The sequence below is a fragment of the Phacochoerus africanus genome, chromosome 9, assembly GCF_016906955.1.
Source record: "Phacochoerus africanus isolate WHEZ1 chromosome 9, ROS_Pafr_v1, whole genome shotgun sequence".
Lineage (NCBI taxonomy): Eukaryota > Metazoa > Chordata > Mammalia > Artiodactyla > Suidae > Phacochoerus > Phacochoerus africanus.
The window spans coordinates 60384992-60491200 of record NC_062552.1 but is presented as its reverse complement, the minus strand read 5'-3'; the positions used below and the strand labels follow the sequence as shown (position 1 = coordinate 60491200).

General features: G+C 49.5%; 2 protein-coding genes and 1 long non-coding RNA gene across 12 annotated transcripts; 1 reads left to right on the top strand and 2 right to left on the bottom strand.

Annotated features, from left to right (window-relative positions):
- Positions 1–19765: 19765 nt before the first annotated feature.
- LOC125135339 (uncharacterized) lies at positions 19766–31166 on the bottom strand. Its single transcript, XR_007136945.1, has 2 exons — positions 30809–31166; positions 19766–20055 (listed from the first exon to the last, which is right to left on the bottom strand). It is a non-coding gene; the product is annotated as an uncharacterized LOC125135339 (long non-coding RNA).
- CCDC33 (coiled-coil domain containing 33) lies at positions 29680–61897 on the top strand. Of its 9 annotated transcripts, none has more exons than XM_047795364.1 (10): positions 29684–29876; positions 53004–53163; positions 53398–53486; positions 53676–53807; positions 53903–53993; positions 54993–55159; positions 55510–55605; positions 56181–56267; positions 60764–60877; positions 61698–61897. In XM_047795364.1, the coding sequence occupies exons 1-10, from the start codon at positions 29808–29810 to the stop codon at positions 61773–61775; spliced, it is 1083 nt and encodes a 360-aa protein (XP_047651320.1). In that variant the 5' UTR covers positions 29684–29807; the 3' UTR covers positions 61776–61897. The 9 variants fall into 9 exon arrangements, with proteins under 9 accessions (XP_047651321.1, XP_047651318.1, XP_047651320.1 ...); XM_047795359.1 differs by lacking the exon at positions 29684–29876 and adding an exon at positions 45830–46438; XM_047795362.1 differs by having other exon boundaries at positions 29682–29876; positions 60764–61897.
- A 1615-nt stretch (positions 61898–63512) lies between these two features.
- Positions 63513–78612, bottom strand: LOC125135335 (cholesterol side-chain cleavage enzyme, mitochondrial). Of its 2 annotated transcripts, none has more exons than XM_047795355.1 (9): positions 77399–78612; positions 72590–72745; positions 70748–70947; positions 69599–69802; positions 68663–68820; positions 65330–65496; positions 64978–65056; positions 64270–64467; positions 63513–63895 (listed from the first exon to the last, which is right to left on the bottom strand). In XM_047795355.1, exons 3-9 carry the CDS (start codon positions 70896–70898, stop codon positions 63764–63766), a joined length of 1089 nt encoding a protein of 362 aa, XP_047651311.1. In that variant the 5' UTR covers positions 70899–70947; positions 72590–72745; positions 77399–78612; the 3' UTR covers positions 63513–63763. The 2 variants fall into 2 exon arrangements, with proteins under 2 accessions (XP_047651311.1, XP_047651310.1); XM_047795354.1 differs by lacking the exon at positions 77399–78612 and adding an exon at positions 75947–76318.
- Between the last annotated feature and the right edge of the window lie 27597 nt (positions 78613–106209).

Here is a 106209-nt window from a genome sequence, read left to right as displayed (position 1 = left end):
CTGGATCAGTCCACTCCTGCTAGCTTCCCATGCCTGGAAAAATAGCCACCAGCTCTAGGGTAATACTTGGCCCTGTGACCTACCTGTAAAGAACACAGGGGGTTCCTTCAGGAAAGGTCTGCAGGGTTTTTCTGGGAAGGTACCAGCCCCAGAGTATCTCCCCAAAGTGCCTCTAGTGGGGACTTGAAAGCTCCCATTAGCACTCTCCACTGTGGAATGTGCCTCATTGCCCTCTAGAGATTCCTCTCATTCTTGGTGAGAGGGAGTTTGTTAGATACAACCTGACACCCACCCCAACCACCACCATCACCACCAAACCAGGTACAGGACGGAGAAGTTACTGAGAAGGGAGGACACAGAAGCAACAAAAGACCCCAAGAAAGGGGAAGCAGGGTTCTTGGGAAAAAATGTTCCATATTGGAGCTCAGCCCTCCGCGGCTTTTCTCAGGGTCTAGAGTCCATCAGTGGCCACTGCCAGCTCCTTGCCTCCTAACCCTTCGCTGGGGCGCATATGTTCTGAGGACCAAAAGGACCGTCAAGTGCCGCTGGTCAGGGCCCTAGGGGACCCAGGCAGGCAACAGGCAGGTGGGCAGGACACTCCTCCAGTTGCCCAGGGGCTGGGCACAGAGGTCCCAGTGATGAATTATTCACTGGAGCTGTGCTAAGTGCAGAATTAATCCCTTTCCTTCCAGCTGGCGGCCTCACTAAATTATCCCTCCAAGTCATGCGGGAAAATGCTGCCGAATTCATTTAGCTGCTGAGTGTTTTGATCTGGGCCTTGTGATTTTAGCTTCCTCTTCGCCCAGCCCCCTCCCCCTGGAGGCGGGTTAAAAAAAAAAAAAAAAAAAAAAAAACCTTTCAGTAATGGATTTCCGAGAAGAAAGGAAAAGAAAGGGGATCAAGATTGGGTGTGTACCAGGAAAATAGTACTGGAGGATGTTCAGATTCTACAGCCAAGAATTCATACACACAGTCACATTTGAATACCCACCAGTCACATGTGCACGGACATGCACACACACATACACACTTCTCTGCAAGACTGTACACATTTAATGCACATACACATGCTCCCACACACATGCAAACTGACACAAAGATGTTTTCACACTCGCATTGGCACACACAGAAGCGAAATCTTTTTGTGGTTAAACTGTTTCTTGGTATAACTATCCGAGAATTGGCCAATCACTGAGTCACTTTGATTCTAAAATCTTTAAGTCCAATTTGGGGGCCTGCATATTAAGAGCTAATATGTATAGACTTGGTGTAAGGTTCTTGCAGGCATGGCACCTGTTCATTCATTGTTTTATTCCATATATATTTGATGAGGACTAGAATTTTGGCTGCCCTTGTGGATTGCAGTGAGGAGAGGGAGGCAACCATGGAGCCCATAAACTTTGAATTTACCCTCCTCTGGCATGGACATGGCTCTCTGCTAGTATCTGAGCCCTTTTGGCATCCTCCTCCCTAAGACATGGTGGGAAAGCATTGATGAACAGATCAGATGACATTGCAGCTAAGTCTAAAAGGCGCATCCCTGGCTCCACTCCTCACAATCGCCTTCACTGTAATACCACCACTGTTCTCCATGCAGTTGCAAGTCTTGACTGAGCACCTGCTGTGAGGCAGATACTGTCCTATGGGTTAGGGATTTTACATTGAAAAAATAAAAAAAATTAAAAAAAAAAAGGCTCTGTCTTCATACAACTTGCATTCTTAAAGAGAAGGAAGGGTGGACCAGACAATGAGCAGATCAATTCATTAGTAGATAATCAGCTCATGATATGAGACCTGATAAGATGCAAACAGGGAGTTCCCTTGTGGCACAGTGGGTTAAGGAACCAGTGTTATCACTGCAGCAATTCAGGTCTGTGGCACAGATTTCATCCCTGGCCCAGGAACTTCTGCATGCCATGGGTGCAGTGGGAAAAAAAGGAACTCAAACGGGGTGACTTGATAGGGAGTGCTCAAACAGGCTCTTTGGATTCTATGCTCTATCTGAGTAAGGTCCCACCAAGCTGCTGTAACAAAGAGACTGTGTTCCTTCCATCTTACTGTTCTACCTAAGGTGTGGTCCACCAATTCGTGGCTGGAGGTGCCCAGCCTTTATCTCTGCTTTCCAGCCTGTGGGAAGGCAGCACCAGACCTGGGTCCGGAACCATCGATTCTTCCATTGTTTAAATCAACAGTCAAACATTGTTGCTCAAAGCTTCAAGAGCCACTGCCCAAAGCCTGGTGATCTTAGAGTCCTGTGGACACTCCACCAGCAGAAGGATTTGTGGTGATGGGCCTTTCAGGGCCCCTTGTCCACCTGGCTAAATAATTCCATCTTAGGGGCAACTCCTTGGGCATGGTCGCTGTGCTACAGAGAGGAAATACTTCAGGACAGATAAAAATGCATGTCCTTGGGGAAACAACAATTTAAAAAAACAAAAAATAAAATAAATAAAATATATGATAACTCAGTTAAAAAAAAAAAAAAAGCATGTCCTATTTGGGTACCTCCCACTTAAGGACACAGCTTTTGTCCTGAAAGCTTCCATGGCCTGGAGATTTGGGCAGAGGCCATCCTGGTTAATTGACATTTTTGGTGAAAACAGTTTCCCCACACCCATTGCTTCCGCATCACCCATTCTCAGACTTTTAGGAACAGGAATGTTGTGGAATTTCCAAATAGGCAGAGACTGCAGAGGTGTCTGGACAGCCCACCCTGGGCAGGAATCTCCTTGATGCTGTCCACCATGGGTGATTGTCGCAGCCTGTCTTCTTGCTCTGCCATGTCAGGGAGCTCGCTACCTCCAGAAGCAGCCTGTCCCAGGGCTCATTGGCTACGGTGCAGTTAATAGAAATGCTCACCCCACATTGAGCCACCCTTACCTCCAGGGCCTTCCCTCTGCCCCAGGGTCCTGGCTCTGCCCTCCCGAGCTGCAGTGCAAGCCCAGCAAGCTTCCTCCGAAGCCGTCCAGCATGCTGGCAGGCAGACTAGCCAACAAAACCTGTGGTCCCAGTGAATGGTAAGAGAGAGCCATCTCCTGGTTTGGGATCTTGTGATTGACTCTGGCTCTATTGGTTGCTTTTTCCCTCTGGTGGAACTTCTCTATGGATACCTGCTGCCCAGAGTGATCTGCCTTAAGCTGGAGTTGTGGATGTAGATGAGTACAAAAAACTAGAAACACACAAACACATCTGCATAGACACAAAAAACTTCCCTTTAGTGCCTGTTCTGTAGGGGCTCACTTGGCAGTCCATTAGACTCTGAGAACCTATGCACCTATGCTGCTCCAGTAAACCCTTGGTCTCCTCCATTCCCCCTCTGATCTTGGCCTCTTCTTTTTGAAGAGTGCAGTCAGGTCCCCCAGGAGCCTGTGCTTTTCCAGGCTAAGCACCCTGCCTCTTTTAATGAAGAGGTCCATGGCATCCTGAGTGCCCTCCAGCTTGCAGTCAGCTTCTTTGAAGTGAGACAACTGACCAGGTTTCCTAGGCTGACTATGTGGATTGGAGCCTGGCACGCACTCAGTAAGTGCTCATTGTGTCTGCTCCTGCCTCCTTGCCTGGAAATGTACCTCCCCATGAAGTGGGACAAATCCATGCTGTCATCTGGGTGTTTGGCAACAAGTCCCCTCTTGCGGCTGGGATTTGGGATCCAGAGTCTTGCCCAGGCAGGGTGCCAGGGTACCAGGTAGAACCAGCATCTCCCAGATGGGTAGTCACTCCTCAGCTCACAACCCTGAGAGATGCTGGAAGACTTGAAAACCACTGGTTCCTTGGATTTGGCACAGGAAGTGTGCATTTAAAGGCAAAGAGAAGGTGGCACTGCTACCCCCCACTGAGGGAAGGGGCATCTCCCACAGTCCGTCCCACCTGACCTTCCCTTTCCCTGTTCCCCTCACAAGGTGGTGTGGGAAGGTCTTTGATACCATGCAAAAGGCTGTCCTGGTGTTTTTATTCATACCACTTACAAAACTCTCTCTAGAGACCAGCTCAGAGTGGGGACCAGTGGCTCTTTAGCAAATGTGGAATGGAGGGCAGGGGACAGGCTGAGTTTTGATGAAATGTTACGGATTTTTGGAAAGTCAAACATGACAGCCCTGGGTTGGTCCTCAGAGAAGCCTTGGCACAAGCCAGCTTCTTATTTCCTCACTGAGCCCAGCTGTCCAGAAGGCCCAGTGTCCAGGGTAGCACAGCAGCCTTGCCAGCCAGTTCTATCCTCTGGGAGCTCCTGTTTCACCCCCAAGACTCCAGCTCTGAAAACACTACTGTAAGGACAATGGTGAATTCAGAGAAAAATACCCTTTCCCCTCTTTCAACCTCACATCCCTGCCTGTCTTCCCTGCCCTACCCACGGGTCCCCAACCCCACCCTAAACCCCCTACCCTCCCTGTCCTCCCACTCTCCCAGGCCACATGGCAGGAGACAGTGGAACAGGTACCCTTCACAGGTACCCTTTCCCTACCTGCTCAGACTCTAGGCCCAGTTCAGGGCTCTTCCCATACAACCAAAGGAAGCTAGGGACAGGTAAATGAGACGGGGAGCCTGTGCTTTTCCAGGGCCAGCCTGGTCCTTGGATCACAGATGTTCAGCATTGGGGCAAGGTTTGCCATCCCATCATTAGAGGTTCCTGCCTGCTTTTTATAATACCTGAACCCAGAGTTCCCATCATAGCACAGCAGAAATAAATCTGACCAGGAACCATGAGGTTGCAGGCTCAATCCCTGGCCCCACTCAGCGAGTTAGGGATCTGGCATTGCTGTGAGCTGTGGTGTAGGTCGCAGACATGGCTCGGATCTGGTGCAGCTGTGGCTGTGATATAGGCCGTCAGCTGTAGCTCCGATTCCACCCCTACCCTGGGAACCTCCATATGCCACAGGTGTGGCCCTGAAAAGCAAAAACAAACAAACAACAAAAAATCTGAACTCTTCTCAGTAGTGCCTCATACCTTGGATACAAATACTCCTCCCCACACTGTCTCTTGATTCTCATGCAACCGTCCCCGCATCCTTCCTACCTCAGGGAGGGAGTTTGACACTCCCTCCGACCACAGGGTTTTACAGACTCTACTTGCTCACTTCTCATGACAGGAAGCTCATTACCTCTCAAGAAGCCTTCTCCAGCCTCTCTCAGCTTCCTTGCAAACCTCTTCCTCCTGCCTCTCTCCATTTGTCTCCCTCAATCCTGCCTTTTCCTCCTTGAAACTGGCTTCAGAGAATTCAGCCCCCATGCCTGTGTCAGCCCTTGTGAATCGTTGTGTCATTTCCAGCCCGACCAACTCTCCTTCTTCTATTTGCTCTTTGTCACACTGGCTTCTGGTTCTCATCCCCTGGCTGTCTCATCTTGACGACATTCCTCTTAAAGTGTCCCCCCAAACTGTGGAGCTGAATCAGCTTTGGTGGGTAGAATAGGACCGTCACTCTCTTTCTGCAAACACATTTTCCCCTTTGGTGCAGCTAAAGTCTTATCATTTGGCAGTGTGCACTCAAAAGCCCATCCTTAGATCTGGGTTTGATTTTTTTTTTTTTTTTTTTGTCTTTCTGTCTTTTCTAGGGCTGCGCCCGTGGCATGTGGAGATTCCCAGGCTAGGAGTCGAATCGGAGCTGTAGCCTCCAGCCTGTGCCAGAGCCATAGCAACGCCAGATCCGAGCCGCATCTGCGACCTACACCCCAGCTCACAGCAATGTCAGATCCTTAACCCACTGAGTGAGGTCAGGGATTGAACCCGCAACCTCATGGTTCCTAGTCGGATTTGTTAACCACTGAGCCGTGACGGGAACTCCTAGTTTTGAATTCTTGATCTTCCACTTGAATTCATACAAAGGGGTTGTGATCCCTACCAGCCGGGAATGTTGTGAAAATTGAATGAGGGACAGTGTGGAAGTGCCCAGCACAGGGTCTTACAGACGGACATGCAGTAAAGGGAGTGCTTGCTATTGTTCACCTAAGTTGCTGACAAACATGCTGAACTCATCAGGGATGAGGACAGGACTCCTGGGGGAAGGGAACGACAGAGTCGTGCTAATCCATCACTCGGCGCCTGCCCCTCATGACAGCTGCTCCACCAGATTCACATCCATAAGGACATCAGGAGACCTTGTCAAGTGCTGAAGATAAACGTCACCAGCACCACATTTGGTCTCACAGCAATTTTTCAGGGAATTGAAGAAATGGAGAAGAGACAGATAATCATCTCTCCAGAGGCCGGAACCCTGAGCTGGGGCCTGTGGAGGAGAGAGAAAAAGACCTGCTTCTTGACTTGTGAGCTCTTAGGTCAGTGTAGAAAGGGTCAACCCAGAGTCATACTGCAGGCTCATTCCAAAAGTCTCACCAACCATCCTGTGTTGCCTTGAGAATGTGAACCTGTAACTCCCAGCCACAGATGGAGTGAATTGAGTCAGGATGTGGGTATGACTAAAAAACTGGACATTCAGGCCTTCTCCTGGCCTGCTCTGCTTTCCATATGAGCACAATGCATAGCTGTTGGATTGAAGAAGAGGGAAGAGAAAGTGAAACAGGACAGAGGCTTCCAGACCAAACCTCAGAAAGTGGGTGCTGCTCTTGGCGTTTTACCCAACTCAAAGCCAGACTACCATGGCCTAGACCTCCTTTCAGCCAAACTGAAAATGACCTGGTCTAGCCAAGGTCATTCAGGCATGAATTCATCAATCATTTATTAGATCGCTAACCTGTGCCAAGCAGGAAAGCACCCCAAAAGATCATCACTATCCATCTTGCTAAGAGTTCTAGTTGAGGTAAGTGCATCGAGCATACAGAGGTCAGGGGAAGGGCCGTAGAGAAGCATGGTTTGTGCTCTGCCTCAAAGAGTAGCTTAGAAATGGGCAAGGCAGGAGTGCTTCTGACAGAGGGAACCACAAGTGCAAAGCCACAGAGGCCTGGCATCTCTGGAGTGCATGGAATGTGCGGAGGCTATCTTGGACAGTGAGACAGGAGGGTTAGATGGGGCCTAGATTGTAGAGGATGCCAGGATGCAGGGTTTAGACTTTGTTGTAAAAGGAAGCTAAGGAAGATCTTTGAGCAGCAGTAGGATATGATCTGACCTATGCCTTGGGTCTCTCTAGATATGCCAATGGGAAAGACTTCATGCAGAAAGACCAGGTTTCAAGCTAACAAGAGTGAGCTAACAGGCTATTCCCTGAGCCAGAAACAGAGCTCCACTTAATACTAAAAACCCTGCCAGAATTTTAAAAAATCTTTGTCACTGGCTCCCCTCCTCTGACCCACAACTTGCTTTTAGATTAACCCCCTGACACCATTTTCTGGAGAATGAATCACGGCCCCTGTGAGGATTAACACTTGGGCCTGTCTTGGCTGGCAGACAGACTCAGAGCTTCAAACCCCACCACAGCTGCAAGACCACATGGTTTGTCATAAATGAGGCTTAGGATATGCAGGGGAGGCAGCAAGCCCTCTTGAAGGGAGTTGTCTGAGCCTCGCCTTCAGCTGAAGAGATAAGAACCTACAACTGCAGCCACAGGAAATGACAAAGCAGCAACTGATGGGGGATCCACTGCACTGGGCTCATTACAGTGCTTGCCAGCGGGCGAGACACCCTTATCAGGGAGAAAATTGCATCAGGCCTCCTGAATTACTAGCGATTGGAAGCAGATTTCTTGGGACGCACTTTGTTAGATACCTAATGAGCAGGATACAGGCGGGCAGAGCCCAAAGCCAGCAGGGCGGGGGACAAATGTCTTTGTTAAACAGAATTTGTCAGTTTCCGCTCCGGGCTCCCTGGGGAGGGTTCAGGGCCAGCTAATTGAATTAAGAGCCTCTGCGCTCCAGCAAGAAGGCTCAGGGCGGGGTGAGAGGCGGGCAGGATGCAAGGCGGGCACTTTCAGCACCGGGGACAGCAGCTGCAACCTGGCTAGTCTGTAATTGCCAGAGCAGACTGGAACTGTTGCATTTTGCATGATCAGGGATCTAGGGGATGCAGTGGGTGGGAAGGAGGCAGACAATGTTAGGGAAGGAGGGGGAAACAGGTGACCCAAGAGGCCTTGAGCCTGTTATGCTATTGGCCTGGTCTGACTCAACAGACCCTCCTCTGCAGGCAACAGTGAGGGCTGAGAATGGTGAAGAAGGAGTGTCTTTTCCCCACCATACACTCATGCGGTGTGGGGCAGCTGCAGCCCCACAAGGAGTGGTAGGCTGGGTGCCGAGTCCGAGCCAGTGCATGGCTGTGCATCACTTTGAGTTTTTAAAGTAGGTCTCCAATTACAGCCTTAATGAAGCAAGACATGCTGCAGCCACAGAGACACAGAGTGAGGGGCCACTTGTCAGCCCCAAGCTGCCTCCACAGGCCAGGCCAAGCCTGGCAAATAGATAATCAAACAAACAGACTTGTGGCATGCGTCAGTAGTCTCTACCCCCAACCCCTGGAGGAAAGCTGGGGGAGGGGGTGGGGAGGCGGAAGGCAAGGTGAGATCAGCCCTGAATAGGGAGCTCTATCTTCTCCCGACCCTGATTTTAGCATTGCTCCAACCCCCATCCTCCACCCCACCCACCACCACCTGCAGCCTGGCTCCTCCTTGTAGTATCAACAAGCCTCCTCCTATAAGAGCAAGGAGGGAAAGGCACAATCCCATCCCCAAAGTGTGGACAGACTGAAGCTGAGTTTGGACAGGTAATGATGACCCTAAAGGAAGGGAACTATTTGGGAGAATTTAAGCACTGTATGAAGCACTGTGGCCCTCTTGGGGCTCCTCACATCACACGACTAGAACAACTACCTCTGACCTTCTTTGCCAGGCCTGCATTATGTGGAAGTGTAAAGATTTTCCTATAAAAGTCACCCACCCACTTTGGATCCTGGCAAAGCTGATTGGGGCAGGGATTGGAAATGTGGGCAAGAGACATGTGGGATGGGGGTAGGGGCTACCAGCACGAAGCAACTGTGGAAGCATATGTAGGCCAGCGTCAGCCATGAAGAGGGCAGAGCAGAGCAGAACCACTGAGACTGGCAGGGGCTGCAGGAAGGGTAGCCGGGGGGTCAGGTGGGCTGAATAGACTGAAGTTCATAATACTCTACCTGTCCTTCCCTTCTTGGAAGAGCCCTCCTGCCCACAAGAGACCAGTGGGGTAGAAGCACTGGTCTGGACTGAGGGGTCTGTTTCATTTTTACTTATCTTTGTGATAGAATTAAGTGGGTTATACATAATAATTTCAGAAGCCACACAAAAACAGTACCTGGTGGGTATCCCGCTCTGATCAGGGGCCCCATAAGTGTCAGCTCTGGGTCCCTGAGTTGACCAAGCTGCTGCTGGGACCACACAGGGTGAATGCCAGGGAGATAGGCTGTGGGGGAAGGGACTCTCAGCAAAGTGTCCCTGCTTTCAGAACTGATGGGGGCTCCTCTGGAGACCTCTCCCTTGATTTCATTACGTCCGCTTCCTCCCTTAACTGGATTATATGGCAGTCTATGAAATCCAGGGTATAAAGATTGGCTTTCTGCCTGGAAATGAGGAGAAATGTCATTACAGGTCCTGAATCAGCATCTCACCCCAGCCCCAGGGGCCAGCCGGTCAATGGGGAATTGGTCTTTCCTCTAGCTATCCTTCCCTTCCTTCCCTCCTGCATCCAGCCACACACCCGTCCATCCAATATACATTCTGCAGTTTTCCTGCTCCAGCCAATCTGGTGTTCAGCTGTTCTGAATAGGAGACAGATGCAGTGCTTTTCCCTATGTAGGGAAAACCCCAAACAACCCCAAACCCCAGACAACCAGAAAACCCCAAACCATCTGATTCTGATGCTACACAGAGGGTGTGTTCAGTGGGGAGCCTCCAAATGAATGAAAATTACTGAGAGAAGTGGGTGAGAGAGACAGCCAGGCCTAATACCCAGGGACAAAACAGCCCCAGAAGTCTAAGTTATGAAGTGCATTCCATACCAAAGTCAGCCTCAGGGTCATCCAGGGCTTCAGTCAACAAGTACACTCATTTTTGGGGGAGTTCCCTTCATGGCGCAGTGGTTAACAAATGCGACTAGGAACCATGAGGTTGCAGATTCTATCCCTGCCCTTGCTCAGTGGGTTAATGATCCGGCGTTGCCATGAGCTGTGGTGTAGGTCGCAGATGTGGCTCGGATCCTGCCTTGCTGTGGCTCTGGTGTAGGCTGGCAGCTACAGCTCCGATTTGACCCCTAGCCTGGGAACCTCCATATGCCATGAGAGTGGCCCAAGAAATGGCAAAAAGACAAAAAAAAAAAAGTACAGTCATTTTTTGGAAATGGATTTTCTGGTAGAATAAGTACTACGAACACAGTAAAATGGGAAAACACGAATAGAGTATGTTGGAGGAAGGGTTAGTGTCGATGGGTGGGCCTCTATCTCAAAGGCAGGGCCTCTCTGAGAAGATCACATCTGGGCTGAGCCCTGAATGATGAGAAGGGGATAGCATGTAAAGACCTGTGAGGCTGTCTGGGAAGAGAGAACAGCAGATGCAAAGGCCCTGAGGCAGGACAGAGCTTGGCTTGTTGAAAGAAAGGCAAGGACAGTGTGATTAGAGCCCAGGGAGCAAGGGGCAGGTGGTAGGAATGGACAGAGCCAGGAGGGCAGGGCCTCCTTGAACCACAAGGAGGAATGGCTTGGGAAGTGTAAAAGGCACACTTGTGGTAGAGAGGCTTAGAGCAATTTTTCTGCACCTTCTCTTCCCAGAGGCCAAATACCTTCTTGACACCAAACAACAACATGGTTCTGCCCATCCTGGACCCCAAGATCTTAGACGAGAAGCTGGATACCATCCATGAATCCTGGTCCAAGGCCACAGTGAGCTCCACGATTGGTCTCAGAACATCCACCTCTGAGGAAGCAGAGGAAGAGCCTCAGGTGACTAAGATGTTCCGGAAAATGGTGAGTGTCTCCCCGCAGAGCGAGGAGAGTCAGAGTGGGGATGGGATCCAAGGAAAGGGCTTGCCTGCCACCTGTGGGCTACTCACTTCTCAGGTGGTGAGTGGACCTCCCCTTTGGGACCTCCATATGTGAGTCACCCTAAACTGGTGGAAGATGTAGATTCCTCACTTTACAGTTTCTTTACCTTTTGAATGGAATTTCCAAATGATTTCTTTCAAAACAAACCCCTGCAACATTTGTAAAACTGGGTCCCTCTGACTCAAATAGTCATCAACTCAGAATTTCCTTGAGAGCTCATCCTCTGAGTAAGAGGAAGCCCCTAAGAGGTTAGTTTTAATTTCTGAAAGAGGAAATTGGGACAAAGTAAAGAGGACACCGCCTTTGGTCTGTGCCCTTGATCATGGGAGTTGGTATGTCTTCCTGTCCCCAACTGACCAGTTGCTGGGAAAGGGGGGCAGGCAAAAGCGGCCAAGGTGATGCCTTAATCTGATGAGGGCTCAGTGCTGAGTCCTAGCCCCTTGATGCAGAAAGGTCCAGGGCAGGCCACCAGTAAGACAGTCCAGTCAAAGGCCCCAATTGAGGTCATGCCCCAGTTACCATAGGTAAATTCATGTGTAGCTTCCTCCCTTCTTCCACAGCGGAGCCCATGGGGAACACTGCTCTGGAAGATCCTGAGAAAAGGCCCGAGCCAGGGTCACTGGCCCATAGGGAATCCCTTGGGCCTCCTCCTCCCAGGACCTGCCCCCTTCCACTGACAGCCTCCACATCTTCCCCTGGCACTTTGCATCTTCCTGGAACATGTCCCACTGGATGAATAGGAAGGGTGCTGCCTGCTGGGTGTGGAGCACCCAGGATGCTCCCATGTGGCGTGCTCCTGCTCACCCCAAGCAGAGCTGTCCTTGGCAGGTGCCAAAACACTCACAGCTATCTTTCACCCCCCTCTCACCCATCCTCCTCTCACTCCCCCTCTGGAAAGCAGCTCAGGCCTGACCTGTCAGCTCAGCCTTCAGTTGGGTTGAAAATAAAGATTCAGATGTGACTTTGGAGACTTCGGGCAGCATAAATAAGCCAATGCCTGCTGCCCCCACAGCCTGGCCTCTGACATCCCTCTTGTGCCTCTGAGCAGAAATAATGCAAGGGAGAAAGAAGAGGAAAAGGCCAGAGAAGAAAGGAAGAGGGAAGGTGCTATGGAGGGGAAAAGCAGACAGGAAGGACCAAGACAGGCAAAGGCATCCCCCCCTACCCAACGCCCCGTCCCCCTGTTGAACCCACTAAGCCTCCATCTTCACCCAGGGAGGCCCCTCCTCACTGCCAGATGCAGACCTCACACTGCTTCTGGAAGCAGGATGAGATTCTTATCTTAGGTGCTGGACCCAGTGGGACCAAGGAGGGAGCGCTATGGGCCCCACTCCTGGTACCATGCATGGCAGGCCGTCCCTGGTTTGGAGTCTGGTGAACATTTCTGCTGGGCAAGGGATCCAAGTCTGAGTTTAGATCTATAGGTCTTGGGGTCTGGATTATTTGAGAGAAATTAGAGATGACTTAATATTGTGAATTTTTTGGGGGAGGTAAATGTAGGAAGTGTTGGAATGGAATGCATCGGAGTCTTCATTATGCTTATAAATTGCAACAGTGGTGATAATGTTCATGATGATAATGGGGGAAAGAAGGAGAACAAAAGCAGAGCTAAGAAGGAAAGGGCCTTTACCTATAGGATGGATTCACTACTTGGGCAATTCCAACACTGTATGTTTTTAATATCCTTTAATATTTAAAGGATAATAACTTGGGTAGTGAGTCAGCTAGTCTCAATCTTAAGGTTTAACCATGGAGATGAGAATAGACCGCGCTTGAGATGTCAAAGTTAGCCGTAAGGAGGAATTGTTTTTGAGCAAGAGGTTAAGTAAACATCGTTCGTGACAGAGGGCAGGAGGAGAAACAAGAGGGCCAAGGGCACTACGTCAGGATTTGGGGATGCTCTGAGTAAGAACAAGGGGGCTCAGGGCTGCCCTATACCATGTCAGAGACAGTGTGAGTGGGTCCACATGGAGACCTAATTCATGCCTGCCCTGTCTGGATATTACCCAGCACTTCCAGTGGTGGGATGGTCCCTCTACTCCCCGCCTTGCTGGGTACCTGGCAAGGCCACAAGCACTGGCTCTCTCTCTGGCTTGCTGATGAGTTAAGTACACTCAGCCACACCTTCCAGGCCTTGAACCAAGCACACTGGCTTCCTCATCTCTGGGCTTCAGGGCCCAGGCCAGGCCTCACCCAACACATGTAGGTAAATGCCTTGGGGGCCATGTGATTGAACCCCTGGCTGGACAAGGGCATCAGAAAGAACCATAGACTAATCCAGTCCATTCTCCTAATTTTACAAAGGATGGCAATGAGGAGGCCCAGCAGTGCGAGGACCTGCCCAGGGCTTCCTAACTCCACTACCCCATGGTGCCTTGCATACAGCTGAGTGATGGCAGCAGAGGCCCACATGCCCAGCCTGGACGCTGCGGCTAACCTGACACCACTGAGTCACTCAGACACTCACACGGTATTCGGGGCAGCAGGACAGTATTCCTATCTCGTCAATCCTGTCAGTCAGGGCACTATTCCTATCCTGTCCCAGGCCAGCCTGTCACTTCCTTGTTCTTGACTTTTGACTCCATTCAACTTACCCTCCTTTCCTTGCCTCCTTCAGTCCTGCACAACATCATTCCTCCACCCTGCTCTCTGCACAGATTTATCATGCTGGTTATTCCCGCCTCTGACACTTTCCTTGGTTGGGTCCTAGAGACTCAGCTCCAGCTCCAGTCCCCTAGGCAGAGCCCAGAATGACCAGGGTAGAACCCAGACAAACACTCATGCAGCCAGTACTGCCCAGTCACAAGCACTAGAATGTGGGTGGGTAGCAACAGTGTACAGGTAGCATGTAGCATGTAGCAATGGGTCACTGTTCCATAGCAACCAAACAAAATTACATAGCAATGGGTGAGCTCATGCAACCAAGAGACAGTGACAAGCTATATATAGGACATAGTCAGGGAGCAGTGGCATGTAGTTGCATAGCAGTAGATCCAAAACCGTGCACAGCACTTCGGTACAGGAAGGTGCAGTCATGGAACAATGAGCACAGAACATGGCGTGTACAGTATAGAAAGAATCACAGAACAGTGAAAGATGCCTGACTGGCACTGAGACACATCCAGGCAGCAATGGCACTGTCCCAAGGTGTGTGACTCCTGGACATGCAGTCAGGGAGTGGCCACCAGCAACAGAGCCTGGGGGTACAGCAGTTTACCCCAGTGACATGGCAGTAGTTGTGCAGTGAGCAAATGATTAGCTGTCTCTCAGCTCTCAGCCATTGTATCCAGGCTGTGAGCCTCTCAGCATCCCCTGATTCCAGAAGTGCATTAGTCTGTGTCTGGTCTTATAGCACACTCCCGAGAGCCCAAGAAACAATTCTACTGCTGATTTCCTCCAGAGCTTAATAGGAAATTGACTATTTTCTGGAGAACCTTGGGAACAAAGAAGAGAGTAGAAAGGATATAGGGTCTGCACCCTCTCTGCAGGGAGGATGCCAAAGACACACTCTGCTGCCCTGGGGCCTGCTGGTCCCATCCCACAGCCCCCTCTATGGGATGCCCCCCACTATATGCCCTTGGATCTGCCTTCATGCCTGGGTTGCAATTCAATCCATTCTTCCTTGTTTCATCCAGGACACATGATTTTGACACAGACTTTCAAGTGCCATTTTGTCGAAGTGGTGCAAAGCTCCAGTCCTGAGTGGACCCACCTCACTAGGGTCAGGGTCTTGTGGTTGTGACCTTGAGACAGGTGTAAGGCCTGGGCAGAGCTAGAGGAAGCCTTCACTTCCCTTCTGAGCAGCCTGGGGAATCTTTTTTTTTTTTTTTTTGGAAGAGGTAGGCTATTAAGTGAGGATAGAGAGTGAGGTATTAAGAGTCATCCCAAACATGACAATTCTCCAAGCACTAAACAACTTGCCCTAAACCCACCTCACTGTTTACCCCCTACATGCCCTAAACCCACCTTATGCTGAGCCAGGCAATATCTTCTGACACTGGGTGAGAGCTGGTGACATGAGGAGCTCTGTGTAGCCTCCAGACAGGCCTGGCTCCATTCACAGGGGCTCATAAAACCCCTGCCACTGACTAGATTGTCACTTGCCAGCAGCTACATCAGCAGTTCCTCCAACCAGCCAGGAAAAAAGAACTCCCTACCCCTGCCAGGTGCCCAGAGCTATGCCCAACTGTGCAGGGGCCCAAAGCGGGTGGGGTGGAAAGAGCCAAGGCCCTGAGCTCTGAGAGTTCCCCGGCAGGCAAGAGCGACAGTAGATGCACAGTAGCCAGTAAATATTTGCCCTTTTCTCTCCCATCAACCCCCTTCCCTCCCTCCCTCCAGTTTCCCTCCCTCCCTCCTTTCCTCCACTGCTCAGAGGAGATTTGTGGCAGACCAAGAGCCCTCATACCAGCAGATGAATAATTGACAAGGGTTGTTTAAAGATTCAGTGGAGTTTTTCCAACCTCACCACACTGGAATAACTCATTTCCTTCATTCTGTTTGAAAGTCTCACCCCCTCCCTTCATCTCTCCCCTTCCTGGTCCCCACATGCTCTCCCTGCTCCCTGCATTACACTTTTGTTTCTCTTCCATCTTGAGTCTGCTGAACCCAGAGTGCTCCTGCAATCCCCCAGTTTCTTTGTGTCCCCTTCCCCAGGTTCCCGCATCCCATTTAACCTGGTAGGTTGACTCCAGATCCTTTGGACACCACTTCCCCCAAGAAAATGGGCCCTATTTCAAAGGTAAGGAGAGGCAGGAAGGCCAGAGAAGCTGTGGCTCCCGCTCAGATCACAGGAGTCCCTCCCAGCCCAGGGACTGCTTCCCCACCAGCCAGGGGGAGAGGTGGCTCTGCCACACCTTCCCAGGGTGGCTCAGAGCGCTTTATGTATCTGAGCCTTGATCTTTCCATCTGTAATGGAGAGCTGCTAACCTTGACTTTCCTGCATCTCAGGGTCAGATGAGGCAGGGGCCTTCAGAAAGGGCTGGCAGTGTAGCAGAGACACCTGTGAGCCTGATCCTGCAAGTACCTGGTATGGCCCTATGGTGATCAACCATCCCTGTTTTCCCAGGACTTAGAACTTGTACTAAACCCGAGACAGTTCCAGGCAAATCAGGATGGGGTCATGGCATGGGCCCTCCCATGCCCAGCCCTGCTCCTTTCAAGGTGGCTACAACCTCAGCCCCCTCAGCACCCCACAGCCATAGGGCACACACCCTCTGCCCATCAATGCGGCTCCACCCTGCCCCTGCACTCACAGTGCTCTCACCACCTTCTTGAAGTGACCTTGAACTCCCTTCCCTTCTCTGGACTCCAGTACCTTCCTGTGTCAGCAGAAGAGGTTGGAGCAGATGTTCCAAAGGCCCTTGGGACTCCTGGGCTGTGACTGGAGCCTTGGTCCTGCCCCCAGGCTCTGGCCCAGGATGAAATCTGCAGCCTGGAGAGGCTGAGAGGCTCAGGCCTAACCTTGGATCCCTGGGCACCACCTGGTGGCAGGCAATGGGTCCTGAGCAGGAGGCAGCTGCCGGCAGTGGGTCATCTGAGTATGGACACTATTCACGTCAGTGGCAACTAGTAGCAGGAGCATCAGCCCAGGGTAATGGCCTCACCAAGCCCAGGAGCCTGGGGTTGGTCCCTCCGCCACCCCGTAAGCCAGATGACACCGAACCCAACCTGGGAGGCAGATTGCCCAGAACCTGAGAGTCTGAGCCCTACTCAAATCTTTGTACCACAAGAGGCAGGGAAACTACAAGAGAAACAGAGCACGACAGAGATTAAAGAAGGCACAGCCCTCTAGTGCCCACCTCAACAGCCTCCAGTCAGATGCCCTTGACTCAGTTCTCCCTACAGGCCACTAAGTGCATTCTAAAACATCACTGTCACCCCATCCCTCCTGCTCCAACACCTCAGTCTCCATCATCCCCAGTTCCGCTGCCCAGTGCTTGTGGCTCCATTTGCCAGGTCAGTGTTCTGTCCCTGCCACTCTGCAAGACCCCTGTTCTGGCCCCCTGACCTTAAGGCCCACCTAGAGACCTATGTTCACCACACACAAGCCCTAGATCCCGCTCCCCCTCCCGGCCCCTCCCAGGCCCAGCTCCTGCAGCTCCAGACCTCCTCACTCCTCCCCTGCACTCCTGAAGCCCAGGAGTAGTGAGCCCTGCATGCTGGCACTTGGGGGTTTCTAAAAATAAATCTTGTGAGGTGCACCAGCTCCCCCCTCCTCCTCTCCCAAGTCTGTCCTCCTCCTCCTCCTCCTCCAGTTCCTACAGAGAAAAAGAGAGAGTGCATCTCAAGCATTTGAGGAAGGGAGGGGGAGGGAGATGGAAAGGAAGAAATAAGGATCCCATCCTGCCCGCGTCTCTGTTATCTTCCCCTGCAGACCCCTCCTCCCCCTCCTCACCTCACTGTAGCAGATTTGAGCTTGTCTCCGCCACTCAGGAGCTGTGCGGCCGTGGATAAATCACTCCACTTCTCTGTGCCTGTCTCCTCATTGTGAATTGGAGGAGACACCCCCCCCCCCACCGACGCCCGCTTCTGTGGGCTGCAGGGAGGATTAACAAGAGAGTGGATGACAGTGCATTGGCAACTGTAAAGGACTGTCCACTTTGCAGGAGGCTTATTAATAGTCACTGATGGGGGTTTTCAAAATGGAGAATAAAATGGGGAAAGCACACAGACTCCAGGCCTCCCCACTCTGACCCCTTCTCCAGAAGGGCTGTTCCCAGACCCCTGACCCACTTCTCCTCCCTCCTTCCCCCCACCCTGGAATCTCCCTGGTGGGCCATTCTCCTCCTCCATCCATCACCTGGGACTAAAGAGATTAATAAACGAGACTCATAACTCAGCTACTGGGATGCAGCAGATATTTATAGCTCCGTTTCAATTTGCAGAGAGATTAAGTGTTTGTCGATTTATTGTCTTGGTGTGTGTGTAAGCAGCTGAGCAAGGCCCCCTGCAGGTCAGCTCCCCTCCCCCATGCCCCATACTCTCTCACTTTCGGGCTCACTACCCCCCCCCCCCCACATCATCCTGCATCCCTGCCGGGTCCTGGAGCTGGTGGGGAGCCCAGTGCTGACCAGCCCACAGAAAGCCACTAGCCATTGGAGTGGGCTTGTTTTTCTGACCACCTTGACCAGAGGGGCAAGTGGCCTTGGTCCCAGGAAAGGTTCCCAGGGCCCATGGAACAGCGTATTAGAATGGGAGAGGGACCCCACCCTTAGATGATTTAAGGGGCCCTTTCTGGGCCTCCAGCCTTATCTTTCCCCACAGAGCAAAGGGTTCAAGGGATAAGGCATATGTGCTTCAGAGCCCCAGCACCACGATCTAGACCAATCTTTGGGTAACCAAGACCCTAGGACTCCCTGCCCACAAAGTCTATCCTCCCAGGGGTTAAATACTTTCAGGGACAGCTGTTTAGGGGGGAGGGTGGGTACCTGCAGGGCGCCTCCATGTTTGCCCTTGTCCTGGGCCTCACAGGTAGCAGGGGCATATCCAGAGATGGGGAGGCAAACTTCCATGCAAGTGGCCCCCAGCCTAACTGGGGAGGAGCCTGCAGAGGCCAAGGGACAGGAGACAGCCTGGGGAAGTGGGTGAGAAAGGGGTGCCACCCCAGGGGCTGAGGGGTAGGAAGGGGAAGAAACTCTGCCCCAAGTCTGATCACTGCTTGAGGAGCCAAGAAGGGGGCCCGTGAACACAAGGAAAAAAAATATTAAGTGCTTCCCCACCCCCACCCCCTGAGCTGCTCCCCTTCCTTGTTGACTTGGCAGTCACGCAGTGCACCCATTTGTTCATTCATTCATTCAACTAGTTTTTTGAGCATTTACTATGTGCCACGCCCTGTTACCTCCCCCTGCAGACTCATCTCCTCATTCGTGCAGCTGTGGCAGCTTTGAGCCCGATCTCTACCACTCAGGAGCTGTGTGACCTTGGATAAGTCGCTCCACCTCTCTGGGCCTCCTCATCTGTTAAGAGGGGGAAATACTCTCCCCTTACCCAATTCTTGAAGCTTTTGAGAAGATTGACAAGAAGATAGTGAAGGGCCGTCCACTTTGCAGGAGGCTTATTAATAGTCGCTGCATTCATGGAGCCCTTGAAGATGGAGGGAGAAGGGGGGAAGCACAGCGCACCCAGGGCTTCCCTTCTGAACCCTCTCCAGAAGCTTGTCCCTAGGCTAAGTGGCAGAAACGTGAAAATAACTCCCTATACAGGTCCCTGTCCTCAGGAATCCTCCATTCAGCCAAAGAGACACATCAGAAATCAGTGAAGGAGGGTATGGCCAAGACTGGGGTGCAGTCTGCTCAGGGGATTGAAGGAGCACAGAGGGGAGTTTGCCTAACCTACCCCAACCCTTTGCGTAGAATGCCAGGCAGGGCGCACAGAGGGCACTGTTGTCGTAGGTTGACCGTGATTTGCTGGTACAGAAGTGTAGGTGGGTGAACTTGTTCCTGCAAGAAGAATCTGTTAGGTGGAGATTACCTGTGTGTGTGTGTGCCTACATGCGTGTATCTCCATATCTCCCAGGTGGGATCCTGACCTGGGATCTCACCGAGAGATACTGTGGGGCCCTCAGGCTAGTCCCTTCCCTCTCTGGACCTCAGTTTCCTTGTCTGTAAAGTGGGGAGAATACCTCCCTCCAGTGAGGGATGAGGAAGTCTTAGTAGGGTGAGGAGGGAACTGATGGGTGGGTAGGGCAATGGATTGGCCCAATCAAGACCTAGCCCCAAGTACTGAAAGACTGGGCTCAGAGGAGATATGCATGAGAGGGCCACTGGGGCAGAGTCCTCACCCCCACCCCCAGGAGGAAAGAAAATTAGCAGCCGAGAGAGCACTGGATAGGAAGGGTATCCAGAGACCTAAGGTCCAGTTTCTATTCTGCCGTGACTTGGGGGGGCCACCCTGGCTGACCTCCTTCCCTCTCAGGGTCTCAGCCTCCCCCTGTGTGGAGTGTGTGTCAGGAGGTGGGTATTGATGATTTCTCTTTCATCCCGGCAGACAAGGCAGGTGGAGGAAGGACGGCCTCCTGACTCTGCTCCTTAGTGAGATGGCTCTTGCTGCCTGGTATCACTGTCCATCTCGGCGCCTTGATTAAATGGTGGGTGGGCAGGGCAGGAGTGCAGCTCTCTCTGTAAATAAAGCCAAGATGATGAGGCCATCAATTGCTGAAGGCTCAAATCATTGACTGGTGAGGGTGGGAGGGGACTACAGAACCAGGGGAAGCTGGGAAAAGGGGCCCATCCCTTCTGCAAATTGCCACCTTAGCCCTCCTTTTAATAATATGAATTATATCCATCAGTCGTTATTGAGCTCTTACTCTGCTCCCAGAAACTTGTCATAATCTTGTTTCATCCTTGCACCAATCTGATGAAGGATATACAGTTATCATCCCCATATTACAGTTGGGGAAACTGCTGGGAGATCAGCAACCCTCCCAGGGCCACAGAGCAAGACTGAGAGGGAGCATTCATCAATCCAGTGCCCGTCTGGGGTCTCAGCCCAATGCCTGCTCTTGCAGCTGCCTTGGCCAAGCCTCATGATGCAGAAGAAGTCAAGAGCCTGATGAGTTTGACTCATCATCATCCCAGCCCATCTGGGTGGGAGGGCTGCCTTGGTATCTATTAAACCCCAAAGCAGAGCTCTGTGGTGGCAGGTCCCCTTCCCAACCCCACCCCAAACCTGTGAGAATGCATGCGGAGGGCTACATACCATGTTTCCTATACCCCAAATAACAGAAAGTTACAAATCAGGCTGTAGCCCACAAACGAGTAAATATGTCCTATTCTTCTACTCCAACAAGTATATCTTAGAAACCACCCCAGAGAATTCTCAGATTCCACCTTGGACCCTGGGGACATGGGGAGAGCAGCTCCCAGCCCCCTGCCCCTAGCGCCCCCATCTCTCACAGGAGATGTCCCCTTTCCTTCTTATCCAGCTCAGTGTCACTTCTACACCCGAATGACCCAGTGACTGTGTGAGGCCTTTTACCTGCCTGAGGGTGCACCCTCCCCTTTAGGGGGACAAGCCTGGAAGCAGGAAGAAGGAATTTGGGGTCCCCAGCACTGAAGTGTAGTCTGGAGTGGTACTCAGGCTCTGGATGGGCATATGCCCTTGGCCCCACTAACTCCTCTCACCCCTTGAGGAGGGTATGGCCCTAGGAGGGCCAGAGCGGGACTCTTATAGTACATAGGATCCTGGGCAAGGGCCCTTCTAGTCCAGGGCTAAGGGCACAACTGTCCCTCCCCCAGCTCACTGACTCTATTAGGGTGGACTCCTGAGCTCAGATTAAATGCTTTTCTGTACAATCCAATTTCCTCCTGACCTGGACTGGAAAAGCCCAGCTCATGCCCGTACACACACACACACACACACACACACACACACACACACTACATTCAGTGTTAAATATCCAATCAGGTCCAAAGATAATAGAGAAGGGCCAGTTCACTCCCAGTTTAATCAGATAAAATACCCATTCATCGCTCCTCCAGCGGCAGACTCCCCTCCTCAGCGCCTCCAGGACTGAGTAGGTGGGAGGGGTGGGGCAGGAGGGGCTACAGGGCTGAGACGCCAGTGGGGAACTGTAGGCCAGGAGGAGCGAGTTGAGTTTGTGGGCTGTGCCTTTAAATCTTCAAGGTGGGGGGGTGGGGGGGGGGACAGCATTGCCCACAGGGGACTAATTATCCTTCAGCCTTTAGCCGGCTCTTACTCAAATAGACAAAAGGGGGCTCAGCAGCCCTGATGGGGCTCAGCTTCTGCAGCAGAATTTTTTTCCTCTCAGATATGCAAATCCAGCTCCATGTGGTGGGCCCTGGGGATGGCTGGATAGTGGTTCAGGGATTTAGAAGGGACAGAAAGGGCAAGGGCCTGGCAGCTGGACCGCCCTCAGAGGACTGGTTTTAGAGGCATCTCAGCTCCCTCCTCTGGCGGGGTGGGGAGCCCCTCTGAGCCCTGCTTCAGCATCAGGGGGAGTCTTGTGGAGGCCAAGGTGAAGGCCCCTCCCTCTTGCCTTCTCCTTTAAGTGATGGGGGCTCCCATGGAATGCCAGAGGGGCTCCCTCAGGAAGCTGGCTCAGGGTCTAGGAGCCAATAGTCCAAATGGAACTCTCCTGCCCACTTGACCCTCTTTGCCCTAGGACACAGCTACCAGGTATGTTGTCCCTGCTCTAAACACTTCTAAAGCTCCCTCACCTGAAGCACGAGCCCTTCAGCCTCATGACTCCTGTGACCGCTAAAGCCTGTGCTCCAACCCAGAATATTCTACCCACACCCAACCCTAATATACTGGCTCACAGCTCCAGGCCTTTGCTCTGCTCTCTCAGCCACATATCGCCTTCCTGATCCACACTCTGAGGGGCCTGGCACACAGTAGGTGCTCCATAAATGGGTCCACAAGTACATAAAATGCCCCTTCCTAAGAAGCCACCTGGTCCACGGGAGAAGACAGGCCCGGATCAGAGACAGGAAATTTGTTTTCTGACTCCGAACCCAGCCAGCACCTATAGGAGCCTCAGTCTTTTCAACTGTGAAATAGGAATAATGGTAACACTTATCCCACAGGCTGGCTGCAAAAATCTCCTCATGGCACCTGGAAAGGGTTCTGTGAGATGCGAAGTACCTCTGGTTCCTTAACATTCGCAGCAGGAGGTGAAGAGAACAGTATGGGAGAGTTTAGGGCTTTGGGGGGAGTCCAGATTTCCTTTCTCTCAGCTCCTCCAAGACCTTCATGTCAGACAACCATCGGCCTCTCTGTTAGGGAATCCATTCCTCCCGTGTGTATAGTCTTTTCCTTACCGGTCCCAGACTTTGCCAAGACCTCTATCAGTATGCGATCTTACTGCCTTCTCAGCAGGAGGGGCTTGGGGCCTGGGCATTAAAAGTGGGAGGGGATTGGAGTTCCTGCTGTGGCTCCAACCAGAATCCATGAGGATGCGGGTTCGGTCCCTGGGTTAAAGATCCAATGTTGCTGCAAGCTGCAGTGTAGGTTGCAGATGTGGCTCGGATCCCGTGTTGCTGTGGCTGTGGCGTAGGCCAGCAGATGAGCTCTGATTTGGAGCACCCAGGAACTTCCATATGCACTGGGTGTGACCTTAAAAAAAAAATCGTGGGAGAGGCTGGATTTGTCTTGTGGGGCAGCAGGTTAAGGATCCCATGTTGTCAGTGCAGCAGCCTGGGTCAATCTCTGGCCCAGGAATTTTCACCTGCTGCTGGTGTAGGGAAAAAAAGAAAAAAAAGTGGGAGGGGAGCTGGTAGGACTAGAGGTGTGTTTGGGGAAGGTCTGACTAATCAGGGTTTGCATTCTGAGCCTAAACCCTGGGCCTGAGGTGAACAGAGGCACTGGCACCCTCCAAGAGACTGGGTAGAGAGTGAGCCCTCAGGCAATGGGAGCACCCCCAAGAAACCCCTCCCCTCACTGCTGCTGCATCTCTGAGGGCCAGGGCCCAGGGGTATTCCCAGGAGGAGGAAGGGCAAGTCATGAGAAAAAAGCTGCTAAGCCAGCTGAGAAGGGGCCCTGATGGGACCAACTGCCTTGTGGCTCAAGCTTCCAAAGGTAAAATGTAATGCAGGTTTCCAAAGCATTGCCCAGGAGTTGGAAAGCAGAATGCTTTGTGAAGCTATGGAGTAAATCTGGAGCCTGGAAGAAATGATCAGTTTGTAGCATTTCAGGGCTGGGCTGGAGGCAGGAAGGGTGAACCAGCCAGAAAGGATCCAGCTGCTGAGGATGGGGGCAGAAGATATAACGGCCTCTTAAAAAGGATCCAGATGGGGCCAGAGAGACAGAGATGAGGTCAGTGAGCTCCCAGAGATGGGGACATACACCTGCCCATCCCCAAGTACCCTGAGGCATTACCCAGCCATGCCAGCCTCCTCCAGAAAGCCCTGGGAGTCTGCACCTTCCAGCTCATCAGACCTGGCCATTTGGAGCAGAGGACCCCTCCCAGTGCTGGCTTTCTAGGGGCTAAGGTGAGCCCCACCTCCAGCTCCTCTGTCACCCCAGTCCCTCCCCTAGGCACTGTCCCTCTCTCAGTTCCAGATCCTTTCAGCCTCCCTGAATCCCCCAAGAGGCCCAGATGTCCAGCCTGGGCCTCCTTCCCCCACACCAGAGACCTGATAGGTGGCCCCAGGATCTCTGCCCACCACAGCCCTACTCTAGAGCTTTTTCCCCCAGGCCTGGTGAGGGGACATTGAATGGGAAGCAGTGGGCCCCTACTTTCACAGAAATGATAAGATGGGGGAGGGTGAAAACGAGAGTCTAGAATTCAGGCCTAAAGAGCATGCTTATCTATAGAGATGATGCTCTACTAATTATCTCAATTCCCTTCAGCCAAAGATGGCCAAGAAGGTAGGTCGGGGCATCAGAAAGTGGTGTTGGAAAAGGACATAAAGGACTCAGGGTCCTTCCTGTTAGGTGATTCAGGGGAGAATTCAAGGACATAAGGCTTTGCTCTGGTTAGATGCTCTCAGGAGGGGGGATAATTCTATGAGTGAGGATTTTAGTGATTCTTATGCAGAAGGCAGGGGAACAATGAGGCTGCAACTGTCCTTGGTAAAGAATCAGTTGGCACTCACATTAGCCAGAAAAGGCTGCTGTCTTGTCATCTTTGTGGTTTGGACAATGTTCATGTTTCATCTGTGTTCAGACATGATTACACAGTGGCCTTTTTTCTTTCTTTCTTTCTTTTTTTTTTATTGTTGTTGTTTTGTCTTTCTGGTCAGAGAGTAGCCGTGTCTGACGCTGTGATATTATGTTCAATATTATGTTCGATAAGACAACACCATGGTCTAGTTTTGTGCACCAGACCAGCTCTTGGCACATCAGGGGCTGCTTCTTCCAGTGCCAGGCACTGCGTTTGACACTGGACACTAATTCTTCTTCACTATAGCCCTCTCCCCCTTGCACAGATGATGAAACTGAGGATCAGAGAAGCCAAGTGCTTGGCAAAACCAAGAGTAACTGGCAAAACCAAAACGTGAATGCTGAGCTCCCTGGCACCAAAATCTCTTGTACCTCCCTGCCCTTGGCCTTGAGGCTGAGCCTCCACTCAGGGCCCAGGATCCTAAATTGTGTCCCCTCAGGCATGTCAGCTGGCATCTCTTACTGCAGGGGCTCAGCCCGCCTGTCATGGGCCAGCCACAGTGTCAGCAGCAGCCACAGTGTCAGCAGCAGCCACAGTGTCAGCAGCCGCTCTGGCTCAGGCTAGTCCCCAGTGCCTAAAGGTGTGAGGGGTAATGAGGGCCCGTAATTAAGGTTTCTGGAGACATGGCCGGGAGATTTATAGACAGGCTTTGTCAATAACTGCTCGCAACTGCAGATCCAGCGAGACATCGATAAGTGCTCGTTACAGCTTCTCCCACCTCCCTGCCCTGGCCCCCCTCCACCCCCTCCCGGGCCTGTCAGCCAGCCTGTTCGCAGCGCCTGTGTACACAGGCTTCGCTCAATTAATTTGCACTTGTTGGCACCATCTGTTCTTTTCATGTGTTCTTATCAGGAGTGTGTGGGTCCTGCCTCCTCCTCAGATGTGCTCCAGAGCAGGGACATGGCATCCTCCTCAAACTGGCTCTGCGGATGGGGGCACTGTCCCCTCCCTTGGTCTAGGACTTAGCTAAAGGTGGAGCTAAGTCTTCCCCTTCCTTCATCTGCCCCCCATCCGGCCACCTCTAGTCCCTCACCCCGGCGAGCCATGGCTGATCTGAGGCGCTTGCAGACCACTTCTGAGGCTGAACCCACCAGGCAGGGCCTTGGCCCTCCAATCCAAATCAAGCTCCCCCCGCCCCAGAAGGCCGGCTACCCTGGGGGCCTGAGAGGCAGGTCTCCAGACCTTGTCCCAGCTCTAGTTCCCACGGCCTGAGATTTTCAGGTCCCTCCTCCAAGAACAGAGACATCCTTGGGCCATAGGGTAGCAGGGGGCTGAGAAGCCACGGTCAAGTATGTTTCCCATGAGCAGCATGGGTCAAGAGTGGGACAGAACCTAGACTTGCACAGCCTCAGGGAGAAGTGGGCCATGGCCTGGTGGCTCCAGGATGCCAGGGCAGGTGGCCCACCCAGAGGACTGAGAAAGGGCAGCATCCTAAGTTTGTCCACCCATGGCCAGCACCCCATCCCCAGGTTCTTACCAGCCAACATCTCAATCCTACTCCTCTTAGAGCCACCCTTTCCTCTGAAAGGTCTTGACCCCTTCCAACACTGAGGGACAGTGCTTCCTGCCCTCTACACAGATTTCAGAGATGGCCTGGCTTTCCTGGCCCTGAAAGGTGACAAAATGCTCAGCTGCCTCTGGCAGGAAGGTGCTATGGGAGGCCAGGCAATTTCTTGCCCTCTCTGGGCTTTGGTGCCCTCTACAGCTCTTTGGGTATGTTTACCAGGTAACCAGGCCTTAGCCTGGGAAATTCACAGTCAAGCGTGGTGCCAGTGTCTAGATCTAGTCCAGCCCAGCCCCTTGACTAGAACAGGCTCCACACTAAGGCCTTGGCCTGCCATTCAAGGCCCCATGACTGGGCCCTGCAGTCACACAGCCTCATCTCCCACTGCCCTCCTCACCACACATCCTGACTCTCTGCACCTCATCCACTGGGCCTCCCACCTTCACACCTTTGCACCTGCTGTTCCCTCTGCCAGGAACCTACCCCTTCCTTACTCCTGTACCACCTGACACACTTGGTGGCCCTGAAGGCCAGCTGGGGACAGGAGAGCCAGCTGCATAGTCCGGGCAGGTGGTTAAGAGAGTAGACTCTGGAACCAGCTCTCCTTCTGGGACAAGTTTCCTGACCTTGTCCTGCTTCACTCTCCTCCTCTGTAGAATGGGTATAATGGCAACTGCCTCACTGGGTTACTGGAGGGATGAAGTTACATTGATCTATTCAAAGTATTTAGAACAGGGCTGGCCCATAGTGAGGGTTTCTAGTCCAGTTCAGGCTCTAGAAACTCACAAAAGGAAGCTGGCATCTTTTCTAGCCAAATGGGGTGGAAAAGGCTTTTGTCACGAGGTGGATCAAGAAAGGATCTGCAGAGACAGGGTGAAGGCGCCTCCATCCTTTTGGTGGAGGAACTGCAAGGCACAGAGGCAGGACAGAACAGAGCCTCTGTTCTTCCCTTCAGCGGTTCTGAGGTTTCAGGAAGCAAATGCATGTAGGGGTCACTGGCGGAAGGGGAGCTGCTCTATGAGGCTACGGAGCGTGGGGCCAGGTCACATGGGACCTTGACCACTGAGCTGGATGAATAACCCCACCCCAGAGCCACCAGTCTTCTCTGTTCTCCCCTCTACCTGCTCCCTACCTCAGCCTGGTGCCTACCCTGCTTTCCTGGGCCCCACAGAGGAAGGACATCTCCCAGCCCCGCAAAGAACCCTAGTCTTTACACAGCAACTTTCTGCTATGCCTCACCACGCTTCAGGGTGGGGGCTCCTTAGCACTGATTTTTTGAGACCAGGCAAGTCCCACTGGGCTTCAAGGGGTAGGTTCAAGCCTTTGGGTACAGCTTCCCCTCCCTCCCAGCATCCCACACGTGCTCTGTGTCCAGTGACAGAGCCCCCGAGGGCTCCACTCAGTTTCCCTCCTGCCTCCCACCAGAGCAGGGCTGGAAGACAGCCATGTCGGGAGCCTGGCTGAGCACAGCAATGCCTCTGCATGGTACATTATTGATGGGGCTTCTAATTGTGCGTTTCCCAAAGTCTACAGGCTTTTGATGAAAAATTCATGGCACGCCTGAGGATGGGAGCAGATTCAATCGATTGGCAGTGCAGCGGGCCTGGGAGCCTTGGGCCCCTCTCAGCGAGGGGGCAGCTGAAGGCTGGGCTGGGAGGGGGTATAAGTCTGGCTTTGTCTTTATCCCAGGCTTCTGCCCCTGGGTCTTGGGACAGAGGATGTACCCACAACAGCCCATATACCCTATGGGGAGGCAGAAAGGCAGGATCAGGAAGGTCTAGGCCCACATCTGGGGTGCCAACTGGGTGGGTGATGCCACCGGAGAGGTTGGCCATCCCCATCACAAGCCTTGTTTCCATTTCCCTAGAAGAGTGTTGGAACCTCCAGGGCCTCCGTGAGTCCCACAGAGGAGGGACTAATATTTCCCGAGCCAATCACATGCCAGGCACTATGCTTGGAGCTTTTCCCCATAACCGCAGTACATCCCCAAAGGCTCCAGGAGATGGTGCAGTCACATTTTCCATCTCACAGAGGATGAAACTGAGGCTCAGAGTGGGACTCGAACACAGCACTGAGCAAACTTGAAACCCACTGTCTTTCTATGGCTCCCAGTCCCAGCCAACTCCCCTGCCCCATCCCTATTAAACAGAGGAAGAAACCCCATTAAAAAACAGTGAACTCTCTATGGTCTTAAAGTAAATTAAATAAAAAATGAGGCCTGCAGAGGAAGAGAGTAAGATCCCCCTTACACCACTGACAGAGGCCAGAGACCCCCAACCATGTAGAGTCCTATGCTAGCACCCAGCAGCCAAGGGTCGGGGTGCCTGCTTTTGAAAAAGGTCAAGCTAAAAAATAAAAATAAAAATAAATAAAAATAAAGGAGTTCCTGTCGTGGCACAGCAGAAACGAATCTGACTAGGAACCATGAGGTTGTGGGTTTGATCCCTGGCCTCGCTCATTGGGTTAAGGATCTGGCGTTGCCATGAGCTGTGGTGTAGGCCACAGATGTGGCTCAAATCTGGCATTGCTATGGCTGTGGTGGAGGCCGGTGGGTACAGCTCCAATTGGACCCCTAGCCTGGGAACCTCCATATGCCACAGGTGGGGCCCTAAAAAGACAAAACAAAAAACAAAAACAAAAAAAAAACGCCTGTCTGTCTTGGACTTTCCAGGCAGGGATGATTCTTATGCCACCATTGAAACCCCAGAAACCCCCTGTCTTGGACTTTCCAGGCAGGGATGATTCTTGTGCCACCATTGAAACCCCAGAAACCCCCAACATTCTTCTATCTATTCGTTAAACAGATCAACAAATATTTATGGAGTCCCAACTTTGTTCAGGAATTTTGCTAGGTACAGATGAGGGGAGTAGCTATTAGGAAAGGCTTTGGGACCAAACTTGCCTGGGACAGGCTGGACCCAACTCAGCTGGGGAAAAGCCAGACAGACCCCTCCATGCCCTAGGTGGGTGTTTCTGCAACCCAGGCCAAGGGCAGTTAGAGCAGATGGCTCTGCCTTAGTGACCAAGGCCGTTTCTAAGTGGTGAGTTGCCTTGTTTGGGTTTGTTTTCCATTCGCTTCCCAGTGAGTTCCTTTTAAAAACATCCACCCATGTTGTCTCAACTGAACTAACAGGAAAGGAATTTGTCCAGACTATCAGGAAAGCAGAGATGGGCAAGCCCAGGGGGCAGGCGTGGGGCCCTAGGCCTCTGTGTGCAGCTGCAGGAGAAGAGTGAGTCTAGCCTGGGTTGCTGTGGAGGGATTGCTGAGGGTGCAAGGGCTGCAGAGAGGGGAAGCCAAGGGCCAGAAACAGGAGAAGGCTGAGGGGAAGAAGGAGGGGGAGATTGAGGGTATGGGGTAACCAAGGGGCAGAGACCACGGAGATGGAGAGGGGAAGCTAAGGGGAGACTGAGGTTTAGATACAGGGCAGGGCAGGGGGAGGCTGAGACTGGGGTTGAGGAGGCAGAAGGCCAGAGCCATTCAGGACCTTGCCCCTTTCCTGGCCTCCTGGCCCCCTAGCCCTTCCAGGCCCTGCCATCTCCTTGCAGTTCTCTGGCCAAGGAATGAGCTAGCATGATTCTAGTCACCCCACCCAGATGCCCCCACCCTGAAACAATGGGGAAGTGGCCCCTTGGGCCTGCCTGCTTCCAGCTCAGGGCTGGGCTTGGTCACTAGGCAGGCACTTGTTGTAGCAACAGTCCCTGAGGACCCATCCTAGGGAACAGGACTGCTAGCAGGAAAGATGGAGGAGGCAGAGTCCCCATCTGCCCTGGCCCCCAAGGCTGCCCCAGGCCTCCTTGACAGCTGCTCTGTAAGTCTGCCCCAACACCCACCAGTTCTGGGAGCGTGGGTTGGTTCACCTAACAGCCAGGTGTGTTGGGATGTGTTGCCTGGCAACCAGTAAAAGGGTTCCCAGAGCAAGGTAGAGGGAAGATTAGAAGATCAGGCCTGCAGGTGTTGAGCCCTAGATGCCCGTGTTCACAGGAACCTTGGGCAGGGCTCCCAGTCCAGGCCACCTGAGCCCACACCCACGAACCCAGAGAAGGAAGAGAAAAGGACTTCCAGAAAAACTCAATAAAGTGATCATTGTTTCCTGCTAAGTGGGGCCCTGGCGCTGGCCTCTTGGAGGTCCAGGCCTACATCCTAGAAAGTAACCAGGCCTGGCTAGCCTAGAGTGGTCAGACCAAGAAGTCTTATTTGTAGGGCAGCGCTCACTAGGGCTCTGAGGGAGACCAGTGAGGCAGATAGGGGCATCCAAGAGGAAATGAATCAGCCTCAGGCAGGGGGCCTGTGTTGTCTGGGTTAGTGATAACTTTCTCATTCAGACCCTAGTCACCAAAGCATTTTTCTTTCTTTGTGGCAAGAACTCAGAGCACACTCAGCAGGCATCATCACCCCAGCCTGCATGAGGAGGCCTAGAGTAGGCAAGCAACTTGTCTAAGGTCATATAGCAGAGATGGGCAGAGGCTGGATTAAAATGTAAGATTCTAGACCCCAGCCAGGGCTCTTCTAGTACCCGCATGGGGCACTCAGAGACGGCAAAACTCTAACTAGGGAGAATGCTAGCAGAAGGGGACCTCTGGGAAGGGGTTCTTTATGAGAGAGTGAGCAGGGTTCTGAGGCCAGGGTTGGGGTCTGTACCTTCATCAACCCCCTGAGTGCCTGGCTCTGTACTTCCCTAGGCTGAGGGCAAGGACCCATCCCAAGCTGAGTCCAGAAGAGGCAGGACTCTGAGCCACAAACCTGAGAAGGAGTGATTGATGGCTGGGTAGAGGTAGCCCAGGGGATCTTCCTGGAGGTGGAGGGCCCAGAGTGGAGCCCTGAAGGTTGGCCGGGTTCTGGGAGGCCTGGGAAGGGAAATGGGAAAGGAAAAACAGAGCCTCTCTAGGAAGCCCCTCCCCCAAGCCAGCCCCACCCCCAGCCCCATTGTCCAGACCCTGCTCAATTAGCTGTCCTGGCTCCTGCAGGGGCCAATTAGGCAGGGGCTGGGGTCAGCAGCCAAGGCCTCGCCACCCCTCCGAGCTTCAGTGTGCTAAACACAAAAGCTTTCTAGGCGCCATCTCTGCAGCAGCAGGAAGGAAAAGAAAGAACAGAAGAAAGGGAAAAAAAACCACTCCTTTTGTTTCTTTGCTGTAACCTTGGGTTGAACAAAGAAGCAACTGCCTCCAGCTCAGGGAACATGTTTTAAACAGTAATTTGCACGATTTGCTTGCGGTTGGGAGGCTCAGCTGACATCAGAGATATCGACTAAACAAAAAATTGCACAACGTGAGAGCTGTGAGTTTCAGTTTTATTTGGGGACTTAACTGAGGACTATGGCCCAGGAGACCACTCTCAGATAGCTCTAAGGAACTGCTCTGAAGAGGTAAGGAGGGAGGCCAGTATGTCTGTGATTTTGGAGAAGGGGTACGTGCAGTCACGCACACATCTCGGTAGAAGGATACTGCCAGTCACAAAGAACAAACATCTTAGTTCATGATTTTAGTGCTTTTCTAAGTATGGGAAGATACGAGAATCTGGATTCGTGTAATTTTTTCCTGAAAACATCTAACTATCTGAGGGCCTGTTCTGTCAGTTTTCCCAGAGCACAGAGGGCCTCATTCCTAATTTTCACCCTGAATTCCTTTTAGGGTATACTCTAGGTAGACCTGGATGGGGGCAACATTTTTTGTTTTACGCTTCCCCCGTTTTGGTCATAAATTTGACCAAGGTTTGGGGGGTATTTCATGACCAGTTTGTTCCATGGCACTAGGAATGTGCATTCCTAGGTCACTCATTCCAGTGATTTCAGGGAGAGATCACTCAAGTGCTGTTACCTAGACTAGGCCCTGTTAACAGTAGACCAAAGTCTCTGGACCGTGTGTCTGACTAGTTACGGTCCAGGAAAAGATTATCTCTTGTTGCTTCTTCCTATATCTAGAATTACGCTATTATAATCACTGATCTTATCTAGCACTACATATTTGGTCAATTGTTTCAAGTTGCCTAGTCATCATTTTTATTGGGGACTCAGTCACACGTTGTATAATACAAGCAACAGTAATTTTGTAAAATAGGCAGAATATAAGTAATATAGCTAGTAGCAGTAATAGGGTCATAAATAAGAATTTTAGCCAAGAACTTCCATTAGGTGCCATCCAGTATATTCCTGATCATCTGACCCAATCTGTTCTGTACCAATCGTTATCTTTAAGGTAAATGATATATTGACATTGTTCATAAGCAACCAGTCCTATTTTCTAGTGTTATTAGGCTGATTACCCTTAGTATGATTTAACTATTTCCAACCTAAGGGAGGGGATGTCCCTTAAACAACAGAAATAGCCTGGCATAAACCATATCAATCCATCCCATAACTGAGGGAGGCTCGGTCCTAATGATTAGGAAGTTGTATTCTTTGACTGCAATTGAGGTAATTTCTCTGATTGAGCTTGTAGAAATTTAAAGAAAATTCATGTTTATGGTCATGGTCAGAGCCAGTATGACTGATTGGCCAAGTGAGTCCCATCTAATGATATCAGGTGGCTCAGGAGTTCCCCAGTGGTTCAGTGGGTTAAGGATCTGGAAGTCACCGCTGTGGCACAGGTTCAATTCCTGGTCCAGGAATTTCAACATGCTGCAGGCACATCTGGAAGAAAAAAAAAAAATAGTGGCCCAAACAGAACTTCAACTTCTTTCTTTTAGAATAAATTCCCTAAGGGCTATCCAATTGGAGCCTTAGAGAGGAGAAATCCACCAAGAAGTAGTGGATGTAGATAATTAACTAAAAACTTGACAACTGCATTAATTTTTAAACTCTGCATAGGATTGTGCTCATAATAGGAAAAAACATTTAATTCATAGGCAAAAGTTCAAAAAATCAAGAATATGTTATAATCACACGAGTGAGGTCCAGTACCTTGGAAAAGCTGTTTACTTCTGATATCTTCTTCTTGCCTGGTTCAGGTGTCATTCTCCTCTGAGCATTTTTTAAGGGGAATTTGAGGTCAGCAGTCCTCTCTATTGATCAGTCCAGTACAGGGGTGCTTTATAAGTGGGAAATATGAATCTAAGAGGCAATTCCCTTCATTATTGCTGCACATGAACTAGTTAAGAGTATCTGATAAGGGGCCTTCCTTCCATTTATTTTTTTCTTTTTTTTAGGGCCGCACCTGCAGCATATGGAGGTTCCCAGGCTAGGGGTTGAATCGGAGCTACAGCTGCAGGCCTAGGCCACAGCCACAGCTACGCCAGATTCGAGCCACGTCTGCAACCTATGCCATAGCTCACAGCAACACCGGATACTTAACCCACCGATGGAGGCCAGAGATAGAAGCCGCAAACTCGTGGGATACTGGTCCGGTTCTTAACCCACTGAGCCACAATGGGAACAACTGGGACCTTCCTTTTAGATTGAAGAGAGAGCTTTAAATGATGTCTTTTCTAATATCCATAATCTCCTGGTTGCAAGTCATAGGGCACCTAATCTTCATCCAAAGATAGATTTGCTGATAAGCTTCAGAAACAAACTATATTGTCCTTTTAATAATTCAATTAAACTTTACAGTAATGTAATAATAGTAACAAGGAGCCATTTAGGAAGTGAGTCTTAGGTAGTAAATCCAGACAGTTAACAATAGTAGAACACAACATCCATCAAAACAGAATCTTTTTCTCTCTAAAATTACCCTCATTTCTACCAAATGTAGCCCCAAATTAAGACTAATTTTTTGCAAAACAGGTCTGATTTTAGTAAACTTGGCCTGATTATTTACATAAATGTAATTGATCATTTTTTTTTTTTTTGGTCACACCCATGGCATATGGATGTTCCTGGGGCAGAGACTGAATCCTAGCTGCAGCGTGACCTACACCACAGCTGTGGCAATGCTGGATAATTAACCTACTGTGCCGGGTTGGGGACTCAACCTGCGCTGCTGCAGAGAAAATGCCGGATCCTTAACCTGCTATGCCTCAGCGGGAACTCCCATACAGTCTCTTTTAAATGGTCTATGCTGGAATTTTGCATAATGAATCTCAGACTGAATTTCTAAGAGGCCTTCTGGGGCCAGAAAATCCACAACCAAGGACTTGTTATCGGATTCTGCCTGTGATATCTACAGATTTGGGTGGGTTCCTCTTAAGGTTTCCAAAATATCTTGGGACTCCTGCACCTGCCAGGAGGTAGCCTTCCTTATTCACCTGGTAAGGTTGCTGGGAACCTAAAAGGTGCCAATTCCTGGAGAGGTCAAGTAGAGAGAAAAGATGAATGTTTCAATTCTGCTTATAAATGTATAATTCACCAAATTGCTGTAAGTCATAATTAGCACAAGGGGAAAGGCTTCCTTATGTCTGGAAAACAAAGATTGAACAGCCCTACGTAACTAATTCTTATTGGTCTTTTGTTAATAGTTTATGAAGCCATCAGGTTTTTCCATTAGAATTCTTTAATTTTCACCCAGTTCAGTGATATAATTTGAAAGTTAGCAGAACCTTGTACTTACTAAAAAATCCTTTCTGTGACTTTTTTTTATTATAGTTGATTTATAATGTTCTGTTAATTTCTGCTGTATAGCAAAGTGACCCAGTCATACATGTACACACATTTTCTCACATTATTCTCCATCATGTTCCATCACAAGTGATTGGATAGAGTTCCCTGTGCTATTCAGCAGGATCTCATTGCTTATCGATTCCAAATGCAATAGTTTGCATCTACTAACCCCAAACTCCCAGTCCCTCCCACTCCCTCCCCCTCCCCCTTGGTGACTACAAGTCTGTTCTCCAAGTCCATGAGTTTGTTTCTTTTCTGTAGATAGGTTCATGTATGCTATACATTAGATTCCACATATAAGTGATATCATACGGTATTTGCTATGACTTTTCTTAAAGATGAAGCTTTTTGTTTGTTTGCTAAAGCATCAGAGAACAACAATAACTGTCTATAAATGACAAAAGACTTTAAAAACCGTGGTTAAAGATCTGGTTACAATGCAATTGACAAAGCAACTTGGTTACTGCTGTGACATACAACATTTTTTTTTTTTCCCCACTGTACAGCAAGGGGGTCAGGTTATCCTTACATGTATACATTACAGTTACATTTTTCCCCCAGTCTTTCTTCTGTTGCAACATGAGTATCTAGACATAGTTCTCAATGCTATTCAGCGGGATCTCCTTGTAAATCTATTCTAAGTTGTGTCTGATAAGCCCAAGCTCCCGATCCCTCCCACTCCCTCCCCCTCCCATCAGGCAGCCACAAGTCTCTTCTCCAAGTCCATGATTTTCTTTTCTAAGGAGATGTTCATTTGTGCTGGATATTAGATTCCAGTTATAAGTGATATCATATGGTATTTGTCTTTGTCTTTCTGGCTCATTTCACTCAGTATGAGATTCTCTAGTTCCATCCATGTTGCTGCACATGGCATTATGTCATTCTTTTTTATGGCTGAGTAGTATTCCATTGTGTATATATACCACATCTTCCGAATCCAATCCTCTGTCGATGGACATTTGTGTTGTTTCCATGTCCTGGCTATTGTGAATAGTGCTGCAATGAACATGCGGGTGCACGTGTCTCTTTTCAGTAGAGTTTTGTCCGGATAGATGCCCAAGAGTGGGATTGCGGGGTCATATGGAAGTTCTATGTATAGATTTCTAAGGTATCTCCAAACTGTTCTCCATAGTGGCTGTACCAGTTTACATTCCCACCAACAGTGCAGGAGGGTTCCCTTTTCTCCACAGCCCCTCCAGCACTTGTTATTTGTGGATTTATTAATGATGGCCATTCTGACTGGTGTGAGGTGATATCTCATGGTAGTTTTGATTTGCATTTCTCTTATAACCAGCGATGTTGAGCATTTTTTCATGTGTTTGTTGGCCATCTGGACATATAACATTTTAAGATGGTAACTCAGATTATTACTGATTATAGTATACCAAGACATACCAGATTTGTAGGAATTCCATATAACTTCTAGAATATCAGTATTAATAACATTTATCCATACAATGTAATCTAAGGTTTATCATAACTCATTTGACAGTGCTTCCCATATAATTTAATACACCAAATATACCTAATTAGCGTAGTATCTTTCTTTGGCAAGGAGAGAAAACAAATCTCTTGAGATGTTTCAAGTTAAGCAGAGGTCAAAAGAACTTCGTTTAGAACTTGATTTGGGGGAAGCTTGTCAAAAATATCAAAAAGGTTCTATAAAATATTTGGTCAAACAGGGTCATAGGTCACAATAAAAGATTCCAAAGGCAAAAAAGATTATAACATTATTTAAAAGGTAAAAAACTTTACAATATGTTTGCAAAAGTGGATCAATATTCTAAGAAAACTGTCTTTTTAATAAAGAGAAAACCAAATTTAGGTTTTATACCGTCTTTATTTATTTTTTGTCTTTTTGTGTGTGCGTGTGTGTGTCTTTTCTAGGGCCACACCCTCGGCATATGGAGGTTCCCAGGCTAGGGGTCAAATCGGAGCTGTAGCTTCCAGCCTACGCCAGAGCCGCAGCAACTCGGGATCCAAGCCGTGTCTGTGACCTACACCACAGCTCACGGCAACGCCGGATCCTTAACCCACTAAGCAAGGCCAGGGATCAAACCCGCAACTTCATGGTTCCTTGTTGGTTTCGTTTCCGCTGAGCCACAATGGGGACTCAGAGCAGTTTCTTAGAGCTATCTGAGAGGAGGTCTCTTGGGCTATGGTCCCTGGTAAGTCCCAGATAAAACTGAAATTCATAGCTCTCATGTTGTACTTCTCGTTTTTTCTTCAGTGAACAATTTTGGCAACCACAAAGGGATCCAGAGCAGACTTATCCCCTTCATCTGAACTCTACAATGGTCTGGAGCCTTGGTACCACCAAGGGTTCCTAGTGCTCCTCTGCCTTCTGTTTGAGTTCAGATGAATTTGGCTAACTCTCTCTCGGCCTTGGTCTCCTGAATATTGGTTGATGATCTTGAGGGGTTTTTTGTTTGTTTTTTGACTTTTTGCCTTTTTTAGGGCCACTCCTATAGCATATGGAGTTTACCAGGCTAGGAGTCTAATCAGAGCTGTAGCCGCCGGCCTATGCCACAGCCACAGCAATGCGGGATCCGAGCCACATCTGCAACCTACACCACAGCTCACAGCAACACCAGATCCTTGGCCCACTGAGCAAGGACAGGGATCAAACCCGCAACCTCACGGTTCCTAGTCGGATTTGTTAACCACTGTGCCACGATGGGAACTCCAAGATCTTGGGTTTTATTTGGTGGTATATAACAGGTACCTGGCCCTCTCGGTGAAAGATGCTAGAGGTGCCCACTTGAAAGGCACTGGGATTTTCACAGTTGAAAGACACTGTATGGTCTGGACTGAGTGATTAGCTAGGAGGTTGCCCTAACATCTTTGCTCAGTTGGGCTACCTGAACAGAATTTGTCAGGATAAAAGTAAAGATATCACATGAAAGCTCTCTGCTCTGAGGAAGGGACACAGCTCCTTCTGGACAAGTTACAGCTTTCTCTGGCAACAGAGAAATTTGCAGGAGTGGTGGAGGCAGAGTCCTCATACTGTGCAGTGGTCCCAGGGAGACACCCACCCTTTATTTAAAGCTGATTTGTCTGGAGATGCATGAGATAAGGATTGGCCACCGAATGCTCCAAGCATCCAAGCCGTTTTAACACTGCCAGAGGGAGAAACGGAGACACACACAAAAAGAGCTGAAAAGACGCTCGGGGACCCAGAGAACATCTGCTCAGTAGCCAGTTTCATAGCAAATTTTATATCCTGACAAATTTTGAACTTTAAAATGGCAAACAAAGTTTCTCAAACAAAGAAACGAGGGACATCAGGAAGTCAGTCTCCAGCTAACATTCCAACCATATTCAGGCACAATACATACAGAACATATATTTGCAAGTATTTACTCAGTTGGGGCCTGAAGGAAATCTCACCCTGAAAATGGCCAAGATAGGGCTTTTTGACTTTTCAAGACTTGTTTTGAATGCTCAGCTCGATAAAACATCTTTTCAGAATTCTGATCAACAAGTCCTTCTAGGAGGAACTTGCATTTCTCTCCCTGTCCCTTGGAGATGTAAATATTCTACCTGGCTCTTGGGAGCTCTTTACTAGACCATCTCTAATTCCTGAGCCTGAGAAAAAAAAAAAAAAAGAGAGAAAAGAGCCCTTTCTAAACTCCAGAGGAATAAACTTATTCTACTACTACTTATAAACTAGTGAGTTTTATATTGCAATACATGATTCATGACTAAGTTTTAAATGAAGCTATGAGATCTCTGGTTGTATCTCTGTAGGTCTGTTAGAGATATGTCTCTACCTTCAGAGGGTATTACCAAAATGAATTTATAAATGATCTCTATTTAAGTGGCTTAAAGAATACTGTTTGTATACATGATCAGAAATATAAAAGAAACTTAACCCAGATGAATTTCAGGTTCATGTGACCAGTATTAACTTAATAGTAGGTACTAAAGTTAAAGTTTGCTGGTGTAATTAATACAGACATGTCTTAAGAGTCCTCAGCATTAGGTATAATCCTTTCATTATACCTAGGTTTACTAAACATCAAATAATATCTTATTATTTCTGTCACAAAACTTGTCAGCAAGAAAAATAACTTGATATGAGATTTTTATAAGTAAGTTAAATGTAAATGAGATAAGAGGTTTTAGATGAACCCTTTAGGAATAACTGTGTCTTAGGAACGTCTACCTAAAAATAGTTTCTTCAGATGTTTGGTAACTTGAAACTTATCAAGTTTTGCTAAGTCAAATGATGAAAGTTTATTAAATGTCTAGGTCACCCCCCCCAACATAAGATACTGAAACATTAATTACTAAACACAGGCTTCCTTTTACAGAGAACTAAAGATATTTAGAACTATTAATAACTGTTTGGTGCCACACTCAGACATTTCCTATAAGAAGGCATTTTTTTTTTAGAAATTATAAATAGCATGTGTAAGTCTGCCAATCTACAGAATGCCAAAGACAGTTCCTAATTGCTTACTTCTTAGTTTTTACTAAAAATTAAAGTTTTGAAAAGTTAAGAATTCTAATTAAAATATGTAATTCAAACTATTAAAAATTAATAACAAATCTTTGTATGCAACATTTAAGGGAAGAGAAAGTAACTGTATCCTAAAGAAAGGTTAAAAAGAGAGGGAGAGGAGTTCCTGTCGTGCCTCAGTGGTCGACGAATCCGACTAGGAACGATGAGGTTTCAGGTTCGATCCCTGGCCTCGCCCAGTGGGTTAAGGATCCAGCGTTGCCATGAGCTGTGGTGTAGGTCACAGATGCGGCTTGGATCCCACGTTGCTGTGGCTGTGGTATAGACCTGAAGCAACAGCTCCGATTAGACCCCTAGATTGGGAACCTCCATATGCCGCGGGAGCAGCCCCAGAAAAAGGCAAAAAGACAAAAAAAGAGAGAGAGAGAGAGGGAGAGAGAAAATGGGGAAAAAAACAGAACAAAAATCTGAAGGTAGGGAGTTCCCATCGTGGCTCAGTGGTTAACAAATCTGACTAGGAACCATGAGGTTGTGGGTTCAATCCCTGGCCTCACTCAGTGGGTTAAGGATCTGGCGTTGCCATGAGCTGTGGTGTGGGTCGCAGACAGGGCTTGGATCCCGAGTTGCTGTGGCTGTGGTATAGGCTGGCAGCTGTAGCTCCAGTTCAACCCCTAGCCTGGGAAACTCCATATGCCGCGGGTGCAGCCCTAAAAAGCAAAAAAAAAAGAATAGGAAAGAAAAGAAACTGTTCTGAAAGGGAGGCTCAGTATATATGTGATTTTGGAGACACATACATGCAACCAAGCATATATCTTGGTAGAAGGTTACTGTTAGTCGTGAGGAAAAGATAACTTAGTTAATGGTTTTAGTGCTTTTCTAAATATAGGAAGTGCAAGAATCTGGATTCACATGATTTTTTTCCTAAAAATATCTATCTGAGGGCCTGTTCTGCCAGTTTTCCCAGAGCACAGAGGACCTCCTTCCTAATCTTTGTCCTGAATTCCTTTCACGTTGTACTGTAGGTAGAACTGGATGGGGAGCAACATTCTTTGTCGTATAGAGTGGAAGCAGGAGCAGGGCTCTGGGGTGAGCAGGGCTCTGGTTCTAACATCTTCTGTGGCTTCAGACTGCCTTCAGTTCAGAAGCAGAGCTCCTGGGCTTGGCCTCCAGACTGGTGGCAGGTGGAGACATGATCCTCCAGGGTTACACTTCCTCTAGGCCCCCACCCCCAGGGACAAGGACCCACCACAGAGACCCTCTGCTGCCTGGAGTGTAGACCACCACCAGGCCATGCTCTCAGGAGGACCCACCCTGGACCTCACGTCCCCACCCCCAATAGGGCTCACAGATCTTCCTGACCCACCCTCTGGTGGTGATGAAGTTCAAGAGGCAGTGGAGGAAAAGAAGAGACTTGTTCTCGTGATCGCAGGGCTCTGCTGTTGTCACACTGTCCCAGGTGATGAAAGGGAGCTCAGAGGAGTTGGCAGTGGCCAAAGGCAGAGAGGCCTGGGTCTAGAGGCGTAGGCCTGGGTGTACCTGTGAACAAGGGGCTACTTAGCCAGGGCGAGCCCTGACTCCTGGGAAAGTACTGCTCTCTTTCAGCAGCTCTTAGGGCACAACCTCTATCCTCTCCCATGTCTCCCTGAGACAGCCCCCCCACAACTGAGCTCTTGCTCAGAGTTCTGATCTCAGGAAAGGCAGAAGCCAGCACCAGTTTGTTCCAGCTGAATGGTTTCACTTTCTGTTAAAGAAGTGTGTTAATTCTCCTTAAAGGTATTGGATAACTTAGGTTAGCCAAGAGTCCTGAGGGAACCTGCAGGACTTCCATCCATCAAATGATGGCAAGTTTGAGGTCCTTGGCCACCTGAGTGGGTCCTTGCCTTACTTCTCCGACTCAGGATGGCACCCAGAGGCTGCGGAGAAGAGGGGAGTTCCTCCCATATATTAGGGCCTCCCAGTAGCCAGAGGGAGAATGTTTAGGTGGTCCTTGTTGGAATAAGGAATGCCAGGCTGGAGTGGGGGTAGGAGGTCAGGGATGGCTTCTCTACAGAAGTAGTAAGACTTCAAAGATAGATAGGAGCCCAGGAAGCCTGGCCTATGAGCAGAGTGGCCAGGGCTATTTTCTGAAAGGTGGTCTGGTTGTGCTGGGACAGACCACCTTAAAAATTCAGAGTTGAAAGTTTTTATGTGGGCACGTGGAATCACTGAAGGGCTCCAGAGGCCAAGGAACATGTTCCAGTTGTTTTTTGCTGCATTATAAGCCACCCTAAAACTTTGTGACTTAAAGCAATAATTTCTTTTATTATTCTGCCCCAGTTTTGAGGGTCAGGAGTGAGGCTGAGGCACAGCAGGGAGGGCTGGTCTCAATCCATGATGTGTGGGTCCAGCTGTGATGACTTATGGGGCAGGGGACCAGAGCAGCTGGGGATTGGTGGACACTGATTTCTCCCACTTACTTTGGGCTTCCTCACAGCAGGGCCATCAGGGATACAGGGCCCTTTCCCTGGGGGAACATCGAGTATTCCAGGTGGGAGGGTGGAAGCTGCAAATCTTCTGGTGACCCGACCTGAGAAGTCCCAGAACTTGTGATGCTGCATTCTGCCCAGTCTGTAAGACTGGTCCAGTTACAAGGGGAGGGAAATCAGACCCCATCTCTCAATAAGAGGAGGAGCACAGCATTTTCAGCCATCTTTTATCTACCAGATAGGTGGGCTGTGTACTGAAGCAGCATCAAGAAAGCCCAAGCATGAGGGAGTCAGAGAACCAGGAGGCCTGCCTGAAGGAGGTTACAGAGATCAGACCAGTTATCCAGGAGCCGTGAGAGGGGGCCTGCTTCACCATTGTGCCTTTCCGAGCAGAGGAAATCCCAGCGGAGAGGGTGGATACACTACATCACTGTAGTTTCTCAGGGGAACAGGCAGGTCATAAAGGAGTAGAAATTACCCCTTTTTGCCCGCATAGGGGCTCAGGGACACCAGGAAACAGGCCTGGCCATGCCCAGGGGAGGCAGGAATCTTTCTGTCTCTGGCTCAGAAAAGCAGCTCCTAAGGGCCCTAAGAGCACCTCACCTGTTGGAAGGGGATGCAGTGGGCCTGGGTGGGGTGTGCACACCTAGGCAGACCCCTTGCCTAGGAGACTAGCCCCAGCCCTTGGTGAAAGGAGAAAGTCAAAGGCAGAGTGGTACCTCACCCTGTCCCCCTGGAGCTCCATTCCCTACCCCAGGCTTGTCTCCTGGGCCTTGTAGTACCTCTGTCAATAATCCCCTGTGAAATTGCAGCTCTGCCTGAGTACAACCTTGAACAAACCACCCAGCTCTTCCCACTCTGGGCATCAGCTTCCTCCTCAGAAATGCAGACTCAATGCTCGCATTAGAAAAAAATTATATAAAGGGCCTGGCCAGTGACAGGCATTCAACAAAGGGGAGTTGCCATGATCCCTACCTGGGCTCTGTGTCCAGAGTGTGTCTTCCAGGATGGATAAGTCTTGCAAAGATTTAGGCTTTGGGAGTGTGTGTGTGTGTGTGTGTGTGTGTGTTACACTAAACTGCATCCAAGCCCCTCTTAACTGTTCCTTCTGCACAAGGGTCAGCCTCAGATGTCTTCTGCTGTGCAGGTTGTACTTCAGTGCGGGTCCCTTTAGTGATTTGAGAAGACTCTCATCTCAAGCCTCTTCCTTCCCTATTCAACCCCATCATTTTCCTTGGGACTGGTTCAGGACAGAAGTTCCAATTGAGGATCAGGGTTTGCTGTGTGACCTCGGGCTAATGACTGTACCCCTCTGGCCTCCATGTGTGGTTCTTAGCAGAGGGCACCCAGCAGTATCTCTGAGGTAAGAGTTCAGGGGCAGGAGGTATGAGAAGCGCAGGCTCGACTACGTGGAGGAGGAACAAGTGTGTCGATCAGCAAGACAGCGTCCCTAGCCAACCTCCCCAAGAGTTGTGGGGCCCACTCAGGCCAGCTGTATTCCCACTACCGGCTGAAACCAGAGGATCTGTGGGAGCCGGGTGTCCTCTGCTGGCTGTAGAGGCAAATTACATGGCAGGTAGCCTGGGCCTGCCAGCCACGGATCCTTGGGCTTGGGGACTCAGAGGTTGGGTGGTTGTCCAGGTAAAGGCAAAGTGGGGAAGCATGGATTTCCAGCCCAGTATACCCTGCACACTGGCCGGGCCTCATTGCACACCCTCTTCACCCACTCCACTCCCTGCAGAGCCCCACACTCACACTGCCTCTGATCCAGACACGAGTCTACACCTGCCCCTGCCTCAGGATCATCCTTTCCCTTGGAGGAATGTGAAGCACCTGCCCTACTACCCTCTCACACCCCACCCTGCTCCAGCCCGTGCCCCCTCTCTCTGCTGTCTCCTCATCCTCCAGAAAACCCTCTCTCTCTCCATCCCCATGCCTCTTGTTGACTCTGTGTCCTCAGCTACCTCTGTCCCTCTCAGCCTCCCTGTCCGCCTCCATCCTCCCCCTCCTGCACATTCTCCTCCTACAATTCAGAGCACCAGCCGAGGTCACCAGGAGCCACCCCCTTTGGCTCTCTCTGCAGATTGGGACACTATTGAGCCTTCTGCTTTTTTTCAAAAACATTTTAAACTGGGAAAACTACTCCTATGGAGAAAATGGCACTGAACATAAAAACAAAACACAACCAAGTTATTATAAAGCAAACATCCAAGAAGGCACCACCCAGGCCAGGAAATAGAGCATCACCAGCACCCAGAAGGCCCTGGTAGCCCTCTTCTTCTAGATGTGACCACTGTACCAGCTTATGCCTCGCTTTGCTTCTTTATTCTGTCGTCACCTCCACACGCCTCCCTAATCACTATGGCCTAATAGCCCTTGTTTTTAACTTTCCGTAAAGGGCAGCAGGCCATGTGTGTTTTATTTTGTGTTTGGTTCCTTTGCTCAGCTGTTTGTATGAGATTCATCTGTATGGTTGCTTGGTGCTGTGGGTTCTTTTTTGTTACTGGGTAACATTCTCCTGTGTGGGTTTCACCTTCCCCCATCTCTTATCTGTCCAATAATCCCTCACTGACTCACCAGCTCTTTATGCTTTTAACAAGGTGATTTTTATTTTGTATCTAGGTTTTTAGGTTATCTGCAGGGGAGGTTGGTCTATATTACTGGAAGTGCCGTTACCCAAAGTGGAAGGCCATCGCCCCTCCTTTCTAAGGCTCTGTGGCCTCGCCCTTGCCACCCCTTTCCTCCCACCCCTCTGGCAATTCCCCCTGAATTTAAGGGCTCCTTTCCCACTACTACCCCTTTCCTTTGTCCTTGAATCCCCTCCCCACTCCACACCCCACCCTGACTCTGGAAAATCTCCTCTCCTCCAGGGCTTCCATCACACCTCATGGGCTGCTCCCCAACCCCTCCAGTTCCAGCTGAGATTCTATCCAAACTGACCACCATCAATCGCCTGTGACCAGACTTTGAAAAAACTTATGGTTTCCAAAGGAGACAGTTTGGGGGGTGGGAGGATGCACTGGGGTTGTGGGGTGGAAATCCTATAAAATTGGATTGTGATGATCATTGTACAACCATAAATGTAATAAATTCATTGAGTAACAAAAAATGAAATTAAATTTAAAAAATAATAAATAAATAAATAAATGGCCTGTGACCACCTTCACCTGGAGGCCACACGGGCATCTCGAACCCGGCACGCCCCGCTCCCCTAAGTCAGCTCCTCATAGGCATTTGCGACTCCTCCCTCCTCATCTCCATTGTATCCACCTGGCTCTGGTCCCATCACGTTCACTTGGCTCACTGTGCTTGGCCTTCAGTCACCCAATTCATAATCCATACTCAGCAGCTAGAGAGGTCTTGTCATAGGCACCCCTGCCCTGCAACTTAGATGGCCTTTAGAACCAAGTCTAAGCTCCTGAGACTGGCCTTCATGGCCGTCTTGCATCTGCTCTGCCACCCCTCCAGCCATACCCCTGCTTCCCCTTGCGACACCTTGCTCTCGCCTGCTTTTCTCCTCATCACACACTTGCCCCCCTGCCTTTGCCGCAGCACCTCCTCTGCCTGGGGTGCCCTCTCTGCATACCCAGGTATCACCTACTCACTGCCAAGAGTCAGCTCAGATGATCACTTCCTCCAGGAAGCCTTCCTGGTCCCCCAGGCCAGGTTAAACTGCACCTTCTCTGAGTTGCCCTCTGTCCCAGGCACTTCCTGCCCTCTCCTCAGTGTAGTGAGGAGCCCGCTGAAGGCAGGGACAGTCTGGGCTCCGTGGCCTCAGCCTGGCGCAGACATGGCACTCAGCAAGTGTTTGTGGATTGGGTATTTACTGAGCTCCTCCCAGTCTAGGCTTTGTAGCTGAGTTTCGGTGACCTTGGGCACACTGCTTGCTGTCTTCTAGCTCGGCTTCTCTATCTGAACGATGACGGTATAAGGGCTCTTCTGGTCAACATAGTTGGTAGTAGCCACAGGTATATTTGAACATCTGCACCTGGTTAATGTGCCTCTGATTCCATCATAAGAACTTATTTGGGAGCAGAGAGGCAAGCATTGCCCTCTTCAGGCTTTTATGAAAGATAAGCACCATGTCTCCCCCTTAATTAAAGGTAAGGGGGGCAAGATATATGCTGGGCCTCAGTTTCTGCAAAATGGGATCAGTAAGATAATCTTACCTTCTGGACTTGGTCCCCAGGGCTACTGTATGAATAATTTTTTAAAAAGCACCCAAAAGGTAGTACAAAGATAGGAGGTAGCATCTCCAGGCATCCTATATGCCAGGGCTGGGCTAGCCCTTCTCACACTCCTTGACTGCACAGCCACCCCTCGAGATAGGGTTATTTTCCCATTCCACAGATGAGGACACTGAGGCCCAGAGCATAGTTACTACCCTTCCAGAGCCAGTGAGGAGTTATTAGTGCAGCAAAAGCTGCCAGCACCCAGTAGCAGGGGAGTGATTTGAACCCAAAGCCATCTGATGCTTCTCACCTCCACTGGCTCTGGGAGCTGGGGTCCTGGTGGGGTGTCAGTGGGTTGAGGGGGTTACAGTGGGCACTCAGGGTAAGGCATGGGATGGGAGTCCAGTGTCCCTAGAGGAAGTGCTAGCCCAGGGAGGAGAGCGGGAAGGGGCTGACATCCCACTCACAGCTCACATCAGAACAGGGAGCGGGGGAGGGGAAGCACCACAGCAGGGATCTGGGTCATGGTGTCCTGTGTGTTCTCAAGGCTGGGCTGTGACGCAGAGCATGGCCCTGAGCGAGGAGCCCAGCCCAGGCTGTGGGGAGAGGTCAGGGCTGCAATCTACTGCTCAGCTGTGGCAGTGGGTGGAGCTGAGGAGGAAGGGTAGGCCCGCCAGGCTGCCTCTTCTCTGGGTCCCCTGGACAGAGGGTGCCAGCCAGGGTAGAGACCAAGGGAAGGTAAGCCAGGTTCCTCTCCATCCCTCCTGGGGAGATTTCGCTCTCAGAGAACAGCCAGCCTGGGGGTGGTGTAGGGGCCTCTGGAAAGTCTATAAGCTAATCTCCAATCTGGGGGGAGTCCCCAAGAACCCATCGACCATCTGGCTGAAGCAAGGCACCCCACTTCATCAGGAGCCATGCTCTGTCTCCTCCATTTATTTTGTCCATGCTCTGGATTCTTCTTCATTTGTCAAGAAGGGGTGTTAAGAACAGAACTTTGCTCACCCTCAGGACTGCAGAGTGATGAACAAGAGGGTATTAGAAAGGGTGAGCCCCTGGATGAGAAGAGTTGCTGATTAGACAGACCCATAGGATAGGCCAGGGCCAGCAGCCCCTTCCCCAGAATTCCCTCCATGCATTCACACTCAGGAGCACACACTATCAGTCCTCCTGCAATTGCAAATTACTGAGTGGACTCTAAAAGGGCAAAAGTTAGGTAGTGAGAGGTGTTCTTTGCAGATGGCTCAGGGTGAGGGAGATGTGAAGGGGGAAATAAGATTGTGCTGGAGGGGAAGGGTGGGGCCGAGGTACACGAGGGAGGGGATGCAAGAGCCCTTGAATACCAAGCCTCAAACTTTGCATCTGAGTTAATGGGGAGCTTGGGGGAAGCTGGTGCAAACCTCGGGAACACATTCTGAATCACAGTCCTGAAGATCTCAGCCCTCCACCTGCACACAGACTAAGATGTCCGGGACCCCAGCATCCAGTAGAGCTCTTGCCTGCCCAGGGCCTCTCTCTCCCCACCCCTACCTCAGGAAGGCCTCACTGAAGGAGAAGCTGGTAAACCAGCAATGGGATCAGTCCAGCTGTTTTCTTACTGTGCCAGACGGGCATGGGTGGGGACAGTGAGATGAAGCTACATGCCCATCTCTCCCATCACAGGGAGCCCCTGATGGCTCCTTGAGGGGCAGGCAGGGAATGCCCTTCTTCCATCTCCACCCAGGGCAGCCTTGGCCTCAGGGACAAAGGGGACCATGGGACCTTGGGACATCAGATGGACATTGGGGCCTGTGCAGACCACCTTCCTCATCAGTGCCTCTCAATATCTGTAGACAGATTCAGCTCAAAGTTAACCCAGGATCTCATTCTTCTTCCCTCTGGGTGAAGCCCCAGCCTCCCTCAGTCCAGTGAGTGCAAAGAGCACAGATTTTAGCACAGAGTCTGGATTCACAGGTTAGCCTCACATTTGCAGGTGATGTGACCTGAACCAATCTGAGTCTCATAGGCTGTTCTGAGGCATCATGTAGGCCCTCAACAAGGATCGGCGTGTGTGCCTGCTTGTTCTCAAGGGCCCTGCTGGGGAGGTGGAGTGGACCTGGCCAGCCCTCCAGGACAGGACTGGATAAGGCCTCCCAGGGTAGAGAGGCTTCAGTCAGTCCCAGAAGCACGGCCTCCCCAGAGCCTCCAAAGCTCAGGGCTGGGACGGAACCCACTATTGCTGAGGGCTGGGAGGGTCCCCAAAGGACTGCAATGTGGAGGCTTCCTATACTTGACCCAAACTTGAGCCAAGATTTCATTTACTTCTGAATTCAATAAATGTTTTTAACTTTTTAATGTGACGTGCAGCACCCATTCAGACAAATGCACAAATTATAAAGATTTCATGTGATGAACCATTACAAGGTGAACACACACATGGAACTCCCACAGGCCCTGCAGGTCAAGAGGTACGGCACTGCCGGCACTCCCCAAACTCCCTCACGCCTCCGGTCACCCACCTCCCCCAGGGGACCTGATACCCTGATTGCTAACTCTCTTAAGTGTGCCTGTAGAGTAGGTATTTTGTGTCTGCCTTCTTTTGCTCGCAATTAGTTGGAGAGATTCCTCCATGTGGTTTCACGTGGCCATCATTCACGCGTTGTATTGCATGACTGTCCCACCCCTCTGCACTTGTGTTATTGTGCTGGCCACTGGAGTTGTTTCCAGTTTGGAATGCTAATAATGCTGCTAGATGTGTTCTGACACCAGCTTCTTGATGCATTTGCACATGGGTCTTAGCTGGGGCTATACTCAGGAGTACAATTGCTAGATCATTAAGCTATGCCTGTGTCCCACTTGAATAGGTTCCCGTATCCAAGCAGTTCTCCAAAAGGATGATGATATTTTGTGTTCCCCTGGTGGTGACTAAGTGTTCTACTTGTTCTACATCGTCACCAACATTTGATGTGGTCAGGATTGTTTTGTTTTTGTTTTAGTCATTGTGGTGGGTGTATAGCAGTACCTCGTTGTGGTTTTAAATGATTAATGTGGGTGTCCACCAATTCAGATGTTTATTGGCTTATTTTGCTGAGGGCCATTTCAAATCTCTTGTCCATTATGCTGTTGCGTAGTTTGTTTTTCTCTTACTGATTTGTAGGAGTTGTTTTTATATCTGAATATGAATCCATCATTGGTGTGTTTGTTGCAAATATCTTCTCCCACTTTTCCTGCCCATCTCACCCCCTTGATGATGCCTTTTCATGTGTAAAATTTCTTCATTTAAGTGTACCCAACTTATCAATCCTTTCCATTCTGGTTTGTGCTTTTGTGTCATGTCCTGTTTTGAAAAACCTTTCCCTACCCTGAGTTCTTATCTTCTAGAAGCTTTATGGTTTTACCTTTAACATTTAGTTCTACAATCCATTTGGAATTTATTTTTACTTACGGCATGTGCTAGGGGTCAGATTTCCCCGTTCTCCACATAGGTATTAAACTGATGCAACACCATTTATTAAAATTACAATCCTTTCCCTGCCACCCTGTATTCCCATCCTTGTCATATTTTAAGGGTCCATATCTGTGTGGGTCTGTTTCAGTGCTCTCTCTTATTTTTCTTTGGCCTGCTTGTCAACCTTTGCCCTGATATCACACTGTCTTAATTACGGTAGCTTTATCATAAGTCTTGATAGCTGATAAAGCATCTCTTCCCACCTTTTCCTTTTCAAAAATTTGGCTAGGAGTTCTCATTGTGGCACAGCAGAAAGCAATCCGACTAGGAACCATGAGGTTGAGGGTTCGATCCCTGGCCTCACTCAGTGGGCTAAAGATCTGGTATTGCAGTGAGCTGTGGTGTAGGTCACATAGGTGGCTAGGATCCTGCATTGCTCTGGCTGTGGTGTAGGCCGGCAGCTGTAGCTCCGATCAGACCCTTAGCCTGGGAACCTCCATATGCTGCGGGTGCGGCCCTAGAAAGACAAAAAGACAAAAAAAAAATTTGGGCTATACTTGCTTTTTCTGTTTCTCATAGAATCAGCTCATGTATTTCTACACATATACACAGCGCTTTATGATTTTAATTGGAAATGTGTTGAATCTATATATTCAATTTAGGGGAGAACTAACTCTGAATGTTGCATCTTTCAATCCATGAACATAGTGTTGTCCTCAGTATATTTAGGTTTAAATCATTTTTAGTTAGATGAATAATATATGGATACATTCTTAGTAAAAATGCAAAAGATAGAGATGATCCAAGTGTTCTTTTCTCTTCCCAAGCTGAGCAGTAGCCACTGTTACTATACATCCATATGAATGCACACATGCACACACATGCCAGTAATGGAGGGGTCATATTAATTTGCCACCTTTTAACCTTTAACAGTAGGGTGTGACAGAGTTCCCTGGTGGCTCAATGGACTAAGGATCCAGTGTTGTCACTGCTGTGGCTTGGGTTACTGCCGTGGCACAGGTTTTATCCCTGGCCCAGGAATTTCCACATGCTGCAGGTGTGGCCCAAAACAACAACAGAGTGGACATCTTGAAATCTAGCTCATTCTTTGTAACTACCGCCTGTGTCCAGAGACTGAGCATGCCCTGGAATAAGACCACAGACTGCACATCATGGAGCATCCTTGAATATGTTTTCTTGGATGAGTGTGCTCCTTTAAAAGATAACCCTGGAGTTCCCATTGTGGCTCAATGGTTAACAAATCCGACTAGGAACCATGAGGTTGCGGGTTCGATCCCTGGCCTTGCTCAGTGGGTTAAGGATCTGGCGTTGCCGTGAGCTGTGGTGTAGGTTGCAGACGCGGCTCAGATCCCGTGTTGCTGTGGCTGTGGTGTAGGCCGGTGGGTACAGCTCCAATTCGACCCCTAGCCTGGGAATCTCCATATGCTGCAGGAGTGGCCCAAGAAGTAGCAAAAAGACAAATTAAAAAAAAAAAAAAAAAAGATAACCCTAAAGCAAAGAGGCTCATTTGACTGTAATTCTTCAAAGCAGACCTAATAAGAGCCTGACCTAGGCTAAGGAGGGAAAGGAGAGATGAATTTTCTTTTCTAAAATATCATGTTCTTCCTCTTGACAGTCTACTGGGCCTCCCAAACCCCTGTTCATCTTGGGGCTTCTATAAATTGAAGATGCAGAGCACAGCAGAGGAGTGAGCAGGGGAAGCCAAGGTGAGGGTAGCAAGGAGGAAGAAGAGATCTGACCTGTTGATTAGAGCAGCCACTAGAACAGAAATGGAGTAGGATGAGAACAGCTGCCTCCCAGTCACGCCTGCCCTGGGCAGCGCCCTGCACCACACACACTGACTCTGAGCTTCCAGTAGCTCCATGCTCCTCCTGTAAGGTGAATCTGAGGCTCAGAAAGGTGAAGGGGCCTGTCCAGGTTCACTCAGTGAGTCAGTGGCCAAGCCCTGTGTGTGTTCAGTCTCTGGGCTGAGGGTCCTAGTTAATGAAGCTGTCTGAGGGCACCAGATGGACAGATCTGGGGGATCCAAGACTGGAAACTTGACTGAGGCAGGTGCTAGGGAAATGCGCCCAGCACTGGCACTGTTTACAGGGAGTCCAGCCAGAAGGCTAGACAGCAGCAGGTGACAAGTGGTGTCTGATGAGCCCCTGCTGTGTGGAAACCCCTCCCCAGGAAGCCAGTGGCCCACCATGCAGCAGGTTGGAGGCAGTGGCTGGGAGCCAGGCCACACCCCCAGTCAGCGTGGGGCACAGGTGGTAGTTGGGGACAGAACTCTGTTTTCTGAGGACTTGGGAGCCCCTTCCTGGCTGAACCTAGGAGCCCCCCACCCCCACAGGCAAGGCCTCCACAGCCTCAGGAAGGCCACAAGCCTTCAGCACTTAGCAAACTTCCACTGGCCCTTCTTCCCTCCTCCCACTCCTCCCCCAACCTAGCTGTCACCTCTTCCCCTTCTATGGACATTTCTGGCTTCACATGGTGGGTCCCTCTTTTATATTTTGTTGTACTGTTGATACTGAAGAAACTCCTTTTATGAGTTCCCGTCGTGGCACAGTGGTTAATGCATCCAACTAGGAACCATGAGGTTGTGGGTTCGATCCCTGGCCTTGCTCAGTGGGTTAAGGATCCGACATTGCCGTGAGCTGTGGTGTAGATCGCAGATGTGGCTCAGATCTCACTTTGCTGTGGCTCTGGCGTAGACCAGTGGCTACACCTCTTGATTAGACCCCTAGCCTGGGAACCTCCGTATGCCATAGGTGTAGCCCTGGAAAAGACAAAAAGACAAAAACAAACGAACCAAAAAAACCCTCCTTTTACAAAGAAAGAAAGAAAGAAACTCCCTTTATAAATAATAGTAGGGGATTTCTAATTCTAAAAAAATGCATGTAAATATAGCTTATTCTCTTGTGCATAAACAAGGGCAGACATGATTTTTTTTCCCAAATTGAGATCATACTGATAATTCTTTTAAGTAACCTGCTTTCATCACTTCTCAACATAGTGTGAAGTTCCCACATATGAGGCACCATGCAGGATTGTACAGCACTTAAAAATGTATACTCAAGCGCCAGCAGCCCTGGATTTCAGACCCTGACTCTGCCACTCATTAGTTTTGTGGCTAAGCAAAAGCTACTTACCTCTCTAGACCTTGGCTTCCTTGTCAGTAAAAGGTGGATGGTAACATCACCCACCCTCATAGGCCCTCCAGGGGCCTAACCTGGAACATAGCAAATGCTCAGTGAACACCAGATATTACTATTATTGATACTCTTAATGTAATGACAGAGCCCAGCATCCTGGCCTCACCCTAGATCCTAGTTTGACCCCAAGTACTTATCTGGGCCTCCTAGGTTTACCCTGTGTCCCTTCACGACCCTGGGCTGGTTGGGAGGCTAGTGCCTAGGATCAGCTCCCAAATGGCATTCAGTAGGATTTTTGAGAGATTCTTCCCTGGGTTCCTCAGTGACATGAAGAAGAAAGATTAGAGAAGGGAGAAAGGAGAAGATGGAGAAATGGAGAAGCCAGGCCCTAGAAACCTAGTCCCAGAGACTTTCCAGTCTCTGTCATTCATGCATTTCCTCACCTGGTATCTGAGCCCTGGATCCCCATCTAGTTGGCATCCTGGGAAAAGTCGTAGCCCCCAGGAGAGTACATTTGCTTGGCTACTCTCACGTGGCCAGGAGGGGCGAAGACCCAGTCATGACCATCCCTTCAAGGAATTGCTAAGACTTGAGGGCATGGCTTGGGGTTCTCTCTGTTCTTTGGCCTCAGGAGTGACCTACTGACTTCCAAATGGGTGTAGATGTTGGGTGGGGGCTCCAGTGAGACTAGAGGCTCAGCCCTGAGCTCTGGGGTCCACAGGAGATGAACAACTACCGGAGGGCCATGAAGAAGATGGCAGAGGACATCCTGCTACTGCAGAAACAGATCAGCATCCTAGAGGCAGAGAACCACATGCTGAGGAGCCAGCTGACCCAGGAGGAAGAAGAAGAGGACAATACCAACAAGGCCCAGAACTTGGGTGAGGGCATGTAGGCCACCAGGGGAACAGGGTGGTGGAAGCCTTTCCTACGTGTGCACACGGCTAGACACAGGCTTGTAGGAGCCTGGCTAGATCCTCTCCAGGATGGGAAACTGAGAGTCCAGTCCTGTCTCAAGCCCCACAGCTGAGAGACAGCTGCTCCCCACCCTCTAACTATGCCGATTTGAGCTGGGAGGTGCCTCCTCCCTGAGCCAGTGCCTCTACCACCACCAGCATCCATGAAGAAGAAACTGCTGCTAAGTGAGCTGGACAAGAAGAAGCTGAGGGACAAGGTGCAGCATTTGCAGAATGAGCTGATTCGAGTGAGCTGGGGCTTGTGGGGAAGGGAGCTTGGGGGGAGTGTCTGGAGAAATGTCTGGGAGTAAAAGGGACAGGGACATAGAGGGCAGGGGACCAGCTCAGTGGAGGACTGAGCAGAGGGGCCAGGGGTAGACCATCAGGGCCAAGGGCACCCCTGCTTTCCCTCCTTCCCCCACCTCCCCTACCATCAGAAGAATGATCGAGAAAAGGAGCTGCTCCTCCTGCACCAGGCTCAGCAGCCACAGTCAGCACTGCTGAAGCAATACCAGGACAAGCTGCAGAAGATGAAGGCTCTGGAGGAGACCGTGAGGCATCAGGAGAAGGCAGGTGCCAGAAGGGTCAGGCTGCCCAGGCCCAGCCACAGATGGGAAGATGAGAAGCCCCCAGGCCAGCCCAGTCCCTGTGCTCTGCCCTCCAGGTGATCAAGAAGATGGAGCAGGTGCTGGAGGACAGGCTGCGGGATAGGAATGAGCCGCTGCAGAAGAGACTGCAGGGAAAACCCAACATGGGTAAGTCTGCTCTCAGGCCTTTGTCCCGTCCCTGGAGGCCCTGCTTTCCTGGAGCCTTTCAGTTTCAGGAGCATCTTCAAATGGCAGCAAAGGGTGCTAGTTTCCCCCTCAGTCAGGCACTGAGCACTTCCAGAGGTCCCCCGAGCTCCCTTCTCCTACCAGGGAGCCCCTCAGAACACATAGGGACACAGTCAGTATATGAGCCACTCTCAGAAGAGTCTCCGACCTTCCAGGAGAGGCCAGGAGACGCAAGTGAGCAGAGATGGGCTACACGCAAAAAGGGGCTGTCTGGGTCGGCAGTTTGCAATTTCTTACCCTTCAAATTATTTGCTCATCCCTGCATATCTTGAAAGAATCTGCTTCTATAAAACAAACAAAAAATATTTTGGTTACATCAATGACTTGTTTTCTCCACTGATATTAACCAAAGCCACCTGGAACTACCAATCATCGGTGGCTCGGATGAGCAGGAGAGAAACAGATCACTCCCTATCAGGCCAGCCCAAGCAGAGGATTTCCTGAAGCCCATCAGTGCCACCTCACCAGGGACCCCTGTGAGCCCCTGTGTCAGCCTTCACTATATGAGGGTGTTGGTGGGGGCCACTTTTTAAGGTCTTTAGAAAACAATGAAAGCTGGGCCACCTTTCAGGAATCCTGAGGTTGGGGTGAGCGATAAGAAAGCAATGGAGGGAGGGGAAACAGCCAGGCACAGTCCCAGAGAGTGATGTTGCTGGGCACCAGCGAAGGGACAAAAGATAGAGGCGAAGAGCTGAAACAGACCCAGGACAAATGTTGGGGGAGTGATGAAGGAGACTCTTCAGGTCAGATTCTAAAGAGCCCAGAACAATGGCCCAAGGAGGGTGGACCTTATCCCACTGGAGCCATTGAAGGCTTGGGAGCAGAGGGAGGACAGGATGAAGTAAAATCCTGAGGCAGATCGGGCCAGGGGCATGGAGGCAGAAAAGCCCTTCTCATGAACATCTGTGGCCACATTCACAGCCTTCCCCATGCTCTCAGCCTCTGGCCTTCCCCCGGCTCCTACGGGAGAGACCCTGCCTGTTGACCTTTACTCAGTGCTGCTGGCAGAAAACTCGAGGCTGCGGGCTGAACTGGACAAGAACCGCCACCAGTCGGCCCCCATCATTCTGCAGCAGCAGGCCCTGCCGGTAAGAGACATCAGCACAGGCTCGGAGCAGAATTCAAGTTGATGCCCAGAACTAGGAGCTAGGTTTCCCAGGGTCTCCAGTGTGACTGGAGTCTCCTGGGGTGTCTCCAGCTCGCAGGCCTTGTTTCTTTTTCCCTGGGGAACACATGTGAATCTGAACACTCTTACCCTCACCTAGCCTCCTGGGAGAGAAAGCAAGCCCCTAACTGGCCCTTGACCCTTGATTTCTGGCCCCTTTGCCACCTGGCTGGCCTGCAGTTGGGCTTCACATAGGCCTCTCAGAACTCCATTCTGGAGTGAAATTTTCCTGGGATTGGTACAGCCTTGGAGAGCCCTTTTCCCCCATCCCAGGTGGACCCTGGGGAGTTAGGAGCAAGAGGAGACCTGGCAGAGAGGCTGCAAGAGACAGATGGCCCAGGCCACTCCAAGGGCACCCTGCCCGCACAGGTAGGTGTCCCTGGCCCCTCTCTACTTCTGAGGCTGTGATAGGTGGCCCTGCTTTATGAAAACCCCCAAACAGGACATTTGGAATTACAGGAGAGGGGTGGGATTGGCACAGGAGAGTTTTTCTCTTCATCTCAGGACTCACAGAAGGTGAGTTCTATTTGAAAACACACCCGATGCGTGGACATCTGAGTGAAGTGGGGAGGACTAGGAAACCCTTGCTTTGCAAACAGATCCTTCATGGTACAAAAAGACACCCCCCCACACACCCCGTTCAAGATTCCTTTCTGTGCACTAACCTAATGCTACCTAATGCATTTGATGTTTGAAAATTGATGTGCAAAACTTTCATACACTCAAAATCTGTGGGGAGAATGGCTGTGAAAAAGGCACAAACCATACCAGGTCTGAAACTCCAGGAAGGGGGGTTGGCCCTGAGTCTGAGGCTCTGCTCTGAATGTGGAGCTGAATTTGCATCAGACCTGGCTGATTTCTCCCGCAGTGTCACCTGGTCTCCTGAGCTCACACAGCTGTAGCCCCAAGTTGGGACCATGGGTGAGTTTTTGCTTTTCTCACAGGATCTCCTTGCCAACAATTCAGACAAGTTTAACCTCCTGGCCAAGCTGGAGCGAGCTCAGAGCCGGATTCTTTCCCTGGAAAGCCAGGTATGTGAGGTTCAGGGGTCACACAGGCCAGAGAGCCTCACCACTCAGCCTGAGTAATCAGGCTCTGTGTTTGAGGAGGATCAGGGCTCCCTGTGTGACCAGGATCAGGGCTCGGCATGTAACCAGTGTCAGGGCTCCGAGTGTGAGGAGGGTCGGGGAATCGTATATCACTAGGTAAGGGCTCCAAGTATGAGAATGGTTCTGGCTCAGTGTGTGACAAGGTTTGGGGCTCAGTCTGTGGGGAGAGTCCCAGCTCAGTGTCTGAGGAGGCTCAGGGCTCTGTGTATAACAAAGACCAGGGCTTCCTTTTTGAGGGTTGGGGCCAAGTGTGAGGATGGATGGAGCTCTGTATGTGAAGAGGGTTGGGACTCAATGAGTTGGGAGGGTTGGGGCTCAGTTTGTGACCCCGTTCAGGGCTCCATAGGTGAGGAGGGTCTGGACTCTGTGTGTAAGGATGGTTCAGGCTCAGTGTGTGAAGAGTGTTGGCCTCAATGTTTGACTGGGGTTGTGGTTCAGTGTGTGTCTGGTATCAGAGCTCCGTCTGTGACCAGAGTCAGGGCTCCTGTAATCAGGAAGATGAGGAGCTTCCAAGCACTGTTTTTACAGCTTAGGGCTCCAGATGTGAAGAGGATCAGGGGCTCTGGGAGTGACTGGTCTGGGGACTCTTCATGGGAGGGGGCTCTGGGTTCAGTGTGAGGAAACAGGGCTCTGAGTTTGAGGAGGGTCAGGAACCTCGTGTAAGGATGGGTTCAGAACCAGTATGAGAAGAGAGATGGGGGCTCTGTAGTGACCAGGATCAGGCTCCCTGTGTCAGGAGGGTTTGGGTTCAAGCAGCTCCCAGGATCAGGGCTCCATGTGTGAGGAGGCTTGGGGTCTCCATGTGTGGGGATAATTCAGGCTCACTGTGTAAAGAGAGTTGGGGCTCAGTGAGTGAGGAGGTTCCAGGCTTCATTTTTACAGGATCAGGGCTCCATTGGTAATAGAGAGACAGGGCTCATGTAATCAGAAAGGTCACGGCTCCAGCAGGGAGGAGCATCATCGGGGCTAGGGTTTTATAGGGTTGAGGCTCTGGGTGTGAGGAGGACCCAGATCCTTGGGTGTGACCTGCTCAAGACTCAATGCGTCAGGAGGATCAAGTCCCCTTGTTTAAGGAAAGTGGGTTCCATATGTGTTCAGGGTCCAGACTTCACTGTGACCAGAGCGGAGCTCATATGTCAGGAAGGTCCAGACTCCATGTGGGAGGAGGGTCAGCCTCCATTATTACAGCGTCGGGGCTCCACCAGCCACCAGGGTCATGGCTAGGTGTTTGTGGAAGGGTTGGGTCTCCCTCTGAGAGAAAAGCCGGGCCTCAGAGTGTGAGAAGGGTCAGGGCTTCCTACTTAAGGAGCATCAGAGTCCTCGCTGATGGTTTGAACTCAGTTTTAAAGAGAGACAGGGTTAGGCCTCAGTCTCTGTCCACATTGGGGCTCTCCACGTGTGAGGAGGTCCGGGGTCTCTCTCATTGTGTGAGGGTAATTCAGGCTCAGCTTGTGGATGGTGTTGGGGCTCAGTGTGTGAGGAGATTCCAGGCTCCATGTTTTACAGGGTCAGGGCCCCGACTGTGTACAGTCCATGGTCAGGGCTCCTGTCGTCAGGAAGTTCCAGGCTCCGAGGGGGCGGAGCCTCGGGGCTCGGGTGTTTATAAGGTCGGGGCTTCAGCTGTGAAGTGGTTGGGCTCTGGGAGTGATCAGTTCGGGACTCAGCCTTTTGAGGCTGACAGAGACTCCTTTTTCAGGAGGGTGGGGCTCAGCCTGTGTTCAGGGTCCAGACTTCACTGTGACCAGGGTGTGGCTCTTGTGTCAGGGAGGTCCGGGCTCCCTGTGTGAGGAGGGTCAGGCTCCGTTTTTTCAGGGTGAAAAACTGTGCGAAGAGGGTGACGGCTCTGTGTTTGAGGCTGGTCGGGCTCCCTCTGTGAGGAGAGCAGGGACTTAGTGTGTGAGGAGGGTCGGGGCTTCCTGCTTGAGGAGCGTTGGGATCCTCACATGAAGCCCCGTGTGCGGACCAGAGTCGGGATTCCCCAAGTCGAAGGCGTGTGTGAGGAGAGTCGGGGCTCCCGTGTTACACAGTGGGTGTGGCTGTTTCAGGAAAGTCCAGGCTCCCTGTGTGAGGAAAGTCAGGCTCCGTTTTTAGAGGATCAGGGCTCCACAAGTCTCCAGGGTCATGGCTTAGTGTTTGTATTGGGGTTGGGTCCTCCTCTGTGAGGAAAGCTGGGACTCAGTGTGTCGGAAGCATCAGGGCTTCCTGCTTGAGGAGTGTTGGGATCCTGGCATCAGGATGGTTCAGGGTCATTACTAAAGAGGTCAAGGCTCCGTTTGTGACCAGAATTGGCATTTCTTGTTGGGGATCTATGTTTGAGGAGCATTGGGCTCTACTTTTACAGAGTGGTGTTCTGTGTGACCAAAGTGGGGACTCCTAGTGTGAGGAGCTTCGGGGCTCTGTTTGTGAGGAGGGTCTGGATTTTGTGTGTGAGGATGATTTGAGCTCAGTATTGCAGAGGTTTAAGGCTCATTTGTGGACAAGGGTTAGGGCTCAGTCTCTGTCCACTTCAGGGCCCAGTGGGTGAGGAGGAGGTTCCAAGCTCCATTTTTATAGTGTCAGGGTTCTGTCTATGTTCATGCTCCTAAAGCTCCGTTTGTGGACCAGGGTCAGAATTCCCATGTCGGGGTATGTGAGGAGAGACGGGGCTTCCATGTTACCAATTGGGATTCCATATGACCAGGGTCAGGGCTCCCAGAGTGAGGAGGAAGTTCGGGGCTCTGTTTGTGGGGAGACTCTGGACTTTGTGCCTGAGCGTGGTTGGAGCTTAGTATTGAAGAGAGTTGAGGTTTTGTTTGCAGATGGGGGTCAGGATTCCCTGTGTCAGAAGGATTGGGGCTCTGAGTTGTGAGGAGAATCCAGTCTCCCCTATTACAGAGTGGGGTTCTGTATCCAGGCTCAGAGCTCCCAGTGTGAGGAGATACGGAGCTCTGTTTGTGAGGAGGGCCCAGTATTGCAAGGGTTTGGTGCTCTGTTTGTGGAACAGGATTGGGGCTCAGTCTGTGTCCAACTTCGAGGTACAATGTGTGAGGTGGTTCTGGGCTCCATTTTTACAGGGTCAGGGTTCCATCTGGGTCCAGGGTCAGGGCTTCTGTAATTAAGAGGGTCGAGGCTCCACTGGTAAAGAGCATCAGGGCTTGGTTTTTACAAGGTTGGGGCTCCAGGTATGAGGAGGATTGAGGCTCTGGTTGTGATCGGGTTGGAACTCACTTTGTGAGTAGGATCCAGACTCCTTATTTAAGGAGGGTGGGGTTCAGCCTGTGTTCAAGGTCCAGACTTCATTGTGACCAGGGGTGGTTTATGTGTCAGGAAGGTCCAGGCTCCCTGTTTGAGGAGGGTCAGGCTCCATTTTTACAGGGTCGGGGCTCCACATGTTACCAGGGTGATATCTCATTGTTTGAGGTGGGTTGGGTCTCCCTTTGTGAGGAAAGCTGGGGGTCAGTGTGTGAGGGGGGTCAGGACTTCCTGTTTTAGAAGCAGCTAGATCCTGGCATGAGGATGGTTCAAGCTCAGTATTAAAGAGTGTCCATGCCCCATTTTTGGACCAGGGTTGGTGCTCAGTGTATAAAGAGGCTCGGTGCACCGTGTGTGACCAGGGTCGTTTTCCCTGTATGAGAGGTGTCTAGGCCCCATGTGTTAGGAGTGACTAGGGTCTGCCTCCGATAATGTTGGGGGCTTCATATGTGACCAGTGTCTGGGATTTGTGTGTAAAAAGGGTTGAGTTCTCTGTGTGAGGCAGGATGGGGTTCTGTGTCTGAGGAGGGTCTGGGCTTTTTCTGACTGGGTCTGGGCTCTCTGGTAGTATATTCGGGGCTCCAAGCATGAGGAGCGTTGGGCCTGTCTTTCAGGGTTGGGTCCTTGGATGTGAAGAGTGTCAGGGTTCTCTTTGTGATGAAGGTCTGGACTCTAGGGCTCAGTATATAAAGAAGGTGTTACCAGAGTTGGGGCTTCCTTTTGAGGAATATCAAGGCTGTGGGTGTTTTTTGATCAGGACTCTATGTGTGACCAGGGTCATGGTTCATTGTGTAAAGCAGTTCAGGGCACCATATGTGATTAGATTCAGGCTACATGTATGATCTGGGTAGTGTTCCCTGTGTGAGGAGGATCAGGATCAAGACTCAGTTTGTGAGGAGAGGTGGGGTCTGCATCTGAGGAGGATGGGAGTTCCCTGTATGAGGAGGGTCTTCTGGGCTAATTGTGACTAATACTGGGTCTCAGTATGTTAGTGGACTCAGAGATGTTGCATCAGTCTTAGTCTGTCACTTGGTCACTCTCCACCCACTCCTGTCACCCTTGAGGTCTCTTGGAAGGTAAAAGCATACATTGCCCAGAGTTTTGCTTTTTGTCCACAGAGCAGGCTAGGTTCTGGCTATCCCTGCTCTCAGGGGTGAGACCTGATCTCTCTCTCTTTGGGTCTGTAGTTAGAGGACTCAGCTCGACGCTGGGGACGAGAAAAGCAGGACTTGGCCACACGGCTGCAAGAGCAAGAATATGGCCTGAGGCACCCTTCCAACACCATCATCACGGACCTACCTGTGAGTGATCCCTCTGGAGGAGCTCCTTGGTGTTCGGGTGGTGCCGCTGGCAGTCACCCCACCCCCAAGTCACTGGGCCTTGAGAAAAACTGTGCAGGGGGTCTAGCTCTCTGGCTGGTAGTTAGAAGACCTGGACTCAACTTCTGCTTGGTTACCAGCTGAAGCCCTTGCCCCATCTCAATCCTTCATCTGTCTAAAGGAGTAGAGAACCAAGGTGTCAAGCCCACCTCCTCCCCTTTGGATGGTGATGAGAATCAAAGACGAGATGGCTGTGGTTGACAGATTGCCCACAAGGGCATTTCCTGAATGCTCTCACACTGGCTGTACTTTAGGATTTGCTCGGGGGCAGAGTAGCTGTGGTCCTCACCCCACTCCACTGTGCCTAAGAGTCTCCCATGAACGCAACCTTGGGCTACTGCAATGCTGCCAGGGATGGGAGCATGTTGCCAGAAACACTGCCAGCTTCCCAAGAACAAATAGGCTTGTTCACTACTGCCCCTCAAGCTCAGCCCTGGGCACCCAGTCCCCCAAAGCAAAACCCCTGATTGCTCCCACTCTTGAACCATCAGCACTCTGCTCATTTTCAGGCTCCTAGAAAGGCCTGGAAAGGATGGGAGAACTGAGGGGAACACAGGGCTACCTCTGCAAACTCACCCACTGAGCCCTGAAGACTCTGGGCTGTGACCTGGGTTTGGAAATCTTTGAGAAGTCACAACCCACTGGGCTTTGGAACCTCTGAAACATGGCTTTCCAGGCAAGATGCATTTTAATGGGTCTTCCCACTGGGAATACTCACTTCACTTTGCTTTGCCCACTGCAGAACCCTTCCGCCCTCTCCAAGGACAAAAGGCGACCCTCCAAGCTGGACCCCTTGATTCCCAGCTCAACAAGCTTTTGAAATCCCAGCATACTGACTGAGGACTAGCAGACTTGAGTCCTGGAGCAGGCCTTTCAGTGTGTGCTGAGGAGCCTCAGCCCTGCCCCCTAAAAATGACTTTATTAAATGCTGTCGGTCAGTGATCATTCACCTCTTTCCTGGAGCAGAGCAGCCTGGGGGGCCCAAGCTTCCTCATTCCAGATCCTACTCTGGACCTAGGTCTTCTGCTGAAGCCCTATAGCCTCCTGCCCCTCCCAGGAGCTGTCACCTTTGGAGAGCCAAAGGCTATAGTGGACCCAGGACTGGGGGAGAAGAGGCCTTCCAAAGCAGGAGCCAGGGAGACAAGTCCCATCTAGACCTCTGGAAGAACTGAGACCACCAGAGGCCAGCTGTGTTAGGAGATATGAGGGAGGCTGGGACTTGCTACCTGCCCCTAAACATCTATCATATATGAAATCCCTTCTTTCAAGTTTGGTTTATCTGTTCTTTGGGAAGGGAAAGACTTGAAGCCTGCCTGTGACAATCACTTATATGTTAGTACAGAACACCCGCATTCACCAGAGCTAGGTTGAGCTGGCAGTGCTATGTCTAAATGTGTCCAGGGACAGAAAAGCAGATGGGGCCAGAGGAAGAAGCCCTCCACTGAGAGTTAGGAGGCTTCTAGCTGCAGGCATGCTGTGTGACCTTGGATGACTCAAGCAACCTTTCTAGGCTTCAGTTTGCCTCATTTATCCCCAAAGATCTTAACTTCTGTAACAGTAAGGCCCTTTCTAGATCTTAACATTTCTGAGTCAAAGATGACTCACGCCCAGAGTAGGAAGGAGAGAGAAAAACAAGGAAGAAGATTGTGATGAGGAAAGGCAGAAAGGCTCCAAGAGTGGATTCAAAACCTGCGGATCTTGGTAGAAGAGGCCAAGCTGGCAGGACTGCTGTTTCAAACAGGACTAGCCCCCCCTGTCTGCCTGCAGGACTCAGACCTGGGTAGCCAATGGCCAGGAAGGATCAGGCACCTGGTCAAGTCAGGAGTCATGGAACTCAGAGAGAGTTAAGGGGGCTGAAATTGGGACCGTTGTCAGGCAGTCCAAATAATGCACCAAAGACTCTGCCCTAGTCCCCCTGCTTCACAGGCAGAGCTTGGACACGTGGGCGTGTCCCACCAAAATAGGAGGTTAAGCCCTGGGGAAGCCCAGAGAAGGGTCAGATGGCGTAGAAGAAGCATTCTAGCCTCTCATCCCCAGAGTAAGCCACCTCATGCCAGCCGCTCATCCTCAGCTCCTTTACCACATTGTCCTGGGACGTGCTCAAGACTCTGACTGGTCCTTGGCAGGAAATCTTCATGACCCCACTGGGAATACCCACCCAAGGGCTCAGCCAAGCAAAACCCAGCAAGTGCCTCACCCCTGATAGGTGGTCCTTCCATGGAAGCCAAGACTAGCCCATACCTCTCAGGCTGCCCTGTTTTCTCAACAGAGCTCTGCCAAGTTCTTTGTCCCTCTGCCTGCTGCTTCAGTAGCTCCTAGTGCAGTGCCAATAGCTCCCCACCTGCTCTGCCTCCCACCCTCAGCCCCAACAACAGGGAGGTTGACCCTGATGGCTCCTGGGTTGCTGTAGGTATGTGGGTCCCAGCAGAAATGGCTTTACATGTAGCTGCCTCAGGCTCCCCGTTCATGCTCAGATCTATTTGCTGACCTAGGTCAGGGAGCATCTCCACAAGAGTGATAGATATCTTAAGGGTTAGACGGAAATGAAAACACTTCACATAGTTCAGCTATTTATTGCCTTCATGGGAGTGGGTGAAGAAGTGGGGTGAAAGAAGGGGTGCCTCAGCTGAACTGGAGCAGCTGATTACTGAGCACCAACTTTATCTGATCAGAGCTGGCCAGAAAGGAGCAGGGGTAGGGACCGAGCACTGGTGGTACAGACACTTCCATGGGTCCCACCCCATCAGGCCATCCTCCCACACCCCTGCTAGCCTGGTTGGTAGGAAAGGGGTTGCCCACCCTCTTCGATCATGCCTGGGGTGGATCCTGATTGAAGGGCCGGAAAACAAGGAAGATGGGCTTGTCCGGCATCAGGATGAGGTTGAATATGGTGTCCACATCACTGAAGTGCTGCAATTCAACCTTGAAGTTCTCCAGAATCTGAAAAGGATGAGTGGTGGGCTTAGGGGAGAGGCAGGGAGGTCCTATCTCCCCCAGACCAGGCTCATTCACCTGGAAGCAGTGCCTGTTGAATGTGATTTGAGATGCTCCAAGGGGTCTACCTCCAGCTCCTACTGAACCCTGAGCAGAGCCTGAAAATGCCACTAGTGCTTTGTCCCCTTGGTTCAGACTTTCACTTAGGTGTCTACAAAACCTTATCCCACCCCACCCTCATCCCATCACCACTGCAGGGGACAGATGGCCAGGGAGCACCAATGGGCAGTGAGTGGATCTGCCTAAAGAGGAAGCAGCAGGGAATTGTTGGGGAGGGGAAACCAAGTAATGGGAGACAGATGTCCCTGGGATAGACTTACATGGATGAGGAAGAGAGTCATCTCGAGCTCAGCGATCCGCCGGCCCACACACTGCCGCACACCCCAGCCAAAGCCCAAGTTCCGGAAGTGGATGAGGTCCCTTTCTTTACCCAACCACCGGGTTGGGTCAAACTGGCCTGGATTTGAGAAGAAGGCGGGGTCTCGGCCCATGGCGTAGATGGCCACTTGTACCAATGTCTGCAGACAGAATGAACGGAGATCTGAGTAGGCCTCACCTCTTACAGACCAGAGCATTAGCCAGCATCCCCACCCCCCCAGTCCCCAGCCTGGCTCCCCAGCTGTGCAGCAAGGGACACTGCCCACTGTGTGATCTTGAACAAGGCCCCACACCTCCCTGAGCCTCACCCATGATATGGGCATGATCTGAAGACACACGGTCAGGGATGGCCCAAGGGATTGCCCTACCTCTTTTCTCAGCCCCAGAGGGCCCCCAGAGACCCAGGAAGCCCATGAGATCTCCCTCCTAACCCTGGGCTCCATCAGCATTCCAGAGACCATTGCCCACTGTGCCCACCACCTCCGCCCTTCGTTCAGACTTGGACTGCTGCTGCCAAAGGCCCCATCAGCCAGCTCCGGGAAGACAAACAGGACAGAAGCCCCCATCACCACCATCTATACACAACTACCATCTTCCTCTGGCCTCCTCTGTCTGATGGACAGAGCCTGCAGCCTTCCTGCTGCACCTACCTTGGCAGGAATCATGTAATCTCTAAGAACCAAGTCATTCACGAGGTATCTCTGCAGGGTCACGGAGATGGGATGGAGTCTGCCAGGGGAAGACATTCAGAAGCTGATGACCCAAGGCCTGAACAAAGCCCCCACACCCAGCATGGCATCTCAGCCCCAGCTACAGCACCCTAGGGGGACTTGGAGGCAGGACCCTTCTGCCATTCCCAGTTGTCTCCTCCAGACCTCTCACTTCCTGCTACCAGTCTCCCCCACCAGCCCATTCTTGTAGCCCTGTGCCCGGGCACCACCCTGACCCTTTGCAGGGATTTGAGGGGGTGGGGTGGGACAGGCACAGGTGGGGTGGGCTTGCCTCAGTGTCTCCTTAATGCTAGCTTTGAGGAGTGGGACCAATTGCAGCATCTTGCTTGTGTCTCCTTGGGCCTGGCGCCGGGCATTGAGGACCTCCTCCCGCAGCATCTCCTGCACATTCAGGCTACGTGCCATCTCATACAAGTGCCATTGCAGAGTCATGGATGTCTGGCAAGGAGTGTGGGGGTGCAGAAAACCAAGAGGGCCGGTCACTCCTGGGTCCATAGACCCATGCTAGATTTTCATGCTCAAAACCTCTCCCCGCCCTTGTTCCAGTATCCAGTAACCAGCATCCACAAAAGGCACAACACAATTCAGAAGGCAAATGTCCAAGAAGCCTTTCTTGCAGTCCAGGCAGGAATGTTTGAGGCAGCACTTGTCCCTGCCCTCTTCCCTCATGTCACCATAGCCCACCCAGCTCCCCCCAGCCAGTAGAGGGTCATCCACACAGCTAATGCCTTCTTCTAGAGGTCCTATGAGGCCAAGTCCTACTTGTGTAATGGTTGTACACCTGAATGACTTCCATTCCTCTTGAAATGCCTGTGAAATGACCAGCCCTCTCCTCAGTAGAACTCCCCACTAAACTTGGCATTTGCCTATAGCAGCATAGCATAAAGTGAGTTCAGAAATGCTGAAAGTGGAGTTCCCTTTGTGGCTCAGCGGTTAATGAATCCACCTAGGAACCATGAGGTTGCACGTTCGATCCATGGCCTTACTCAGTGGGTTAAGGATCTGGTGTTGCCACGAGCTGTGGTGTAGGTCGCAGATGTAGCTCAGATCTGGCAGTGTCTACAGCTCCGATTCGACCCGAGCCTGGGAAACTCCATATGCTGCAGGTGCTGCCCTAGAAAAAAGACAAAAAAAAAAAAAAATGCTGAAACTGTAGCAACCAGATCTGTTTTCTCTCAGTGTTGTAATTAGCACATGGTATTTACTGAGATTAACCAGCTAATCTTAATATTAGCTTAAGGTAGTGGCTATTAGCTTGCACTGAAAGTAAGAGGGACCCTTATAAAGCCTCACAGTCCAGATTCCTCAGTGGTGGGACCCCGGGCAGGAGCAGCCCTCCCTCCTAGGGTAAGGACACAAGTTGTTGGCACATTGTCTTATCAAGGATCATGTTTTGGTCCAAGAGATTTAGACATGCTCCTTCTTCTTCCCAGCAGAAGCAATTGTGAAAAAATGTTATCCAGTCACTTCCCAGCTTGAAATCCTTGCCTGGCTCCTGGGAGTCCCCAGATCAAGTCCAGAGGCTCTGGTCAGTCCCATGGGCCCCCTCAACACCAGCCGGTTACTCCCAGCTGACCACCAACTCTCTTCAGCATGCTCCTCATGCTCTAGTCACACTGAGCTACACACAGCTCCTAAAGCCAGAAATCTTCCTCATGCTGTTCCTTTTTCCTTCATTTCCCTTCTGCAACCCAGGAAGCAAGTGTGTACCCCTTCCTCAAGGCTCAGATCAAATGCATGTGTTTGTCTCACTGCCTCCAAGGCCTGACACAGAGCAGGTACTCAGGAGATACCTATTACAGTAGTCAACTAAGTCACTAACTGGGTGACCTTGACTACGTTCCTTAACCTCTCTGTGCCCCAGATTCCTCATCTGAAAAAGAGAGCTAACAGTTGATACCTCATAGTGCTATTTGTGAATACTAAATGAGTTAACATATGTGGAAAGCTTAGGACCCTGCCTGCCATATAGTACATGCTTAATAAATGTTATCTAAGAGTAACAGCTGCTTGGTGCAGGTGAGTGTTTTTTGGAGATCTCTCCCACAGGGCTGACAATGAACTTTTTTAAAAATATGCCCAAAGTCTCCACCTGCAGCCCAGGGACAGAAACTCCTCCATTAGGGCACAATGTAAATAGGATATCTAGGAAATCAAGTTATTCACCCAGGGGCTTTGACACATGCTTCTCCCCATTCCTAAAATGCTAGTCCTTCTCTCTCCTTATAGCAGCAAGAGGAAAGGCAAGTTGATTTTAGCTCTGTGGAGTGCCGTCCCTGTGCTGCAAGGCCATGTTAGGCTCCCCACTCTTCTTGGCATCCTCAATACCTGGTATATGCCTAGTCACCCTGTCCTATAACATAGTGTAATAGTGGCCATGCTGCCTCCTTGTCATGGGCTGAATTGTGCCACCAAATTCTTATGTTGAAGTCCTAACCCCCAGTACCTCACAATGTGACCATATTTGGGGATAGGGCCTTTTAAAAGGTAATTAAGGTAAAATGAGGTCATATGGTTGGGCCCTAATGAACTAGGACCAGTGTCTGTATAAGAAGAGAAGGAAGATGGAAAGAAGAGGAAGACATAGGAAGAAGTCAGCCATCAACAATCGAAGCAGAGAGGCCTCCAAAGAAAACAACCCTCCTGTTACTTTGATCCAAAACTATGAGATGATACATATCTGTGGTTTAAGCCACCCACACTGTGGTACTTTGTCATGGCATCCCTAGCAAACTAACAGACTCTTCCTTTCTGAGCCCGTTTGGAAAATTTGGGGTCTGTTATATCCATCTTTCTAGTCTCAGTGCCTGAATCATAGCTAATAATCAAGAAACACTCAAGAATTAACCCTCACCATCACATTAGCATGAAAAAGTTTAAGGCTTTAGAAAAAAAGATGGCACACTGGACAGAGAAGTCTTAACATTCAAGAACACAAGTTTCTGGGGTATTGTTCTGCCTGTGGAAAGGGTCTCAGGAAGACACTAAAGATGCTGCCTTCAGGCATCAGGGGCGTGGGGTGGGGGAGTAGGGGGGGCACTGAGGTCTGGAAGGGGGAGGATAGAAGGCAACAAAAAAGACTTGGAGGTGCACTCCATCGTGGCTCAGTTGACTTAAGAACCCTGCTAGATGTGACTCAGATCCCACATTGCTGTAGCTGTGGTGTAGGCTGGCAGCTGCAGCTCCGATTCGACCCCTAGCCTGGGAACTTCCATATGCCCAGGGTGCAGCCCTAAAAAGGAAAAAAATAAAAAGGAGAAAGACACTTAGAGGGTGGAGCCCAGGGCAAATTCTACTGGCTCCCAGCTTTTCTGAGGATCCGCCTTCCTTCCTGACTCTGCGGGAGCTGTGTCACCCACCTGTGCCTAGTCACTCCCTCCTCACAGGCAAAGGAAAAATGATGGATCAACCTCAAGGCAAGCTCCATATGGATGGCTGACTTGGTTGGCCTCACTCTCCTAGGAGAGTAGCATCTAGAAAACGGAGTCAGGAGAGGGAGATTGACACCCACAGGGACAGAGTTTCAGACAACAAGGCAGGCTGGTGGGAAAGGGCACAGAAAGGGGCAGGATGTGCCCCTATGGCCACTGCACTGTGTCCTTACCGTGTCTACACCCCCTGCCAGCATCTCGGTAACATTGGCCTTAACATCTTCTGAGAGCAGCTTGTCATTTCCCAGGAGGCGGTAGAGGATGCCTGGGTAATTGTTAAATTCTCTTTTCCGTCTCAGGTCCCAGTAGAAGTTCTGGGTGTATTTTTCAGCTGTGGGACAGGAAGAAAGAAAACAGAGCGAGACTGTCTTCAGAGGGGAGGGAAGGAGCACTGGTGGGAGCTGGTACAAGGGCTTGGGGATTCTGAGCCCTGCTCGTTCTAGGCTGCCGTTTTTCTGAGCAGCAGTCTGCTAAATCCTTCATATCTGTTTTTTATTGACCACAGCTCTTTGGGATAAGTGCTATCATCCCCATTTTACACATAAGGGATCAGAAGCCCATCTAAGGTGATGACTTGCCCAAGGTAACGTAGGTGGGGGATGGGGGCAGCAAGGGTGGGATTTGACTCTGGGCCTGGTGTCATCATCACACCCCAGTCAGCCTTCTCCACCCTACTTTACCAATCTCTCTCACCCAAGTCCTGCTCTGTCACCAAGCACAGAAACACTAGTCCTTGACCCATGTTGGGAATCATGGGCTTCTTGGAAGAATATGATGGGCATCTTTAATTTCCTTTCTCCAGAAAAATCTAATCATCCTCAATAGCTAGCATGCAGCCTACCATTTTCAGGGGTTCCAGGGCCTTCCCGATGCCCATCCCTTCCCACCAGAGGGTGGGTTTTCTACATGGCAAGTCAGTGCTCATTGACATAACTTGGGACAAAGAGGCAGGCCAAGGTCTGGGGCCTCCAGCTGGCTTTGTCTCTCCCTCTCTCTCTCTCCCCACTCCTCATCATCCCCACCAACCCAAGCCTGCCTGGACTTCCCATCTCTGAGGTAGGCAAGGCTCTCCTGGCCCCAACATTTGGCTGCCAGGGTATGGCCCTTACCTTTATTGAAAATAATGTCCCATGCAGCTACATGGTCCCTCCAGGTCTTGGTCCTGAACAGACGGAACAGGTCAGGGGGGAGATTGAGCATGGGGACACTAGTGTGGAACATCTGGTAGACGGCATCAATGAACTTCTGGGCCTCAGGGTCCACTATCTCCTCCAGCATCCCCAGGCGCTCTCCAAATATGACATTGGTGATGGCTGCAGGGGAGGCAAGGTTGAGGAACTTCTTCCAACCTGACCATCTGAGAGTCTCAGCTCCCAGGAAACCATCCCCCTTAGCGCATAGGAACCCCTGCACCCAACCTCAGCCTCTTTCAGTAAAGTTAAAATTCCAGCCAAAGGGCTGAAAATGCAGGGCTAAGGAAAACTCCCTTTCTGGCAGCCAGTCGGGTCCTTCAGAGGGTCACATGGCAGGTCCTAAAAAGGGTTCACTTGAATGGGAAGCAGATCTTTTAGCAGAGCTGGGGAAGGGTTTAGCCAAGATGAAACTGCTCTGTCCTCCTTCCACCAGCACCTCCAGCAGCCTCTCAGCTTTCCTCTTAGGGAAAGAGATCTCCCATCTATAACTGACCAAGTAGGTCATCTGAAATAGGTCAGATGGGTGCCTAGGAGACACCAATCCCCAGTAATTGGCCATCCAGGGTCCACGCTGGCTGGACATAAGAAGTCAGAACAATCCCAAGGTTTTCCTACCTCTTGGGTCAGGAATTTAGATGCTGACTTCATGCCAAACTCGGGGTACCCAAATCTGCAGTGACTATATGATATCCATCAAGCCACAGGGCCTTTGCATGTACTATTCTCTCTGCCTATACTGTCTGTCCTCCTTACTTCTTTGGGATAACTCCTGTACATCCTCCAATACCCAGTTTAGATTAACCACCCAACCTTCCCCTCCCCTTCCAGACCTCAAGGGTATCTGTCCCAGGAGAGAGAGATGTAAAGAATGAAAGGCCGAGCCAAGCTCTGGCTTTTGGAGGAAAGTGGCAATAGGGACCTACATTTTGGAGACCCTTGCCCTCTTAGCATGAATCAGATGAGAGCATGCAGCTCCCCCTGGACAAGGGTTTGTGCTGGGGTTTGAGATGGGGTGCTGGGTTCTCCCACCCCCAGGATGGTAACCAGGTAGGTGAAGCCCCTTACACTCAAAGGCGAAGCGAAACAGGTCTTCCCTGATGTCCCCTGAGAACTTTCCAGAACCCTGCTGCTTGATGCGCCTGTGCAGGACGCCGACGAAGTCCTGAGACACTGTGTCCAGTAGGGGGATGAAGTTCTTTATGGCCTCTGGAGCCATTACCTCCGTGTTCAGGACCAACCGGTCTTTCTTCCAGGCTCCTGACTTCCTAAGAAAACATGGGCCCTCGGGCCCTCATGGTCACAACCCCCAGGCCTGGCAAACACAGAGGGGGCTGACCCGGCTCTCCCAGGAGGTTGAGCCACAGCTCAAGGTCCAGCACTCGCATCCATGTTGACCCTTGCCTTCACCTCCTCTCAGCTTCTGCCTGGCCTGGGCTGGGGCTGGGGTGGGGTGGGGGGGAGTGGGAGCGGTGAGGGTGGGGGGAGGGGGAGGGTGGAGGTGACAGGAAAAAGGAGCTGAAGGAGAACAAAACCCCGACCCCCTCCACTCCCTCTGCTACTGCTGCTTCAAGCCAGGAACTCTTATTTCTAGAGCCTTTAAGTAACTTTCAAGCCCTCTAGTCTTTGCCTCTGCTATAGGCCTGCCCTCCCCAGTGCTTCCCCTTCCTCCTGGCCAGTCTCACCTCCTACCATTCAAGGGCCCCTTCATATCACCTTTTCTAACCCCTGCACAAATGCAATTGACCAACCCCTCCTCCTCTGCACCCCTAACATGCCCCATTACATTAGTGAGGAATCTTAGGGGCTCAGAATGAGATTAATGCCCATTCGTAGTCTCACCTTATGGCCCATTCTTGAAAATAGATCTGTGCAAAGCCCTCTTTGTCATTTTGGGGCTTTGTTTATTTTCAAGGATGTTATTATAAACTCACCACCCGACATGAAAACTAGGGTAATTTTATGGTGACTTACGGGTGCCTACCTGGTCCTCCCACGTCCTGCCTCCCCAGCTAAGGAGCCACCAACCTGACTCCCTTGTTTGTTTTTGTATATAATTTTATCTGATCGGTATATATTTCTAAAACATACTTTTAAAATAAAAGTATAGTTTTCAACTTCTTACAAAAGTCCCATGATTTGCTTCTTTTCCCCTCAGCTTTGTATTTCTATCGTCTGTGTTGTTGTGAGTCACTGAGTCTGTTCTTTTTGACTGGAGTCTGCCACTGTTCACTCATTCCCACTCCTGTTGGGTGTTTCCTGGTTTTTGCTATTATGAACAACAGGGTTGCAAACATTCTAGTACACGTCCCCCTCAGGGGCCAGGGATACTCTTAGGAGTATATCCCTGAGAGCAGAACGGTTGCATTATACGTATGAGGATATTCAACTACAGGAAGTAATGTCTCACCATTTTCCAAAGTGATGCCTCACTTTTCAGCCTCACTGGAGCTATGAGCATTCTTGTTTTTCCATATCCTCACCATCACCTGCTCTGGTCACATTTTAAATTTTTGATGTGCAATTTGGTGGGAAACGCCATCTGTTACATTTAAATACACTGATTTATTTGTGTTTCTCACTGCTCCTTTAGATTATAAGGGACTCGCAGTGACTGGGCCCTGTCCTGCTTATCACCCAGAGCCTAGCCCAAGGACACTCAGTAAAATGGGACTTAGTGAATGAACCAATAAATGAGAACTTTTCAAGGTTAATTACTCATTAAGATCTTCTGCCTGACCATGTCCCCGAAGGTTGGCAGGGCATTTCATCATGCCCATAATTTGTTTTAGGGAGGCAGGAAGATGACAGGGATTTGTCTAGAGGCTGTAGCCCCTCACCCCAGCCTGTGCCCTCGCTGCAGCTGCCCCTCATCTCCCTCCAGCCCCAGTGAGGTGGCCCAGGACTCACTTCAGCAGGACCCCAACAGGCTTCTGGTAATGCTGGTGATAGGCAACCCAGGGCGGGATGTTGTATCGTTCTGGGTTGGGTCCCTCGAACTTAAAGAGAAGGGCCACATCTTCAGGGTCGATGATATAAACGGATTCCAAGTTGCCGAGCTTCTCCCTGAGGTGGCAAAGAAGGGACACTGCAATGTAAGGATTTGAGAAGAGCCAAGCAGAACCTGGGCCATCAGGACACGGGATTCTGCTTGTCTGTAACCCCCTATGGCTGACTGCACAGAGAAGACAGGCCCAGGAATGGATCCTGCCCCACAGCCTCCTGACTGTGTGACCTGAGTCTCTTATCCCCTCTGAGTCTCAGTTTCCTCTTATAAAATGAGGATAAATACAGTGCCTGTCTCACAGGATTGCTGAGGGATAAGTTGATATGAAACCTATGGGTGTGACTCCTGTTAGACATTCTGTAAGTGACAGCCTTGTGCTCATCTTATCATCACAGTGGCTCCTGCCTACCTCAGCAGGTCCCCAGCATGTCCTCAGGCCATCCCCACCTTCATTGGACCATCCAGTCCTCCATGCTCATTCTTCCTGTGTGTCCACATTCTCAGCACCCTCCACACTCTCACATGCAGAGCTCAGAAACAGGCACCTTGGAGTGACCCTGTACTGGAGTGACTCCATGTTGCTTGCTGGGCAGGCCATACACCAAGCCAGGCAATCCCTTCTAGGCACTAGGACTGAAACTCTGGGAGGGCCTGTCCTGCCTCCAAGAATCAGATGCCCAACAAATTACCTTGTCACTATCAAAACTGTGGTAAAACATCAGGTTCCAGGTATAAATATACCTCATAAGCACTTTGCAGATAGTATTAAAATACAACTGTTGTGAAACAGAAAATTCTACTTTTGACTCACATCTGCCTTTTGCATAAGAAAGTTAATTTAAGATACACTTTAGGGTAACAATTCCATAAAAACAAGAAAGTACAAGGCAATACTCCCTCCCTCTCTTTCTCTCCCTGCCCTCCCCTCTCTTCCTCCCTCTACCTCCAGAGAGAAGAGGGAGGGGAAGAGGGCAGGTGAGGAAGGAGTAGGGGGAGAGAACTCTTTGAACCACTGACCCTTAAAACCTGGGCCTACCTTCCCCATGTTTTCTTGGCTGGCTGTGGCCCCCAGAAAATCCCCTCTGTTTTTCCAGCTGCCACACATCCTTAAACCACTGGCTCCATAATATAAATAAATAAATAAATAAACAAACAAACAAACTAAGCAAAGTCCTTGAACTGCTATTATCAATGCCACCTCTGGGAATCTAGCCCAAGGCAGCAATCTGACATTGGACAAAGATGCCTGATGGATGAGAATGTTCATAGCAAAAAAAAAAAAAAAAAAAAGGATAAGGATGTCTAACAGCGAAAAAAACAAAACAAAACAACACCAAGAAAAAAAAAAAAACTAGAGTTGGCTAAATAGCTCACTAAAGAATTAGCTAAAAAAAATATGCATTATCCATACTATGGGCTACTATACTTCCTTTTTTTTTAAGAGTATAGTGATTAGCAATGTATGCCGCCATTTAAAATTATATTAAAGAGGAGTTCCCTCGTGGCACAGCAAGTTAAGGATCTGACATTGTCACTGCAGTGCCGTGGATCACTGCTATGGAGTGGGTTTGATCCCTTGCCCAGGAAATTTGCCATGCCCTGGGCACAGCCAAAAACAAAAAGAAAAACAAAGCAACAATAAATAAAATGCTAACTTTTAATAAATAAATAAATAAAAATAAAATTACATTAAAGAGAGAAAAGAGAAAAAGTCGTCAATACATTGTTATAGGACAGCAACAAACAGCATATAAATATATTCACATTCTGAATGGTACACAAATATCAAAACTGAAATTTTATCTGATTTCAATTTTTCTAAATTATTCTATAAAGAACAGGAATAATCTTGTATTAAGGGAAAAAAAATCTACTAAACTTGTATTTTAAATTCCTCATGTTTATTTAGGAGTTTATCATTTCAAGGCTATAGTTAGAACAGTGACCCACTGAACTGGAAGTCAGATGATCAAGGTTCCAGACCTGGTTTTGCCCTGATGAAGTGTGTGACCTTGGCAATACCCTTTTCCTCTCGGGGCCTCAGTTTTCCCATCTATACGCTGGGATAACAACACCAACTTTTGCAAGGCTCAGATGAAAATGACTCAGAAAACAGAGAGGGGCTTTATAAAATAAGCAGCTCCTACTAGGAATAGGAGCAGAGGAGGAGAAAGAAGGAGGAAACAGGGAGTAACATGGGATCTCAGAGAAGTAAGCTTGAGGATAGCGACAATGACAGGCCTAGCAGAGAAAGAGAGACAAGGAAGAGAGGTTCAGGAGCAAACTTGGGGGCCGGGAGATGGGGTGTGGGGGAGGGGTGCTCCCTGCCTCCAACTAGCTGTTTAAAAAACAGGCATTTAAGACTTCCAAAGGGATTGTGGGAGAGGGAGGAAGTGACCCAGACCAGTGAGCAGCTGGTCCACTACCCACAAAAGCCTCTCCCTCCACGCCACCTATCTAGCCAGCTGACATGTCCTGTGATGCCCTTTCCCCATCTTGACCCTTTTACTTAACATTAAATGTACTGTCTTTCCCAGTGTCCCTTCCCTGCCCTCAACCACCACCCTCACCACCTCCCATCCCCCTCGCCTATGCTCTCAGAAAAGAACCCAGGGGTGGCTTGAAGCCCACCCACCTTAGAAACTGCTAAACCCAAACCAATGAGGCCTCTCACCAGGGGCAACCCCCACACCCCACCCCTACCCTAGGATAAGAAATTGGGGTGCTCAAAGGCCAAAAGACCCAAGGCCCTTTCTCCCGGCAGGAAGCCAGGCAGATGCCTGGGAAGTAGGGGCTCCAGCCAGGCTAGTGGAAGGGACAAAATCAACTGCTCCAGAGCTGCACAGGGCCAAGGGGTGAGACCAGCACCAGAGGAGGACAGGGATCTAGCTGAGTGATTAGGGCAAGAATCCTAACCTCTCTGAACTTCGTTCATCTCTAATAATTGGGGTGATAAACTTACCCTGCGAAGTGTCCTGCAGATCGTGGCTGCAGGGAGGCAGTTGCCAGGGCTTATTCTCTTAGCCTTCCCACCCCCCTGAAGTCTCAGAGGGTGTAGGGCCCAGGGAGGGTTGAGGGCTCAGGGCTGAGAATGGAACCCACTCTCTGGGAAGCCTCATCCCTGCTCCTGCCACCCCCAAGCAGGACAAAATAAAGCCAGAGGTGAACGAGAGCCTGGAGTGGGAGAGCAGACCAGAGAGGGAAAGAGGAGCAGAGCACAGTGCCCTGGCTCGCCAGCCCCCACCTTCTGCAGGGCTTACCTGTAAATGGGACCATACTTCTGGAAGTTCTGGACGTGGTGATAGTGGATTTTCTGTGTGCCCTTCTCCTTCCAGAAACGGTACAGGTTAATCCAGCCATTGTCACCAGGAGAGGGGATCTCACTGAAGGGGCGAGGGGTTTTAGTGGAGATGCATGCTCCCTCTCCAGTGCCCACCCTGGGATGCCCTGGGCACTCCCGAGGGGCACTCAGGAAGGGCTGGCAGCCTTTGACCAGGACTGAGCGGAGGGCAAGCCCCCTGGCCAGCATGCTGCCCCTACCACTGCTACTCTCCCTGCTCCCACTGCAGCAGGGCCTGATGAGTTGAGTCTGGCCTCGGGCGCCTGGGGCCCAGCTTATAACCACCAGCTCAAGGTTAAGCGAGAAGCTGACTAAGCGATCAGACTCACTCCTCCTCCTCCTGCATGCAGGCTCTGACCCATACAGCCCCTCCCAGACTCAGGATACTGTAAAGAAAAGAATGTTGCCCACCATTCCAGTTCTACAGAGATCAAGCCAATTGCCACTGCAGTTGCCCACTGGAGGGGAACCCATCAGTGCACCCGAGGGGACTTTAGGATGGAGAAAAACAGGAAGCATTTGGATTATACTGACCCCAGGATATTAAGATGCATATCTAAGGAAAAAGTTCAATGACCCCAGATTCTTGAGTCTTTCCACACATAGAAAGGCACTAAGGTCATTATCTTGACATGTCTATTGTTTGTTATTAGCAGTTGTCTTTTTATGTTTGACTACATTTATTTTCCCAACAAAAAAGTTCTTATAAATCCTGGCTTCTCCCATACTTCTTTGGAGCAGGTCTGCAGAGCTATCTGAGAGTTGTCTCCTACGCCATAGAATCCTGTAGACTATTTTGCCACCCCAAAATATCTCTTTGGAGTACCAATTATTTGAAGATGGAAACAGACAAAAGACCCAGGAGGAAACTTTTGACCTCCTCCCTAACTGCCTGAAGAGGGTAGATAGATAGAGGGCTTGGTTCAGCAATCACCAGAAGTATCTGCAAAGAATAGGGGCTAAGTGCAGTGGGGACATCCCTAGAGATCAGAGACCACCTGTCTCTGCATGGCCCAGCATGAATTTCTTTTTTTCTTTTTTCCTTTTTTTTTTGTCTTTTTGCATTTTCTGGGGCCACTCCCACAGCATATGGAGGTTCCCAGGCTAGGGGTCTAATCAGAGCTATAGCTGCTGGCCTACGCCAGAGCCACAGCAACATGGGATCTGAGCCACGTCTGCGACCTACACCACAGCTCACGGCAACACCAGATCCTTAACCCACTGAGCAAGGTCAGGGATCGAACCCATAACCTCATGGTTCCTAGTCAGATTCGTTAATCACTGAGCCACGATGAGAACTCCCCAGCAAGCATTTCTTTACCGCACATCCACTTTTCCATCTCCACGCCCCTTCAAAGTCCTCAACCCTTACCTCCAACATCTTCCTTTGTCTTCAGCTGAAGATAGTATTTAAGGTGAAGGTTTCAGCCATTTTGGCAAGTTTCTCAGTTTTTCTGGGTCTTTCCCATATATGCATGTTATCAAAGTTTGTTTTACTTTCTCCTGTCAATTTGTCTCATGTCAGTTTCATTCTTAGTCCAGCGAGAAGACCCTGGATGGGTAGAGGAAAATGTCTTCTTCCCCAACAGCTGGCAATGAGGGTGGGATGCAGATTTCCTGGCTGGGCATTACTCACTCCAAAGCTGCTATAGGTAAGAGATCCTGGGATAACTGACAAGACTCCGGCATGTAAGAATTCTTACTCTGCCAGTTTCCTGGACCTTCTGCCTGCAGGGTCTGTTAGAAACAAGAACAGCAAATTTCTCTTTCCTAAAATTAGATTAGCTAGAGAACATATTTGTAGGGCTAGCTCCTTGAACTTGGTGACTCTTGGTTGAAACATGGCAAAGTACCCTTGGTTTGTTGATCCTTTTCCTCCCAAGGATGGTCACTCTTTTTCTTTCTCTCTCTTTTTTGTGTCCTTTGTCATAAGGAGGAAACCATTCATCTGATCAGGTTTTCCTTTAATTTTGTTCTGTTTGAGAGTTTGGCTTGTAAACCGGTGAGAATATTCTGTCCAGTCTCTGCCATCTGGAAGATACACATACCAGTGTGCATTTGGCAGCTAGTTGAATTGACTGGGATTCCAAATAGTTTCTTGTCCAGCCATGCCAGCTCTCGGGAGTTTGTCTTAAGGAGTCCAAGTTCAGAGGGGGCCATTGTCATCTCAACCCTCATTGCTTTATTAGTGATGCAACAAAGGTCTTTACTTTCTGAGACTATTTTTGAGAGTAAACTTTCTGGATCTGAAAGGGCTGAATCCTTTGCACTCTCTTGTGGGGACGCCTCTTGCATCTTATTTGCGTGAGTCACTATTAAAATCCTACTTGTCAATGGCTGGATAATGGATTCCTTTAAGTTGGCAGAAACTTCTAAACTGATAAAATATTTTAGAGAGCTGTCATTAGAAGGAGCTTGTTTTATTGGAACCTATGTAAAGAACAAATTAAAGGGTGGATACAAAGAAATGTAACAGTTAACCTTAAGAACTCCCTACCAAGACAAAAAAAGAAAACAGTTTGGGAAGGCTTATGGAGTTTAGTATCATAGCTTCCCCTCACTGGGAACAAGGTAGAAATTTTTAAAGGGTTATTTAAAAGTAAGGTAATTAGGAGTTCCCGTCGTGGCGCAGTGGTTAACGAATCCGACTAGGAACCATGAGGTTTCGGGTTCAGTCCCTGCCCTTGCTCAGTGGGTTAACGATCCGGCGTTGCCGTGAGCTGTGGTGTAGGTTGCAGACGCGGCTCGGATCCCACGTTGCTGTGGCTCTGGCGTAGGCCGGCGGCTACAGCTCCGATTCGACCCCTAGCCTGGGAACCTCCCTCCATATGCCGCGGGAGCGGCCCAAGAAATAGCAACAACAACAACAACAACAACAAAAAAGACAAAAAAAAAATAAGGTAATTAAAACAGATATAGAAGATAGGTAGAAAGTAGAAAGGTAGAATAAAGAGAAATCAGAAAAGGTAATGGAAATCTTTAGATGGTTATTAAGAAATGGAATGAATAAAATAGACATTGATTGGATTGAAACAAAGATTTTGGACTTCCCTGGTGGCTCAGCAGGTTAAGGATCCAACATTGCCACTGCTGTGGTGTAGGTTCAATCCCTGGCCCATGAATTTCTGCATGCTACAGGCATGGCCAGAACAAATAAAGAAAACAAAGGTTTTAATACAGCATTAGGGCTGGGCAGCATTTAATAAGGTTGGATGGGCCAAAGGAACCCCCTAGAGGCCCCCCCAAACATTAAAGGACCTCAAACAAGTCTACTCTATTTATCCCCACTTTAGAAAACTTTTAAAGGATGGAAGAAAAAAAAATACATTGAAAAACCTGACCAGCAACCGCTTAGGCAATTAATTGGCAACAGGCCAATTAATCAAGTTAAATATCAACAGTTCCTGTTGAGATTTAGCAAGTTAAGGACCTATGAGGATTCTGATTTGATACCTGGCTTCGCTCAGTGGGTTAAGGATCTGGTGTTGCTGCAAGCTACAGTGTAGGCTGGCAACTGCAGCTCTAATCCAACCCCTGGCCTGGGAATGTCCATATGCTGCAGGTGTGGCCCTAAAAAGGAAAAGAAAACAACATTTTTTTTTAAGTTAAACATCGGCAAAAGTGCCTGGGTCCCTTGACTTGACCCCTCAACTGGGACTCAAAACCTTTTGAGGCAGGAGGGAAGGGGGCAGGGCACAAGCTTTAGAAGAATGACATAACCATTGTGGATATGACATACACTTGTTAGAACTAGGTCCAAGACAGTGGAAGATTTGACTTCCAGTGGACATTGAACCTCATTATATGCTCATTGTATTACATTAGCATATGTCAAGACATGTCATGACAGTTCTAAGGTTGATCATCAAAGGCCAAAAAGTGGACAGTGGCTCAATACCTGGAAACCCCTGCCCCTTCCCCAAAATAGCTGAAATAATCCTCCCACTCATTAGCCTATGAAATTACCCAGCCCATAAAAACTAACTACACCATATTTGGGGGCCTCTCACTTTCTGAGATGGTCCACACTCTGTCTATGGAGTGTGTATCTCCTAGGGCCTCTCTCACCACCTGAGACAGACCACATTCTGCCTATGGAATGTGTCTCTCTGCTTTCACTCTACTACAGCTCACTCTTGATTCTTTCCTTCACAAAGCCGAGGACCCTCATTTCGTGGCCGGTCCCAGGAATTCCCCCAAGACCTGGGACATGACCAGCCTCTTGCACCCCATTTTCCTGCAATATCTATACAAAGGAAGAGGTAAAAGTGGTCTTCTCTCCCTCCCCATGTTTCCTTTGATTATAAAAATGTAGCCCACTTAGTTCTTAATTCTTATTATCAATTACATTTTAAAAGCTCCCTTTTGCCTGCCTGCTCGTATCCTTCACAAGCATCCTACATTCATAAATCTACTTCCTGCCTATCACTTTGCCTCTTGCTAAATTCCTTCTGTGCTGAGACATAAAGAACCTGAGCTTCCTTACGTCCTGAGATGAGTTTTTTGGTTTCATTTAGAAGATTATGAGTTCAAGTCCCATCTGAGTAGTGCGATTTCACTTTTATGCAGCAATGGATACAATAGACAGGAGATAAAAAGAAAAGTTTCTGGGACTCTTTGTGAAACTGAGTCCCCCTAAAACAAAGTTCCCCCACCAAGTTTGTAATCAACCTCTCTATCCAAAACTTTATCCCCTTTCTTGTCCCATCCCTGTTCCCCTCAGGATTGAGGGGTATCAAAGAAGAGGGAGGATTGAAACTGAGCAGGACCCTGCTGGGTCTGCCCAGTGACAAGACCCCTCCATGTCCCCCACTTCTTGTTTGTAGAAAAAACTTTAGCCTCCTAGACCTTCCCCAAGTTCCAAAGAGCAGGCACAAGAAGTTTACAATTAGAGAAAGGAGGGAATGCAGAAACAAAAGAAAAGCAGTCAAGCAAGAAAAGTAATGAGAGCTTAAGCAATAGTTCAGCAATAAAGCAGAGTTCCTCAAGGGATACACAGGACAATCTGATACCTATCTTTGAGTTGTTCTGCAGAAACTAAGACCCCCACTTAATGAAGAATGGTGACTACATGCTGATCACAAGCATGCAGACCCCAGACTGGTTGGAGCCAGAAGGTTGATGATAAAGATTCCTGAAATATCATCCTGTTACCTTACCACCAACCAATCAGAAGAGAGTCCATGAGCTGCAACCTTCACCCCTAATGTTGCCTTTAAAAACTCTTCCCTGAAAGCCGCTGAGGAGTTGAGGTCTTTTGAGCACGAGCTGCCCATTATCCTTGCTTGGTGCCATGCAGTACACACTGTAGTTGCCTTCACCACAACCCAGTGTCAGTAGACTGGCTTTGCTCTGAGTCTGGCAAATGGACCCAAATTCGGTTTGGTAACACTTGTAAAACAAAGACTTGCTGATAGGGTCCTAATGGAGCCTATGGTTGAAGGTATAAGCATTAACAGAATTGAGATGAAAGTTTACTTAAAAATTGGCACGGAGTTCCCTTTGTGGCTCAGCAGTTAACCAACCAGACTAGGATCCATGAGGATGTGGGTTTGATCCCTGCCTCATTCAATGGGTTAAGGATCCAGCGTTGCAGTGAGCTATGGTGTAGGTCCCAGAGGAGGCTGGGATTCCCGCATGCTGTGGCTGTGGTGTATCCCCGCAGCTATACCTTCCATTCAACCCCTAGCCTGGGAACTTCCATATGCCAGGGGTTCAGCCCTAAAAAAAAGAAAGAAAAATTGGTGTAACTGAATGGGCTTTTTGTAACATGGTTGCATCTCTTTCACCTGATTGTATTGCGGGGATGGACATTGTGTCTAAAGGGGAGTGCTTCCTCTCACATTGTGAGACAGGGCATAGACATCCAACCTTCAGACAATGTTAACTGAACATGCTAAAGGAAACCAATAGTGGAGTTCCATGTGTGGTGCAGTGAGTTATGAATCTGACCTCAGTGGTTTGGGTTGCTGCAGGGGTGAGGATTCGATCCCTGATCCCACACAGTGGGTTAAGGATCCAGTGTTGTATAGGCTGCGGCTCAGATCCAGTCCCTGGCCCAGGAACTTCCTTATGCCTGGGATCCAGCCATAAAAATAAGCAAACAAGGAATTCTCATCATGGCTCAGTGGTTAATGAATCCGACTAGGAACCATGAGGTGGCAGGTTCAATCCCTGGCCTTTCTCAGTGGGTTAAGGATCTGGCAATGCTCTGAGCTGTGGTGTAGGTTGCAGACGCGGCTCGGATCCCGCATTGCTGTGGCCCTGGCATATGCCAGCGGCTATGGCTCTGATTCGACCCCTAGCCTGGGAACCTCCATATGCTGTGAGAGCGGCTCAAGAAATGGCAAAAAGACAAAAAAAATAAACAAACAAATAAAAATAAGGGAAACCAAAAGGTTACCCAAACCCACACAATGGGAGGTTAAAAACTGGGGACTAATATGAGCAAGAGTGGAAGCTTTTTGCCCCAGGGGTGAATTGGTCTGGTGTTGACTTGTGCACTTGGAAAGATCTTTGTTGAACACCTTGTGCACACTTTTGAAGGCATAATAGTGAAGTGACAGCCCTGTCGTTCTAGAACAGAAAAATCGTTTGATTACCAGTTTATTTTTTTATTTTTTTTTTTGTCTTTTTGTCTCTTTGTTGTTGTTGTTGTTGTTGTTGCTATTTCTTGGGCCGCTCCCGCGGCATATGGAGGGAGGTTCCCAGGCTAGGGGTCGAATTGGAGCTGTAGCCGCCGGCCTACGCCAGAGCCACAGCAACGTGGGATCCGAGCCGCGTCTGCAACCTACACCACAGCTCACGGCAACGCCGGATCGTTAACCCACTGAGCAAGGGCAGGGACCGAACCCGAAACCTCATGGTTCCTAGTCGGATTCGTTAACCACTGCGCCACGACGGGAACTCCTGATTACCAGTTTAGTTGGAAATCTTCTAGCTGATGTAAAGAAGAAAATTAAAGAAAATACAGTTGGACAAATCAATCTTTTGATATCCTTTAGGCAGCAGCCCAGTGCTTTGGGGAATTGAAAAAAAAACTGTCTTTGTCTTCCAAATCTCTACAAAGTCAGAAATATAAATATCGCATACTATAGGCTGAGACTTAGCCTAGATATCTTGATCAGGTGGAACCTGAAACCAAAGAAACAAAGGGGAAGAGTGACCTTTTTAAAAGCATAAACTGCTGGAAATTCTCCCTTACTCAAAACCTAATTCACAGACTGCCTAAGGATTTATCATGAACAAATAACAAAAAGCCTTAGCCATCTGGGAGTTCCCTTCATGGCTCAGTGGAAATGAACTCGACTGGTAGCCATGAGGACAAGGGTTTGACCCCTGGCCTTGCTCAGTAGGTTAAGGATCCTGCATTCCTATGGCTGTGGTGTAGGCCGGCAGCTGTAGCTCTCATTAGTTAGACCCGTAGCCTGGGAAACTCCATATGCCATGGGTGCGGCCCTGAAAAGACAGAAAAAAAAAGTCTTGGCCATCTGATCAAATAAACTTAACATATTCCAACTGCTATTTATAAACTAGTGAGTTTTACATTGTTCTACCTGATTTATGATTAAAAATTTTTTACTCAATTTTATTATATTTATAGCTGTACAATGATCATCACAACCCAATTTTTAAGCACTTTATGATAAAAATTTTAAATGAAAGCTATGAGGTCTCTGGTGTGTTTGTCGCTATGTCTTAATATGTATATTATAGATATAGTATTTTTTTCTACCTCTGCATAGTATTGCCAAAATTAATTTGTAAAAGGGCTCCATTTAAGTGGCTTAAAAGTAAGCGCTTATAAATTAAATATTTCTGAATCTCAAAAGTGTAATAGAACCTAACCCAAATGTCTTTCAAGTTCATGAGATCTAGGACTAATCTTTAGTAAATAAAAGCAAATTTTAAATTATTGGTTTAATTAAAATAGGTTTGTCTTTAGTGTTATCCACATTAAACGTAAAATTCTTATTCTAACCAGGTTTACCAAAAGTCAAATAAGTTTATGTTATTTCTGTTACTAAATTTGTCAGCTAGAAAAAGAGCTTGGGATGACAATGGTGACTTTTAATTAGAAAGAAAAAAAATTAGTGTTTCAGCAGAAACTAACACAGTGGTTGTGGATATTAGATTCTAATTTTGTTAATCATCTTTGAGGTTTTGTTTTCCCCCTATAAACTGAACTGGATCCTCAATTCTTAGAGTTTCCTCAAATATTTGACTACAACTCTCCAAACTTGTCCAATTTTTCTCTTACTCTGACTGGAATCATTGAGAAATAAAATGACACTTTTTCCCCAAGCCCTGCAAACTGAAGCCAGATGACATGATAAAAACTTCAGAGAAATCACCACAGCAGCTCATGTTTAAACGGTTTACATTTCTGTTTTTGTTTGGGCCACTCAGAAAGTTTAGCTAAATACCTGACAGCATCATCAAAGACATTTCAGACTTCAAAAGGTGCTTTGACCCTGACATCTAGAATCTTGAGTGGCAGCTCTCAGGACTCAGACACTGGGTTTATAATTTGCTCTATTCATTAACCTACATTTTCCTTTGTCTCTTTAGAAATGCCTCTTATTAAATACCCAGTTGCATTGCACCTTATAGGCCTAACTTTGAGAATCCCTCTGCATCACCCTCTCCTAAAATGAATTTGACTGGACTGACCTGTTGTCAGGACTAAGGCAGTGGTTTAATGAGATGGTTTAATGAGCCTCTGTAATGTGAAACTTTAAAAGTTTCAAAAGCAGGACTGTAGGAAAACAAACTTGCCATCTCAAAATGTCTCCTTGGAATGCAAATTATTTCAAGATGAAAACAGTCAAAAGACACAGGAGGAAACTTTTGACCTCCTCCCTAACTGCCTGAAGAGGGTAGATAGACAGAGGGCTTGGTTCAGCAATCACCAGAAGTATCTGCAAAGAATAGGGGCTAAGTGTGGTGGGGGACATCCCTAGAGATCAGAGACCACCTGTGTCCCACTGTCTCTGCATGGCCCAGCAAGCATTTCTTTACTAAACCTTTGCTCTTCCATCTCCACAGCCCTCAAAGGCCTCAACCCTTACCTCCAACACTTTCCTTTGTCTTCAACTGAAGATGGTATTTAAGGTGAAGGTTTCAGCTATTTTGGAGAGTTCCTCAGTTTTTCTGGGTCTTTCCCATGTATTCATCGGTATCAAAGTTTGTTTTATTTTCTCCTCTCAATCTGTCTTATGTTAATTTCATTCTTAGACAAGACAGAAGAACCTAGAAGGGGAGAGGAAAATGTCTTCCTCCTAACAGTCCTCAGTAAGTCTCCAAATAAAACTGAAACTCACAGCTCTCACGTTGTACATTTTTTCTTTCAGTTGATAGTACCAAGGCTTGGTGTGGAATTCCTGTAGTCAGTGAGGCTCCCTAAAGCCCAGGGAGACCCCTCTGTCTCTATCCTCAGTGTCAGCCCCAGCAGGCATTTGACATGATACGGAAATGCTATAGGTTTGTGCCTGTCCTCTGCAGGCCTCCTGCTGACCCTCACTGTGGGACCCACTGAAACTGAGTCCTCCTAAAACTGAACTTTCTTACTGAGTTTATGATTAACCTCTCTATCCAAAACTTTATTCCCTTTCTTGTGCCCTCTGACCACAATCCTGTGCTAACCAGGCAGATGACTAAAACTGTTGCTGCCAATAACATCATCAATGTACTAAAATTGCTGTTGTAGATATCATCATCAATATACAACTCAGGTTATTTCTACAGGACAAGGTGAGTTAACAGACCCCCAAGCCATGGACCACTTAGCCAGAGAACTGTAAATCAGGGACATCCTGAGTCCTAACACTACAATTAAGAAATGCCACAGAAATGTCACAAGACCATGATTAATTCCAGCCTCTTTGTTCCTTCCCCTTTAAAAAACCCCTAACCTGCAGTTCCTGTCATGGCTCAGTTGTTAATGAATCCGACTAGGAACTATGAGGTTGTGGGTTCAATCCCTGGCCTTGCTCAGTGGGTTGAGGATCTGGCATTGCCATGAGCTGTGGTGTAGCTTGCAGACATGGCTTGGATCCCACGTTGCCATGGCTCTGAGGTAGGCCAGTGGCTACAGCTCCAATTGTACCCCTAGCCTGGGAACCTCCATATGCTAGAAAAGACAAAAACAAACAAACAAAAAAAAAAAACCCTAACCCTAAAGACCAAGTTGGAGTGGATCTGAGGTTTGTCTCCCACTCTCCTGCCTGACACCTTGCAATAAATGCTGTACTTTCCTTCACCACAACTGGTGTCAGCAGATTGGCTTTGCTGTGCATTGGGTGAACAGATACAAATTCAGCTCAGTAACACTAGCTGCTGAGACATCCATGAAGATGTGCAGACAGCCAGAGGTTTACAATAATAATGAGGGCCCATGAGGAGGTCAGAGTCACCTTGCAGCTTTGGGGCAACATAGATCATAGTTGTGGCCCCATTATTTATATATATGATTATAACTGTTTTTGTATAGTTTCATGATTTTTTTGGTCTTTTTTTTTTTGCCTTTTGTGGGGCTGCCCCCTCAGCATATGGAGGTGCCCAGGCTAGGGGTCGAATCAGAGCTGTAGCTGCCGGCCTTCCACAGAGCCACAGCAATGTGGGGTCCGAGCCGCATCTGCAACCTACACCACAGCTCACCACAACGCTGGATCCTTAACCCACTGAGCAAGGCCAGGCATCAAACCCACAACCTCATGGTTCCTGGTTGGATTCGTTAACCACTGTGCCACGACGAGAACTCCCAATGATTTTTAAAGTTCTAATTTTTATGCTTACAAAAAAACACTATATTTTCTGAAAATGTTGTAATTGACAGGAATTGCTACGATTATTTTCAAAGCTCCTACTATCTATAAAAAATAAATTGAATTACAGTCATACAATCAAGAAAAATTAAAATCTCCTGGGTCTTTTATGTTGAGTGAAAGAAGCCAGTTACAAAAGAGTACATACTTTTGGATTCCATTTTGACAAAGTCCAAGAATTTGCAAAAGGAATTTATGATGTTAGAAGTTGTTCTCTCAGGAGTTCCCATTGTTGCTCTGTGAGTTAAGAACCCAACTAGTATCCATGAGGGTGCATGGCCTCACTCAGTGGGTTGAGGATCGAATGGTGCCACAAGCTGTAATGCAGTTCGAAGGTGCGGCTCAGATCTAGCATTGCTGTGGCTGTGGTATAGGCCAGCAGCTGCAGCTCCGATTCAACCCCTAGCCTGGGAACGTCCATAGGCAGCTGGTGTGGCAGTAAAAATCAAAAAGAAAAAGAAGTGGTTCTCTCGTGGGGTAATAACAAGGAGAGGGCATAAGAAAATTTTATGGGATGCTGGAAATGTTCTCTGTCTTCATCTGTGTGCTTACATATGTAAAAATTCACCTGAGCCATAAACTGGTGATATTTGCATTTTATGGAACATACCACACTTAAAATGTACAGAAAAAAATTCAGGAGTTCCTATTGTGGCCCAGAGGGTTAAGAACCCAATGCAGTGTCCATGAGGACACAAGTACAATCCCTGGCCTTGCTCAGTGGGTTAAGGACCCAGTGTTGCAGCAAGCTTTGGAGTAGGTCACTGATGTGGCTTGGATCTGGCATGACTGTGGTGTAGGCCAGCAACTGAAGCTCCAGTTCAACCCCTAGCCTGAGAACTTCCATATCCTGAAGGTGCAGCCTTAAAAACAAACAAACAAACAAACAAAAAACCTCTTTTTCTAACAGATTCTTTTTCCTGTAAAAAACAATGGGCCAGAGTTCCCATTGCTGCTCAGTATGCATGAGGATGCAAATTCAATCCCTGGCCTCGCTCAGTAGGTTAAGGATCCAGCGTTGCAGTGACCTGTGATGAAGTTCGCAGATGTGGCTCAGATCTAACATTGCAGTGGCTGTGGTGTAGGTCGGCAGCTGTAGTTCCAATTCAACCCCTAGCCTGGGAACCTCCATATGCTTCGAGTGATACTAATCAATGTTGGTGTAGCACCCCATGCTTAGATACAGTTGAAAGAAGGAAGTCGCTGGCTGAGGGTAAGCAAATAGTCACTGGGAGCAGAACACAGAGAATGGGGAGGGTACTAGGAGCCCTGGCCCTGAGAATTTTGGCATGGCACTGGTCTAGGCAGGGAAGGGGCAACAATTTGTTCAACGGGTCTCAGGATGACAGAATTGCCACACCTAAATGTGTGCCCTGCTGGGCCGGAAAGCAGCCATCAGACTCACTGTTTAGAGGCCGATGTATCATAAACTTCCTTTTATCAAAAACTCCTGAGTATTGGGGCTGGGCTGCCCAAGCACAAATTTCCATACATTGCTTCATTTTTGGATATTCTCCAACTAACAAATCCACACACCTCTGGAGGCAGAAGCCAGAAGCTCACTTTCCCAGCATCCCTTGTACCCAGTACACCAATCAAACACCTCCCTTGTGAAATTTTGGTTGGGAAGGTGGTGACATGCAGAGGCAGCACCATGTGGAAGATGTCTGAAAAGACCACCAGCCTAGGCCAGCTGCAGCATGTGAGCCCTGTAGGGGTCAGTGGGTGGCCCCCAAGGCAGCCCTGGGATGTCATTCAGCTGATGTTCCTGACACCATGACACCTAAGCCTGATCGTCTACCCTCCCAGGGATTTTATAAGCTATGTGGTATCCCCTGAGAAATGCCTTCCCTGAGAATATTAGTTAGAGTGAATTCTGTCCTTGACAACCAAGATCTCTCAATGAATCAATACTATTTTTGTAATAATATTGCAAAAATTTCACCACATTCTCACATGTAAAACATCATTTGTGCTCAAATTAATACACTAAGTTGGATCATTTTCTATCATCCTACTTTTTTTTTTCTTTTTCTTTTTACGGCCACACCTGCAGCATATGGAATTTCCTAGGCTAGGGTCAAATTGGAGCTGCAGCTGCCTGCCTATACCACAGCCACAGCAACACGGGATCCTAGCTGCATCTGCAACCTACACCACAGCTTGTGGCAACACCATATCCTTAACCCACTGAGCAAGGTCAGGGATTGAACCTGCATCCTCATGGATACGCTCTGAGCCACAACAGAAACTCCTGTGCCATCCTAGTTTTAATTTATGTCCTAAAGACTCATTCCAGGGACATTCTGGGGACCAAAGAGAGAAAGTCTCATAACAAAGAGGTTTTTGATGGGAACAGGGGACCTTAGGATTGTTATGGGGACTGCCATTGTGATACCTGTCATTCCATCACCCTGAAATAAACATAAACCCTACACCAACACAATGTGAGAGCGATGAATTTCAATTTTATTTGGCTACTGAGGACTGTGGACTATGGCCTAGGAGACAGCTCTCAGAGAGCTCCAAGGAACTGCTCTGAAGCGGTAAAAGGGGAAGTCAGTTTATATGTAATTTTGGAGAAGAGGTATGTGCAATCAAGTACATATCTTGGTAGAAAGATACTATTAGTCATGAGGAACAGATAGCTCAGTAAATGATTTTAGTGCTTTTCTAAGTATAGAAGATGAAAGAATCTGGTTTCATATAATTTTCTCCTAAAAATACCTAACTTCTGAGGGCCTGTTCTACCTGTTTTCCCAGAGCGCAGAGGGCTTCATTCCTGATCTTTGCCCTGAATTCCTTCCAGGGCATACTGTGCATAGAACTGGATGGTGGGCAAGGTGCTTTATTTTATGCCTGTTAAAAACATTTTGATGTATTTCCTTCTAGTCCTTGTTTCCTAGATCCCATGTCTCTCCTGTTTGCAGTGCCTTTCGCAGAAAGGGTGCACAAAAGGTAAAATTTGAGATCCTGCTTATCTGACAATGTGTTTATTCTATCCTCACCTTGTTTGAGAGTTTAGCTGGATATAGAATTCTGGAACTGCTGTTGAGACGTCCGAAACCATTCTGATTCCTTTTTTCCCCCTGTAGTCACTCATAGAAACTTCTCTTTATTTTGGCTGCTTTAAATTTCACAATGCATCTTGTCATGTTAGTTCTTGCCTAGATACTTAGTAAGCCTCTTTAATTTGGAAATTCATGTCCTCAAATTTCTGGGCATTTTCTTCATAATTTATTTCATAATTTCTCCCTTTTATTTTCTCATTTCTCTGTTTCTAGATCTCCTAGTAGTTATACATGAACCCCCTGGGTTTATCTCTTTTTTAATCTTCTCTCCCATATTACATTTCTTTGCCTTTTCCTCCTACCCAATAAGAGGTTTTCTACTTCAGTTTCCAGCCTCTCTGTTGCAGTCTTTGTTTCCATTACCCATTTTTTTAGTTTCCTAGAGTTCTTTCCTATATCTGGATGTGGACACAATATGGACTTGACAGCTCCTCAAACCTCTGAAGGTATTAATCATACAGTTGGTTTTTAAAGTTTGTTTAGTCTTCGGTTTTCTTTTGTTCTCTGTATGATCTCTGTTTCCTCTGGGTTCCTTTTTCTATTTGTTTTGGTCCCAACCTTTCATGTTAGAAGTTTCCTCAAATGTCTACTGAATTTTTGGCAGTTCCTTAGGAGTCCTACCTTGACGTCAAATTTGACAGTTGGAACCTAAAAGGCTGACCAATTTGGAGCAGGTGAACAGGGCTTGTCCAGCTGTGGCTTTGGGGAAATATCATCAGAGAGGACTCTGACAGATTCCCAGTGTCAGTGGCTATATGAATTTTCACTTAGGCTGACCATTCTCCCTAAGGAAGAATCTTATACATTTTCAGTATGAGAACTCTCACTTGCCTCACTGTGGCTGGTATCCCCAGACTCAGAGCCTTCTTGATTCAGTGAATCCAGGGAGCAAACCTCAACCTGTTGATCCAGAAACCTTCCATGTGCACATAGCTATGATCATCATGGTCGTATAATTTTGTGTGCTACCGCAATCCCCCAAAATCATCATAAGCATTTCTCACTTATTAATAAATGCCCCTGAGCTGTCTCTTGGAAAGCTGCATAGTATTCTATGAACGAGTTTATCCGTGGCTTATTCTTTTAAGTTCAGAACTGTGAGGTTCAGAGGTCACCTTGGGTGATTAGTTGGAGCCAGGTCATATAAGGTAACAACAAAGGGGTGGGAAGACAGGGGGGCATTTATTTATTCCCACACCTGCAGCCTTCAATATCTTTGATTCCGGGTGATGACTTAGAGGAGGGGTCCAAGGGCCACGCCAGCCCTGACTTCAGGGAGGGCACAGTTAGGGGAGGAGGTAAGACAGCCATGAGGCAGGGAAGGCCAGAGAGACTCTGGCCTCCAAGGAGAGGGATGAAGTGGGATATGTGGGCTGTGGCTTGGTGGCCCCCATGGGCCCCCAGATAAGAATGTGGAAAAGAGGACAGAGGGGAAGCTCATAGAGAAGGCAAGAGAGAGACAAGGGGACCAAGTTTCAAGAGCATGGATAAGGTTGTCAAACCCACCAAGGGAGGGACACTGGGTCTGGGTGTGTCATAATGACAGTTTTCATTCCTGGGAGTCTTTGTGCCATTTGTGTCCTGAGCTATCTTGGGGGGAGGGCTAGATCAGGACAGGGTTTGCCTAAGAATGACCATTCACCATCTGCTGGTGTCAAACCCATTTCCTCCTCTCCAAGGCAAGAGTTGAAGGATCAAGTCAGAGAACAAATGAGAGGCGAATGGGAGAGGATGAAACAGGGAGGCATTAGATCACAGCACAGAATCAAGTCGACCAGGTTGTCTTTGCCTCTGCCTTGTACCAGCTGGTGACCCAAGAAACATCTGCATCTTCTCTGAAAGAGAGTATCCACCTCGGTCAAAGGAGTTACCCACAGGGTCATTGGAATCCTGTCCTCAGAACCTTCTGGAGAGGCCCTGCACTCCAGAATCATGGGTGTGGACCTTTCCTTGAAGGAGTGGGAATGAGGTGAAGGAACAAGGACGGATGGGCAGGCAGATCCGGTCAGGGTGCCCTTCGCTTTCCTTCTTGGGGGCAAAAGAAGGGAAACTTATGTAGGTAGAGAGGAGCTGAGGGAAAAGGAGAGGCCAGGGAGGAAGCAGCCCCCAGAGTCCAGGTAGAGGGGGATTGAGGGAGTGGGGGCAAGGCCAGTGGGGACAGGAAGAAGACTGTCTCCGGAGAAAGTTCTTTCTGAGTCACACCATGCCCAGCAGTGACAAGAGGTCTCAGGGTGAAGGAGGAGGAAAATAAATTACAAGAAGGTCAGTGACCTCCTGGGCATTGCATCTCCGCCTGGGGCCCTGCCCTCGTCACACTGCACCCCTGCCAGAGGAGAGAAGTCAGCCCCCAGTGAGCAGGACACAGCCTCATTCAGCCGCCTAACACTCACCCCACAAGCCGCCCATAGCCCTGTCCCACCCTTACCTCCTGCCCCACAGCTCCCTTCAACATGCAGCCAATGGAGGCCAACTTCACCAGCCTCAACAGAAGTAAAGGGGTCTGCTCCAGGCTGCATGCCTCCCATGCATCTGGACTCAGGAAAGTAAAAAAAAGCACCTGATTTTCCATTTCTGAACCTGGGCATGCCCCATAACTATCCCTGTCTGCACTGATTGAATATAGTGAATGTTCACTATATGCAGACCGTGTTACATGTATCATTCCACTTAATCATCACACCTCTCTTATGAGGTAGTTTCTAGTACTTTCCCTGTTTTACAGATGAGGAAACTGAGGTATAGACAGAAGGGGTATTTCCCCAAAGACACTGCCCTACCAGAGACAGAGCCAGGATTCAAACACAGGTGGTCTTTCTTTCAGCCCTGTCACCACGTTGTTGAGAAGCTGGCCTGGGGACACTAATTAGGGCAGTGACAATGTGACAGGACTGCAAACCATAGGGCGATGACCATGTTACCCTCACTGAACAAGGTCTCAAGGCTGAGAGACCTAGAGAGGCCCTTGCGCGTCAGTTCTCTGGTCTCCCATCATACAGACGGGAAGACTGAGGTCCAAAGAGGGGTGGAGATCTGCCCTGGGTCACTGGAGCAAAACAGAGCAGAGGCAGGTCTCAAGCCCCCAAAGAGCCACAGGGACCCAAAGTCAAGAGCGGCCCTTTGAAGAGGCATGACTGGCTCCTTCCTAACCTGCCCCGTGTGCGTGTGCAGCCACCTGGGCAATCATTGTGGCCTTTCACAGAGTAGGTGCCTGGATGATGACAGGGGGAAGGCCAGAACAAGAAGAGGAGGAGATGAGAAAGCCTTTCTCCCCCTGGCCTTGGAAGAACTTGAAGAAACAAAGGAATGTCACCTTGAATACCAATCCTCGTCATCCCTCTCCAGCTGGCCCTGATCTGGGGCCATGATTCAGCATGGCTAACTCAGAGGAGCCCCAGATCCCTTGAGCTGAGGTCTGTGGTCAGGCTGCTCTGGACTCATTCCAAAATCTTGGCAAATCAGGTCACCACCAAACCCAGGATGTCAACTCCTGCCCACACGCTGGCTCTGTTGCTTTCCCCTCTGATCTGTCTCCACAACCCCTCCCCCCGAAACCGCACTGCTAGCCCAGCCCAGCTCCCCCGGCCCACCTCCCCCTTCTGTACCCACCACTTTTCCAGAAAACAAGAATCAATCATAACAGAGTTTCAACAAAACTACCACCTGCTTGATAAAAGTGTATTTGCCAGGAAGAACACACCTGCCATGTAGCCCATTTCATCACTATAATCTACACTATACCTTGTGTTTTATGATCTCTCCCTTTTTTTTTTTTTTCCAATATCTTACCTGCTGGCAACTAGAAGATGGTATTTAAAACATACACATAAGGAGTTCCCATTGTAGCTCAGCGGGTTACGAACCCGACTAGTATCTATGGGGATGCAGGTTCAATCCCTGACCTCCCTCAGTGGGTTAAGGAACCAGCATTACCATGAGCTGTGGTGGAGGTCGCAGATGCGGCTTGGATCCAGAGTTGCTGTGGCCATGGCGTAGACCAGCAGCTGAAGCTCTGATTTGACCCCTAGCCTGGGAACTTCCATATGCTGCAAATAAATAAATAATAAAACACACACATAAGAGACAGAAAGTAGAGTGGTGGTTGCTTCTAGCTGAGGGGATGATATCTCAAGGGAACAGTCTATGGAGGGGGCAGGTAATGAACATGAAAATGTTGTAAAATTGAGTGTGGTGATGGTGGTGCAACTCTGAATATATGAAAAACCATTGAAACACTTTAAGTAGGTGAATTGTATACTTTGTGAATTACCTCTCAACAAAGCTGTTGTCACACACACACACACACATGCTTGCATATTCACAACCTGACAGCCTCCTAACCCTTCTGTGTATATCAGAACATAGGTCACCCAGGATAGTGAGTGTTGTCCCTGTGCAGCCACTTACTCAGGATTCCAATAGTGTTGGAAAATTTCCAACAAATTTAGATCAGTGGATTTTTAGGAAAAACAATTTTTTTTAGTTTATATTTACATGTATTTTATATTTATATGTTTTAACATTTTATATTTATGTATATTTCCTATTTGCACTTATCAAGAGTCGTTTTTGTTCCCCTCGGGGAGTGACCACTGCCCCATCCCTGCATGACATTCTGATAGAGTCTAGAGGGAGCCTGTTTTGCTTCACTGATGACCTTGAGCCTGGAATGACATCAGCCCAGGAAGGCTGAGTCTCACAGGCAGCACTGGGGCAATGACTTCCACGAAGAAAAGCAGACGACTTGTTTTCCTTCATAGACTCTCAGAACCAAGGCGAAATTCACATATTTTGGATTTAAAGCCAATCTCTTTAGTGGCCCCACAGTCCTCCCTGGAAGGAGTCCTAATTGGCACATGTGAAAAACTTGTGTCCTCTTCTTGGCAGAAGCCCACCTCTGGTCAGGCCTCCACTCCTCCCCCGCAGGCCATGCTTCTCAGGACCCTGACCCCCAGGAGTGGCCCAGGATGGAGGTTATCAGCCAGTCACGGGTTGCAGAATAGGTTGTAATCAGTCTGGGTCAGTGAGATGTGAGGAAATATTTGGTGGCAGCTTCTGGGGAAAAGGTTTCTTCACTTTGCTGAAAGAGCTTCAAGAAGCATCTTTCTCCCTGAAAAGGCTAAGTATGTTAGTTGCCTATTCCTGCTTAATAAACTAACCCCAAATTTAGAGGCTTAAACAACAAATGATTGTCACCTTGTAGTCCCTGTGGGCCAGGAATCCAAAAGCAACTCTGCTGGGTGGCTGTAGCTCAGTCTGTCTTGAAAGGGTTGCTGCCACCTGAGGTTTAGCCAGGTCTGCGGATCAGCTCCCAAGCTCACGAGATTAAACAGACCTTTCAGTGGCTGTTAGCAGGCAGACTCAGTTCTCCCAGGCTACTGGCCAGAGACCTCAGTTTGTCACCTCATGGGCCACTTCCAGGGCTGCTTGAGTGTCCTCTGGCTTTCCCCAGAGCAAGTGATCTGAGTGACAGCAAGCAGAAAGCTGCACTCTCTTTTACGCCCTAATCGCTGGGTTTACATGCCGTCATGTCTGCTTTTTTCTCTTTGTTAGAAGCAAGGCACTAAGTCTAACCCCACTCAAGGAGAAGAGAATTGGGTTTCCACCCTTTAAAGGAAGTGACAAGGAATCTGTAGACAGATTTTAATCCAGACTGAGGGAGTTCCCGTCGTGGCGCAGCAGAAATGAATCCAACTAGGAATCATGAAGTTGCGGGTTCGATCCCTGGCCTCGCTCATTGAGTTAAGGATCTGGTTTTGTCATAAGCCATGGTGTAGGCTGCAGATGTGGCTTGGATCTGGCGTTGCTGTGGCTGTGGTGTAGGCCAGCAGCTATAGCTCCAATTAGACCCCTAGCCTGGGAACCTCCGTGTGCCGAGGGTACAGCCCTAAAAAGACAAAAAATAAGAAGAAGAAACCACACTGAGGAAGCCTACAGCCTCAGAAATTCTGGGCAGCCAATTTTGGAATTCCAAAGGGGAGTCAGTGTTTAGAAAGATGTGAAAAAACCAGGCCCTAGAGATGCTAGATTAAACCAGCTCTAAACTGGGCCTCCTTTAAGACCTTCCAGTTACATGAGCCAATGAAACCTCTTTATAGTTTCAGCTTTTTTTTTTTTGTCTTTTTTCCTTTTTTTTAGGGCTGCTCCCGCAGCATATGGGGGTTCCCAGGCTAGGGGTCTAATCAGAGCCGTAGCTGCCGGCCGACACCAGAGCCACAGCAACATGGGATCCGAGCTGCATCTGCAACCCATACCACAGCCCATGGCAACGCCGGATCCTTAACCCACTGAGCAAGGCCAGGGATGGAACCCACAACCTCATGGTTCTTAGTTGGTTTCATTAACCACTGAGCCACGACGAGAACTCCATCAGCTAATTTTTTGAGCTGGGATTTCTACTGCTTGGAATTGAATGTTTCCTGATCCCTTTGTAGGAATGAAGACTAGGGCACAGAGACAATAGGTATGTTATAATGATCCCACCCACTGCGTGGGGGTGGGGGATCCAGGACACTGCCCACCCACTCACTGGGCTGCCCTGCGCAGAGAAGCCAATAAGTTCTTACAAAGGTGACAATCAGCATAGGCATGCCCTTGATCTTGAGAAGACTCTGTTAAGAAGAAACTCCAGGACAGTCACACATTTGCTGTTTTCTCACATTATTTCCCAGAGAGAATGCCAAAATACTAGATTTTTTTTTTTTTTTTTTTGGTATTTCTTTGGGCCGCTCCGGCGGCATATGGAGGTTCCCAGGCTAGGGGTCTAATCGGAGCTGTAGTCTCCAGCCTATGCCAGAGCCACAGCAACGCAGGATCCGAGCCTCGTCTGCAATCTACACCACAGCTCACGGCAACGCCAGATCGTTAACCCACTGAGCAAGGGCAGGGACTGAACCCGCAACCTCATGGTTCCTAGTCGGATTCGTTAACCACTGTGCCACGACGGGAACTCCCAAATACTAGATTTTTAAGATCAAAAGCAAACCTAGAACACCTACTAGTTGAGTCCCAGCGACCAGACCACGTCCATGCACTTAGACCTTGATGGGTCCTATACCCTCCAAACTCCAAACAGTCATTCTAGATAGGCCTCCCTATGCCTTCAACCTCCAACTCAGTTCAATACCCACATGTACTGGAAAAAGCAGAAACATTTTAAGAATCTGGCAAATATGTGATAGAGTTTCTTATCCACCTCAGACCCACTGTGGGGCTCTTGGCAAATGCTATTTCCTCAGTTGCTCGTGGAAAAATTAGCACCCATCCTACCAACTGGTGCAGGAAGTAATGAAATCACATACATATGTGTGATGTTTACGCAAATTTGTATATATATTATATCATTTTTCCCCTCCATTTCTCTCTCTTCCTGCCAGTGCCCAAATTGAAATTTTCACTCTCTCAAAAGTGACAGGAAGTTAGGGTCCACCTCACCAAGCCCTTCACAATGGGAAAGCGAATTCTCTGGGGAGCGCCGTTGGCATGCCTAAGCCCATCTCCGATCTCCCAGGATGGCTGGCCAGTGCTTACGAGGCCCGTGTTCTCGCCTCTCCCCTGCCCCTTGCATGTGGGGCCTCTTCTTGTAGTTCTCAGACCACGAGTGTACACAATTAGATCCATCTGAAATGCTGTCTATGACCGAGAAGGTGATCATGTTGACTGGGATCAGATTTGGAGGCGTCAACAGGAAATCTAAACCACAGGCTTCCACAAAATAGGCATGGATTTTCTCCCACATAAAGGGAGCCCAGGCCTGGGCAGTCCAAGACTAGTGTGTCAGCTGCAGAAAACTCAGGTTCCGTCTTCCTGCTCCATGCATGCCAGCGCTTGCTTTGCAGCCTCATGGCCACATCATGGTCCAAGATGCTGCCAGAGCTCTAATCATGCTACTGGCCAAAAGAAGGAAGAGGAACTAAAGAAGACAAAAGGGGGAGTTCGCACAGTGGAAATGAATGCGACTAGGAACCATGAGGTTGCAGGTTTGATCCCTGGCCTCGCTCAGTGTTGCTGCGAGCTGTGGTGTAGGTTGCAGACGCGGCTTGGATCTGGCATTGAGCTCAGGCGTAGGCCGGCAGCTATAGCTCCGATTACATCCCTAGCGTGGGAACTTCCATGTGCCTCAGGTGTGGCCCTAAAAAGACACACAAAAAAAAAAAAGAAAAAGAAAAAAAGAAAAGAAAACAAAAGGATCCTTGCCATTGAGGCAGCTCCATTTAAGCAGACTTCCCCAAGGTCCTGCGCAAGTCCAGTCACACCTCTCTGGCCAGAATTGACTTATGTGATGGCACCTAGCTGCAGGGAACCTGAGAAATGTAGTTTTTATCTTGGTGGCAACATGCCCAGCCAGGAGTCTTGGCTGCAATAAGTTAGGCCTAGTCAGGAAAGAATGGGAAGGAAGCCTGGTTCTCCCATCCAAGAATAAGGCTGAGAATCTGACCCTGTCTGACATCTGGGTCTATTGCTAAATCATTGCAGAACTTGCAGGGGTGGGGGTGGGCAGGAGTGTGCCTGGAAGCTCAGAAACCCCCAGCGTCTTGCACAGTGCCTGACACCAAATAGATGACCAGTACTTCCATTTCTGTGGTAGACACTGAGGGGAAACTCCCCGTCTCTTGAAAACCACCTCTTCTCTCGGAAAGACCCTGAAACAGAGAGGGGTCCTGAGTAACCCTCCCCTCTGGCCACAGATGACAATTCTACTTGAGTGTCAACTCACCCACACTAGGCCATTCATAGTTCCTTCCAGAACCTTCTGAAGTTCTTATGAGAAAAGAGCAACAATCTCACTGGGGGCCAAACAGTGAGGAGTAAGGCCATGTTCCGTCCACCCAGAAGGAAGAAGCCCATGAAGAGAAAGAAGCCAGAGCCAGAGCAACTCAGAGGCAAGCTCTGAGTACACTGGTCATGGCCAAGACCTCGTTCCTGGGCTGGGAGCCCCGGAGGCCCAGCCGCACCTCTCTCCTTCTGGTAAAGCCCCAGTCTGCGCCACCCAACTCAAGCTGGGTTTCTGTCACTTGCCATCAATAACGGACTACTCCAGTTACCTTTCCTGTTCCAGGAGGGGAGAGCTTCCATGTTTATAACACATTTAATTATAGAACAGTATTTGTCAGAAATTTTTCAGTAACAAGTAGCAGAAATCTAGCTCAAATTGGCTTAAACAAAAATAAATACATAAATAAATAAAAATTCACTGGCATACAGTTGGAAAGTCAGGGTAGAAACCGGTGATCCAGCAGCGTCTCAGGGCTCACATGCTCTCTCAGCAACTCTCTCCCTGCCTCTTGATTCTCCCATCTCCCAGGTGGGTCTGGCCCTCATGCAGCCATCTGCATATGGCAAGAAAGACATCAAGGCAGCTCCAGCCTCCATGATCCCCAGAGCTCACTCTCCTAGAGGTAGAGGGGACCCCCCCACACCCCCGACAACAAGCACAGGTCTGATTGTCCAGCCAGGGTCACATGCCACCCCTTAGTCAATCATGGAGGACAGGGCCACTATGCTAGGCCTGATGGGCAGGCGTGTGTCATCACCTAGCCCTGCAGCCAGGGACCAGCAACCTCTGTGGTGGATGGGGCCTTGGGATGGGAAAAAGACAGTCTCCCATGCAAGGAGGCACCAGGCAGACCACAGATACAGTAGTACTCTTTTGCTCTGTGCAACAAGCAAAAGCTTTGGAGCCAGATGGATGTGGACTCAAAGCCTAGGTCAACCACTGAGTGTCTAATGTGGCCTTGGACAAACTACTTCAGCCTTAATTCTTTTCATCTTTGCAACGGGGATAATCCTTCTTGTTTTTCAGGGTTGTTGCAAAGATGAAGTAAGATAACAAATCACCTAGAAAATCATGGGTTCTCAAAGTAGCCCCACTTAATTTGTTGCTTTCGATAGCACCTGACGGGCCTCTGGGGCTTAGCTGAGGGTGTGGAGGCCCTACATGAAAATCATGTGTTTCTTCTCACAGGCACAGCTCCAGGCTGTGTCCAACTGTCACTAAGTCCAACTGTACCCCGCCCTACCCTATTTCCTCCTCAGAGTGAGTTTTTCTTCTATGTTTTAACCCCACCCCAACTGGAACAGTTTAAATAGTCTGGAGGAGGAGGTGGGAAGGGCCTAGAGATGTTTGGAAAGAAACCAGCCCTGGAGACAGGTTTCAAGGTTGTGGCCTTTCCAATCTTAAAGAGCAGAATATGACTCCCAAACTTTTTTTTTTTTTTGTCTTTTTGCCATTTCTTGGGCCGCTCCTGCGGCATATGGAGGTTCCCAGGCTAGGGGTCCAATCGGAACTGTAGCTGCCAGCCTACGCCAGAGCCACAGCAACGCGGGATCCGAGCCGCATCTGCGACCTACACCACAGCTCACGGCAACACCAGATCGTTAACCCACTGAGCAAGGCCAGGGATCAAACCCGCAACCTCATGGTTCCTAGTCAGATTCGTTAACCACTGCACCACGACTGGAACTCCCCAAACATTTTTTTATTATTATTAACACTAAATTCCTTTTGCCCTCCCTCCCTCCCTTCCTTCCTTCCTTCTTCCCTTCCTTTCCTTCTTTTGCTTTAGGAGGGGTCACGTGGCTTCTCAAGGTCAGGAGACAGTCCCCGGAGGGAATGGCATCTGTCCTCTATGCCTCTGCTGATGATTCCATAGGCAAGGTTTATCATTTGCACCCTGGAAGAAAAGGGACCCCACTTGGGGAACTATTCCTTTTAATGGATCCTGGGCTGTTCCTTCCAGCCAGAGAGAGCGAGATGAAGGAAAATATGGGACAGAGTTGGCAGAACTTTGGGGTTGAGAATAAAACAGGGCTGGAGGGTCGGGGGAGAAGATGAGACTTGGAAGCCAGGGGCCCAGAGCCCTCAGCAAAAGAGTGCTCCCAGTTCGCACAGGGACCCCTGAGCAGGGCACTGCTGAGGACTGGCTATGGGGGCTGCCCATCACAGCCATCCTCTGAGACCTTACTGAACAGGGCCCAGCACCCACAGGGACTTCTCATGGGGTGAATGCAAGCCTGAGCCCTAATCTTCCCACATCCACCTTCTCGCCCCTCCCTGTGGGAAGACCATGTAAGTCCAGGGGAGCCCCTGTACTCCAACTTGAGGGGTGAATAAGTGGCCCAGAGTATTCCCTGCTGGGTTGCAGAAAGAAGACACTACACTTCCCTCTCCCCATCGCCACCACTGTCCCCTCCCTGTCCCCCAGGCCTTCCTGTGCCCCACCCCCATCCCCACCCCAGCAGCCTCAATATCTCCTGCCTCCTGCCTCAGCCTAAGACAAATACGGTTTTAGGACCTCTGTAAGTCCAGGCATTTTTATTTTTGACAGGTTCGCCCCACATCAGTACAAGCATATTAAAATATTAAAAGTTCTCTGTAAAATTTTTGAAAGGATATTTATAATTTTGCTCTTGAAACCATTTGGCTAGGAGTGACTGATTTAAATTACAGTTGAGGAATTCTTGTAAAATGAGAAAAACCTAGCCCACACATTCTTTCAAATGTAATGAAATTTTTATGAATACTAAATTTAACAATTAATGAAGTTGATATAATGTTACAGTTGGACATTTGATTAAGAATTTATTGATTTCAATTTTGCAGTGTTCTTATTTTAGAGCCAATAATTTTTTTCCAGCTGTCAAATATTCAAATATTCAAACGGGGCCCCTGTGGAGGCCCCAGGCCACAGGCTCCTTTCGTGAGCAACATAGAAATAAGCAGGGCCAATACATCTTCCCTATCCTCCACCTGAAGCATACACCCCTTTATACACACACACACACACAAAGGACAAATGTCACCCTGGCTAGCCCGTGGAGTCAGAGTCTAGCTCCCAGATGAGTAAGCCAATTGGGGCCAGTTTTGAGTAGGAGTTGAAGCAATGCCATGTCATGTCATATGTCACGTAAAAAAGGTCTTCCTTACTGCAACCAGTGGCTGGAGTTGCTAAGGGCACAGAGACTGAGGAAAACCAGCCTTGGAGGTTGGCATGGGTACTTCTTCCCTCTCAAGGAGGATGGGTAAAGGGGGGCAGGAAGGCCAGAGACCATGTACCCTGGTTTTCACAGCCAGCCACAGAGCAATTGCCTGGACTTCTTTGGGGACTAGAGCCTCTGCATTCGAAGCAGATGACATCAGGTCTAGCGGGCTGTGAGAGGTCTCTCTGTGGCACAAGGGCAGTGCCCTCGGAGGAGGACATGGAAAGGCTGACAGACAGACAGAGGGCTGGTGGGGTGGATGAAGAGAGGAGAGGAGGAAGAGGATTGGGAGAGCACATTGCTGAGAAGGAACTGGGGTGAGACAGGGAGAAAGGCAGAAAGAGAGCTGGTTCATGTGCCAGTACTCAGGGGAAGGGGAGCAGGATCTCTCCTGCTGTCCCAGGGCTGGGGTGGCTCTGGGACAACGGCAACAACTGGGTGTCAGGGCCAGCCCAGGGGTGAGGGTGGGGATGGCAGGGGTGCCAGTTCCTTGCAGTGCCCATGTGGTGTAACCGAAGCCTTCTGGAGGCAGAGGAGAATGGAGGGGCATTTTGGCTTGGTGAGAACCTCTCCCAGGACCCCAGCATCCCCTCAGAACCAGGAGGAGGGGCTGGGCTGAGGAAGTCCTCAGCCAGGCCTGCAGCAAGAGCCAAGGCAGAGAAAAGCCACTTTGTACTCTCCCCAATCTTTCCGAGTTATCTACGCATCCGCGGAGTACCAGCCACCCTCCCTCGCCCCAGAGCTTCGGCCAGCGCCTCTGAAGTTACACATTTTGCCAGTAGGTGGAGGCAAAGCCCACAGCAACAACGTGGGGCTGGGACGCTCAGCTGCCAGGGCTTAAGAGAATGGTGGGCTTGGGAGGCAAAGGATGTAGGGGAAGAGAGGCTGAGTCAGCAGCGGGGCCAGGGAGGGGACTGGACAGCCTGCCCCAGCCCAGGGGGGACTTATTTGGTTTACAAAGTCAGCCCTAGCAGTAAAGGCTAAATGGTCCCAGAGCCTACCCGCGCAGCCACAAACCCCTATTTATCAGACGAGTCTGAGGCCCTCAGAGGGAGTCAAGGGGAGCCAGTACTGAGCTGAAGCTAGGGCACGCGCCATAGCTCCTTCCCCTGCCCTGCTCCTGGAATCCGTGCCCCACTCATGGAGAGGGCGCACGTGAAGAAGGTGCTGCCTCCGGAATTGGCGATCCTGAGAAGTGCCCGCTTAGCCCCCGCGCCTGTGACTGGCAGAGACTCACGGCTACCAAATCCTCCAACACCTGCAGGGTGGGTGAGGCAAGCAGAGGCCCGGGATTCTGCAAACGAGCGCAGGTGACCCAGCAACCGAACGTGTTAACCCGCCGCGGTAGCAAGCGGAGGCGGCGGGACAGGCTCGGGCCAAGGGGCTCCTCATTGGACATCAGGGTTGCTGGGGTTTTCGGATTGGCTGGGGGCTAAGGGGGCGGGATCAAGGGTGGGGCTGAGAGATGTAAAAACCTGGAGAAGATGCTTGGGGAAGATGCACAGACCTGGCACAGGTGTTGCGCGCGTTCCTCTGAGGCCAGAGCGAGAGCTACGGAGCGGATCCTGTATCTGGGTTGATCTTCGGTCATGCTGTCGCCAGGCACAGGTGTGCTACGGGAGACCAAGCTCCAGGCTCCCTCTAGCAGCTTTGTCGTTTCCAGAACTCGGCTTCGGAACTGTTGTCTCTCTCTTTGGTCTTGCTGACCTCCCACCAGCGGAACCAGATAGGTGTCCTGACCTTCTCTTACCCGCCCGCCCCCTGTTACCAGCAGCCGTGCCCTCCCTTACTTTCATTTTTCCCCTTTAAAGAAAAAAAAAATTTTTCTCTCCAGGATACATCACATTTAGCTTTGTACAGGCAGCGCCCAGCACAAAACCGCCCCGCCCCCTTCTCTGGTTGCCCTTTCACTTCTCACAGCTTCTGTAGAGAGGGAGGGTGGAGCAGGGGTGGGGGCAACATGGCCACCTGATGGCTATGAGGGCATTACTCATTCCGCACACATGGACTGAACACCTACTATGTGCCAAACCCTGTGATGGGCACCAGAAATAGAGCTGTGAGCAAAACAGACATGGTCTCTGCTGTTACACAAGCTTTTCACACCAAACTGTGTGTGAGAGAGAGAGGGAGGGAGAGAGAGAATTTGAGGAACTGACAGGTTATCCCCATCACTGAGGATGTGTGTGGGCAGTGCTTGCCTTAACCAGTGGGGTAAGCAGGTTTGCAGAAATGTGTTGGAGTCAAAACTCATCACACCTGTAAAAACAGAGCATCGTCAATCATCAATATCAAGAAGATAAACTGCTCCTCTTGTAATACCAGTGCTGCTTCAAGCAAGCTAATATGGGAAAAAATTCCCAGTTCTGTGGGAGGAAGGGGAAGAAATTTGTTGTTTGACCATATCCAAGAATCAACCATAAGGATCCTTAGATATCAAACTTCCTTTGGTTTTTGTTTGTTTTTTTGGCTGCTCCTGGGGCATGTGGAAGTTCCTAGGGCCAGGGATCGACCCGAGTCACTGCAGTGACAATTGCCGGATCCTTAACACGCTGAGCCACACGGGAACTAGGGCAAACTTGCTTTGACGTCTAAAGGAAGAAATTACCTTTCTGAACACACGAACACACCAAGTTAAACACCTAGTCTTCCCTCAGGACAGCGCCGTCAATGTCCACTAGGGGGCAGCAGAGAGACAGGGATTCTAGACTGAAGAGCCATGGGTTCTTTCCACCTGCTCCAGAGAGCCTGAGGAGCCTAATAAAAACAATACCAACAATAGCTCACATTCATTGAGTGGTTACTCTAGGCCAGGCATGCTTTATAAACTATTACTTCGTTCGATCCACCCACCAATCCTATGAGGCAGATACAATTGTGTTTACCCCTTTCTACAGATGAGGAAAGAGAGGTTGAGTAACTTGCCTGAGCTCACACAGCCAATCATAAGGAGTAAATCCCAGATGTGAAGCCTGGAGTAGAGCTGTAGAGCATGCCTGCCTCACACTATGCAGTTTGGCTTCCCGTGAAGAGGGTGGAGAATGGAGAAGGCAGCTGAGCTCCCTATAGGCATAACCCCGGCGAGCTCTCCAAGGCCAGTTCTGGAAGTGTGCCCCAGACAAGGATTTCTAGCTAATCAAGGACATTGGGCCATCTGTGTAGTAAGGTCAGAAAATCTGAACTTCCTTGTACACGCACACCACATGCCTCAAAGGGCTGTGGGGAGGCAGCACCAGCCCTCCTTGAGCCCTGGGTGCTCCCCTCCATGGTGTACCCTTAAGCTGCTGTGGCCTCTCTGGCTCAGATGTGTGATGTTGGCTTCAACACAACCTCCCCCTCATCCCTCAGACACCATCAGCCTGGCTCATGCCTCCTTACTGTAGTCAAGCAGGGACTGGTCAGGAGTGACAATGGCTGCCAAAATGTTGGGGTCCAGTGACGATTGAGAGCATGTTGCTGGGGGTCCTGCCTAGGGCTACCCTGAGAGGCATTGCAGGCCAGAGTCCAAGCCTTTCTTGGGTGTCTCCCCAATTTAACAGCCACTCATTGAGCTGCTCCTGTGTGCACATACTGTACTAATTACACAGGTCGCCAGGGGAGCTTGGTGGGTGACTTCCCCTCCACCCTCACCTTTGGTTAGTTCCTCTCTTGTAAATTAAGAGGTGGAAGACCATGGATTCCTAACTCAAGACTGAAGGATCTTCTGACACTGGGTGTGTGTCCTTGTCCAAGTACACATTTCTAGGTCAGTGTTTCTCAACCTCGGCGCTATTGATGTTTTGGCCTGTATCATTCTTTCCTGGGAGGGCCTATCCTGTGCACTGTAGGATTCTTAATAATATGGCCTTTACCCACTAGAGGCCAGCAGTACCCCTCTCCAGCTGGGATGATTGAAAAAAAATAATTCTCCAGATATTACCAAATATGCCTGGGGCAGGATGGCAGGGGGAGGGGGCAAGGGTGCAAAACTGCTCCTGGTTGAGAACTATTGTAAAAGAGCTGGAAGAAACCCCTGGGCTAAGTGCGCTGCAAGTTCATCAGTATCGCCCAGTATAGGATGAGGGTAGAGCTGGGCTGCCTTGTATATGGCAATGGGTGGAAAGTGCTCAGCTCCCTGCCTTCTTCTTCCCTGACCTGGGATTCTCAAGTCTGCTCCCCAAAGAGAGGGGTGCCACTTTTAAGAAAGAACCCGAAAGGGTCAACTCTTAACCAAATTTCTGTAAGAGGGGGGACTTCAGGCCCCTTCTCAGATGCCAGCTCAGGCTTTCTGCCCACCCCTCTTGCTGTGGCCAGACTAGAAGGGGTGCAAG

Bases quoted from the DNA above. Each gene is read 5' to 3' on its own strand.
- LOC125135335 (XM_047795354.1), bottom strand. From the start codon at position 76,215: ATGCTGGCCAGGGGGCTTGCCCTCCGCTCAGTCCTGGTCAAAGGCTGC. The intron at 69,803-70,747 runs GTAAGGGGCTTC...CCTCCCCTGCAG, and splicing joins GTTTCGCTTCGCCTTTGAGT to CCATCACCAATGTCATATTT. The intron at 65,057-65,329 runs GCAAGCCCACCC...TTCCCCTGGCAG, and splicing joins AGCATTAAGGAGACACTGAG to ACTCCATCCCATCTCCGTGA.
- CCDC33 (XM_047795356.1), top strand. From the start codon at position 46,268: ATGGCCCTGAGCGAGGAGCCCAGCCCAGGCTGTGGGGAGAGGTCAGGG. The intron at 53,164-53,397 runs GTGAGGGCATGT...TACCACCACCAG, and splicing joins CAACAAGGCCCAGAACTTGG to CATCCATGAAGAAGAAACTG. The intron at 55,160-55,509 runs GTAAGAGACATC...CCCCCATCCCAG, and splicing joins TGCAGCAGCAGGCCCTGCCG to GTGGACCCTGGGGAGTTAGG.